This window comes from Diadema antillarum, unplaced genomic scaffold (assembly GCF_040938485.1).
Source record: "Diadema antillarum isolate AM-2024a unplaced genomic scaffold, OU_Dant_1.0 seq00000881_RagTag, whole genome shotgun sequence".
In the NCBI taxonomy this organism is placed as follows: Eukaryota; Metazoa; Echinodermata; class Echinoidea; order Diadematoida; family Diadematidae; genus Diadema; species Diadema antillarum.
This window is the reverse complement of record NW_027271745.1, coordinates 473,813-617,991: the sequence shown is the minus strand read 5'-3', so window position 1 is coordinate 617,991 and position 144,179 is coordinate 473,813. Positions and strand designations below refer to the sequence as shown.

The window sequence follows — 144,179 nt, the reverse complement described above, 5'->3', positions numbered from 1 at the left end:
CACTGTGTACACAGATTTTGGATTACAGTATAATAATGTCCAAATTACAAAACAAAAAGGAATTAAATAATAACATGTGCTGTATACTTATTGATATCAAATCCATCCTCTTTACTTTCTGAAAGATTTACTTATTTCTTCTAAACAAAAATAATTCCTATACAAAAATAATGCTGTTTTAATTATATATCAGATAGTTAAGGAGTTTTGCTACTGACTCCAATGATCTACTTCTATGGAAACACTGCATTGAAGTTCATTTTTACTGTCTTTCATATATATTGAATGTCTGGAATTTTAGAATGCAAGGCATTGCTTTCAACGATCAAATTAAATTTGATGAAACACAAAGCACATTATCAAATCAAATCAGACTATCGCATTGTGGTATTTAGGACCTTGTTCTTTACTTCTGAGTCAGATTAGAATTTTGATTGTACACCAATCTCCCTGAAACAGTTTTGCACTAAAAATCAGTATTTTCCACAGCAAAATGTGTTCTATGTAGTTACATTTGATTTGACCAAAAAAAATGTTCTTTCATACAATCACAAAAACACAAATCATATTCATCCTCCACGAAAGAGACATAAATTTGGCGAGGAAAAGAAAGGCTGAAGAAACTTTCGGATTCATGTTCAGTAACAATTTATGCATCACAGAAAATGGGACAATGCTAAATATACACTTCCTTAGCTGCAGCACAGAACAGAATGATAGCTGACTTGCAATGTGCATCACTGTTAAAGGCATAATTTACCATTTGCAGATGACTCAAAAACCCAGCATTAGTGTTTCAAAATAGTTCTAAAATATGAGTTAGGGATAGAAACAACCAATGTAAACATTTGAATCAGTGTTATTGATTCTAAGTATTGTTAAATATACAAAGTGTGAACAACAGTTATATAATAAATATGTTTCCAGATCAAACCGTCTACAGTTATGGTTTATTGAGAAAAACAGTGATATCTCCTTGTATTTTAGGCTTTATTGCAAAATTCATAAATGACAGGATGTTTTGTGATACAACTGACCAACACAAATGCATCAAATGTGATATCTTGAACATTTTTAAATCACTGCTCCCAAAGGTGAACAGGACCTTTAATATTCCTTGATCTTTGCATTTGGAGTGTGAAAGAGATCATGTAAATCAAGATTAATAGTGACCTCACCTGCTCTCCTATCTAGCAGGGCGCTGTTAGTCCCTCCTGCAGTACTTTGCGTCACCGTGGTGGTCTGGCCCAGCTGCGCCAGCGACTGGGGCCAGAAGCGCTGGGTGGACGGCCGGTTCTGGCTCTTGGGCTTCTTGTTCTTGGTGGCTGCCTCGGGATTACTGGCATCCAGCATGGGTTGTAGGATTCGCCTCCTGGCATTGATAAACCTGTAGACGGCATCAGAAGTTTTTTCATTGATTGATTTTATTTTCCGTTCAAAAGACAACAGATGGATATTCAGTGATGCCAACACGTTATCGCTGGCTTTCATGTGGTCCAGAACATCAAAATTACAAATACCACATTATGAAAATATGAAATACATACATTGAAAACATGGAAATAGGAGATACATAAATTGGTAGGTAAACAGACATGAGTGGAATATTGATAAAGCATCATAGCTGTTTTGTGAATCCTCGCAACTTGTCATTGCTTGCATATAGATATGACTTTGTGATCAGTAATTGCATCTACATTTATTGATATTGTAGACCTTCCAACAGTATGAAAAACAAGAACATGAAATACTCAGCAACTCAGCAACTCAGTACATCCAATTTGTCCTATATATTCCACTAATTTCAGTACCATTCAATCAACAACATCAAGGAATAAATGTTGCCTTTATGGTATTGGTGTTTCCAAGTTGTTGCAAATTTTCAAATCGTGGAAAGAGTGATTTTCCTTTTACCATCAATCTATCACAGCACAGTTGTTTGATCAATGAAGCTAAAGTGTAAATTTGAATGTTCAGAATATTAACATTATAAGGATATAACAGAGTTTCATATGTGTTGTTGATTTTTTTTTTCAAAATTCTTTGTCTTTAAGAATGGCAGTAGGAAACAAATATGTTCACACCACATTTTGGTATCAAATATGAATGCAGTCATGCCAAAATCACTGCACTTTTGTTTGTGCCTTGGGGAAGGCCTTTTGTTTTATGTCATAAAAACATTTAGTTCAAATCAAAGCAAATATATGAAGTAATTTGGCCTCTATTAAAGCAAAGGGTAATATTTCTGCAGAAATAAAAAAAAATATCACAAAAGATGATGGTGGACAGTCAATCTGGTCCTGAAAGTCAACCCACGAAACAAACATTTCCAAACATGGAAAGTTTCAATTCACTACTTCCTACCCTCAGTCCGCTGCATTTTTTAAACGAGAAAAGCACTTGCAGAGCACAGACCTCCGCCAAGCAGTTCACTCCCACACGTTATACACACATCCTGAAAATCGCACAATTTCCCAATATAGAAGCCTTTTGTTTACATCATCAACTTCCAGCTACGCAACACCTCGCCCACGCACAGCATACACTTAAAAGCCCGTATGTAAACCTGAAATCCCAAGTTCATTGACACTATCTGCATAAGAATCCTTCAAAAATCAATTTTAAAAATTCTGAATCACTACCAATATTTAATAATTTGTTCCTTGTGCCATTATCAACTTTTCCTGCAAGTTTCATTCAAATCTGTTGACAATTTTTTGAGTAATTTTGCAAAGAGACAAACAAACCAACACTGATGAAAACACAACCTCCTCCTTCCTTGGCAGAGGTAATGATGATTGCAACCATGGCGTGACTTCCCCCTTTAACTTGCTGCCTCACAGATATGGTTAATCTCACAGAGTACTGTATACGCTGTTATTTTCGTGTACAGATATTTTCGCGAATGACGAGGTAACAGACATTTTCGCGAGATGTTGTTTTCGCAAATCGACGCGGACGCTTATGTTAATGCTCTATTAACACAGCGCATGGAGTCATTTTCGCCTGTTGTTAAATTCGCGATCCAACTGTGATTCGCGAAATTCGCGAAAATAACAGCTTATACAGTACATGCATGGCACTCCTGTTTCCAGCAAGCAAGGAGTTAAGTACACTCACCAATTGTTGACTTGAAGCATCGTGAGGTTTGTTTGAGCTGCTATCATCCTCTTCTCATCTTCGCTGGGGTAAGGATGCTGAGAGCGAAACCACAGAAAAATAATGAGAGTAAGTTTCTGGCAAGCACAGAACTAAGTCCTTTATGTTCCTGTAAACATCAGTATAAGTACATGAAGGACTTTAAATGAATGATATAGTTTTGTTTGAGATGGGGCTTCAGGTTTCCAACTTTTTTTTATGTGAGATAATGAGAAACCTCTTAGGACATATGAAAAAGCATGTACAAGTGTAATTCTACGAGGGATTCAAAGTTTATTTGATGAAAATTGGTCTTGAAGTGGCTGAGATATCCAAAACAAAGTGACCCTACTAAAAGGTGGGTCCCGCCTTTCATTAGGATCATACTTTGTTTTTGTGACCCTGAAACCTTGAACTTTCCATATCTGTTCTTGTAATAAACTGTCAAACGTGTCTATAGCGACCACTGTCTATAGCAGCCACCTGCCGTGTGCGACACTAAACACAATTACCCCAAAGAGAAAAGCCATGTTAACGACCCTGTCTATAGTAGCAACCTGTCTACAATGGTTACTTTTTACATCTCCTTGGGATGGCCACAATACGCAGGTTTGACTGTATCTGCATACATTGAATCCACATACCTGTATATATTTGGGATGAACAACGGCCCCTTTAAGTTTTTAATACAAACAATTCCACCTGAATGGATCATTGTATTGCAAATGTTGTTAAGGACTCATTCATTAATCTAAACAAAACTACACAGGACAAAGAATGATGGTCATAACATCATAAATACTTGTAGGATACAGTCCAGACATCATTATCCTTTCTGGAGTAGAAGCTACTGCAATGGCTTGGTAATCAAATCATAGCTCACACTGGAACACCAGAAACAATTGTGGCATGAAATTTTCGCCAACTGGAGTTGACGGCCTTTTTCGCAACATGAAATGTAATGCAAATTGCCACTGGCATTCAATGCATATAGTGTAGCCAAGAATTTCACATGCATTTTTATCAATTTTGCAAACTTTGGTTCTTGTGAAATTAACGAAATTAAAATGCACATGAAAATTTCTGGTTTCACAGCACTTTTTGACATCAAACAGATAGGAGTTTAACGATGAAAGCCACTTATCAAAGCAAACATCACATTCTACAGATTCCCATAGCCATGAATAAGGCTGCGTGAAAAAGGCCTTACAAGAGAGGTTACGTTGAATCTCACGGTTCAAACGGATTGTCCAATTTTCCACAAACTTTCACGAATGTGTTCTACTAATATTACTGCATTCACTCAATCCACATGTTTTCGAAGGTGGACTTGTCCTTTATGATAAGTTGTTGTTGTTTTTATCTGAATTTACGCTAAAATAACTCAAGATCAAAGTGTTGGCTTCCTGCAAAAAGTGTAAGAGCAATATGCTTGTTCCCTGGGACTACTGAGATAAAAATTGCACACTTTAAAATATGAAATATATATGAACAGAATTTCACTGTTAACAATTTAATCCTTCAGTAATGCTCTTGTCAAAACCCTCACAACACCATCATCCTAAACTCCTATTGACAATGCATACAAGCATGTCACCCATGAGACTAATAGAGTTAGTCCCTGCTAGCCCCAAAGATACATCCCACATCCAACAACCACCACCACTGCTAGCCCCAAAGATACATCCCACATCCAACAACCACCACCTGACTGGGGTGTCTGTGGTTCCCCCCCCTCCCCCACCCCCCCCCCCCCAGGTCATGAGAACAACAAGCAACAACTCAGCTCCAGCAAACAAGCCACTTCACTCATATTGTAGTAAAGATGACTTCCCTTTGTGAGGTTTCACCATCTGATGGGCCATATACAACTCAATATTCAAACAGAAGAACAATTTCCTAATACATTAGATGAATTTCTCCCTGAAGAGCTAGTAGTCTTCCTTTTCCTCTCAAGAACGGTGGGACTTACTACTATATGTTGGAAGAGCCACGATCTCATAACAGTGGTAGCGTGTTTCGGCAGCACCCCTCTTTTCGGTTTCCTCTTGTTCAAGAGGTCGTTGACCTCCGCGGCATCCACCATGGCCGCCCGGAGGTCGTTCTGGGCGAGGGCCAGGGAGGTGGGCGTCGGCTGGACGGTGCCCTGGCCGTGGGATATACCGATCTGCGAGAGGGGCGTGGAGCCGTGGATGATGGGCACCACCTGCTGGGGCTGGGCCTTCTTCCGGCTGATGTGGGCGTCTCCTGGAATGGACTGCAGAGGAAGATGTGGAAGTAATTAAGATGCAGCTCTGGTGGTGCAGTTAAGGTTCATGGGATTTGGGGAGAGAGGAAATGACAGTGATGATAAAATCAATGATGACAGTAATAACACTGCTGATGATGCTGATGGTAGTGACAATGATGATGATGGATATTGCAATGTAGGCTTATAAAACAATGGTCTGTGTTCTGAGGAAAGCAAGATGAGGATTTCATTAAAATATCAATCTAATCAGAAATCACATTTTCAGATTTCTACATTCTTTTTCTCTCTTCCAATGGGTTGACAGATTTCACATGTCTTTACAACTTATGACAAAATGTTTTCAATTGTAATCCATTCACTTTTCAAAAGCTTTTACAAGGGTTTCAACTCCAAACTGAACCTCACCTGTGCTAGAATGCCCTGTGGTGTGACCACGCCCTGTGGAATGACTGGGGCGTAGACCACTTGACCAGCTGAATTGACCACTGTGGCCGTCTGGAACTGAGAACCACGAGGGGAAAAATGTTACATCAAATCAAAGTAAGACATAGAAATTTTAAAAAAATAATCAAATGTCAAATATCAACCAAATATTTCAAATATCCCAGTGTATTTCGTGATATACTCCTGTATCTACTCCCTTTTCTTCCCACTTGATTCTACAGTAAAATGCAACAGGTTTGGTGATATTGGTTATTAAGTCGGGCAATCTCGATGCAAACTTCAAGAATATTCTGTCACTGACAGCCTGTGTGAAAAGAGGCTTGAATATTACTGTCATATACGAATCACAATCATCGCTGTTGGGGTGACAACAAAAATTTCAAATGTTCAGGAGACCTAAAAAAAAACTGGCAAAAGAACTATAAGAAATGGTATTGCCTTTCCTCGTAGTGGCTTCTATTTTGGGGGTACGAAAGCCAGAATTTTGACAGGACATCACTTAATTGATTACACACCTCCCAACCTTTGACTGAAAAATAGGGATGATATGGCTCAAAAGTAGGAAAGAAAGAGCAGCTCCTATAGGAGAGTATAGTAAAATTATCAAGAAAAATAAGAAACCCCTATTAAAACGAGGGCTAGGAAAGGTCAAACATTCAGATTCTTTCCTATAAATTACGAATGGAAGGGAGGTTTGTGATTAATTTTGTTTTAAAGTGATTTTTACCAAAATTTGAGATACAAGGTCTTGTCATCCCATCAACGTCATAATCATACCTAATCGGATCTCAGATTCGGAGCTTGTGATATGAGAACCAAGCACACTTACTTGATTAGCCTGTGAGTGTGAACCGTGCTGAAGAATAACAGTACCACTATTTGGGGTAGATGTTGGATGATTACCCTGAAAGGAGAGAGAAAGAGACCGTGGGAGGAGAGGGGGGAGAGAGAGAGAGAGAGCAGAAGATAAAAAGAGAAAGATATTGAGAGAAGTGATATGGAATAGAGAAGAAGAGAGAGAGAGGGAGAGCAGAAGATAAAAAGAGAAAGATATTGAGAGAAGGGATATGGAAAGACAGAAGGAGAATGAAGAGAGAGAGAGAGAGCAGAAGATAAAAAGAGAAAAATATATGAGAGAAGAGATATGGAAAGAGAGGAGAGCAAATTGAGAGAGGGCAGAAGATAAAAAGAGAAAGATATTTGAGAGAAGAGATATGGAAAGAGAGGAGAGCGAAGAGAGAGAGGGCAGAAGATCAAGGAAGAAAGATAGATAGTGAAGAGAGATATGGAGAGAAGAGAGAGCAGAAGATAGAAAGATATAGAGAGAGAACAGATATGGAAAAGAGAAGAAGAGAGAGAGAGCAGAAGATAGAAAGAGAAAGATATACATATAGAGAAGAGATATAGAAAAGAGAGGGAGAGAGAAGAGATATGGAAAAGAGAGGGAGAGAGAAGAGAAAGAGAGCAGAAGATAAAAAGAGAAAGATAGAGAGAGAGAAGAGATGTGGTAAAGGGAAAAAGAGAAAAGGAAAAAGATAGAAAGAGAAAGATAATTAGAGAGAAGAGATATAAACAAGAGAAGAAGAGAGAAGAGAAAGAGCAGAAGATAGAAAGAGAAAGATATACAGAGAGAACAGATATGGAAAAGAGAAGAAGATAGAGAGCAGAAGATAAAAAGAGAAAGATAGAGAGAGAGAGAACAGATATGGAAAAGAGAAGAAGAGAGAGAGCAAAAGATAGAAAGAGGAAGATATATAGAGAGAAGAGATATGGAGAGAGAGGGAGAGAGAAACATAGAGGAGAATGAATAGAGAGCTTCCTGCATAACAGCCATTCTAACAAGTGGACTTTTGATCTACAAAACAAAAGGTTAATTCTATCCCAGAAACCACGAATTAGGAGCACATTTAATGTCTTCACCAATATACCCCGGAGATCAATATAATGTAAAAGTGGAACTTTTAGCAGGGCTTATTTTTCACAGTCAGCCATGTATGATGAATTTTGCACGTCTTTTCATAATTCTGCGGAATCAAAATATAAGATAGCATTTTATACAACAAACACACACAAAAAAAAAATGCCTGTTTTAATTTTGGTTAAAGTATCATGTTGCACAAAATAAGAAATATTTCCACACCACAAGAGTTTCCACTTTTACAGTATATGAAATTCAGATTAGAAGCTGTCCATGGAAAGAGATTGCAGTCAAAACCTTTTTACCATGAAACAACTAGTTCTTCCCAGCAAATTAGTAGTGAAAAAGGTAATGGTGCCTTGTTTCTAGTATGCAAAGATGAAAGAGCTTGGCCTAAAACTTTGGCAAGATACAAGTTCTGGATTCAAACCGCCATACTCGACTTACCTGGTTCGGTTCTGCTTGGGGAGGGGGTTCCAGATCGAGATCTCCATTAAATAAGTACTGACTGTCGAGGGATGCTGACTCTCCCCTGTACAACAACAACAACAACAACAACAAAAAATTGTTAGAACAGTTACTGCAAAACCTGAAACATTCAGAGCATAAAACTTTTGCAAATTGGCACTGACTGCTTTTTTCACGGCACATAATGCACTGTGTAGAAAAACCTTTGTGCGCATTTTACATTTGTAGGTCTTGGCTCCTTGCAAAGTTTCCTGCATGTGCAAAATATCTGGTTTACAGTACTGCACTGGAAAAAAGAAGGGGAGTGATAGAGTATAAACTGCAAGAAAAGGGACACCACTGCTTGAATGGCTGGCTCTGTCAAAAAGCACATGAATCGTATAATGCATTGCATCCTGTAATGTGTGAAATTATGCTGACAAAGGTTACAATGCTCTATTATCTTGATTTTGAGACCTTGCTTTGTAAATAGAGTTATGCAGATTTTACAGGCATGACAAATCAAATCGTTGCATTTCGGTTGTGAATCAAATATGAATCCCTTATGATGAACAATTAAGATGAACAATTCACCTGTACATATGGGAAGTTATCTTCAAATATGATATGTGTGTCCATGCATCAGAATATCACACTGCATAAACTTTTCACTCACTTATAATCAGTTAATGCCCCTGCCACAACATAATATTGAAAACAATTTCCTAAAGAGACATTCATAAGGCTTTTACCTGAACTAAGTTACTCAGTGTCAGTTTTTGTGATGGACAGGAGCAAAAACAACTGTGCATACACTCCCCCCCCCCCACAAAAAAAAAAAAAGAAGTTACATTTTTTGCTCTTCGTGAAACTTAGTCTGGCCTGTTTACGAGAATTAGGTTAGACACAAATAGGTTAAAAGGATGGTATAGTTTTGATTCAGATGGGGCTTAAAGTTTCCAACTTTTTCATGAGATGATAAGAAACCTCTGACTTATGACATAGTACAGAGCATACAATTTTAAGAGGAATTCAAAGTTTATTTGATGAAAATTGGTTTTTAAATGGCTGAGATATCCAAAAGCAAAGAGGTCCCAATAAAAGGTGGGATCCACCTTGTTTTAGAATCACTTTGTTTTGTTTTGTTTTTGTTTTTTTTGTGTGTGTTTTTGGATATCTCAGCTATTTTAAATCCAATATTCCTCAAATAAACTTCGTATACCTCTTAAAATTGTAAACTCTTTCCTATTTCTTAGGTGGTTTCTAAATATCTTGCAAAAGTTAAGATCTGCATCCCTCACCTCAACCAAAACTATACCATCCTATTAACTGAAATGAAGAATGCAGTATCCGTGCTACCACTCACCTCTCGTCCCGTAATAAATTCTCACTGTGCATTTTACTCTTCAAACAGGTAATGTATCTATGGCAGAAGTCTTTACACAGTTCGTTGACCTTTTCTAGTTCAAGGAGATGGATACGTAGTACTTGGATAGCTTTGATCATCTGCAAAGGAAAAATAATAATAATAAATGAAGAAACATATACAAACTGATGTGATTAAAAGAAAAGTCTTGATGCCCTGTAAGGAGAAACTTGTTGAACAAAGATTTTTTTTTTTTTTTGGGGGGGGGGGGTAGGGGTGGGGAGCAATGTGTAGATAAGAAATACATACCTGTTATTTTGGGAATGTTAAGTTTCATTTTTTTTTTAAGAAGCTTGGCTTACAAACGAGCAGAATCATAAGTTGCCCTAACATCATCTAAAAATAACAACTTAAAGTTAAAACATACCATTCTGATCACACTTTGCAAGCTTTAAAGTGACATTCACATACATTAAAGGGGGCAATTCTAAATGCTCATCATTCAAGTAAACTGAATATTCTATCTCTTGTTCATCTACCTATTCATTTTAAAATACATGTACCTATAAAATAGATTTCTCCATCAAAAACACAATAGTACATGAGCAGTCCCCATGAAATCATAATGAAGTCATCAAACATAAATTTGCTGATTTTTGTATCAATTTAAAAACAAGAGACGCGCGGGTCTAGCGCTCACCTGAGTATCGCAAGTTCACCGTTCACGCAGTCACTAATCTTAATTATTCACAGCTCTACCAAAATTTGACCAGGCATTCTCAAGTAGAAGATGAAAATGTACGATAAGGGCCCAAATCTTTTAAGATTCCTAAATTTTGGGGGATTGAGGGCCCCCCTGGGGCCACCGGGTGGGGTATGGTGCCCATTTTAATAAATTGAGATCCTAACCCCCTAGGGATGCTACCTGCCAAGCTTGGTGAAAATCCATCATGAGGTTTTCAAGAAGAAGATGAAAATGTACAACTTAGTCCCCCATTTGGACCTCTCCACCCCTCCCCCTACCCCCAAGAGGGGCACCCCTGTATCTGCTATGAACAAACTTGAAACTACAGTTATCAACATACTAACTCATAGTATTATCTTAGCTCTATCACTTCTGATTCTAGAGAAGATTCCTTGATTTTGGGAGGTTTGGGCCCCTTGGGGCCCTCCAGGTGGGACTCGGTGCCCATTTGAACAAATTGAGATCCTATGCCCCTGGGGATACTACCTGCTAAGTTTGGTGAAAATCTGTCATGGGATTCTCAAGAAGAAGCTGAAAAGGTACAATTAAGGCCCCATTAGGAACCCTCCCCACTACCCTCGCTGGGTTCCAAGGGAGCACCCCTGATTCCACCATGAACAAATTTGAAACTACAGTCATCAATGTAATAACTCATAGTATTATCTTAGCTCTATCACTTCTGGTTCTAGAGAAGATGATTTTTAAAGATTCCTTAATTTTGGGGGGTTTGGGCCCTATGGGGGCCCCTGGATGGGGCATGGTGCCCATTTTAACAAATTGAGATCCTAACCCCCTAGGGATATTACCTGCCAAGTTTGGTGAAAATCTGTCATGGGGTTCTCAAGAAGAAGATGAAAATGTACAATTTAGGCCCCATTAGGACCCCTCCCCACCCCCCTCCCCTGGGTCCCAAGAGGGGCACCCCTGATTTTGCCATGAACAAACTTGAAACTACAGTCAATGTACTAACTCATGGTATTAACTTAGCTCTATCACTTCTGGTTCTAGAGAAGAAGATTTTTAAAGATTCCTTAATATTTTTTCTTTGGGGGGGGGGGGGTTGGGTCCCCCTGGGGGCCCCCTGGGTGGGGCATGGTGCCCATTTTAACAAACTGAGATCCTAGCCCCTAGGGATGCTACCTGCCAAGTTTGGTGAAAATCGGTTCTGCGGTCTTCCAGAAGAAGATGAAAATGTATGCAACTGAAAGTTTACGCACAACGGACGCCGGACGCCGGACGAAGAACGATTGCAATAGCTTACTGCTGCTGATTCCAAGCTTTGCATTAATACATAGCTTTTGTTAAATCCCCCCACTCACCACAAGGGGACAAAAATACCTACTGCGAAATAAGACATCTGCAACTACAGTTGTAGATAAACACATCTTTTGGGAAAAATCATTTTGAAGTATTGCCAATAGATATTCCTTAATGATATTTTACCTGGAGAGCAAAAGTTTTAAATGAAACATAGCAACCTTTGATCTTGAGCTTTGACCAATCACCACTTTCATGTTCTGCAAAAAATTGTTTATTTATTTCTACCCTACCCAACTCCTCCATCATCACTGGACAGTTCAGACTGAAGAAAACACTCTTTATGACAAATATCCAGTTAAAGTAGAGTGACATTTGACCTCGACCTTACAACCGTTTCATTTTTTGGAAAAAAAAAAATCTGTTTCTATCCTTCATTCTAATAATACCAGATGTTATTCCTTGATGAAGTAGCCGCTGTGACAGCTGAAAATGTCATTTTTATCAAAAGCTTACTGACCTTTGTCATTGAGGGATTTTGCCCAAAATCTCATCGGCGCATTTGCACTTGTCTGGGCCAAGTACCGAGAAAATCAATGCAACGTTTTGTCTCGAACAATGACAAAGAGATATGGAACGGACGGACAAACCAACCAATCTCCAAACAAACCAAGAGCATAATGCCTCCAGCATTCTCTGGGGTGAAGGTATAATGAAATCGAGGCATTAGAAATATCAGTGAAAGCTCATTATATATAGCACTCTGTTCTTCTCATGGGATGTACAACATGTAATATAACAGCCCTATGAACAAGAAATGATGCAGCTTACAAAAAAAAAAAAAGATTCCACTTCACTTCTCCTCCCAAAGAGCAAGGCGATAAAACCCTGTAAAGCGACCCGTCCTTCACATGCTCCGGAAACATGGGCAAGTGATACCAACCTCTTGTGGTTCGCCTGCGGTGGTAACAATATTCGGCTATCGGTTTCCACCTGGGCGCATTTTGCCACATGAATGAATATGTATGAATGAGTGAATGAATGAATGATGAACTTAATGAATGAATGAATGAATGAACATCTAAATGAATGAATGAATAAATGAATGAATGAATAAATGAACAAATGAATGAATGAATGATGAATGAATGAACAAATAAATACATAAATTAAGAAATGAATGAATGAATGAATGAATGAACAAATAAATACATTAATTAAGAAATGAATGAATGAATGAATGAGTGAATAAATGAATAAATGAATGAATGAACAACTGAATGAATGAATGAATGAGTAAATAAATGAATAAATGAATGAATGAATGAACAACTGAATGAATGAATGAATGAATGAATGAATGAATGAATGAGTGAATGAGTGAAAGAACAGAGCGAACTCTCTTACCAGATTGTCAATTTCAGCATCATCGATGAAGAATGAACTGCCTTCCCTCTTCTGCCTGTTGACAAACTCCTCAATGTCCACGTCGAAGCTGGCAGACGTTGGCGGGTCAGGACTTTGCGTGGCTTGTTCGCACTTCTCAAACAGAAGGGCCATGAGTGGAAATAGCGGGTGCCTGCAATCAACAATGGAAGCATCAAAATATTGCTTTAGCACCCCAAAATTGTCGCAGACAAGACTAGTACATTTTGTATGTACAATAGCATTGGAGTTATATAACAAGGGGTTCTAAACCCCTTCGTTCACACTGTTCCCCACATCACAGGGGAGGTACCATGACCTTCCCCTCCAAACCCATAGTGTGGGCACTCACTGGCACTTGTCACTGGGACTGGGACGAGGTAACGTTACTTCGGAACTTAACTTCTTGTCACAATACAAGCGGTACTGCAATTTAACTCCATATCCTGTATTAGAGAAAGATTAAATGGAACTGTTTGAATTATACCCAATGGCCATTCACAAAAATATCATGCTACAAAAAAGAATGTTGGCTCCAATTCGCAAAAATCTCATGCCATGAAAATATCTTGCTGTATGGTAGTTAAAATAATACCACAATTCAACACCAAACCACAGAAATGAGATTCCTTGGTCTAAATGGGTTTGATACTGGTCAATAAGTCTTCAGGAATTCACGGAGACTCGCAACCCCAAACATCCCTAAACCCAGAGATTCTCCTGTCTGGAAATCTCAGCAAACTGTAAACTACCTCAGGCAGCTTTAGATCAGTGACACGAATGCTAAGAAAGCGGGCAAAAAATGGTGTTCTATACATGCACGAAACAGCTTTTTCCATTATCCGACGCGAGAGGTTCCGTCTTGTTTTATAGTGTGCTAATAGCATCTCAGATCTAAAACTCGCTAGCTAATACAGTGTATTATGTGCACTACACGGGCATCACAAGTGCAAAAAGCAACGTCCCTTGCAGTTGGAATCTAGCATTATAGATGCTTGTTAGATAAAGCTCTGTATCGTCACCTACTGTAAAACGAGAAATTTTCGCGTGCATTTTAATTTCGCAAATTTCGCGAGCGCCAAAATTCGCGAAATTAAAATGCACGCGAAAGTTTTTGTCTGCACTACATGCATTGAACGCCAGTGGCAATTCGCGAAAATTTCATGCCGCGAAAAAGGCTGTCAGCTCCAATTCTCGAAAATTTCATGCCGCGAATATATGTGACCGTGCACCTCAAAACGAACATAAAGTCGCACACACTGATTTTTGCGTGAGGACTGAAAATAAGTGAAATGGGTCATACTAGCCGAACTTGACTTTTTCATATTTTCTGAAAGAGCGGGTCTTCTTTTACAATATGCTAAAATTTGGTATCATAAAACGGGCAGGAAAGTGTGTTTTTTAGCAGTTTTTCTCGAGCATTTTTGGTAGAATAGTGTGATTAGGTGTGTCTTTAGAATCCCTTTTTCATTTCTGAAAAACCTTGTCCACACTCTTCACTTTCAACTCTAATAACTTTTGAAAGGAGAGTGCTACTGCTTTGAAAGTTGGCATTAATTATGGACAGAATGTGTTCATGAGGCATGCTTAATTTCAGTTTAATCTGATAATCCCTTCATTGTTGTTACTCGGGTGGTTTACTTCCTGTTTTTTGTCCCATTCATCGCACAGCCAGCGTGGTTTGGTAAAGATTAAGCGCTTGAATAGACACTGTACTCCAGAGCCTCTTTTCTCAGTTCACACTTTTCCTGAGTTTGTGCTTTCTTTCCAATATTTAGATAGGTTAGGAGAGTCTATTTGATTTGAGTTATACATCATTTTAAAGCTTAAAGTCTGCTCTTTCAGAATATGGTCTTAACTAAAAATTCATGTCTGGCGACTTTTTGTTTGTTTTGAGGTGCAGGGTCACATATCATGTTTTACAGTATTTTGAAACATACAATGATGTACATGTACATGTGAATGACCAAAAAAAAAAAATGTTGGGCAGGAGAAATTTAGGTTTAAGGTGAGAGCAAGAGATGCATAACTACAGCAGGAAAAATTCAGACTCAAGTGGGAGAGCATGAGATTTTGCAAAATTGGCCTCAAAGCAGAAAGAGGTGAGGACTCCGAGTCTCTTCATTGGTGGGAGTTGGTTTGCAAACTCACTGGTAAACCGCCCTCTTGTCTTTCTCCAGCTGGACCTGCAGCTCTTCTGCCTCCTCAGGGGTTAGGTTGCCCACAGCTTCGGTGCCCGCCTTCAGGATGCTGGCGGGAACGGTGCGGGTCCCGGCGGGACGCAGCTGCTGCTTGCTCTCTTGCTCCTCCCCGCTGGACTGCTGCATCTTGCTCCCACGGTGACGTCTGCTCCTGGTGGTACGGGGGAGAAAGAGAGATGAAGATCATTAACCCTTTGCATCCTTAGGGTGCCAACTGACTCAGAAAACCCCATAGCATTCTACACACAGTCTAAAGTTTGTGGTACTGAAAGGGGTAATCTGCAGATTTTCTATTGATTATCTGACATTGGGGTAACTAACACTCATCTGGACACTGACAATTAAAAAAAAAAACAGCGTTGCTTATATAAGCAATGCAGATAGGATGGCTTCATCTGCAAAAAATAACTGAATTCAAATTGCATGTTGTTAACAATGTAAGCAGGAAATACTGCGGCAGAACAATGATTTCAGTGAGGAAAAGAGAACAAAATCATCCTAATAGAGCATACTGTTTATTCACAAGGCTTTTTAACAGACAGCTCATGAACAAAAGATGACACACATGTACAGCACAGATGACTTGCTCCTGAACACATCAATCTACACTGTATATTTCAGAATATATGATTTCATATCTCTCTCCCTATCTCTATCTCTCTCATTTGGCCCACTAGACATACATTTGAGTATTCTCATTTTTCGATCTAGCCAACCATGTGTAATAGCTTTCCTAACAGTCTGAACTTCAACTTAAGTGACTGACCATACCCCCAGTTTAACAGCACCAGCACTCACAACTAAAGTGGAATATTAAAGAAAACAGTGAGGGGACCCTAGGCACAATCACTGGCTTTGTGCGGTAAACAAAAGTAACTCTGTGTAGATAAATCTAAACAGTCATAGAGAGTACACTGTATATATTGATTCACCAATATGAAAATTCAAGTTTAAAGGTTACTCTCATTTCAAGTTACTATATCTAAAGGTCCTCAGATCACCTCAATAGGCATATTTCTTGAGATGGTAGTTGCCTTTTCTGGCTGCATAGTATACAGTATGTGCATATCACTGGAAATATGGGTAGCTGCTTTTGAGACAAATGTACAGAACATACATTTGTACAATTACTGTATTAAACACACATTCACAATTTATCATCTGTAAATACCTGTATCCCACAAATAAAACAAAAAGCTGTATCTATGCTAATCGGTCAGTCAAAATCAGGCTAAGATAGTGGAGGGACAATATTTGTGTACTAACACGTACACACTGTAGAGATCAGTGGTAAAGCTATACATTATTTGTTAGGGCTATCCTCGAACATATCTGAGCTCAGCCAGCCTTCCCCTCTGTAGTATCCCCATGCTTCTAGGACTTATAGGTTTTATAGGGTTTATGCATGTTGACCTGTGTATATTCATGATACCCTCAACATCACTTTTACGGTAAAACAAATATCTAGAAACATTCCATATATTTCTTAATAATTTTTTTTTCTATTTTTCTTCAGATTACTTGGATTTGCCACAAAAAAAAAAAATCCAAACCAAGATTCTGGTTGTGACCTCCCTGAGACCAAGCATAACTTGCATGTTCCCTCGCCATGTCTTTTGTTAGTCACATTAATATCACACAAACATTCAAGTTATGCTGAGTCGAGGGGAACATGCATTCCAATGTCTTTTGTTAAACATATTAGTACTTTAGCAATGATTTTTTTCAGATGAGGTCACAACCAGAATCTTGGTTTGGAAGGTTTTTTTTGTGGGCGTATCCAAGTAATCTGAGGAAAAATAGAAGAAAAATTACTGGTAGTTAAAAATATATGGAATGTTTCTAGACATTTGTTTCACCACAAAAGTGATGTTGAGTTGTTTATTTGCCATAACGCATTAAAGGGGTACCAATTTTACTCTTCTATTCTCTCATTTTCCCTCATTATCTATTATCTCCCCTTTTCCCATTCCTTACATAAATTCTCTCAAGTTATTCATGATTATTCTAGAGTAGTATCCTCTTTGCAACAAAATGATAAATTATTTATTGGTCAGTGAGTCATGTCATGATCAATCTACTCAATATCCATTCCCAACAAGATTTAACATTCAATATGGCTGTATATAGCATGTGTCATCGAGCAGCATAAGGAATTTTTTATTCTTGCCTATTTTTCTGTCATTTCATGTCTAGGCAAGACACACAGGCCTTTCACATTTCCAAAACTCATTTTTAGTCATACAAATGTATTTCTTGACCCCAGGTTCTTTACACACTTCATGCAAATGAAGAGCAGAGTTTTGTTTTAGTCTTAGTGCTAACTTCAGTCATGTTCTCATCACGTTTCACAAAAATGAAATACAGTCAAACTTGCTTACAATGTAAGTCGACCTCGCATAAGTCAATTAATCACCTAAGTCAAAAGTCTTTTCAAGTCTTCTTCTCTTGATACTCTATTGATTCTAATCCCTCATGATTCGAATTTCTCTAAGAGCATGGCAGCTATTTCTTCAGTCCAAATAGATTGGACTTGGGCAAGGCTGGCTGTGCATGTGTATGCATGTACACCTTGTAATAATGAATGCGTGTCAATTAGAGTGTACACAGTTAAAATCGACTACTGTACACGTATACACTTAATATTTCATGAGGTTTCGTACAATACGTGTATATTGATTGTCGCGGTACCGCATCGAGTCAAACTAATGGCTCGTTCGAATTTTTCAGAGCCCGCTCTGCTCTGGTACGAAACCATTATTGCATGATTACTAAGACATGAGAGCACTTTGGGGTAAGTAAGTCTCACAGTGTTAGTTATATATGCAGAGCTTGACGGCAGGCACCAAATGGCTTAATAGTTGTACATGTTACTTTTTGTGTCTTACTGATCATATCCTGGTGAAAGTTTTAATGCAACAATAGTTCATAGTATATATACCAAAGTAGGCTGTATAATAATGATGGCTCGGTCACAGTAAGTTCATATTAATGTATAGTTTGTTTGTTTTTCTTCTTCTTCTTTTTCTTCTTCTTTTTTATTACATAAAATTTGGCAACCTTACATCATCATTCTGGTCTTATCTTCTATCCGTTCTCCGTTTCTTTTTCACAAACACTGATTACTTGGGGCTTACAGCCAAACAAGCTAGCTTTCATGTAGGTCCCGTCATACTTCTCTTTGATCAACCCCATTTCGATTTCGATTTTGACCAGTTATCATTACATGTAATTACTGTGTTATCACCATGTATATTGTTTGTTTTCTGCACATTGTTCACAAGGTAAAATAACTTGTCTGGTTTCTGTTGTAATGTTCATAAATGAGAAGTATGAAAATAAATGAATTGAAAAAAATAAATGAATAAATATGAAAGGTACTTTAACCTGAAACACAAACTAAGACAAGGAAACTCAGGGAAACTTTTGAGGTACCGTACCAAAACTTTATATTATCTTTAAAGAATTGCAAAAGTAATGACTGTTATCCCGATATGGATGTGATGCACATGTTTACATTTCTCCGTTCAGTATAGTGCTCTGTATGATCGCGAATTTAACCACTCATAGAATTGTCCTGAAGTCCCGATTCCTAAAAATTAAACTCAATAAATACAGCTGTATATGGCGTATACAGCCTTCTGCTAATGTGAGAGGCCTGCACTGTGTATTGCTCCATGATCACTGAAGAGCTGGTGTCCAGGATGAGCTGGACGGACGTGGTTGTGGAGCATTCTTTTACTACTTTGTCCTGAATCAGTGACTGGTTTCAGTTCAAGAGAAATCTTGATAAACATGTTCAGAACCATGCCTCTTGGTATCAAGTACAACATTACGTATCATAAGTCTTAAAATATACAAGGATCATACTTCTTCCAAACATAATTCAGAGATTTTAATCCATAGCCAATCATTGTCCAAATGTCTTTCTTTCCAATCAAGTTTTCATTGTAGTTCAATTCTGGGCACATTGTTTCCCGGTACGAAGGTTTGACCCTAGATGATATACACTGTAGCAGAGGAGGTGCATGGTGCATAGCATCACATTGTACGCATTCCCACCATTGTGTGAACATAGTACATTGTACTTGAATGCAAGCATAGCGAGACATTGATTGACGGTAATCGTGAAGTTTGTAACACAGATGTTGTGTGAAAGAGCGTAGCAGTTGGCAGTCAGCTAATAGATTCATTGCAGGCCGAGAACACTGGGTATCATCTGCAGGGAATGCATTTCAGAGATATGCCTAAAAGTAAGGCAATTTTTAGTGACCACCCACCCCCCCCCCCCCCCCCCCCCCCCCCCGAACATGCATCATAACTGATTTATTTCTTTTGTGGCAACTTTTAGAGAGTTCATCTCGATCCCCTGGTTTCTTAGTTCTCAGAAAGTTTTTGTTGTTGTTGTTGTTGTTCTTGCTGGGTTTTTTTTTTTTAAAGAAAGAAACATATTACAGTAAAAGAGGTCAAATATAAACACTTTCAAAAAAGAAAGAAAGAAAAGGAATAGCCTACAGTTCCAAAGGTCATGCAGTAATATACCTGTACCATATCATATATCATATTGGATTGGTGGTCCATGCAACAATAGTAACAAACAACTACAGAACTTTGCTGACCGACCAGCACTGAAGTTGTATGGTACAATGCAAAGTGTACTTAGAACACAGCTGAAAGAGACATTTCCCTAGAATTTACATTACATTGTATTACAGTAGTTTGATTATTTGGTGATAGTTCTCGAGTGCTTATTGATTTAGTCTTTAACTTTTCATACTGTTATACTCTCTTATTCAATTCAAATAAATGGTGCACTATTCTTTGAGGATTCCCTAAAGCTAATCACAAAGTGAGGGTACTGGAACTTGGAAAGAAAACCTGCATTAAATATAAATGAAAAATTCACCATTTTTCACCCTTATCCTTCTGCATCTGTGGGAATAAAAAAGCTTTGCATAAAAATAAAAATAAAATCTGCATTTAGATGCAATGTACATTGTACATATCCATGGTTTGAATTTCTAATCAAACACGTGCAATGTCTACATGATACCACATTTATGTACATACATATAGGCACTACATTGTACCTGTATAAAATATTGTACTTTTCAGAAAATAGCATTCCTTTCAGCAAAAAGTAAAATGGGAAAAAGAGAAGATCAATTGAATGATCGATTAAATTGCTACATTCATACATCTTGTAAATCAAGGCTATTGAATCGATAGTTGAGGATTAATTGCAGATATTATATAAATGTATTCATATAGGCTGAAATCCACCCCCCCCCCCCCCTTGTACAAGATTATGTCAGCTATTCAAGGGTATTGTTCCATATCTACATTGTAGCATTTTCCAACACTAGAAGTTGTGTAGCACATAATGGTACAGTATGTAAGTTCATTTCATGCATGCATGGGCATGATTCTGTCAGAACAATCAACTGAAAAGTTCAAGGTAAAGTGTAATGTCATTCATGATTAGTCAAGAAGAACAGCAAAGAGAAGAAATCAAGGATAATGTATACCAAAACTTTACAAAGGATATCATTACTATATAGCCTTCTTGTAAAAAGGATCTGAATACACAACTTTTCAGCCCAAGAAAAATAGTTATGAAAACCTCTTCTTTACCCACTCCCACTCAGTTCTTGGAAAGCAAAAATTAGATAATAAATGCAATTTGTTTTGGTAAGAATCACAATGAGGGTTTAAAAGAAAGAGAATGAAAATAATCATTAAGTCGACATTTTTTTTTTGGGTCATACTAGTTTTGTAAAGACAAACATGTTTTATATAGCTCATGTATATCTAATGTACTGTATGTCATAATATCTCTCCTAAGATAGTTTGCCATAGCAATCAAAAGAATAGATGCTTTTGCACAACAACAACAAAAAATCATGAAATGAATATCATTATCCGTGACATTAATGGACAACCTCATGCAGTTAAATTTCAAAGTGTACAGCTCAATAAATCTTTCACAGCATGTTTTACATTTTCTTTGAATGTTTTTCTTTTTTATAATCAATGTTTCTCTCATACAAATATGAGGATAGCTAGGTCCTATATGTTCCTCTGCAATACATTTTGCAAACCCATTGCATAAATGCACCATTTTTCAGATCAGTTATATTCTTTTATCATATTCCTGCATGACTCCTGGTACCTACAAACCTTAATTTGCTTTCTCACAAAAAAAAAAAACCCTTATCTAAGCCATAACTTTAAGTAATCATGCATTCAGGTCAGAATGCAGCCAGTCAGACAGACAGACAAAAAAAATGCCTGTTTCCCTTGAGCGAACATGTTCTGAGGCATAATCTACAAATGTACAATACTGGAAGTATGTACTCCAGAGTGTGATAAGTCTGGGACAGTCTTGCAGACTTTATACCACACAACTGGCTTGACCTCATGTCATCAAAGTCTTGGAATGAGACTAGCAGCAGGGGGGCTTACACCAGCTAAAACAAACACCCAAACAATGGACCTGTCAATCATCCAGCCTGTGACCTTTGGTCCCGACCTGGCCTGTCAATCAAACAGGACTGGCGCTATTAAACCACAATCAAAACAGAACAATCTGGCTTTTCATGGGGAGAAAAATAGAAGTCTCCCCCATCACCCAGTTTGCACTGAGAAATGAACTGTATTCGGGTTCATTCACGCAAATCGCAACTCTGGTTCTAAACTTTAGTCAAGAAACGAAAAACGCTGGAAAATGTGCTAGCAAACAACTACCTGAAATAATGGAGATTTTGAACCTTCAAAGAGCATACATACATATTCCATACCTCTGCATATATGATTGCATAAAAATTGAGGGTGCTGCATGTGGTTGGACCTACTACTCATTGACCGCCTTTATTTGTAACCACCATTTCAACGAAAATATTCAACAGTTACCTCAATTTCATCTCACTTTGGGAGAAAATACCGCAGATCCTTACCCCATGCTCAGATTGTCGCTCCATATCCTACGCACGAAAATCTGGGCAATTAACACACAGGAGGTTTTTTCATGCGCCCGTGGTAGCTCATTTTTTAAACCGACCGCCCGTTTTCCCATTGAAAAGCACATAAATCCAGTGAAAGGGCAAATATGTGTTAACAATAATTATGTGTATTACTAATGAGGATTTTCTTCAATTCTTTTTCCTCCTGTTTCCTCAAGTTATTCACCTGTATCCCCCTAATTTTTTCTTGATTTGTATTCATGTTCGAATGTTCCAGCGTATTGCGCCCCGTCCCACGCCTATTTTTTATTTTATACACGAGAAAGCCATTGCGCGAGCGTGGTCGATCTAAAAATAGGTGGTCGATGAGTAGTAGACTCACTACACTCCAAAGTTGTATACAATGCACTTCACATCTTTTTAATAAAGTATTGGCTTTCTATAAACTGCTATCTCCTCAGAATATTGTTGAATTCAAATTCCACAATCAATCCCTGTTTATCATGACTACTGTAAAACGAGGAATGTTCGCATGCATTTTAATTTCGTGAGCCCCAAGATTCACGAAATTAAAATCCAGGCGAAATTTCTTATCTACACTATATGCATTGAACGCAAGTGGCAATTCGCGAAAATTTCTTGCCACGAAAAAGGCCGTCGGCTCCAATTCGCGAAAATTTCGTGCCGCGAATATATCATGTTTTACAGTAAATCATAATCATTGCTGTCTTTTCTTTTTGAGGAGAAAGAAGACTGATTGTGATTATGGAATCTGTCCTATGGCTTGACACCTCCAATGATACACAACATCTATCCTGATAATTCTTTTCAAAGGCACCATACATTGAGGGTGTGCCCCTATTTACGTCGCAAAGGACATGCTCTTCAGCTCTGAAATGCTATAAGTTTTTTAAGAAATGCTAGTTGTCATCATTCCATAATTGCTCATTTACCCATTGTGCTGCTTATGTTCAATGTTTTGTCTCATGTTTTGCACCAAAAATTTCTACAGTCTGATGTTTTTCAAGCTTTGCACATGTTTTTCCCATTTTTTATTACATTTTGTATTGAGCACAGAACTGCCAACATTGGAAACTAGTTGAGAGTGAGACTTTCATAGGCCAATGCTATAATTTAGGAGTCAAAATGAGTGAGATCAACAGAAATGCATGCAAATGAAATAAAGTTTTAGAGTGAGAAAGGACCAAAATGAGCGAGTCTCACTCTCAATGAGTGAGAGTTGGCAGCCCTGTGAGCATGACCACAATTCTTGAGGATGTTGCTCAAGAATTGGAGCATGTTGCAGTGATATGCCCAAACCCCTTGTGGACCTCCCTGAAGGCATACAAAACATACAGGTAAACTGTACCATTTTCTTACCCCCCCCCCCCCCATTTCAACTCATAGTGATTTCATGAAGATCAAATCATGTATATATATATGACGAGTTTGTTTGCAAAAATCAATGTCCATTTCTTAAGATTTTGAAGTACGGTCTCTGTCATAAAGTACCAAACAATACCTTTTAAATGATATATTGGTCACTACATAAAAGTACATTTTTGAAGTTATGGTCAAAAGGAGCACAAATTTTCATATTATTCTCTTTCTTTTTCTTGACCTTTAATCGCAAATATTGCCATTTGGCAAATATGGACTTATTGGTTTTTGCGAACAAACTCTTCATATATTCATAATATGTACTTGTAGGTGCAGCTGTACATGTATCATACTTTGGTTTACTACTGTTTGTATTAATTGCTTCACGACATATCATCTTCTTGTACAAATTGTTAATGCTACTTTGCAATCATTTTGTATTATTTGGATATGGAAATAAATAAATGAAATTTAATTCATCCATCATTTCTCAGACAACCATCATCTGTCATGTCTGTGGTCATTTTTTAACTCTCCCTCATCGCCACCTCTCACAGTAACAGGTTGTTCCATTTATGATACAGGTATGTAACCACATGATGTACTGTGTACAAATGTGGTAATATTGGGGAGAATAAACATATTTTATCATCCCTGGGGTGACAGACCTTGTATCCCACAAATTATGAATTTTGAGGAGAGAAAAAAAAAGTTGTTTTTTGCAACGTAACATCAATGTCAATGTCAAATAATGTAAAATCATCATTTTGGATTACATTGACGATTGCACTGATAAAGACTCTTATCAGTATTAGTGATACCCAAGTACAAGTACATGTATATTCAAGCCAGTTAAGGCGCACCTGGTAAAGTAGGGACGGCGAGCGACGCGGTGCGACGCTTCTGCAAATTTCTTTCAATTTCCGACGTCAAAGGACACCCAGCGACGGTTAGCGACGGCGTACAATCACTAGTTTAGACTGCGTGTCGGCGGGCGCCGCCGAGCGTCGCAAAGCGTCGGCTAACTCCCAAGTATACTTGTAAAAGACGAGCCCTCACAAATGGACCGTTGCATGTACGAAAAGGAGCTTACCTGGTGGCCGTCTCGCTGCGTCCGCAAAATAAGCTCCTTCCCTCTACCCTCCCGATGCGTCCCGATGCGTCTCGAGGCGTCCCCCGTTTATGGAGACTATTGTTTCGTAATGAATAGAAAGCTAAAGTGCTACTACTAGTGCTAAGCGGAGAAGCCATCGGCAATCCAGGATTTGGGGCCACGCACTGTTTTGACATGAAAATTACACTTCCTGATACATGTGCTAATGTATTTTAGGCTACAGAAATGAATTGTGACATGATTCAACTCCTCAGCAATGCAACTGCGAACCAAATTCGGCAATTAGTATTAAGGAAGAAATGCCATAAATATACTATTGCTTGATGCTTAAAAAAATCGCGAGTTTACCGTTTAATTCGCGCTACTCGCTTGCTACTCATGATCCGAATCCCCGATACGCGTGCGTGTACGTAGTGCAGCGTCCGAGTATACTTGGGCACACAATCTGCGCCCTGGGCTCGAGAATTTTAAGCACAGCTGTGACTTGTGAGAGCTAAAACATCAAATGCAAGTCCCCGCACCGTACGTAAATTTTCATTTAAACGCAAGGAAGTTCATTGCTAAAAGGAAGCGTGATTCCGTAGGCAAATATCGAACGCAACCTTCACTAATCAAATGGAATAGAAAGTGCTACATATTACTAGCAGACAAAGCGGAGAAGCCATCGGCAATAGGACAGGGTTTGGGGCCACGCACTGTTTCGGACCTGAAAATTACACTTACTGATTTTCTAGGTTACAGAAATGAATTCTGACATGATTCAGCTCCTCAACAGTGCAGTTTCGAACCAAATTCGGCATTAAGTATGAAGGTAGAATTGCTGCCCGATGCTTACAAAAATCGCGAATTTACCGTTTCGCGCTACTCGTTCGCTACAACTCCCGATATCGATCCGAAAATCCCCGATACGCATAAAGTATTACCGGTATGTGTTATAGCGTGTGGTATAGTGCACATAATCTAAGCACTGAGCTTGGGAAATTTCAGTAGTTGTGAGAGGTAAAGCATCAACAAATGCAAGTTCCCGCCCGAGAGCGAGCCGTACGCAAATTTGCATTTTATTGCAAGCAAGTTCATTGCTAAGCGGACGCTCGATTTTGTAAGGAAAATATCGAACGCAACCTTGACTAATCCAATGCCAATTTGCGTTTGTTTCTAATTCAACGCAAAGTTTCAGGCAAAACTGTATTACTTATTTGCAGTTGCAAGTCAAATCTCTCACAGGGCCAGCGAGCCCTGGTCCCAACAACAGACATCCACTCGTTGGTATTCCAGAATGCGTTCGGAATACCTTTTACTGTATCTCAGTGGCATGCACTCGAGAATGCGCACATTCTATACCCATTCCGGCCGTCGCCTGGGAATGCTCAGCTTAACAGGGCCTAGAAATAAGCCGGGCATTCCGGAATGAAACTGAGAATGCATCAACAATGAGGGTGACTTTGTCTAATCTCTCTATTGTCTGTTAAAACCTAACGGTAACACTACCAACGGGATTAATTTGCCAGGGTTCACAGCCTTTGTCTTCTAGAATGCATTCGATCAGCCCCACGCTTTCACCAATGAGGTGCATTTTGTATACGTACATGCCGCTACTAGCTCACCGTTTTGCTTCCTTTGCTAACTCTCAACGATCGAACATGTGGCTCTAGCTGGCCTGGTACATTGCGAAGGTACCACGGTAGTCTTTATCCAGGCATGCTAGATTTCGATTTTTCTATCAAAGGACATTTAATTCAGTTTTCGCCTAGAAGGGATAAATCAATCCTTTTGCATGGCTACGTGAACATTTGTGATATCAGGGAGGTGAGGTCTGTTCGCTATATGCTTTTTTTTTAGGCGAAAAGAAAGACAAAACAGTATCATATGACGTTTACAGGAACTCAAAAGGGGCTTTTACTCAAGACTAGTGCTAGAGACATGTCCCTGGCTCACTCCCACTCCCAGGCCAGACTGTCTAATTGATATCTACACGTGGTTTACAACACGGGTGGGGTGTGAAGGAATGCATACGCGCATTCCTTTGCTGGCAGGCAACACTACTGTAACTTATTGATTGATCCACTCTGCTTTCATGGAAATTTCCACAAGCTTGGCCTGGCTGGGGCATAGGTATCCCATTTATTCAGCTAGCACATGTTCCTTTGTTTGTTTGTCTGTTTTAGTTTTAGTTTTTATAGTTTTGTTTTTGTATTGTACCGAACTTCTTCTTTGTCGGGTGGGCTGGGGAGAGGAAAGATCAAAGTGAGCTGAGAGGGAATGAGACAGGGAGAGGGGAATCAAAAGGAGGAATCGTCTGCTAAGCATGTTGTCTCCTATACTTTTGCACAGTTCCATAAATTGTCATCAAATGCCGATCATGTGAAATTAACCGGATTTGGATCAAATAGAATGGAAGTGATATAAATAATAATATGAAAATCAGTGCTGTTGCTACAATACAGACGCATTCTACGTCACTACGAATGATTACAAGTTACTGATCTTATACTGCAGGACCTATAATGTATTACAAAGCGTTTTTAAAGAGACAGGGCTGTGTATGAAATTACAGACCAGCGTGGCTAGCGAGCTACCCTCACAACCATGAAGCAAACGGACAAATTACAGATAGGAAAATTATTCGACATGTATTCTAGCATGTTCCGGAGCTGCATGTTATTGCTATTTACTTTCGAACGTAAAAGCAAACATGTGACATTTATTTTATCATCGTACGGAGTTGAATATTATCGTTATTCATTTCCGAACGTTAAAGCAAACATTCGACATTTATCTTAGCATCTTCCGGAGCCGAATGTTATTTCTATTTACTTTCGAACATAAAAGCAAACATCAGACATCTATTTTATCATCGTACGGAGTTGAATAATATCGTTATTAATTTCCGAAAGTTAAAGGAAACATTCCACATTTATTTAAGCATCTTCCGGGGCCGAATGTTATTGCTATTTACTTTCGAACATAAAAGCAAACATCCGGCATTTATTTTACCATCGTACGGAGTTGAATATCATTATTATTCATTTCCCAACGTCAAAGCAAACGTGCGATATTTATTTTAGCATTTTACACTGCCGAATGATATCCTTATTCATTTCCCAATGCAAAATCAAATACTCGACATTAATTTTAGCACCGTACGGAGCTAAATCTTACCGTTATTCATTTCCTATAGCTAATAAAGTATAAGAAAACATCCGACATTTATTCTAGTATCATACAAAGTCGAATATTACCGTTATTCATTTCCGAACGTTAAAGGAAACATTCGACATTTATTTTAGCATCTTCCCGGGGCCGAATGTTATTGCTATTTACTTTCGAACATAAAAGCAAACATCCGGCACCACTTTACCATCTTACGAAGTTGAATATCATTATTATTAATTTCCGAACGTCAAAGCAAACGTGCGATATTTATTTTAGCATCTTCCGGAGCCGAATGTTATTGCTATTTACTTTCGAACACAAAAGCAAACATCAGACATTTATTTTATCATCGTACGGAGTTGAATATTATCGTTATTCATTTCCGAACGTTAAAGCAAACATTCGACGTTTATTTTAGCACCTTCCGGAGCCGAATGTTATTGCTATTTACTTTTCCAACATAAAAGCAAACATCAGACATTTATTTTATCATCGTACGGAGTTGAATATTATCGTTATTCATTTCCGAACGTTAAAGCAAACATTCCACATTTATTTTAGCATCTTCCGGGGCCGAATGTTATTGCTACATGTATTTACTTTCGAACATAAAAGCAAACATCAGACATCTATTTTATCATCGTACGGAGTTGAATATTATCGTTATTCATTTCCGAAAGTTAAAGGAAACATTCGACATGTATTTTAGCATCTTCCGGGGCCGATTGTTACTGCTATTTACTTTCGAACATAAAATCAAACATCCGGCATTTATTTTACCATCGTACGGAGTTGAATATCATTATTATTCATTCCCCAACGTCAAAGCAAACGTGCAATATTTATTTCAGCATCTTCCACAGCCGAATGATATCCTTATTCATTTCCCAACGCAAAATCAAATACTCGACATTACTTTTAGCACCGTACGGAGCTGAATCTTACCGTTATTCATTTCCAAAAGTATAAGAAAACATCCGACATTTATTTTAGTTTCGTACAAAGTCAAATATTACCGTTATTAATTTCCCAGAATTAAAAACAAATATCCGACATCTATTTTAGCATCTTTCGGCGGTAAATGTTATTGCTACAGATTCGAACATAAAAGCAAATATCAGACATTTATTTCATCGTCGTACGGAGTTGAATATTATTGTTATTCATTTCCGAACGTCAAAGGGATCATTCGACATTCATTTTAGCATCTTCCGGAGCTGACTGTTAATTCTATTTACTTTCGAACGTAAAAGCAAACATCCGGCATTTAACTTTCATCGTATACGGAGTTGAATTTTTTTATTATTCATTTCCGAACGTCAAAGCAAACATGCGACATTTATTTCAGCATCTACCAGAGCCGAATGTTATCGTTATTCATTTCCGAACGCAAAATCAAATATCTGACATAAATTTTAGCACCTTAGGAAGCCAACTCTTACTGTATTCATTTCCAAAAGTATAAGCAAACACCCGACATTAATTTTAGTATCATACAAAGTCGAATATTACCGTTATTCATTTCTCGAAAATAAAAACAAATATCCGACATTTATTTTAGCGTCTTACGGAGTCGATTGTTAGCGCTGTTCATTTCCAAAAGTATAAAGGCAAACATCCGACTTTTCTTGGTGGCCCGATCGGTCCACCAAAATCTTCATATGATGAAATTTTGGTGCCCGACGTGCGTTTTTTGATGGCCCCGGGCCACCGCTAGTGTCGAGACCCGACGGTATACCTGGTAGGTACCTCCTAGCAACAGGGTTGGCGTCTCATTCTGGCAAGAAAAAATACGAATGTATCGAACTGCGGTACGAAACGCAACTTTAGGCGACGAGTATTATGTCGTAAAAAACAAACTAACCAACATACAGAAAAATCGAACAAAAACAAAATCTCTATGTTAGAAATCCGTTTCCAGAGACACTTTTACTCATTTTTTTTTCACACTGAAACTGAAATACAACGTGTATAATATGGCGCGACTTTTCTTTCTCACAACGCAACAGGGCGGCGTGTCGTTCTTTTGAAGGTCAAAGACGATCGTATAGAGGTGCACGAGGCCGCTATCATTCTTCGTGAATGAATGGTTTCAGTAACGCGTCTGCATTCTCGGACGCATTCCGGACGCCCTGAATAGAGGATTTTATAATCCCCATTCTCGGAATACGACGGAATGCCTCTATTCACAAGCCTGAGGGGAGTAACAATAGGGCATTCTCAGTGCAGGCAGAATGCGTGGACCGGGAATGAAGTAGAGAATGCCTGCATGCCGGACGCATTCTGGATTACCAGCGACTGGATGTCCTTTGCCATCACATTTTATTTTGCTTTCTGCAGAATGTGCGTCATCATGCGTCCCGAGGCGTCCCTCTCTGAATGGCGACTGCTGTTTTTTAATGAATAGAAAGCGCTACTGTACTGGCAAACAAAGAAGAGAAGATTAATCATTATCTTACAATGTCTTGATGAAGTGTAAAGTTACTCTATACTACGGATTTGGAAGTAAAACGTGATTCGTTTTCTTCTCTTAAATGCGTTCTTTGGGACCTTCAGCAAATTGTGATAGTCCCTTACGTGCTACTAAGTAGGTCATAGCTCGTTATTCCGAAGGTTCGTTATTCCCGAATTTCATTTTCGGATTAACGAATCTCCGGAATAACGCCACAAATATTCGGATTAATGAACCTCATGGTATAGGGAATTTGCGTGTTTCTGATCAACGAACCTTCGGAATAACGAACCTTCGGAATAGCGAACCTTCTGAATTTTGAATTGATTTGATTTGATTTATTGCATTCTCATTTTCATTTTCATTTTTTTTTCTTTCATTCCACAAAACATAACACAAGTAAATCTCAAATTCAATCATAAGCATATGTACATTACAAAGTATAACGATCAACTTCTGAATCGAAACTAACCGCTATGCAAAGTAGAGCACTGTCTTCTGTATGTTCACAGGTGTTCTGTTGTAAACGCGGTGCGCTAAGTCTAAGGGAATATCCAAAGGTTATGATGTCCATAGCGCTTAGTCTTTATTCAAGACGGCGAAGGGAATATCCAAAGCTTATGATACAGTGTATATCCTTTTATTTAAAAACAACAAAAAAGCAATTCCTCGTGAATTTTACCGTATTTTTCAATTATCATTTTCCGGCGAAAACACTACGGTGAAAACGCTAACACCACGCCAATGTCGCTTTATTTCCATCCAACAATAAAAGATAATGCAAAAATAATGCACTGGTACACTACAATACATTATAATGAATAATATTGTAAATGTACAGAGTGATTTTTGTTTAAAACTGATGTATTTGTTGAGAGGGTAGTATAAAAACAGTATAGATAATCCTTTTTTCGAGGAACTTTATATATGATAACGGTACATGGGTCTAGATAAAGACTAAGCGCACCGCGTGACAGCTGTGGACATCATAACCCTTTGGATATTCCCTTCACTGCCTTGAATAAAGACTTAGCGCACCGCGTTTACAACAGAACACCTGTGGACATACCAATCAAAGTCACGGGGAAAATCTCTTTGGGACATACGGAAGACAGTGTTCTTCTTTGTACAGCGGTTAGTTTCGATTCAGAAGTATAGGGATATAAAAACGAGACTAAATTGGTTAAAAAATCATTTATTATGACTAAGCTACTCATTTGGAAATGCTATCATAGCTTGATAAGCATATCTATGCCCGACAAACAAAATGACACCAAAAAGGTTTTGCCACCTCAGGCGGTACCAACAACCCATTTTTCGGGTCTTGGTCCATGGACTATTCCATCGATTTAACTTCCAGGCTATTTACACGTTGTTTACTACCAGAATTCCAGTGCGCGCATTCTTTCGTCTGGCCAGCACCTGGGGTATGGTGCATGCTTCTTTGGAAATTTCCCACAACAGGGGCTGGGGGAAGGGGGGGGGGGGGGGGGGGTGGGGGTGTCGACCACATATAATCCGTTCGTGTTTTCCCCCTTATTTTTTTCCCTTTGCTGGTAATGAACATTTAGTTTTAACTTAACGAAGGTGAGGTGTATGTATATTTTCCATCATTCATGGGAAGAGAAGAAGAGTGAAAGAGGGAGAAATGAAATCAGACGGAGGACACGTAGCTCAACAAGCTTTTTTTTTTTCACCAGCATCAGTAATTATCATTACCATCACTCAGATCATTTGGCCCTTTTCGTATCAAAATTAAGGAACACGACCACCATCATCACTCGAGATAACACCTAAGCAAACTACAGTAATCACAAAGTACCAACAACCTCTCCGACAACAACACAAACACTACAAAATATCACACAGCACACCGAAGAGGCTGGGATCGAACTTCCTTCGAAATACTACACTACAGCAAATTGGAGAAATCGCCGTTACGAAAATGCATGTGCAGTCAACGAGACACCTGAAAGAATTTTTACATACCGGTACTTCGAAACAAAGGGAACGAATAGAGTGACATTAAACGAAAGAAATCGTACCAAACGAGGAATGAGAAACAGCGGAAATAAAACAATGAGTAGGCACTCGCCGAAGTTTGCAGCACCGAACACCACGCGAAAATTACAAAAGTCAACACGTGGCAACTCGCTATGACGAGATCTTTGAGACAGACATATTTTGTTCTTTGTAATCTTTATCAGTAGACAATAAACAATACAAAACAGAAAATGAATTCGTTGGGACCGGAGAAATTAGTTTGTTATATCGGGTATTATTTGTTATATCAGGATCTCCTATGCCCATATCGAGTTTCCACGGTACACTGGCAACAAAGTTCGAACGCTTTTCACATGCACAAAATACATGCAAGAACAATTATCGCAGGAGCAAATGTGTCATCATCCAATTCATTCCCAAAATTGATTTTGTTTTTTTCAGTCACAAATTATCTTAAATTGTTGTGAAAATTGTCCCGAAACGGGAGAGTGCCACAGAACTTCTTTAGAGTTCTGTGGAGAGTGCCCCGTCACCTTCTTCTGAGTCAGAGGGAATTGCTAGTAAGCCCGACCAGACGCAGTGCAATTCTACGCAGTGACAGGGCTGGGTAGTTAGTGAATGAGTTGCCTCCTAATCCGTCTTTTGTTCGCACGAGGCATGGCGTGGACATTCTGTTTTGAAATCGGCAAGACTTAATACCATTGTCTTTGATCAAAGTTACTCTGTACAATGTACTTGAAAGTCTGTGGTGTAGGGGTCATTGAGACACCTTCCTTGCAAGACACAGTGCGATGCGTGAAAAAAAAAGAAAGAAAGATAAGTGCTTGTTCATTAATTTTCTATGCCACCACGCCAATGTGCTGAATACGCATTGTATCACGTTATGTGCACCATCTTGTTGATGAACCCTATGAATTTGTTTATCAACTCGTTGCTGACCGTAAAAGAGAGGTGGAGATTATAAGTCACGAACTGCCAGCCGCATGACAGAAATGTACCAAGCAAACAAGCAAGCACCAGTGAATGCCGTTTACAAACGCAAAAAAAAAAAACTTGAACTGTTAATAGCAAAATCGACTGAAATCGTGTTTAGACTAAGTAAGAAGCTATAGGGCCTACTCGTACATTAATATTGCAGAGATCAGTTACATGATTTCTAACAGAAAGAAAACTCGCCTTTTAAAATGCAAGGTAAAACTCGCTCCACATCACAGTAGGGCAACGAATAAGTTCAGATTGTCTTTATTCACTTACTGTTGTCATATCACTACCCTGATTCAATTTTGGCTAGTCCGCAAAAAAAAAAAAAAAGATTCTCGAGTACTACGTGTACTGAGCTACTGTACGCGATGTACATGTTTGTTGATTTACAGATCAGCAGTTGCGATCTTAACAAATTTAATTTGTAGAGGGAGACAAAGTGAAGAAACTCGCATCTGAACCTTCACCCCTCTGAATAACATCTTTCTTTCAATGCAAAAATTTGTTGGGTATATTCAGTTATTGTTTACTATAAAACATAGTCATGTGTTATTTTTCAGGCTTTTTCATGTTATTTATTGGATTCTAAACTTCTTAACTATTCCAGTTTCTTTTCCCCTGACTAATATCACAAAGTCTGCCATAACGATGTTCGCTAAACAGTTTACGTTCCAATTCCATAAGAAGAAATCATGTCTTTTAATGAGGAAAAAACAAAAACAAAACAAAAAACAAAAACGAACGAATGTTGATAGCCAAATAACTTCACAGTTCGTAGGTGAAGTTCCTTCAAACTTTCCAAAGTAATACGTAGTTTTGAGCGTGAAATTGTCAGGATTTGCTGTCTAACCGGGTAGTGGCTGCAACACATACTCGTAGTGAATTTGTCTGGGCATACGAGGCCTTTCGTATATTTCTGTGAGTAATAAATCCCTTCCTATACAATTTGTAGTTCAGTAAACATTTAAAATACTCAATTAAGTACACAATATAAACTGTTCGATATTTCTACTAACGGTCAAAAGAAAGGCTATAATTAGAATCATGAACTTTGCGATGACAAGTCATGAGCTAGTTCTTCCATCGATATTTCCAGGCTATGTACACGCGGTTTAATCCAGTGCGCGCATTCTTTCGTCTGGCACCTTGGGTCTGGCACCTGGTTTTGTGGAAATTTTCCACAAGGAGGGGAGAAGGGTGGGGTGTCAAGTTTCTCGTAATGCCAGAGACTGCATACACAATCTCTTTGCTTCAGTTACTGTTGTGTTTTTCCCCTTTGCTGGCTGGCAATGAACGTCTAGATTTAACTTTACGGAGGTTGCTAGCACGTGGTTCTTTTTGTTGTGAGGTGTATGTATTTTTTTCATCATCCATGGGCCGAAGGGAAAGAAGTATGTTCAGCAAGCTGTCTTTTAGACTCGCATTAGTAATAACTTATCATACCATCACTCGGATCACTCAGCCTTTTTCTATAAACATTCAGAAACATGACCGACATCATCATCAATCAAAGATTATTCCTCCCGTCTATATTTCTTTTCTGAATTATCCTCCTCTTCTCGCTTAATGATTAACAAAAAATCGTAACTGTTCGTTACTTTGAAAGTTTGCAATTTCCGAAGTCTCGTTATTCGAAAAAAAAATAAAATAAAAGCAACAACAAAATTGTGTTGCTGTTTTGAAGATTCGTCAATTCAAAAACGAAGGGAAGGTTTGGTTTTCTAATGCTGTTAATCCGAAAACAAAACAAATTTTTGACCACGTTATTCGTTTTCAGATTAACGAACCGTATTTCCCATTTTCAGATCAACGAACCTTCGGAATGTCACAAAATGTTCGAATTAACAAACCCTAGTACATTTTCAGATTACTATAGTAACAAACATGGAATTTGCGTTTTTCGGATACGGAAGAACGAACCATCGGAATATAAGTACACCTAGTATCATCATACCTGACTCTTTTTGGAATAATAACCACCACGCAAAGAAATTAACAATGTCAAACTGAGAAACTGATTTCTTGCCTCAAAATTTTCCCTGATGCCGTTTATATATTTCTTTTCTGATTTACCCTTCCCCTCCACTGCTCGACTGAAAAACAAACAAACAAAACAAAACATAAAGTTACAGTTCGTTACTTAAAGTTCGTTATTCCGACGGCTAAGATTCGGAAGAACGAACCAACGGAATAAGTACATGACTCTTTCCAGAATACAAACATCACGCAAAAAAAAAATTACGATATCAAACTGAGAATTTCACTTGTATTTCTTGCCTCAAGATTTTCACTCCCTTCTATATTTATTTTCTGAATTACCCCCCCCCCCCCATCCCCTAATCGACTGAAAAAAAAATAAACATAGTTACAGTCATTCCAAAGGCTCGTAAATCCCAATGACGAAGGGGGAAAAAAAGTTTCGTTTTTTAAAGAATCGTCGACTCGAAAACGAAACGGGGGTCGATATTCTCAACGTTGTTAATCTCAAAAGATAAATAAATAAATAAATAAATAAATAGATACATAGATACATAAATAAATAAATAAATAAATAAATACATAAATAAATTTTCGTGCCGGATTAAGAGTTTTCAGACTAAGGCACCTTCGGAATAATCCCACACACTGTTAGTTAGTTAAAAGTTGATGCCTATTTAGGTGGTCAAGACTTACGTTTGAAATGAGAAAGTGGGAGCATTTGCAGACATTTAAAACATCCAACATTAACGTTTTAGCACTATAAAGAGCCGAAAGTTACCGTTATTCATTTCCGATTGTAAGAGCAATCATGCAACATTTACTGGTATTTTATAGCACCTTACGGAGCCGAATATTACCGTTAATCATTTTCAAATGTAACAGCAAACTACCGACATTCATTTTAGCATCTTTAGGGAGCTGAATGTTATCCTTATTCATTTCCGAACGTGAAAGCAAACATCCGCTATCTATTTTAGCATCTAACTGAGCCGATTGATACCGTTAATCATTTCCAAATGTAAAAGCAACAATCTCTTATTATTTTAGCATCGTACGGAGCAGAATATTACTGGTATTCATTTCCAAATTTAAAAGCAAACATCCGACATTTATTTCATTATCATACGGAGCCGAATGTTATTTGCTGCTGTCCACTTCCGAAAGTGAAATGAATCATCTGACAATATTATTCCAGCATCGTACGGAGCCGAATAGTAGGGCCTATTGTTGTTCATTTTTAACGTCAAGGCAGATATCAGACATTTACTTTCCCATCAAACGCAGCTGAATGTTACTGTTATTCATTTCGAAATGTAAAAGCAAATATCCAACATTTATTTTAGCATCGTATGGAGCAGAATGTTACTTCTATTCACTTCCGAACGTAAAAGCAATCATCTGACATTTATTTCAGCATCTTCCGGAGCCGAATGTCATTGCTATTAACTTTCGAAAGTAAAAGCAAACATCCGACATTTATTTGATCATAGTACGGAATTGAATATTATTGTTATTCATTTCCGAACGTCAAAGGGATCATTCGACATTTATTTTAGCATCTTCCGGAGCTGAATGTTATTGATATTTACTTTCGAACATTAAAGCAAACATCCGGCATTTATTTCACCATCACACGGAGTTGAATATTATTGGTATTCATTTCCAAACGTCAAAGGGATCATTCAACATTTACTTTAGCATCTTCCAGAGCTGAATGTTATCGCTAATTTACTTTCGAACGTTAAAGTAAACATCCGGCATTTATAGCATCTTCCGGAGCTGAATGTTATTGCTATTTACTTTCAAACATAAAAGCAAACATCAGACAGTTATTTTATCATCGTACGGAGTTGAATATAATTGAATGTTATTCATTTCCGGACGTCAAAGCAAACATCAAACATCAATTTTAATGAATCAATGTTACTGTTATTCATTTCGAAATTTAAAAAGCAGACATCCGAGAATTATTTTAGCATCGTATGGAGCAGAATATTACTGCTATTCGCTTCCGAACGTAAAAGCAATCATGTGATAGTTATTTTAGCATCTTCTGGAGCCGAATGTTGCTATTTACTTTCGAAAGTAAAAGCAAACATGCGGCGTTTATTTTATCATCGTACGGAGTTGAATATTATTGTTAATCATTTCCGAAAGTCAAAGCAAACATTCGACATTTATTTCAGCATCTTCCGGAGCCAAAATGTTATCCTTATGCATTTCCGATCGCAAAATCAAATATCTGACATCAATTTTAGCACCGTATGGAGCTGAATCTTACCGTTATTCATTTCCAAAAGTATAAACAAACATCCGACGTTTATTTTAGTATCATACGAATATTACCATTATTCATTTCCAAAATTAAAATGAAACATCTGACATTAATTTTAGCATCTTGCGGAGCCGATTGTTGCCGCTGTTTATTTCCAAAAGTAAAGGCAAACATCTGACTTTTTCCTACGGGAGAAATAGGACGACTTCCTAATACACTGTATTCAGTTCTTGAGTCACTTGACAGATAAAAAAAGATCTCACCTCATGCATGCAAAATTTTACATGTATGGAGCTGCCTAATTAAGGCATACATTCGCGTATGAGTGTAGACCTACATGTGTTTTCATAAACCCTCTTCGATCGCTACTTTCAAAGTGTTCCCCGTTCAGTGAGATCACACCCCATAATTACGTTTTCTTTTCACCATCTTATAGCCAAACGAAACGCAAATCAACTCATAACCAATGTTGAGACAAAGGAAAGCGTCGGGACACGTCGCTCATCGTCGGGCTATCACGAGCATCATTTGTAATCAGGAGAGGTGCGTCTGGACACGTCGCTCGCTATTCAATTTGAGCACTGGCCGTGACCATTCAGAAATCTCGCTACATCTCAAGCGCCATGTCCCGAAACGTCGGCATTATTAAATCGAACACTTGCGTGAGCGGAGGTCACGCAACATAGAAATAATCAACAGCTTCTTTTGAGGGTGTCGGCAAGTGTCAGCAAGCGTCGGCAAGCGTCGCGGTATCATCAAAATGATGGCGCGTACTGCTTTGACCGACGCTTAGCGACGGAGTAAAAGCATACTGCGACGCACTTCATTGTTCTCGCAATAAGTCTCCGTCGCTGAGTGTCGCTCTCCGTCGCTCGCAGTCCCTAGTTTACCAGGTGTGCCTAAGATATGAGATCTTGTCACCCAAGAGATGTTCTATAAGTGTACAACAATGTATGTGCTTGCCTTCAACTTGACTGTATCATGTGTCTTTCTTGAGTTGGTGTCCGTAACCAGGGTGCTATTAAGGGCTCACACGGGTAAATAATTCCCCATCTAGAGACATGTGTTAAAATTCAAAATTAAAAGAATTCTGTAAAATAGCGGGGAGAAATGAGGTGTTTCACTAACCTAGAGAAGTGAGATATACCCTTTCATCCACCAAATTTACAAGGCGGATTCTTCAGCTCAAACTCTGTCCAAGGGTCTGCAAAGCCGGACTATGAGTTCTTTTCATTACAATAAACACCTATTTTCTGTACATGCACCCAATGAAATATAGTCCCTTCAAATTCCATGAGAAAAGCTTTCATCTTCCAACCAAAATGCAGTTTGTAGAGGAATTCATACTCAATATCTCAGCTATTCACTTTTTGCCAAACTGCATTACTGATTTTTAATTAATTTTTTTCTTCATTCATTTTGATATCTTTGGTACGATTTTGTGAAGGGGTCTTGGACATTCCATTTTATTTACAGGTGTGAGCTCTTAGAATAACTTTTTTTTTCTTACCACTTGCCTAGTAATTCAAGCAGATTTTCAAATTCTTCCAGAACATTTGCCGAAAAGAAAGTCCACAAAATAGAAACTGATATAGAAAATCATTAGGAAGTCAGGAGCTTAAAGTTATGGTACAGTATTGGTGGAGATGAAAATTGGGCTTTAACTTTTTTTCGAGATACCAAGAAAAAACTTATGTAATAGTACAGGGCATACCATTTTAAGAGGAATTCAAAGTTTATTTGATGAAAATCGGGTTTGGAATAGCTGAAATATCCAAAAACAAAGTAAAACAAAACGATCATAATAAAATGTGGGTCCCACACTTTATTAGGATCACTCTGTTTTGGATATCTCAGCCATTTCAAAATCAATTTTCATCAAATAAACATTGAAATCCTCATGGAATTACAAGCTCTTTCGTATTTCAGAAGAGGTTTCTCACTATCTCACCAAAAAATGATAAAAACCTGAAGTTAAGTCTCAACCAAAACTATACGATCCCTTTAATAAAACACAATCATCTGAATAAACAGCACGCATTGATTCGCATACGTAAACACATTAAAGTTCACTGTATTATGACAAACTTGGTTTGATCAAGTGTTGGTGCTGCATTGCATTCAGGCTTCTTCACACAAGTATTGGAAAGTTGCTCACTAAAATTTGGATTACATTACGAAACAGTCATTACCACTGAACTTCTGTACGGTTGAATTTGAGGGTTTGTGGGGGGAATGAGAAAAAAAAAGGTGGCATCAAAACTTTATGCTTGTCCAATTTATCATTCCAAAACATTTGCCCGACTTTCACTTTCACTTGCCTCGGGCAATTGGGCAAGCATCTTGATAATATAGAAACACAAAATTTGTAGCACTAGATTTTGTGTTCTCAGTCAAGTGTGAACACAGCACATTGTCACCACAGGTAGGACAGCTGCACTGTCTTCTTCTGACTCAAAAATTTAATGCGAGCACTTGTTATGCATGAAATGAGGGTCATGCAAGAAGCGCAGTACACTTTCGATATTTCAGCGTTGAGTAGTACTCATTGACAACAACAAAAAGTACAATTTGTCAACGATGATAAGTACTGTATGAACATGATCATACAATGTAGCTGGAGAAATTTCACCGATTATCAATGGCAGCTAGCACCAAAGGCAAAGGCATCCTGTGTGAACACAGCTCACGTACGAGACTCGATATGAAACGGCAGGAGGTCCCGTGAAAACACCTCCCCAAGAGAGTTTGGGTTTTTCGTCATGCTAGGGCAATGCTGGCACACATGTGGAAAAGCATGGAGGGAGGGAGGGGGGGAGGAAGGGGGGAAGAGGGGAAAATGCTTTTGGATCTGACTGATCCACAGCTATTCAACACATGTTCCCAACAATGCAACCCCCCCCCCCCCCCCCAAAAAAAAAAAAAAAAGGAAAAGGAGAGAGAAAAAGACAGACAAACAGACAGACAGACAGACAAACTTTCAAAGTTAGTCTGCCTCATCCAAGACTCCTGAAGAACCAAGGTTAGGGCTTGACCTCAAATCTAAGGAATAGAATTCCTGACAGACTGCACAAACTGAACTGAGCACACACACATGTCAGCCCCAAAGTATGCGCATTATATGGGTGGGAGGGGAGAGGGCAAATATCCCAATTGAGAGGAAGAAGCGATATTGGTGTGCAAGACTGAACATGTGTGAAATCATTCAAATCTATTTATTTTATTTATTTATTGAAAGGTTTATTTATTCATATCACATCTCGTAGCCCAAGGGCTAAATTGCGTGTAATATAACATAAAATATGTACATACAAATTCAAACATTCAGACAATTACAGAATAAAGCATTTACACGTGTGATAGAAATAAGTGGGAAAATATCATAATTACAGAAATCAATAAGTTGAGCATTATGCAAGATAAGAACATATTCCGCATTTGTCAAAACAAACAGAATTACACAAAAAATACTGTGACGACTGATTTGCCTCTACTCCATTAAAACTACAAAACATCATACACAAAACATCAGGTTTACATGACTGATAAATAAAAGGTATTTCGAAATGTGATTGCACAACCCCAAATATAATTAAATCACTGTTTTTACATTTCATAACAAAATTTCATTCTGATGGCTGAGTTATCACATATGACTTATATACCCTACATATAGCACTCTCAACCGACCCTTCCAAAGCCCCGTAACCCACATTCTTCTTTAAACATCATCAAAATAACATCAAATTCACAGAAAAATTCGTCTAACTGTACAAAAGTATGGATACAAATTTCATATTTCTCCATTCAGAATTTGCAGAAATATGGGGAAAAGATAACGTTGTGAGAGTGATTCTCAACGTAAGTATCAATACGGAAGAGATGTGGAGTAGAGATACGAGAGGAATAGGGGGAGAAGGAGAGATAAAGATAGGAATAAGTAGATATGTGTATACAATACATATACAGGTGTACACAATACACACAAATACACAGTCATTTGCATGTACACACAACGAACCTTTCCAAGGGGGGGGGGCAGAGTTAAAAAAAATAACATATTTATGTTCTACATATAGCTTTCTCAGTAAAACAAATATCATAAACCACATCTGATTTTAATAGATATTGAAAAAATAGAAAAATAATCGGTAATGAACAGCAACATAATCAGAAAAATAGCCCCATCAAAATAACACAAACATGAGTGAAAAATTTCGCCTGCCGGAGCAGATGGGAAGGACAAGGCAAACTGGATAAAAAAGGGTCCAACCAATATTTTGATGTTTATGTAATACATGCATATATAGGTATAATCATACTGTACATACATACACAGTCATATGCATGTACATAAATGGAGACGTTTGTATGGGGATGCAGAATGAAAAATGACACATTTATATCCTATTTAGCTTTCACAGTAATAAATGCATACATACATATTATCATGGACCGCACACTTTAAAAATTGCAAAAATAAAGAGATACAACAACGTGAAAGGGAAGGTGGCCCCATCAAAATGACAACAGAGTGAATGAAGGCTTTCACCTGATGGTAAAACAGATGGAAAGACCAGGGTAGAATGGGTAAATGAGGGGTCTAGTAAAGATAGAGTAGGAGAAGGAGAGATAAAGAAAGGAATATGTGAATGTGTGTATACACAAATAGGTATGCATATGCGAACACAGCCATAGATGCATGTACAACCTTACTCAGAAGTCCAATAGTGACGTGATCGGGAAAGTTATCCATTAAGAAAATAGCATGATAGAACTCATTTGTATTATGTAATCGGGTAATGATATAAAAATTATAACCTTGATGACATTTTATGAACAAGAAAGAAGTAAAAGGCTGAAGGAGAGAGAGAGAAAAAAAAGTGTAAGGAATGAGTATGAGGGGCGTGTCATCATTCACCACACAGAGACTTATCAGTAATCTTAACCCGGGATAACAATTCAAAATAATTTACATTAATTTAGAATTCAACAGCCTTGTGAGGTAAGGAATTGCACTATTCTCAAAGCGTTTAGTGCGACATCTTTTTTTCCATGTAGCGCTTTGTGTGTCTGAGTTTTCGAGAGGACGCGTTCGACACAAACCATTTCTGGAAGTGAACAGAGTTTGCCGATTTCTGCGCAAATTTCAGAGACAACTCCTCTCGTCTCACTTCTAGGCTGGAGATTTGGGCTGTTTCCAGTGCTACCTCGTAGTTGCAGTGCGGTAGAATGGTCCTCAGTGCCCTCTTCTGGACCCGTTCAAGTACACCTGCCTGTGCGACCGTGAGACCTGAGTGCCACACTGGGCACGCGTATTCCAGAAGCGGTCGAATGAACCCAATATACACAGACACAAGATCATCACTAGGCATGTTAAATGATTTCAACATTCGGAGCATGTGCATGCGACGGTTTGCCCGCGATACCATGGTACGGACATGGCACTCCCACTTGAGATCACTTTGTATCATGACGCCCAGGAGCTTCACTGACGTGACTTCGTTCATCACTTCGTTGCAAAGTGTAAAATCGAAATCTGGGAGGCTTCGTTTCCCGAAGGAAAGCCTCATGACACTGCACTTTTTGGGGTTGAGCCTCACACGATTGTTGTCACACCAATCTTCCAACGAGGTGAGGACATCCTGCATGCGGTTGTATGGGTTGCAACAGCGATCAGGGCACAGTGCGAGCGACATGTCATCCACGTACTTCCATCTGCTGTCAAGATCACCACACAACGCGTCATTGATCAGAGCGAGGAACAATGCAGGACCAAGACGAGTACCCTGTGGGACGCCGGCTGTGACAGGTTGCCATGGTGACAACGCTCCTTGGTATCGGACACGACATCTACGTCTAGTGAGGAACTCACAGATCCATCTGATTATCGATGGGGAAAGCTGTAAGTCCACGAGTTTCCTCACCAAGATTGTGTGGTCGACCCGATCAAATGCGCGGCTGAAATCAGTTGACACAACAGTAATCTCTTGGCCGGCGGTCTCCATGTTCCTGTAGAGGAAGTCCATCAGGTCAACCAGGCAATGCGTAGTGGAATGTCCAGCACGTGCTCCGTATTGCTTTGGGTCAAGTTGAGGAGCTAACTCTGACATAACGCGTCTGTAGACGAACAGCTCAAGGATTTTTGCAAAGTGGTTAGTCAGAGAAATAGGGCGTAGTTTGTCCACAGGTGCTGGTGATTGTTCTTTAGGAACTGGGCACACAATTGCATCCTTCCATTGGTGTGGTACGTAGCAGCTTTCGTATGACGAGTTTAGCACTTCGCACAATGGTTCAGCTAGTTCAACGGAAAAAGTCCGAATAATCCGAGCAGGGATATCGTCTGGCCCACCGGATTTGCCAGGTTTGATTCGCCTCAATTCCCTTTCAACATCCCAGGGTTGAACGTGAGGGATCGGCACAGGTGAGGGAAGAAACGCAGGAAGACTGGAGAGATCAAGTTCGGGGATATCGCCAGCGATATTTGCAAAGTGGCAGTTGACGGCATCGGCTATCCCTGCTTTGTCTGAGGATGAGATGCCCGGCACCGTTATGGTAGTCTCCTTCTTCTCTTGGGAGGTCATAACTTTCAGAAATTTGTACCAGTCAGATGGATTCTCGCGTTTTAGGTTCTGGACGCGATCGCGATAAAACATCACTTTGGCGCTCACGATTTCCCGTTGGACTTTGTTGCGTAATTTTCTCCACTCGTTCTTGTTCTTATGGAAGGCAACTTGTCTCCGCTGAATCAGGGATTTCACGCGTGGAGTAATCCATGGCTTGTCCCTCCCATGCAGTTTGACAATTCTGGTTGGAAAGTAGTCATTCAATCCTTGGGTTAGGGTCTCATAAAAGGCATCACATTTCTGTTGTGTGTCAACACATTCAGCTACATTTGCCCAGTTCTGCTGAGCAATCCATGTGCCGAATCCGCGGATGGAGGAGTCTTTCATAGGTCTGGTCAACCGCTTTGTGACAGCATTAGTCTGGTTGGTGATAGGTGACTTAGACGTCCATACCACTGCGTTATGGTCGCCACCGCGCCCAAGAGGAGATGATATTTGAGGTTCCTTGTACCACTGATAGATATTGGTAATGATCTGATCCAATATAGCGTCTCCACGAGTGGGCTTGTTGACGACTTGGCGCAGTTCTCCAAGGACGAGTGGCGAGATATCAAGTCTATTAAGGTCACCCAATATGATGACTCCGGCGTCGGGATGTTTTGTCTTTATGTCATCCACTGAATCTGTCAGGTATCGGACAAGCTCCTCTGCATTTTCATTTGCCGGTGGTGAATATACGGCTGCCACGAAAATGGACGACACTGTACGAGGCAAGCGTCTTGGGCGGAGTTGTATCCAAACCACCTCATGTTCCGGTGGGACTGATAGGAAACCGATAGAATCTGGCTTAAATTCAGGCTTCGCGTAAATCGCTACTCCTCCGCCTCGTCTGCTATTTCTTGATTTCGTGAAGACAGCATAACCATCTATCGTAAAGGAGTGTTCCGGTTGATCACCTTTGAACCATGTCTCTGTGACGGCGCACAAATCCACATCCAGGTCCTTGATAACAGCCTCGAATTCATCAAGTTTGTTATTCAGTGACCGCGGGTTACACAAGTACACCGACGGGAATGTTAGATCATGCTGACACCGGTTTCGATTTGTCACGACACGTATTAAGGAAGAGCGAAGGCCATGATCATTGTTCGCTGTGGCGATCCTTTGAGGTCTGTCCCGATGTATAACCTTGATTGGTCTCTTTGTGTTCGAGCCGCCACGGCGGCCACGGTATCTAAAGATCCCGCATTCCTTCGCTGCTATATACGCATCATTGGGTAGCCTTGGCTTTGATGCGTTACGTAATAGGTGCAATTGGTCTACTGTGTATCTTATAGGTGTCGGGGGGCCTATTGAAATCGAATGACCCCAGTGCTGGGTGACCATCACTGTTCCTAAACGGCCTGAGTACCGGGAGCTCTCGGGCAGGCTGAACATCAGGCATCCGTATGTAGTTAGCAATGTTAGTGCCGTGATGAGCGGAGACATAGTTTTCCACAAAAGTCGTCAGAAAACAAAATTTTGATGACTTACGTGAAACGACGAGATCTGAGGAACAACACATAACTATAACATCCACAAGTTGCGTATCAGAAAGTTGGATATTAGGTGATAACCAAGACAAATCCAGGACACATTTTGAAGTACGGCTGCAGCTGACACGGCGCCCTCTCAGTATGAGACGGCGCCCTCTCAGTATTTCGGTATGGAACCAATCTACCCATATATGAGGGACATCGCAACATAGAATAACATGGATGGACACATCAAAGCTTATGAGAAGGATCTAATTTTGGGACTCATTCATGCAATCGTTGTTATATTGTCGCTGGGGTGACAAGACCTTGTATCTCAAATTTTGGTGAAAATCACTTTTTTGGATAAATGGTCAGATGATCAGGTGATGTCCTGTCCAAATTCTAGCTGTCTTACCCAAAAAATGAAGCCACTACAGCATGTCAAAGGGAAGGCTCTCCCATTTGATATAGTGCTTTGGCTGCAATGTTTTTTTGCTCTCCTGAACATTTGACATTTTGTAGATGCAAGGTCTTGTCACCCAAGCGACGATACAATGTATATATTCATGCTCAGTTAATAATGTATCATATTATATATTTTCTATCAATATCTGTCACAAAATTGACACTACAAAGGCCTACATATGGAGTTGGAGTCTGGACACCTCAGGGTAAGAAAGGTCCAGTTTACCTTTGGGAGCAGTGATTTTTAAAAATGAAGAGTTTGTTCGCAAAAACCGATAAGTCCATATTTGCCAAATGGAGATATTTGCGATTAAAGGTCAAGAAAAATAAAGAGAATAATAAAAAAATTTTTGCTTCTTTTGACCATAACTTCAAAAATGTACTTATATATGTAGTGACCAATATATCATTTAAAAGGTATCATTTTGTACTTTAGAATGACAGAGACCGAACTTTAAAATCTTCAAAAATGGACTTATTGGTTTTTGCAAACAAACTCTTCAAATGTTCAAGATACACATTTGATGCATTATATGTGTAGGTCTGTTGCATCACAAAACATGCTACCATATGAAATATTTGCAGTAAAGCCTAAGATATAAGGAGATATCAATATTTTTCTCAATAAACCATAACTGTAGACGGTTTAGCCTGGAAGCATTCTTATCATAACTATTGTTCACATTTTGTGTATTTAACAATTCTTAACATCAATTATACAAATTCAAATTCTTACAGTGGTTGTTTCTGTCCCTAACCCACATTTTAGAATTATTTTGAAGCACTAGTGCTGCTTTTTTTTTTCATCTGCAAATGGTAAAAAACCTTCCATCAGACTGACTCTGTAGGGACCCTACAATCACATCTCAACACTTTCCTACGTATCAACTTGTGCTTGTTATTCTTTTCTTTTTGTCCAATGTGGGAGAGAATAACATACTGGCAATAAAAAGAACATCATTACCTTATGACCTAAAACATATGTGAGTATACATGTGGAGAAGTTTAGTAATGTGTTCAAAACCACATACCTTGTACATTTTGTCCTTGTAGGCCCTACAAGATACACTATTACTGGGGTAAATACGTCAGAACATTTTCTGATCAGGGTTCGAAATTGGCGATGGTCCGCTGGCCATTGGCCACCCAAAATCACGTCGGACTAGCTAAAAATCATAAAATTCTGAAGTTGCTAGTCCGTCTGGCTAGCCAAAATATTGCTTCAGTGTTAAAATTGATTCTTGGTAGTCCGCCTGGCTAGTTAAAAAAAAAGTTAAGTGCGACCCCTGCTGATTTCCCTGAAATATGCATAGGCTTGGTAATATCTCTCAAGCAGAGTTTATTTTGTCTGCAGATTTCAGTTAGATGTTTCAAACTTACATGGTATGTTAGTCATAACTACTGTATTCATAAACATTTCCCTTGCCAAGAAGTTTTATCTCAGACACTGATACATGTATTAACTAGAAATGTCGCTACAGCGACTGGTATGCCTCCGCCATAATGCATGGTTCTCCTCTATTAAAATAGGTCTATAGTACAATGTCTTGACAATGTGTGATGACAGTTTCACATAACTGGCAAAATATCAAAATGACAGGTTGTCACAAATGTGCTGAATGTTCCCTGAACTAGGTTTAACTGGATGAATGACTAAATTGTCAGAGTGCAGGTACAGTATATGGAGATTTGAGGATTTTTACTCAACTTCTGACCCTTTTATATTAACGTTTATGCATTGAGCAATTTACAAGGTACAACGTGTGTATGGAGAAAAAGTGTAATTTCAGTATTAAATGGTAAAATATTAGTATTAAAACCTGGCCTTTGACCCTTCATGTTTAACCTTAAAGTTCCTAAGAGAATCACTGTTAGGTAGAACATGCATAAGTATGTAATAAGTTTCATGATACCTTGAGTTATTTTCGAGATATGGAGGAAGAAGTGAAATTTAGCACTTTCACTTGACCTTTGACCTTTTGGCAAGAAACTTCCCACAGAATATCTATTGGGTAATACATGTATAAATCCTGTTTAAAAAAAAAAAAAAACATTTAAGTATTGCATAAATATGAGGGAAAAAGTGCAATTATGAGTTGACCTTAGCTCCATGGTCACATTCATAAAGCTTGTACCCATACACATCTTTGGAATGAATTGAAAAGATTGGTGCCAAGGTTAAATCCATTATTTCTCATCCTTCAATGGAATCTTGGCATTTGAAAAGGAGAACTGGTTCGAGGCAGTAACTTCTGTTCAATTCCCACTGGCAAAAATCTGTGATACTCCATCAAAGAAGTATAATTTTGGTTGAGATGAGGATTCCATTTTTAAAATTAGAAAACCACTTATATGAAATATTAAAAAGCATCAATTCTAAAAGGAATTCAAAGTTTACTTGATGAAAATCAGTTTTGAAATGGCTTTACCAAAAACAAAGAGGTCCTAATAAAAGGTAGATACCACCTTTTATTAGGAATCATTTGTTTTACTTTGTTTTTTGACATTACCTATCAAATTATTACATATAAACAAAACTGGCTCATGCAAGCCCTACCACATAGACTAAAAGCATTTTTGTCAACCCTCAGCACGGCATCAATCTGATAGCCTTTAAACTTGTTTCGTGTCAACCCCCGATCAGCAGTAGATGTGGGGTTACTAAATATTGAACACCACGCTCGCACAACCACATCCATTGATTGCCGTCCCAACAGTCTCCAATAATGGCTTACAGATGATGCCGCTAACGTGTCGGGAGTCCTGCCGACGTTCGTAGCCGGACGTTGAACATGATATCCCTCCCCACAATTGGCTATCATCCAAACAAGTGTGTGTCCTGCCGCCCCCGTGTATAGTATAGTCACTGAACATCTCTCTCGGACATGTGTAGCACATAGCCTCCCAACTGGGAGGTCGAATGGCTGGGCTTTGTGCGAATGCGAGTTTCCCACTACACACTTGCCTCACATAGATGCATGAACCAACAGCATATACACACACAGAAGTTAAATGCAGTAATCAACACAAACAAACATACACACAAATCCACACAAACAAACATACACACAAACAAACATGTGTGCTCAATCACTGTCAAAGGCATGCAGTTAGAAAAAGTGTTACTAATATCAAAAATTTGACTTCCAAATCTAAATGATGTACAGCAGTACTCATAATAAATCAGTTGCAGCCTTACATAGAGAACACTTACTCACACCTCAGTAAGACACATAAAAAGGGTTCTTTGTCAGTCATTTCTTCATGATTGACAAAACTGTGTGCTATTGAGCTGAAATAAACACAGATTTAAAAGTCATCAATGTTAACTCTATTAAAATGTACATTAACACAGAGACTCCATGACATGATAATAAATTTTTAAAAAAAATAATGAGAGCAAAAGTGAAAGAAAACAGATACAGAACACATGACATATGATAACAGCCAGAGTAATGGAACACAAATATAGGAAGAGCGAGACTTCAAGAAGTGAGTATTTTTGAGAGAAGAAGGAGAGAAAGAGATGATATGAAGTGAGAGCGGAGATAAATGAGCAAAATATGAGTAATAACAAAAGATGAGAATATGAGAGAAGCCTAGGAACAAAGACAAAAAGAAAAATGAGATAAAAAAGAAAGCAAAGGACAAAAGAGTAAACGAAGAAGAGAAAGTAGATGGAGCTGGAAGACGAACATCCTGCCATCTACGGACGTGATTGGACCAAGGAGGTACTAGGCTTGCCTAGTACCTCCTTGATTGGACGGCCCTTCTGTGGATGCGACACCAGTGCACAACGGCATCGCAGACATCCAATAGGCTCTCATTAATACTTGACATTCCAGCCGGTCCAAAGAGGACTCGAGAACACGGCTCAAGCGAGCCTACCTGTCAGTCGAGGGTCGTCGAAGATCGCCATCTCCGCTGGACGCCTTTTGTCCTGCTCCCGACTAGCAAGGGTTCTCTCCACTTTCGTGTCGCAAAGTAGCGGCGATTTTCCTCCCACTGCGTGACACGAATACTGACAACCCCTCTTCTATACGGTGCAATATTCTTCTCTTTCCCTTTGCTAAAAGATAGGCCCTTTGCTCATAGTTTGTGCGAGGTTGGGTATACATATGTGGTGCAGAGAGGCGAAGGGCTGGAATGGGATGATGTCATAACATGGCACCTAACTTTGTGTTTGCATATGATACGGGTCTATGCCCTCCAAGCCCAGGTGAACTGTGCCAACAAAGTTTCCGGATTCGTCCAGCAACATTTCTTTTCAAGTTTTCTTATCTGTGACGCCATGGTTAGTGAGCATACCACAGGGTATGCAAAAACAAAAAAAAAAAGCCCCCTCAAAAACCCCTCTCATCTCTATCTTACAACGATGGTTCACTGGTATGTGTCTCAAAAAGGCCTCGAAAGTTTGCTGCAGTGAAAACATATGAGCTTATCTTTCTTGCTGAAAAAAAAAAAGCCTTCATTCTGATCATGACCAAAGACTCACATAGTAAACTTAAAGCAGAAAGTGATTTAGATTGTTCACAAATCTTTGGTAATCTGAGTTTCTTTGAATACTTTTTTGGTAATTTGGGGTTTTTAACATATCTTTGGTAATGCCGTTTTTCTACATATCTTTGGTAAGTTTAGTTGTTTAACATATCTTAGGTAATGCTAGTTGTTGTTTTTTTAACGTATGTTTGGTAACATCCAAAATCATGACTTGAAGAAGAAAAAAATTGCCACGAGGGGGAAGCATTTACAAATGATGTAGAATAATTTCTATGTCACTGCTCAGCAGTAAAGAAGTATTGGCAGGTAAATGAGAGACATAAATATTATGTTGATAGTGACTTATATAACTGTTTCATATGTTTCTCATGCAAAACATTAATTTGTAAACTTTTTTATCTCCATATCTTATTTTCCTGAAGCAGTTACCTTTCTGTAAGCATTTATCTTACTAAAGTAAACTCAAGCACAGAGTAGAGTTTCGAGTTCACACTGTAGAAAGTCTGTAGATGAAGCATTCTTCTGGTTCTCAAAATGTTGATGCGTTATTTAATCGATGCAACTCTGGGGGAAAAAATATTTTTGATTCTTCCAAGAAGGGTTATAGTGACTGGATGAGGAGACTAGTCTGTCCTAGAAAGGAGGCAGCTTTTCTCGACCCCGGCCGACCTAGGCATCCTCCCTCTTTTTTCCCTTTATCATCTTTCCTTCCTTTGAGATTCCTCAGGACACCTGTAGAGAGCTCTTGTGTCTTGGAAGACGTGTTTACTACCTCAGCCCCAAAGAGAGATGAAAGAGACAGGGGAGGAAAATAAGAAAAGGATGGGGGGGGGGGGAGGGGGAGGGGAGCCGAAGACAAAAAGTGGTCTCTATACACAAGCAATGACAGCATCACAAACAGGCTCGGGGCATCGGCATCACAAATTGTCAATTTCTCAGGAGCACTGGCAGAAGAGAGCGAGACGGGGAGATGAGGAGAGGGGAAAGTTAGGGAGCTCCAGTTGTTGTTGTTGTTTGAGGATTTTTCCCCCAAACGAGGAGTAATTATCTATACACTCGCCAAAGGTAAATGGGAAAGGTGGGGAGGGGGGGGGGGGGGGAGGGTAATAGAAATGAAACCGAGACCCAATGCAATTTTACACTGCCAAAACATGCCCTAATATCCTGCAAATACATTGTTTCTGAATACGTGTTGAGGGTATGCACTCTTAAGGGTAGAAAGAAGAAAACAAATTGTTTGTGATAACATGTTGACGGCAAGGGTATGATATCTACTGTACATCAGGCGTATACATTCCTATAGATCCAATGCTGAAAAGTTGTGCAAGCACATAATTCTTAGTTGAATACTTTCTATGCATGGTATATTAATTACATAATTAATCACTGTTGCTCATTTCTAATCACATTTTTAGGGAAAGTCCTCTAGTTCTACTTTATTTTTTTCTCATTTAACATTCCTTTTTTTAGGTAAAACAATTCAAAACAATTTTTTGTGTGTTTTTTAATAGAAATGACTAAAATACCAATTAAGTTAGGCAACAGGAGGGGCTCTATAGTTCCATCAAGCATGTACCCTCTAGGTCTCCTAAAAAAAAATCACAATCTACTATCATCTTCCTAGTAATAATGCATTCAAAACATCTTTATTCTCACACAGAAAGGAAAACATATCTGCGCATACATCTTAATTACACAAATTAAAGGGAGGAAAAATGTATATGGTCTGCATAAGAATACAATTACACAAAACTTTGCTTGGGTACGCAGAAGCAAATTTTCAGCATACAGACACTGCTGTTCTTTATGAGTGTAATTACTTGGGAGGACAGAATTTGACCCCTGGCTCTAGAAATAGTCCAATGACGTCTCCCCAGAGGGAGCTTTACAGCTTTTAAACGAGCAGTCCCACACAAAGCGTCCCAATTGATTGACTGGTGCCACGGCACATTACACCAAGAAATCAATTGTTCCAAGTTTGCAAGAGTGCTGGGCTCAATTTGTGAATGGTGATTTTTCCCACTCCTTCTGGCCCGAAACAATTTCTATCAAAACTCCCTCCAAATGGGCTCTTGTTCTGACCTAACTCAGCGGTAAAAAATAAGAGGGCAGTAACAAGTTGTAAAAAACAAAGCTAACCTTTGAAAGCTATAAACTGAAAAGAATTCTGTAAAAATTCAAAGGCACCCCATGGGAAACTGCATCCCACTCTACCTGTAAAATGGTTCAACATGGTCTCCAACACATATGGAAAACCAGTCAGAAATTAATACAAAGCAGGCAATAGAAGAAATTTGTTACACATCTTTACACTGATAGGGGCAGAGGAGGTTTCATTTTCAATTGTACCCCACTAAAAAGCAACTTCAAAGAAGCTGGGCAGATGTTAACTCTTGATTGTTTTGACTACACAATTTCTTACATATTTCCTTGCCTATGTGAACAAGCAAAACATGTCACTGACGGCCATAAATCAAATTTATAAGCAATTACCAGCATTTATGTTGCGTACAACAGACTGAGAACATTGTTTTTTTTATTATTATACCATCATATCAACTTGGACAGCTGTAACTGTGGGATTAAAGCAAATTCCATTTTACAAGAAACTTATCATACACATATTTTATGAAGTCTGTTTGCATCCTGCTCTGATCAAAAGCTCACAATATTTTTCTCTCTTTGTTTGTTTGTTTGTTTGTTTGTTTGTGTGTGTGTTCGTTTTTAGCAGGTAGATTTCATTATATTCAACCAATTTTGCTTTCTTTTACTGAATGGTTTACAGAATGTGTTATCAAACACGCTATGTACATAAACTCTTATGTATCAATTTTGCTTCTTTACTGTATACAATATGCTTAGAAGATGCACTTGTGAATTTTCAAATTTAAGGATTTACACTCATGTGGCCGCAATTTTATTTCATGTGAATTGATTCACTTTTAACCGCACCCAGTAAGTAGCTTATAAGTAGGATTGGCATATTTGAATACTTCTTTACATACTTCTTATACCTGGCCTTCCACCCCTATCATTCAACGTGAATCCGTATCCACTGCACAACTTGCATAATGAGATGGTATAGTATTGGTGGAGATGAGGATTGGTCTTTAAACTTTTTGGGAGATACCAAGAAACCCCTTATGAAAGAAATGTTACAGAGCATACCATTCTAAGAGGTATTCAAAGTTTATTTGATAAAAATCCGTTTTGGAATGGCTGAGACATCGAAAAACAAAGTAAAACAAAGCTATCATAATAAAAGGTGGGTCCCACCTTTTATTAGGATTGCTCTATTTTGGATATCTCAGCCATTTCAAAACCAATTTTTATTAAACAAACATTGGATTCCTCTTGGAACGACATCCTCTTTCACATTTCATAAGAGGTTTCTAATTTATCTCAACAAAAAATACTAGAAACCTGGAGCTGGGTCTCTACTAAAACCATACAATCCCTAGGAGTTTCTTTCAAGATGCTACATAAGTCCTCCAGACTATACAGTGGGATGCAAGTGCCCTCCAGTGATGTCATAAACAGTGAATAATGCCTCCCTTCCTCCCCCCCCCCTTCTCACAGCCTATATTACTACACACCCAAACAACCCCTCCCTATAATCTCACACCCTCCCCCCCTCCACAAAGATCATAATTTCTGCCTTATAGGAGCACCCCACCTTTACCAAATGCTTTTCCTGTAGAACATCTCTATTTTCATCCATACTTTCATCCATAATTCAATCAACAGCAGTCATATGATAATGTCATCATCAAAAATGAATAAATAATAATTCTCTAAAAATGCCATCTCATCACATTTGACAGGCATTTGTCATTGATAAGATCACCCCTCACTTGCAGTAATATGATCATTTAGCCCCAGATAAGAACAATATCGAGGGTGAGGTATGTGATTAATCTATAGATGCAAAGGCTGTCACAGTAAATTGAAAGATGTGTTAGACTTGCTTCAAGACCCTATGCTTTAATTCTCCTCTCCTTAACCAGGGATGCTGTCAATATAATCCTTCCATCAGTCAACAAGGGTGAAAATAATGTTGTTACCTTTTGATCTCTCTAACCTTTGTAAATACCACAGGGGTCATTACACTCCAAATCCATACAAATCTGTACTTGAAAAGACACCAGGCCATCTACAGAGGCTACACATGGACTTTCCAAGAGCTTTGCGTGTCTGTCAGAACTTTTAAGAGTTTAATAACGAAGCACTTCATTCAGGAGTGGCTCTGAAGTTTCCAACAAGCGTAAACAAAATACCTTTGTTCTCCTCCTCCTCCTCTTCCTCTTCCTAACTTCTCTCTCTCTCACCAACAACAAAACAAACAAGACAAAACAGAAAACAAAGTAAAACAAATGAGGAAAAGGGGCAGGGTGAGGTCAAAAGTGTTGACCCGAGTGGCGCATAATCTGTTTTTTACAGGGAGGAAAAAGCGGCACTAATTAGATTGTAAGGAGAGCTTCATGACCTGTTAGGATGGAGGAGGAGGAAGATAATCATACATAGAGCATGAGAGAGGAGAAAAACTGATGCAGTTATACAAATACACACCACGATACTAGCTGGAAGGCACAATACAAATTTCCACCCCACCCCCCCCCCCCAAAAAAAAACAAAAAAAAGTTAATGACCCTTTACTGTTGCCATGTCTCATCCTGAAAAGTCACTTTCACTCTGAGAAAGAAATTTTTACACGGACTGAAACATGTCACAGAAACTTGTGAGCACTACTGCTGTACAAACCGGCAAATTGACTGGGTAAACTACTTAATTTTGGTAAAAAGTGGTCCAAGTAGTTGCAGAAATATGACTTTGATGACTATTTTAATGTGTACGATAAATACCATGTTATGTAACGACTTGATATTCAAATATTCATATCTTACATCCTTGGTGTATTTTCCCCCTTCATTGTCTTTTACCTTGCACAAACTTACCTTGGTTTACTAAAGTATTGTGTATTTTTCATTGAGACGTGCATGAGACTTTCCCTCTCGGGAGCACTGTCCTTTAAAGTGGTTCTCAAGGATTGGGGGGGGGGGGGGGGGAGGGGATTGGGAAAGCATGTTTCCATGTTCAGACTTCCATTATTCACCCACTGAATCTGGCTCCACAGAAATTTCACACTAATGCCCAATGTGTCTGAATAGTCTCATTCCGAGACACAGTACTTCCTGATGAGCACAAGCAAAAGGAATACATACGAAAATGAAATCAAGCAAACGAACCTATGGAGAAATACAGTAATGGATGGCAGTTTACTCCACATCTGACAATAAGGGATGGTACATTCATGAAGTAGTTGAATGATAAGGATGAACTTCCGAGCATGACTGGTTATATGTATTTAGTTGTTTGCACAATGTCTTATCGCCAAGGTAGGTCTGTGAGTGTTGTTATATAGACTACAGCAGGCTCTGCAGATACTGGCACCGTTTGGAGGCTCAAAATTGATGAAAATTTGCCAATTTGGAGGAATTCATACTCCCAAAGTGTTCATGCCAATGCAAGGAAGTATGGAAGCTCAGCAATCAATTTCTCCTTTCTAACGTATTAATGTAGCATTAATATCACACACTTAAAGGCAACACACACATACTGGTAGGCATATATTGCTTACACAAAAAAGACACAGTATGCACACACACGCACACACACACACACACACATACACACATACACACATACACACATATACAAATATATACACAAATGCAACATACAGACACATACATAGTGTACATGGTGTATACATACATACATACTACATACACATACATACATGCACATTGTACATACACACACATACACAACATGCAAACACATACACACACACACACACACACACACACACACACACACACACACACTCACAATGGAGTGGGTGAGTTTGTGTCCGCTTGATGGCTGAAAAATAGCCCATCTCCCCCAAGACCTGACCAATCAATTCCACTGCTGGACGACACGTTTCAAGGCCGATCGAAGCCCCGTTTCGGCAAGCCAGCCGCATTCATCCCAGCGGAGAGCACCCTTTCCTTTTTTTTCCATCATACACAAAATATGATCCCGTGGATTACAAGACATTTAAGATGGCTCCCGATATGCCTGGAGGCAATTTTGCTTGTCCTATTCCCCGGCCAAGGTAATGAAAATGCTGAGACGTAAATAATCGTTGACGCGCTCTCCGCTCTTTCCGCGGACCCAGCGGTGCCCGGTGCCACGCCAGAGCCACATCCTTTGAGATCGTGTAAATGGCTCGTATAGTACTAATCAATTCACGGCAGCGGGAGAAAAAACTATCGTAAATGCACACTGGCGTGACACAGTTGGCGTCATTTTTGCATGCCATGCCTGGAAGTCAGTCATCTCGATTCATTTCCACTCATCTTGCAGTCCCACCTACTGCCATTGTCGTCATAATCATCTGCCATGCATAGAATATTCTCCCTGCGAAACATCACTGCAGTATGTCTCCTATTTTATCAATACAGACATCTTTTAATTCACTCAGTTATCATACTGCAATTCTCTTGTAGTTTCCTTATCAATATAAACAGGCCCTGTTGATTATCTCTGACATGAGATCTTTGGGACAAAGAAAACGGGATATCTAGAAAGAACTCATTTCTTGCATTGTGCATGTGTGTGAGCGTGCGCATGTGTGTGTCTGTCTGTCTGTCTGTATGTGTCTGTTCATACGTGGAGAAGGTTAACCTAGGATACCATGACAAAGTTCTCATTTCTATTTATCCCATATGATGCACAAAATCATACAGGGATAGGTACCTTGAGATGCTGAAATTGATGAGAAATGGCAATTTGTCAATCAGTTATTTTGAGATGGTATTGACATCAAGCAACATTTAAAGGTCTCAGCCCCCCCCCCCCCCCCCCCCCCCCCCCCCCCATTTGAGAGGTAGGCCTACTGTCAGGTCACCTTGTCTTGTAGTCTTTTGTGGCACAGACTCGACCACACTTGGATACAGGATGTGGTTTTTATCTAATTTCATCAATTTATTATCATTATCATTATTTTGATGATTCCTTTGCCCATTTATTCTTGTAACAATGAACACAGCATATGACAGCAACCCAAGTGCAAAATAAATGGCAGCAACATATTTTGGAGTAACAAATACTCTGATTCAGAGTCAACATTTAATCCTGTCATCACCATTGGCTATCTAAAAATGGTGGTTCTGTAAGGGATATCATTCTTAGAATGTTTCCTCTCATATAGTCCTCCTTTGTGAAAAAAAAGAGATAAAATCATTGGTTTGATGATAAAAAGTATCAATGAATGTGAATGACACACAAAGAAATCAGTGAATAATTTACAAGGGTGTGTTTGCAAATCTTTTCATGATCTCAAAGATTACGTTGATCTTTGTTATCTTTTTTTTTCTTTCTCTAAAAAAAAATGATAATAACTTCATGTATACAAAAGAGAGATGAAAGAGATAGATGAGTGGGGATGAATGGCTCTCAACTTAAAGCCCAGATGTCTTTGATATAAAAAAAAAAGTCTTTGCAGCTTTTATTGAAAATGAACCCAATATGCCTAAGCCTCTCATTTTTCATAGTAATTTTACACCAAGAAAAAAAAATTGGTAGAATAACTATCTAGAACAGATGAAAAGAAATGGAAATAAGTGATGGTTAGCTGCTCACACTTCCGCTGGAGGTTTTTTTACTCACCAATAAAGGGCAAAACCGAGATGGCTGTGGAACGCCAAATTGAAAAGGCCTCTGGGCACGGTGAATATCATCGCAACAATCGAAATCCCGCAAAGTGTCAGCCTCTATTGTACTTAGACAAAAATGCCCTGAAAAATACACTGTAGTCTCATGCACAGACCTATTACTCCAAAAATTACAATGATCAGTCCTCAAAGTCCTCAATGAAATTAAGGGGGGGGGGGGGGAGAGAACAGTCCCAAACACAGGTTTGTGTGCCATTTAAATGACCTCAGTCAGTGTTCATCTTGAGGCTGTAACATTTTGTGTCATTTCATAGCAAAACCTAGCAAAACAATACCTCCTAAATAAATGTCTGTTCCACATCTATCTGCAGCAATTTTTAAAGTCGCTTCTTTTCTTTAAAATGGAATTCCAGACCAGTTAAAAAGTTTGTCTGATAAGGGTAAAACTTCTTTGACAAAACAGTGAAAATTTAATCAAAATTGGACAAAAATCAAGGTATGAAATTGTGAAGTTTCACTTATTTTCAGAATATACTTCATACACAGCCAATATGACTATGCAAATGAGTTGATGCTGTCACTGCCTAACCACTTGCCATACAGTTTGCACACAAAATCCTAAAATTTCCATTTTTGTTGTTGATCAAATGACAACTATGTCCCAGTATCAAATAGTAATATATTTGACTGATCACTATTTTCAAAGGAATAACATGTTTTACAAGTTATAGCAGAAAATTTGAATTTTCACTGTTTTGTTATACATGGTTAACAGAAAATTGTGAGGTTCTGACATCATCAACTTACCCCTAAAGATGCAGATTCATATCATCTATCCAAGAATTGTTTTGCTAAAATGAGTGAAACTTCAGTTTTACGAGTTCCCTAATTTTTCTCGGTTTTTGATCAAAATTGTCACTATTGTACTTCAGAAATCTTACTCTATCTTTTCAGATTAATTTTAAAGTGGCCCGGAATTCCTCTATAAATGAATTGCTACATATCAAAATCCCAAAGACATCACATCAGTTTGATCTACGGCAGAAGGTCAGCTTCTTTCTATCACGTCTCCTATGACAGACTGTGTGGAAAACATCTCGTTGTAATGCAATACAGAGGCATTTGGCGAACATGAGAATGTGTGCGCCGATATATTCTGCCTAAGGGTGTAAGTGACCACAACAAATGCAAATGTATACCTTCCCCCAAAAGCTTCTGCATAGGTATGCATAGGTCACTTTGTGTTAGTCTTCCTTGAATACCTTCAACTGTCAATTCCTATCAATGAACACGTCTGCAAAACAGCAACTTTTTTTTTTTTTTAACCATACCCGGTATCTCATTTGTGTAAATCTTTTGCAGTGCTTTATATGAAAGGGAGTCTGACAAAATTTTTGACAGGTGCACATATATCAGTAGCATTCAAATAAACTTTCTTTTTAGTATATTTGTTTGATTTCCTACAAATTCATTGCAGCAACAACTATCACACTAAAAGTAAAAGCCTAATAGGCATAGACTAGGAGCAAATCCTACTGTTCTGTGCTTAGAGGAGCTTTTACCAATTCAACCCATACTCGTGTCCTGGCATAACCTTAACAGCCAATAACCCCCTACCCTGTGATGTGAGACTCTATGGGTATTTGATTCCAGAGTATGGTAGGGACTACATCCATACCTTGGCTACAGACAAGGAACGTTTGATACCTTGCAGTTCGGGTTCACCCGATAATGCTTACCGTTGGCGAAGTTGCAGTCTCTCACTCTTCCATTACTGTCAACGAGGAATGTTCGTGTGCATTTTAATTTCACGAATTTCGCGAGAGCCAAGATTCACAAATTAAAATGCATGCGAAGTTCCTGTCTACACTATATGCATTGATTCTTCGAATCTTGTAATAGAGGCAACTCGTGACAACTTCATGCCGCATAATATGGCCGTCGGCTCCAATTCTCGAAAATTTCACGTCATGAAAATATTGTTTTACAGTATGCAAGGTTGATGGTTTTGACAGTTTCAGATACGCCCTGATGCTGGCGGTAGAATTTTCTCATCTAATGACAAACATGGGTTACAATTAGGGACATCATATGAACTTAACTCGTATAAACATCAAGTGACACAATACTCAAAAACTCATCATAGCGGAGACAACAGAATTGTGATAGATACCAAGACCTTACCTTTGTTGTCCTTTAAATCCACAATGATGTGATTATGATTGTCCAGAAGGGTACCCAGAATGCCGCAATTGCCGATGAGGGAGGCGTGATGCAGTGCCGAAAAACTGTTTCAAAGAAAATAAAATCAGAAGGAACAATTAACGAAGACATGAAAGCCATTCAACGATCATGAATCCCCACAAATTTGGGGGAGATAGAAAGAGGTGGATAAGACTGAAATGCTGTTTGTGGCAATTAATGATCATGCTGCTCATTTCTCCCTAATCACCTCTTTAAAGAACGCAGGCGTGTGGTATCAGAGAGCTGCAAGTGTCGGACTGACAGAAAGCATTTTCTACCACAACACACACACACACAAACAAACACAGATACCACCAAGAAACATGTCATTCATAGGCATTTCGCACATTTCACACATTACCCAGTACTATAAAAGTGGAAATTTTCGCGCATTTCGCTAAACCAGAAACTAGCGCGAAAATAAAAACACGCAAATATTTTTGCTTGCCATATGCTCCCGTACTTACTGTCTTGATTCCACGGAATTAAAAACACGCAAAACTCTTCTTACCGGGCCGAGCACGAAAAATTGGTTATGCGAAAATATCCACTTTTACAGTATCTATTTGGGATGTTACCCTCTCACATGTTTTGCAGAGTTGCAACCTTAAATCAAATCTTCATGTCACCCTCTTCTACATTTGTTTTCTCCTCTTTCTCACCCCCTTCTACTCCTATTTTTCCTCTTCTTCCACAAGATATCTGACTCCAAGACACATGTTTTTATTCATTTATATAATGTCATCCATATTTGTGTTGTTCCTTCCCCCTCCCCCCAGACTCAAAGGAGTGCTGTATTCTCTCTGTTTAATCAGCTCAAAATCCAATTTTCCCACTACCAAATTTTCTTCCAGTCTCCCTTCCTTGCATCCGAACTTAAACTAATTTTGGTCCTGAGCTTCTTTCTTCTTCACCTCTCATCTGTGGGGCTTTTTTTTGTTTGTTTTTTTCAGTTCCTCTCAGGTCTGACCTCCGCTGGTGACCCGATGTCTCTGTCTTGTCCGGCGGAGCGCCGTCTCTTAACCCGCTTGTGTGCACATACTTTTATTCTTAAGTGGATCGTAACTGGATTAGACTTAGTGAGAAACCATCATTTGGTGTCGCCGCTCCTTGGAAGACCAGGATGGGTCTCCTCCATACCCAAAGAGATGACCTCTTAAAGGTCATATTCTCGTCTGAACAATGAAGTCATAATTACTACAAAACTATTAAATCAAATATTTTCAATCAAAGAGGAATAAATTTGGGGCAGATAGGAGAACACAAATTTGATTTCACTGTCATCACCATGGCAACCCATCTTATCTTCACTCCTTCGTCTCTGGCTCTCACTTTGCTCCCACAAACTACCTTTCAATACTGTGAATGCACATCCAGTGACTAATGTTGAATCAATGTTTGCTCTGGAAGTGATAGCCTTTGCCACGGAGAAAAGATGCGACGGGGAAAAGGGCTTCATGTTGGCTCTTGATGCGTCACATTTTATGCCTTTTACTTCTCATCATATAATGTGTCTGACTTTGGGATACAAGATCTCTTTCATACACAATACAGGTAACCAGGTGATGAGGTATTTTTGCCAAAGAATAAAATTCTATTACCCAGATCAGTAGGACCACAGGCCTCATACAAAGCTACACACTGCCTAGTCCCACATGTTCAAAAATGTGTTGTGCTTTGGAAACTGAATACTACATAATAACATGCTTACATGAGATAGTATCTTTCATAAGGAAAATTACCTGTGTCTCCTTGGTGTCACTGACCTGATTTTGGAAGCACAACCACAAAGCGAGCTTGCCCTTTCCCCCACATTCAAATTTCAGCGGTTCAATATTGACATATCAAACAATGTCACTGTGAAGTTGGATATGACAACACAACATACATCTGCACTGAACCAGCAGATACTCAGAAATGGAAGACACAATCAAGGCAGGTCACTCACCCGACATCATCTTGGAAGTTGAGGGGTGATTTCTTGGAAGACACACTCTTTCCTGCAGGGACAAGAAGAAATTGAAAGAGAAAGAAAGAATTTTTGAAGTTAGTGAAAAAAACAAAAAAACAAACAGAAAGACTGATGACATACTACTCAACTGATTCATCAACAAAGGATTTGCTGCAATTGTATGTTCGTCACTCATTGGCACGGTTCTGGACTGTGCTATACTCGATCATTTATATGTCCCCCCCCCCCCCCCCCCCCCCCAAGTGCTGCAGTTGAAAATTGATAGGAACATTTAAAGATGGGAGGTCACCACATTCTGGCCGCTGGTATACACAGCTTTCAGCCAGGAAAACATTACATATCTATTTTTTTTTTCTCCTTTTGTTTTTCCAGGCTGAGAGAGAGTTTAATACAATGTGGCATAACGATATCTGAAATAACAGTAAGGCCTGACATAAACTCTAGGCTCTAGATGCAAATGGAACAAAGTCCCTTGTTTCTATAACTGCTATTGGCTGGGGATATAACGTTCAATGTTCCTGATATCATGAACCAAATTCCTCATTCCCACACACTTCTGTAATCACATACCAAGTTTACATTGTTATGTCCTGTGAGGAACACTCTTCAGATGCACAGTGACATAGCCCTATTCTGATGGGATGGAATGAATGTACCTGAACTTGCAGGGTGCATCCCTATATGTGTGTCACTGTAAACATATGTAAATGTGTGTGTATGATGGGGAGGGGGTGGGGGGCAGTGGTTGTATGTGGGGCACACGAAACAGAACTGACCACCTTCTACTGTTCAACAACTTTGCAGCTACTGGGTGTGGTACATGTATGATGTAGAAGTATAGTATCACACAACTGAATAAAAGCTATAAATGTGGGAAAATACTGTACATGCATGAATTTTTCTCATTTCCATCCCATTCCTCTCTGCGAAATCTCTGGCCTCTTTCACTGCCCCAAGCAGCTTACCCAAACTCAATTGATGCTGAAACAACAAGCAAACTGACACCCATTTAGAGAGAGAGAGGGGGGGGGGGGGGGATGGAGGTAAGGGGGTAAGGGGATAGGAGGAAGAAGGGGAGGTTGAGATTTTCAAGATTTCATCAACTGTAGAGGCATGCGGAATACATGTCTTCTATTTAGGCATGATATATAATAGCCTGCTAGTTGGAGAGTGTGTGTGTGTGTGTGTGTGTGTGCACATGGGGGTGGGAGAAAGGGGTAAGGATGGGGTGGGGCAAGAGAATACAGGGGGAGGTCAAAAGGTCAAGTCTACCTCAGGGTAGCATAGGTGAACACTGTTCTCTAGCCTCCATCCCTTCTCCAACTGCATTAGTACGGACTTGCTAAGAGGAGATGCAAACCTGGTATATGCACTTTCCATACCTGAAACATGTCAGGTCTTCTACCTAAATTCAACTGCACTTCTGGAACCTCCTGGATTCCTTTCTTTGCCCCCATTTTCCCCAAAGACGGCTTTGGTGTTCGCCTCACAGACTGGCTAGCTGGGGCATTCGCCAATTACGTGATGACGATTTTAGGTAGCAAATCACCATGGGGTTATAACTCCTCTCTCTTCAGCTGTATCTCTTTCTCACATATCTATCTATTTATCTATCTCTCAATCTCTTTCTCTATCACTCGCTCTTGATGATGAGCTGTTAACACCTTTGCACTGATTCTGGATGGCAAATTGGCAACAGTCATGAAAAAGCCTGCCTAGATTGTTAGTGGCATTACTGTGTGACAAACTTGGCTGCTTTTCAATCACCTCGCTGTCCTCCATAGAAACGATGCATTTTCAGGCCCTCATAGCATCTCCTTTCTCTACATATGTATGGAGGGAAGTTAATTTTTCATAGGTTGAAAGGTTGTCCGAGATTTGAGACGTTTTTGTCTGATCTCTTCATCTTTAAAAGTGAACGTTTCCTCCACTGGTCCCCGGGACTGCCTTGCAGTGTTCCACCCAGGGGAGGTGCAAGTCACAGGAGCAGCAGAGGTTACCACTAGTCCTATCCCCCCCCCCCCCTCCCCACTTCCCATTCCCTGCATTTCCCTATTCTTCATCTCTGTCCATCTTGTTCTCTCTGTATTTTCCTCTTCTGTCCTTCCTCCTCTTATTTTTCTTCTTCCTTGCAATCTTCTCCCTCTTCTTCCTCTCTCATTCCTTTTCCTTTCCTTTTCTTTCTTTTATTCCTCTACATCATCAACCCTCCTCTCTTCTTCTTTTTCCTCCTCCACCCTTTTTCTTCCTTTCCCTCTCTTTTCTCCTACTCTTCATTTCCCTCTCTTCCTAATTTTCTACTTTTCCCTCTTCCTCTTCTTCTCCCTCTTCCTCTTCTTCCTCCTCCTTCTTCATCCTTTTCCTTCCTTTTCTCCTTCATCCTAATCTTCCTCTCTTCTTCATTTTATTCTTTTTCTTCTTCCTCCACTACTTCCTTTCTCCCACTCTCTTCTCCTTCTTTCCTTCTTTCTTCTCCATCTTCTCTTCCTCCTACTCCTCCTCTCTCATGGGATGGACAGGATTGCAAGGAAAAGGGAACGTGGTGGAGGTGTACGAAAGTAGAGATGGAAGACAGAATGGGAAATTGCACGGAGAGAAGGAAACAGAGGTGATCTCCTGGGAGAGAGGCTGAGTTCACATTCTGTATCAAATATCGATTTCTTGAGAAGATCGACCTCGGAGAGTTCTACACAGACTTTTCCCAGTTCTCAAAGATTTACAGAATCTGGTGATACTCGCTCAACAGCCGTGGAGAGTGGGGAACCTTTGATAGCTAACTGTAATTTTTCATGGATAAGATTACGCATAATTAGTATTTCCTTGTATTTGTATCTAGTCGTCAAATTGGACAATATGCAATACATTAAAAAATTTATAATTTCAGCATTACTATGATGTTAATGCTACAATGCCTACTTTAGAAGAAATGTCTCTCCATCATATCTACATAGCAGGTATTTGGACGATACATGAAAACTTTTCAAAAAGTTTTGTTGTTTGTTTGTTTAGTGTATTTTTTCCCTACAGTATCCATCAGAACTCGGCATTTCGCACAATGCATATTTTAGCATGCGGTTTCCGATGAGATGGAGCTTTTTCCCGAAGACGGCTCCGGTGTGGACACAGCTGAGAAACGGAAGAAAATTCCTGGCCGCGTGATATGAAATTCACACCCTGTGCACACTTCGAAGGGAACACATTTCAATTATTCCCTAGTCTCCTCACAAGGCCAGGAAAGGGGGGTATATTTCTGCCTCACTGCAAATGTGCTGAACTGTAGCTACAACCCCCCCCCCCCCCAAACTCCTTCAGCCCTGCGGAATAAATGAAGACAGCTGAAATCAACACACGCGCATGGGCTGCCAGGAGTGCCCGAGCATCATGACTAATTCATTAATTAGCTCATGAATAATTCATGAAGCCAGAGAGGGTACACTGAATCAAGGACTACCGTGGCCAGTCACAACATGATGCAAGTCTGCAGCGAGTTGCCGCCATTGAGGACAATCAAGGGACCTCCAAAGACAAAAAACAAAAACAAAAACAACCTGTGAAGAGCTATTTGTCTTCCCCTCTTTGAAGCTTTAGAATGTTATTGAATTAGAACTACCAGCATTATAAATGACATTTCTGTTTTGTGCCTTCGTGCTTTTTTTTAAATTTTAATAGCAAAGTTTAAGAGCATATCATTCGAATCACATACATAATCATAATATCATTTATCAAGTACGTAATTACTTACGTACCGTACATAAATGCATGTACACATACAATGCACACTGGTACACATACCTTTCATACATACTATACATCAGCATTTTAATCAGTGTCATTTGCTTTTGGGTACTGGCTGTGAAATGGACATATATGCATGATTCACATAAGAAACTTGAAGTTATAAAACTCATCCATGACAAAAAGTACATGTGAAATCGTCTGTGTGCAATACTGACTTCAAATATAAATTCTTAGCAAAAACAAATGTGATAAATAATGCACACAATACATTTTGTTAGCTTGACAAGTACTGGAGTAGCAGGATTACATATTCTTACATTTTCCTTTTCTACACACAATTTCTCCATATCCATGTATACCAGTTTAAAAAATAACTAGACCCGGAATTTGTCAAGACTGACAAATTAGGTGATCCGATTTTTTTTTAAATCAATGATTCGAGTTTTCACCTGAGATTAGGGACATTGGTCGTGTGATGTTTGGATTCTCATTTTGAAAAGGGAGTCAGACCTGCCATCTTGGGTACCGAATTCCGTACACACTATCAAAGATGCAGAATGAAGTATATTTGACCTTTGACCCCACTTTGCACCCCCAAGATGGCATCTGAGCAAAAAGTGGTTATTTTGTGAAATGATTCTTGTAACATGGTCTTTGCGTGTGCAAAATATGGGAAAGATAAGACATGTATTCACCAAGATACAGGATGAAACATTTATGACCTTTGACCCTAATTTACATACCCAAGATGGTGTCTGATCAAGTAGTTGTTATTTTATGAAATAATGTACGTAACATTAACTAAACATGTGCAAAATATGGGGTTGATAGGGGCTATTTTTCTTGAGTTATTGCAAAGAAAATTGGAAAAAGTAAGAAATATGAAAATACATCGAAGATAACCTTTAATTTCAACCACGTTTTTGGACGTGATCCCGACACCATATGAAAAAGAAAGGGAACACGTACCATAGCGCAAAGTCTCAGCTACAACATATTAAAATCTGGGAGAAATTCACCGAAGGGTAAGTGAGCTAGTGCTCGATAAAGACAATCATGTCAATTTTCACATCTAGAAAAATTCCCTCCCATAGATATAACACGTCATAACGAAGATAAAGAAAGAAGTACATATGACCTTTGACCCCGATCTGCACAGACAAGATGGCATCTGAGCAAAAAGTGGTTATTTTGTGAAATGATCCTTGTAACACGGTCTTTTCGTGTGCAAAATATGGGGAAGATAGAACTTGTATTCACCAAGATACAGGATGATACATTTATGACCTTTGACCCTAATTTACATACCCAAGATGGCGTCTGATGAAGTAGTTGTTATTTTATGAACTAATGTACGTGACATGAATTAAACATGTGCAAAATATAGTGGTGATAGAGTATGTTTTTCTTGAGTTATTGCAAAGAAAGTTGGAAAAAGAAAGAAATATGAAAATACATCGAAGATAAGCTTTGATTTCAACCAAGTTTTTGGACGTGATCCCGATACCGTATGAAAAAATAAAGGGCACACTCACGATAGCCCAAAGTCTCAGCTACAACATATTAAAATCTTAGAGAAATTCACTGAAGCATAGGTGAGCTAGTGCTCGAAAAAGATAGTCATGTCAATTTTCATTTCCAGAAAAACTGCACTCCCATTAAGATAACACGTAAACTGGTCAAATTTGACAAGATTACTTTCAATCCAATATTACAAGGTGATGCCGTCATCTAATCAAAATGTTGTTTTTATATTAATGAAAGAGCAATAAGTAAGTTACAACATACTGAAATCTGGGTGAAAATGGACAAAGGATAAGTGAGATACGCTCGAGTGAACTTGTAATTTGATGACGTCATTTTGAAAATTTACTCTTTTTATTTTATTAAGAAATTTGATATCTTTTAATCATTTTTCCAGAATCGCCAACCCATGAAATGACATGTACAACTCATCAGCTTTCAGAATATGTAAAGAAAATGGGGGGTCACCGTCCATCCTGACGAGTAAAATCGGATTTAAAATTGGCGGTTTTTTGGCATTGTTGCACTGTATATCGCCATTGACGCGCGTGCGGAATTTCAACTTTGACGGGCCCGTATGACGTCATATTGAGTCGGATTGCCTTGAAACTTGGTAGACATATTCCCTGACATTTCAGGCAGGCGATAAGTGTGAAAAAATGGGAAAATTCTATTGCATATGAGCTGTGTGTGCGTATATGCGCGCGCGCGTACGCGTCCGTAAAATTTTTTCAATTTTTCAAAAAATGCTCTAAATGGTCTGAAACGTGTGCAAAAAAAATTTGAGCTCGATTTGAGCATACAAATATTTCAACGCGCGTGTACGCGCACGTTTTAAGGTATAGATGAATTTTGAGAATATGAGTAGAATGCGCTTGACTTGAAATATGTGTGAGGTAAATTTCATTGAAAAATTCCATTCCATTAATGAGATATGATTGAGAATGTGTTTTCATATAATGACGTCATAGTGACGTCACGGTCGACTGATCACTATGATTTTACTTGCGCTGTCGTCTTTGGGACATGATACATACATGGTATAATTTTGAAATTGATAGGAACAGGACTTTCTGAGCTAACCTCTGCACAACTTTTGGGGAGAAATAAAGAAAAAGAAGAAGAAGAAGAAGAAGAAAGAATCCGTACAAAAACAGAAGGTGATCCGAGAGGATACTCGGATCACCTAATAATAACAATAAATGGCATGTATGGACGCCATGACATCGCTAGTCTTAAAGGGATCGTATAGTTTTGGTTAAGACCTAATTTCACATTTCCAAAATATTTGGTGAGCTAATGAGAAACCTTTCATGAAATATGAAATAATATGTAATTCCCAGTGGAATTCACTGTTTATTTGATGAAAATTGGTTTTGAAATGGCCAAGATATCCAAAGCAGAGCGATAGTAATTAAAAATGGGGCCCAACTTTTATCATGATCGCTTTGTTTTACTTTGTTTTTAGCTGTCTCAGCCATTCCAAAACCGATTTTCATCAAATAAACTTTGAATTTCTCTTAGAATGGTATGCTCTGTATTATTTCATAAGTGGTTTCTCGGTATCTCGCAAAAAGTTAAAAGCCCAATCCTCATCTCCCCCAATACTATCCCTTTAATTCTAACTTTCAAAATGGATATTTCCTCTCTGGCAAAGATAATAGAAAAACTCACAGAAAATAACAACAACACTCTGAAAAACTGGTTACTTTCTTGAGCTTTCCCCTCTCCTTCCACCAAAACAAGCTCAAACAATGTTCAATGAATAATCACACATCTTGGTTACACCAGTGCTGACTTCCGCACCTTTGAACATTGCAAAACACTGTATATGCCTTTTGTGTTAAATTGAAGAAATTCTGTCCATGCAGTTACAATGCAGTCAAACATAGCACCACAACAATAGGCCTACCTCTTCTCATAAATGCAGTTGCCATGAAGTCAAACCGAGAACCACAAAAAATATCACTTCCCATTCTCTACCACCCTCTTCCTCCCCCCTACCCATTCTTTACCCCCGTAGCTGAGTGGGGGTAACCACAGAAAAAGATTTATCTGCTGGAATAAAATATACATCCCAACCAGTCCACAATAAACACGCTTAAAAGGCTCAGTCCTAGTTGGCCTGTAAGACTGGGCAAATCCTGGTGGCTGGGTACGGAGGCAAACTATTGAACTTGCCTTTTTCCCACACATCTCCATTTCATTTATAAAATCAAACCAAAAATAAAAGAGGGGCATGGTTTCTTCCCTTTTCCTTCCTTTACCTATTGTAGTCTCTGCAGACAGTCCTCACGGTCCAAATACAGCATGATAAACTCCCACAATCACATTGGACATATTTTTTCAAGAGCCTGGTGATGGAGACTAAATTGCTATTCTCACAAAAAAGAAGAATACAGTATGTTACAGATAACAAAGCATCCAGAATCACGTAGAATTTGACTGGATGACATTTCTGAACAACGATTAACCAAATGTTCTTCAGGAAATGTTTGGGGGAACACTCGAGTGAAATTTGCATTACAACTTACAAATAGCTGCTCAAAAAAAGAAACATGGAGTGTGTTTAGAAACAAGTTCACAAACCAGTTCTTCACCGGTATGAAAGCCCTAACTCTCATCATGTGGTTCATTGCTGTTGGTAATTGTCACCTCATAAAAACTTAGTTGAACAGTATTTTGGTGGCTATCACAGTAAATTGCCTTACCTTATACAGAATCTCTATCACTTGGCTTGCCTGTGGTATTACATACACGGGATTTATTCTTGCTCTATTCATGTCCAAGTGGTATTCAAAGCAATATTGTGGAACTTGGCATTGACGGATCCTTTGCATCAGAAAATGTCTTTTAATCTATTGTCCTTGACTAGATACTGCATGCAACGTACATTCCACTCTTTTTTTTTTTTGGGTGCAAATTCTATGAGTCTGATGTATTTGTAAACTGAGCAACACATGAAAATATTAACTCTAATCCCAGCATGAATGAGACTTGCAAACATACATTTTTTTTTCATCCATTACTGTACTCCACAATTGCAAATTTAACCACTTGCAAAATTGTCCCCATTACCTAGCACAAAATAAAGGCTCACTAAATATATAGCATATAGGCTAAATTATGCACAACTTGGGCCAAAGTCCCTGACAAGTACTGCACAGTATCTAGAAGCCTTCTACTAAAGGATCAATGAAATGGTTTAGACAGCAATGGACATGATTAGAGTGTCTGTCTCAAAGAGACTATTCCTTATAATGAAAGCCGATCTACTCTAGTACTTACTCCAAAAGAGGAAAAACCAAAACCTACAAATAATCATCACAACTGCATATCTCTGGTGTGTTTGATCCCCAAATCGAAGTCCACTAATGTGAAGTAATCATACCTGGCCAAAATCACTTCAAATGACCTTGTAGAAAAAAATGTAAACAAAATGATGCTAGAATGGAAGGGTGTGACAAAAAGAGGTCTGTACATGTAAGACTACATCAACCCCACCAGTGACCCCATCATAGTCATGGTAGAACTAGAAGCACCCAGCAGGGAACCAGTATGAATAATCACACAAACTTCTCTCCCTCTCTATCTCTCTTTTTTTCTTTTCATTCCAAGAAGACATCCTTTTACATCACACAAAATAACTGCGGCTCTCAATTGGAAATCAACCAGACATTCTACCAACGCAAAAAGCTCAGAAACATACACTAAACACACAAAGTGTGCTATCCTGCACATTTCATTGTTGATGAAGAATAAACCCCTTTCTCTTTCTTTTCTATTTCAATGGGGGGTCTTGAAAGAAATCATTCTCAATCCAAATTTGCATCATAAATTCCTGGCAGGAGACAACATTCTATGAGCAGATTTACGTAAATCACATCAAATTTGTCACTAACACTGTCATGAAACTAATGCTTGGTTCAAACGTCAAGGACACAGTAGAAGCATTATGTGCATGGCAAACTTACATTGTAACTGTCGTTTTTACGTTTGTTTCTCTTTTGCTCACATTTACAGATTTCTTTAACATTGCCATTGCTTTGAGACAGAAGCTTGCTATCTAAGTTGACAAATTCACCCATTAGTAAGTCATCCCAATTTTCATTGTATACTTCTTCTGTAGCATAACAGACAGGCAAGCATCTTTAGGGGACCAATATGGCCTTCTCCCCTTCCCCACAGACAAAACGTTCCTGTTATGCCAAATGTTTAAATCTCCTCGGACCAGCAAGTAATGGGACGCTCAATTTAAACAGGCAGATCCCTATAGGACCTGCAATGTGGCCCACACATTTGTTCTGGAAACAGGTGTACCAGAGACAGTACAATTATCATGTAACAGCTGTAACCATGGCAACGACAACCACATCATTTTTCTCTTCCTGTTAAAAACCAAGGAATTTGCAACAGGCTTAGACTGGGCTCAAGACCTGCAAGTTTCGGTGAGTCTGAATTTCTATATGTCTAAAAGTCATCATGATACATGAAAGTTGTCATTACAGATTTTAGATTCCACATCAAATTTTTGGTTAAAGAGCATTTCTACGTCTAGGCCTACCCTCTATCTTGCCTAGATATTTTTTCTTCTTCCATACCGATGATGAGTTATGAATGAGACTTTATGAGGTTTGGTTTCCATAGCATTTGACAAATTTCACTCTGTGCATGAGTTGGCTTGGATAGATAGACGAAAAATCACACAATGGATTGGTAGAAGTTTCATCAAAATTGGACAGATGTTGAGAAAATTACATATTGCGAAAGTTAAAGAATTTCAAAGTAATCAAGTTTCATGAAGGAGAGATACCAGTCACAAACAAATATACATGTACAGTGTATGCATGTCAGATAGGGTGATGATATCATTGCCTTACATGCCTGTAGTTGACTTGCACGTTATTCTTCACCAATATCTTTTTTTTTGAAAGAAATCAAAAGGAAAGACTTGAATCACAATCATGGAATTATGATGATGTTTGCAGGTTAAAGGACAAGTTCACCTTCATAGACATGTGGGTTGAGTGAATGCAGCAATATTAGTAGAACACATCAGTGAGAGAGGAAAATCGGACAATCCGTTCAAAAGTTATGAATTTTTGAAGTTTCTGCTCACTCAAGGCTGGATGAGAAGACTACTATAGCTTGTGATGTCACATGAGTACAACGATATAAAGAAAGAATAAAGAAAATTCAACATATTCTCACTTTTCTCGCATAACAAAAGAACACTTGACTTCTTTCTTTCAGAAGGCAGGGGGAATAATATTACCCTTAACATGTCAGTAACAAGTCGAAGAAATGTGCACTTAATTCAAAAAGTAAAGTTTTGTGAAATTCTCTTTTTATTTTCTTTATATAGTTGTACACATATGACATCATACACTATAGTAGTCTTCTCATCCAGCAGTGACTACACAGATACTTTAAAAATTCATAACTTTTGAACGGACTGTCCGATTTTCCCCAAACTTTCACTGATGTGTTCTACTAATATTGCTGCATTCACTCAATCCACATGTCTATGAAGGTGAACTTGTCCTTTAAGGAGTTACTGTTGTTGAATCATCAACTGAAAACATGATCTGTACAATCGCTTTTTGGCACAAACCAGCCTGGAGAGTTGTGAAGCAAAAAGGCGCATGTGGATCATTAGTCACATAAATCAACCATATTCTTCCATTCAACCATGTTCTTCTCAAATCTCTCCTGTGCTCAAGTCCCTAGCTTTAATGTGCCAAGCTTTTTACCAAGCATTCAGTAATCCATCCAGAACCTGAACTAGTTGTAGAAAGGCTAGCCCACTCAGGTGAAGCCAGGGTGAAGCATTGTGGCTTGGTTTAAACAGGAAGACATTGGTAATACAAGAGGGATTAAGAGGATTAGGCAGTCTCTATTCATTGACAATTAGTTTCCAGAGATCCGTGCCAATTGGCCGAAATAAGCATCCCAGCGTGAACGCCATACTCACTGAAAAGAGCACAGTATAGGGCCAACTAGATTGAGGCATATGGACAGACAGGTAGCGAGACAGGTCGTTTTCACACGTACCGAGAGTGCTTCATTTGAATCACGATTCTCGTGATACCACTGCAATCATGATTCAAAGGACGCATTTTGGCCGAGTGTATGTAATCGTGGAGGGTGATGTGATTTGTAATTCAAATCGTAATTCAAATGACGGTCCAGAAGGAGTTTTCCAGTGACGATTCTCCAGAATTATGAAACGAAACAGTCACGTATACAGATGGACCTCCAAATTGGGTGGAGCCTATGGTGACAATTCAACCACTTTCACAGAAAAACCGCTCAAGAACGTACTGCCCAAGAGTCATTGATGGGCACTCAGAAAGAAGCCACACCTCTTCTCCTCGCTCTAAAATTTAAAACCGCAGAATCTCCAGCGCCTTCTTCGGTCGTGTACACAGACGATAATTCTAATTGTAATTGTAATCGTAACTGTAATTCAGCATTGCAATTATGTTTCTTGACACGTGTGAAAATGGTCACAGACAGACAAACGGAGAATGTGAAATACGATGCCCCTGCCACCTGTGCAGAGGGCAGAGGAATAGAAAGATTGGAAGTTTGGCCTTTAACAAAAAAAAAAACTGTGTTCAAATAGCATGACACACGATTGACACCAGCTCCACACCCTTTCTGTAACAGCAAGTTTGTGACTGCAGTCACCTAGGGTATTCTTGTCATCTTTAGCCTGTTTATTTATCCCACTTTTTGAATGAATACGGGTCAGAAGATGAATAGACGTTGGGACGAGAATGTAGCACGCACGTCACACACCTTGTTCCTCAGGTCAATGTTAATCCTTCATCCTTTTTATACCCAGTACACTGGAGTCAACTCAATGCCACTGTTTGCCATGGGAGAAATATTGTGTTCAATCGAAAAGGGCAGCACTTACATTTGTAGGCAGTCTTCCCCTGCAAAGACTTTTTTTTTCAAAAAAGCGCAAAAATCTGCAGCCTACTGATGCAAAATACTATCAAGAAAACTACTGCACACAAAACACCCTTAAAAAATCTATTCAATAAATATCAAGGTGAAAATACAATGTAGAGTTCACCCTTCAAAGAATCTTGTTTGTCATATTTTCTATTGTAATCCTCCTACGTACAACAATTACATTGAAATTTGATATTTCTCCAACCCACACAAAAGCTTACATGGAATGAGCCCAAGTCAAAATATTTTTCATACACCTGCTAAAAATGTTCCTTTTATCATTCTCCATGAACATGACAGCAACAAAGCATTTGATACATCTTACATCCATCGAAAATAAGCGTGATCCCCTCTAAATCACCACAAAGCTTCACAACCCCTCACTAAGAGCAAAGGCATCAAGGTGCATTACAGCCCGGGAAACGCTGCAGGAATATTGATTACAGGTGGTTTTAATACTGTAAAACAAGGAATGTTTGCATGCATTCTTAATTCCACAAATTTTGCAAGAACCAAGATTTGCGAAATTAAAATACACACTATATGCAGTGAATGCCAGTGACAAATCATGAAAATTTTATGTCGCAAAAATATCTTGCTTAAAAAAAAAAACACTATAGAACCCACCACACAGACTTTTGGAACAATCAACAAGTCTCTCTTCATGAATGAACTCTTTTTTTCCACGAACAAAGTGCCTACTGTCGGGTGTTTATGTCTTGTTTGCATCAGGCAAAAAAAAAAGAAAAGAAAAGAAAAGAAAAGAAAGGAAAAAAAAGAGCTGAAGTGAAATTGAGTGTGACTCATGGTTGTTTTTATTCATAAATGATAATCATAGAATACAATAGCCATGCTACCATTTGAGGAAATCCCTTTCTCCTCAAAAGAGGAACACACAACATGACAATAAAACCACATTTGGCGACTTACTTTGCTTCTCAGAACTACAACTTGTACATCAATGGCCATCAAAACATACGGGCATGTTCAGAAAGCCTTGAAGTCTACATGACTGGGACAATGCATGCATGGTGTCTTCTATATATATTCATTCTGTGTACAGATCATTTAATTTCTTTATACCACAAGAAACTTGTATGTCTTCACATCCCTGCTTTAGCTGAAATCAAGGATATTTGCTCAATAATGCATCCTTCACGACAAAGTAAGCTGATTTATAGACTTCAAAAACAAAACAAAAATAAAAGTAACTTTTCGTTGAGTCATTCTGTAGACAAACATAATCCCAGGAAAATCCGTACAAGCAATGTGGGGCTGCATTTATCAACTTTTCCCATGTTGGAAACGCATTTCAATACCCACTAAAAAAAACGTGTTTGCGAACGCCTTTCAGGTTGCATTTCTCAAGTTGTTACATTCAACACTTTTGTCATGAGTCGATTGGGAGGCCTTGTCACTGCGCAGCTCCATTGCGCAGCTTGACCTGAGGAGTGGAAATGTGTAGTTGGCAGTGGTTGGTGTGGGCAGGTCCGAGCTATAAACTTGCTTCAAAACGACTTTGCATTCATCAACTCTACAGAAACGCGTTCCTGGCTCAAAGGCATTGCGATCGCACTCTTTTCAGCATTTCACTTTTCTAACCCCATAATCAAAACAGCTTTGCATTTATCAACTGCCACAAACTCCTTGAAAGTTGTTTGGAAACCTTAATTCTGCGCCAGAAGTGAGTTGATAAACGGATCCTTGTGTGATGTAACCAAGCTGGCTTCTTCAAAGTCCTTTAAGATGCCGTGTATAAAAATAACTCTACGACACTGACATTGCGGTCACTTTCTAAATACTTCTGGAATTTCATCGAAAGCATTTGCACCACAGCTCCCTTGCTCACTTTCATCTTGTCGAGTTTGATCTAAACAAATTCTTCGTGGAGGTATATAGTCGAATTCAGGTGAAGGAAGGGAAGGGTTGGACAAATAAACAACACTGGCTCAAAGTTCGGGGCAGGCGTTAAAGAACTCCAACGCACCACACAGTCTGCCACGATAGAAGTGTGAAAGGATGTGTTCTGAGAAACTGCAGGAGTGTACACATTCCATGTGGGAGTAAGTGTAAGACTGTGGGTGGTAAACTGCATGTGAATGACACTGTTGACATTCATTAACACATACGGGAGCAGTATTCATTTTGTGACTCAGAAGTTTGGTTGCAATATTCTACGCACATAGTTTGGTCCATTTCACTTTATATCATAATTTTTTTTTTTTAATCTGTCAGTTTGACAACTATCTTTATACAAATCAGTTCATTTTATTGCACATAATTTATGACATTGTAACATTAATTGCCATTTTGGCCCAAAATGACTCATTTCCATTATTGGCAAATATAGGCCAAGACTTTTTTTCCCCTTTTTCTCTTTGCACCTACCCATAAACCCAGTATATTCATGTAAATCTTTGTATCATGTAAATCACGGAAGGAATAGAAAAGCTGACTCGAAATGATTTTTCTTGTTCACAAAATCAAATCAAATTTGAGGTCTTATGAGTACAGTAACTTTAGGGAGGATTGTGATCCTTGGTTTACTGTGAGAACTCTCTAATGCATGCTGTTCAGAAAGAAAACAGAACCATTGTTCAGTCAAAGTGCCTTTCAGAAAACATTTGATTGATAACGCGATAACATTTTGCAGGCACGTCATGCATCTGTGAAGTGCTTTCTAGCACATCTTGATAACTTGGTTATTTAAACAATAATGCAGCACTTTTCAGCCATTGAATTTATGAATGAATGCCATGTCCTAACTAACTTATGGAACTATACTTCACTGCTAACAATACCCTACAGCTGACACACATCCGGAAGCCAACTTCCAGCCGTGGGAAGTGGAGAACCCTGACATCAAAACATAATTATTCAGAAGTAGGGTCAATGAACTATTTCTCATCGAGCTGAGACAAACCTCACTAATACACGTAGGTGTATGTATTTTGTTGAACACTTCCGAGCCTTGTCAAGTCTAATGAAAAGAGCAGCTGAACATATATGTGCATACTTTATATCTGAAAATAACTCTTACCCCTGCATTACCCGCACAAACCCCATACGGTAAGCCTGCTACTGTCAATAAATACATAGAACGTGCAAAGTACCGCTAGGCTTACACACTTTCAAATGCCAATTTGCTTTTAAGGTCTGAGCAGCTGTATACACACACACACACACACTCAGAATGTAATCAAGAGAGAGAGATAGAGAGAGAGAGAGAGAGAAGGAGATATATCAGTTACATCACCATTTGTTTCTCACTTTCTATATACACCATACCTTGGGTGGGTCCCCACTTGGTGTCTGAAGTACCAGATGAGAACTGCACGAGATGAGTGCATCTGAACAGATCCACTTTGTAATAATGTGCAGCTCCTCATATACAGTAGTATGCATCATGGCATTATGTACATTTTGACCCAGCTACTCCTTTGAAGTGCACAAGACGATATGCAAAATATTATGACGAATATCGATGTACGCAATATCACTTTCCCTTTTAAAATCATATGAAGAATATAATGTAAACTAAACAACGTGGCTCCAAGTATGGCCTTGATATGACAACTGCTTATAAACAAAATTTAAACTACCAAATGAATGCAAATAATTCTTTCCATAAACACACAATATACATCATACACAAGCATTCACACATACACATACAATTATGAATGAAATCATTTCTTGCGCATGCTTCGATATTCTAGTACAATGTCATCTCTTTATATGTACTTTTATCCAATTTGATGTTCAATGAGTAAATAGTAATGTCATTCACATTCTTCTTTTCAGTTCTCACAGGAAGAAACAACAGCCAAATCAAAGCTTAATTCAGGCAAAAAGTAGCCATTTCTTTCTCGCACTTAAAAAAACATACCGAACAAAACTCAAATTTACTAGGGTTCCAAAAGAGATAAAAAGATGCAAATGTAGAATGAGACATGAAGAGGAAAACAATACAAAAGTTTTTAAAGGAGATAAAACAGAATGAAAACCCGTGGCTTTGGGGGAACATAATGCTGAAAAATCTCTGACATGGAAGCTATTCTGTTTCACAGGAAACTCAGACAATCTCCTTTCTTTCCCTCTCTATCTGTGTGCCTGTGAGTGTGTGTTAAATGCAATCTGAACCATCCTGCCCCATTAAATGCTATGGCACATTAGCAGCCAACAATAGCAGTAAGGCCAGGGATCACAGTGCCCTGCTCCCTTGACAAGGGGAAAACGCCGGAATTTTCTCAGGCTAAGAAAAGAGAGATGTACGACTACCGCTTTCATACCGAAAAAATCACGGCACCACGGTTTTTATTCCACTACCCTTTTTCCAAATATGATTATTGAGGGCTTTGAAGGGTTATCTAATGACAAAGAAGTTTTGGCTGGGGAAAAAGGAAAAAGAAAAAGACTGTGTGGATAGGATTTGGTGGTATCCACTCATGTATAGCACTGCCCATTTGGAAGCAGAAAGGCGTTATAACAGGATCAAACGATGAGGTTTGCAGTCCAAAAGCACCTTTGATTCATCTCACCACAGACTTGTGCTTTTTTCATGAACTATTAGCAAACAAGTCACAATTTTGAGCTTCAGAATCATGATAACGGCAGTGCAAATATTTTCCTCTGGCTTACTACAAACTTAATTAAAACACATCAACGTCTGGGATAATAAAAAACCACTGTAAGTTTACAGGTAATTGAATGTATACGCCTTATGATTCAAACAGGTGTGATAAATGAGCTACTGCTATACCTAGGAAAATCTGATGACATTTCATATCCACACATACCATGTCTTTGCATTATATTTCTGTTATTTCTTCCTCATTACCTTGGAGCAAACAGTTTTTAAACTACGAAAGTTTTAGTTTTGAATCGTACTTTCTTCACAATTTGATTCCACAGCGATTCCTTCACCAGCAACCACATCATCCTCTTCAAAACGGCTGCGTATTTTACAGAGTTAGGTCCTTCTGCTTCATATCCATATATCTGATGATCATATTATGCATCTTTCATGCTGTATGGCCATGTCAGAGAAATGAGCCGTTTGCTGTCCTTTCCAGTGGAAGAGTCAACATATGCCAGAAGAAAAAAAAAAAAGAAATGCCAAACAAACAGTTATCGGAAGGACAAGGGAAAGGACTTCTAAGAATCCATCATGCTTTGAAATTTCACTCCACCGGTGATGCGTGCAATACGTGAATATTACAAGAATTTTAGTCTTCAGGTCTCTGTATGGACTGTATGGCTACACATAGAATTGAGAAAAAACCCGACAAGATGGGGGCGGGAGTCGTGCTATGACTTTATGATGCAAACATAACGAAAAGAAAATGTAACATGCTTGTAAATTTAAGGGAGAAAAAATTGAATGAGGAATTATCAAATAAACTCGTCAGCATTCAAAACAAAAAAAAATTGGCCTTATGCATCAAATACAATAAATGTTAAGAAGGAAACTCTTTCAGCCATCTGAAACGGCTTGACATCACGCCGTGGTAACTGCGTTACGATTCTACAATGTACGTATGTACATGATCTGTGATTTGTGCACTTCACAGTTTGTTTTTCTCTCAGCTTCTTAAAAAAGGGGGCACCCTGTTCAATGCCTCAGCACGGGAGATGGGGACATTTGGGCAAAGCTTCTACAGGCGGCAGGAGTGTGGAGTAATTTATCGATGAGAAAATGCAAACCGCCGTAACATTTTGTGAACATCACTCCCCCCACCCCACCCCCCCCCCCCCTCCTCTAAGAAAAGCTTTTTGCCGATGTCCCAGCATGCAACCATATGCTCCTCGTGGCTCGTGTTCGGGTAAGTGGTTAGATACATCTAATTTCCTCCTCCTCAATGGACATTGATTAACTGGGTTGAAACGCAATTTCATTCAGTAGTCTTTGGCACCTAAAAACTCCCTAGGCATTGGACCACTGAAAACCAGTCTTGATGTACTTAAAGGTACACACTCCCTGAGTCCATTTTCCTTTCCACTATGTACTACTCCCCAAGCCTCCATTCCAGACTGTGTAGTCATTATCTACTTTGCCCTTTCTTCATACAAATATACATATATATAAATGATTATGGAACATATCAGTTTGAGTGAAATATGAAGGGTATTAAAAGTCTATTGTAAAACAAGCTTAGTATAACAGAATACACACAAATGCAAATAATGCACAGATTGAATAATGAAAAAAAAGACTCAAGTTGGTGTGACAGACTTGAAGCATGGGTTTACGCAAAAAGTAATACAAAATGGCCTTGAAGCAAAACTAGAGCATATCCTGCTTGTGTCCATCAGATGCATACATGTATTTAGGATTCCATTAAAGATTTGAAGCTATAGACAAGACTCTGTATACCAACAAAATCCAATTATGCAACATCAAGATAATGGCACGATCAGATTTGCTTCCTCTCAAGATTATGCAGGGTTTGATCATTTTCTTTGCCCTATTGTTGAGTTTGCCGGGCCGAAAGAAAACGTTTCCAAAACATTACACTTAAATGCCCTGACTAGACACTTGTCTACACCTGTACTTTATCCTTAAAATGCTCTTCTATTGAAAAGAAGTTTAGTCCCATTCAAACTAATCTCTCATGTACAAAAAAAGAGCCACGTCTTCATTCAGATGTGCAGTACAAAGTTTAAAAGATGAATCCAAAGTGAACAACTCACAGGAACCCAAAAATTATTCAAAAACTTCTTTGCTATCAAATCCACATGACAGCATACTCAAAAAAGTGTTTCTGGATATTTTAAGTTCAGATGAAAAAAAAGAATATGACCATATAACTTGAACAGTTATACTATCTATTAATCACTGCTAAGTTTTAAAAAGAATAGGGCCTATGGGTTTTACTTTTACACAGACTTACACTGTAAATCACCAAAAACCTACTTTACTACTATGTGGAGTTATTTTTTAGTGTAGTTTGAAAGTTTTCATGATTTTCCCCTTTTCATAAGTGCTTCCCTGAGCTACTTTACATAACGGTGAGAACTGTGGATTTTGCATTTCTAGTAATTACAGGCTGCAGTTTTTTATTTCAAGTAAACAAAGAATGCAGTCACAGCAAAACTTGGTGAGCTTCTCTTGCGGCAAGCTTTTGTTACCAAAACTACACCATACAATGCCATCAGGATTAAAATTTCTACTTGAATGCAGTTGCCACCTTGTTCCACAGAAAGGGTAAGTTAAGTTCAAACATCAGCAATAATATTGATAACCACAAATGGCAGTTTTAATTGCTTTGGTACCCAAGGCACCATGAAAATCTACTGCGAAAATCTTTTACAACAACAACAAAAACGACATTTGGGCAAAACCACCATGAGAACAAACTACACTGTAACTGTCCAAAAAAGAAAAAAAAAAGAATTACAAACTTTAAAAACATACCATACACGAACCAACATTGAATTACTTCATACAAAATCTGTCCCTTTATTTTGTTCAACATGAGACAAGTTCAAGCTGTTTCTTACCTACCTTGTGCCCCTCCCCACCCCATGTAACTTTACCTTTAAAAGTAGTGCTCCAGTTCTTGCAGACTAGGAGAATAAACACAGAAACGGTTTGCCAAAACTCCTATTCATTATACATGTACACCAGGTGAGTGTGTTGACAAGCCTAGGGAAAAATCCACCCGAACAGCAGGGTCATATTTCATGGGAAAATAACCGTTAGTATCTTCAAAGCATGAATAAAACATGGCCGGACTCAACGACGATGGGCTACAAGCCTGGCTTATCGGCCCAGTGTTGCATCTTTTCTGTCAGCGGCACTCACGTAATGTACATCAGGCATGTTTCTGAGGTATTTTGCTTTTTTTCCTTTTTTTTCTTTTTTAATACAGGGTTATCCATGTTGGAGCTGGGATGCTAAGGGTAGAAAAGGGAGCTCCGGTGGACTGATTTATCACCACACCTGCAATGGTGTGGTGGTAGATAGAGAGAGAGAGAGATAGATAGACAGATAGATAGGTAGACAGATAGACAGATAGATAGATAGATAGACAGATAGATAGATAGATAGACAGATAGATAGACGGACAGATAGATAGACAGATAGATAGACAGAGAGACAAATAGATAGATAGAAAGACAGATAGATAGATGGACAGATAGACAAACAGACAGATAGACAGATAGACAGACAGACAGATAGATAGAAAGACAGATAGAGAGAGAGAGACAGATAGATAGAGATAGAGAGACAGATAGATAGACAGATAGACAGATAGACAGACAGATAGATAGACAGACAGATAGATAGAAAGACAGATAGACAGATAGATAAATAGAGAGATAGATAGAGAGACAGATAGACAGATAGACAGATAGATAGATAGATAGATAGAGATAGATAGATAGAGAGAGAGACAGATAGATGGAGAGAGAGAGAGATAGACAGAGAAACAGATAGATAGATAGATAGATTAGATAGATAGATAGATAGAGAAACTGAGAGAGAGAGAGAGAAACATGAGACTGAACTTTGTGGCAAAGTGAGCGTTTGAGACACTTTCAGCATACAATTTAGCACGGGATCGGGGGGGGGGGGGGGGGGGGGGGGGGGGTAGGGGGGCAATGACATCAGGTTAGGATGCCGTGACTTCTCTCCCCAATTATGAAACATAAAAATCATTTCATGGCACTTACACACAGGGTGAAGAATTATTTTCAAATGCTTGCATCTAATTGAGAAATTTGGGGGCAATTTTGTGCTACCCTGCTGATCGGGCACTGCACTCATAAAATTCACTTTCATTTTCAGCTAATAGGCCATGGGGTGAGCTGGTTTTTTCGCTTGTTTCGTTCCGACAACTGCGGCACTAAAATTTCTCCACAGCTACGTGTAAACAAATAACCAAAAAGGCTACAGGAAAAAGTTCGACACAAACCCTCCTGCAGTATTTTGGTAATTTAGGGGGAAACAGTGAACTTTTTTGTCACTGAGGAGCTGAATATGTACACTTTGCCGTGTACGATATTCATTCGCGAACGATCATGTGATGTATGTTATCCAATCCGAATCGAGAATTATTGTTTACGAGTCAAAATGGCCGCCCCCTGTGAGCCTGTCGACGCGTCTACGTCGTCTGCTCAGCCGAAACTTATTATGCGTTATTATGCATGTAACATCGATGAAGTTTGAAAATTTCACGGCTATGACAAACCTAAAATAGACGAAACCTATTTTGTGTGCCAAAGAGTGGATCAAATTGAGTGGGGGAGACCGTGAAATCGCAGACCAGAACGAAGTGACTCAGCTGCTCAGGGGGACTGACTGCAACCTACGTAGTAGGATAATTTACAGGTTAGTTTACGTGCGTACAGTCGAATCGTAGCAGTCGACACTGCAGTGCAGTCTCACTCATAATGTTAATGACCATGATGACTACAAGTACAATTGTACAACGTTTAATAGCTATGTTATGAACGTTGCTTGTGTATGTTATAATGGGCGCTAATACAGTAGCTTAGCCGTTAGCGTGTCTGTTACTTAGATAAATTATCTTGCATTTCACCTTAGGTCCTTGGCATGGCATAGCGCCGTTATAATGTCGCCTAGATGTAATTTTACATGTTGTTCTATGTACAGCCCAGGACCAGGTTAGGTTGATGTAGCTGATCGGTGATATTGTTTTGTAAAAGTCTTGACACAAAGGACTGGATTGAAAAAGGTCTAAACTGCATGTAAATTTATATTTTCATAATCATGGCCATGGAGTATTAATATTAAAAATCCATCCTGTTTCTCTCACCCCGAAATTGGCGAATCCTCCCTCAAAACACACATTTAGCATCTCATTAAATTAACTTATTAATATTTGATATAAATAGATCTAAAAGACCAACAATGACAATAACATAATTGCAACAATTAAACTCCCTAAAACATATGATTACCATTATGTTGTGCCAAACTATAAAGCAGTGGGTGGTGGTGATAGTGAAAGGCCAAGGATTACTAGTATTAATGATGATAAGGCAGTTGTATTCATAATTATGATAATTGATATTGCATGTGATCAGGTGCTGAAAGCTGTAGATGTAACTTGAAATCAGTAATTGCACTGCAAGTACAAGTTGAAGTAGTTGATGATGACAATGATCATGAGGTGTTAACAAATGATTACCTGGCATAGTACTAGGGCCTGTGTATTGGTAATTACAAGATTCAAATATTGGCAGTCAATAGTCTACCGTACATTTAATGATATATTGAGTGTAATGTTCAACCCCTCCCTCTAGCATTTAGCCTTTTTTCTCCCTAACAAAATCCAACGGCTAATCATTGCTGTTCATTTCTCCATTGTATTAAATAGGATTCCATGAAACGTGCTACAAGAGGTTTATAGATAGCAAACGCCTGAATCTCGCTAGGAAACGAAAGCTGAAGGAGGAGCCTGGTCCGTCAGCAGGAGCATCTGTTTCCTCCCCTAAGACGCTCACATCAAGATCAAGATTTTCTTCTGGAAGCTCTTCAGGTTCTGCTGTGTTGCCTGTGAAATGCATCATTTGCAACAGAGTCAACCTGCTCAGTACTTGCCAAGGGAAATAGGTTAATATGATTGATATTGAAGCATGAAAACATTGTCATGTTACTATAAGTTGTCCTTGATAAAATGGAGCAATATATAGGCCTATACACCACTGAAACATTCACACACATACACAAAGAACTTCAGTGCAAAGTTCAGAAACAACAGAATGTACTGTATATGCACCAATGCTTTGGTCAATGTGATTGATATTCAAGAATTGACATCTTACCAAAGTTGTGCATGATAAAATGTCTTTGTAATACAGATTGCTTCCTGTATTTTGAATGCCAATGTTTATGCAACATGTTTTGACTCCTTGCCTCAGTATGTGATTGTTCGCCCTTTAGCAAACATTTCTGCCCACTATTATGATTTGATTAGGGTTGAATTATTCTAAGAACAAAGATGTTTTCCTAAGTGTGTTTTTTTTTTCATAAAACTGAATGACTACGATTAAAATTTGTTTCTCCCACTCTGGGGAAAAAATATGTAACTATTATTAATACTGAAACAGAATGTTCATGTAGAAAGGTCAGTACAATGTAGGTGTGAGTACAAAATCAGTTTGCTAAAACTAATACACACCAGCCAAATTGTGCATAAGTTGAGTCAGGTTTGCACAGATCCTCTGATATTGGATGTTAATTGCAATGTTATCATAATTTTTGATGCCAAACCTGTTTTATTCTCTCCAAGATTTTCAGGTACACATTGCCTCCAATGCAGAATCCAACAGTTTTCACTCATGAATGGGTAAACTATAATTTTGCCTTTATTTTATATATTGGCAGTTTTCAAAACTTTTACACCGTTTCAAGGATATTTGGACCATGGAATGTTCCAGGAAATTTATTAAAACTAGAAAATTTGACTGATTATCATTTTGAGCTATCTTACATGAAAGGAGGTAGTGTCCCACCATGTTGTAACCTAATGATAGCAATGAAAACTTCAGGAAATTTTATGAAGATTAAATTTTCTAGTGCTAAAGTAATGTATAATATTTCATGAACAACGTGATTGCTATGTGATCTAAGTATATTAAAGCTTCTTAAGAAGAAGAAGAAGAAGAAGAAAAGAAAAACATGTTTACTGATAAACAATATGATCTGTTTAATAGTAATGTCTCATGTGTGTAAATGAGTTTGTATGTGTGCGTGTGAGTGTATATAATATGTCAGCGTTTTTATGCACCTGTGTATGTGTAATGCACTGATCAGTACATGTATTATATCATTGTGTGTGTTCATGTTTATGATAATCTTTTTTATGATGCTGATGTGATAAATGGCCAAGGCATGTAGAATAATATTTTAATACACTTGGGTATATTGAATCTTCATAACTATGTGTGTGCGTATGTGTGTGTGCATGTGAGGGTGTGTGTGTGTGTGTGTGTGTGTGTACAATAAGATTCTCCCACATGCACGCGGACACACACACAAACAAACACACTGATTTTTTTTTTTTTGCCTTGAATGATTAGTCATTTGATTAATAACATGTCTTTGAACAGAATATAAGGCATTTGCCTTGACCTCTGACGGTCAGTCAGTGCTCTCTCTCATATGGTCTTGAACCACTTTGCTCTTGTCCTCCTTTGCATAGCCAGCATCAGGAAAAGCTGAAACATGAGATATAATGCAACTATTAAACCAAAACTTCACTTTTTTTTCTAGGTATATGGCTAAAAGCAGTGCTTTACAAATGTGTATATGTATTTCAGCTTAGAAACACTATGGGAACTATACTGCGGCTAGCAGCCCCATACGCATAACTGCGGCTAGCAGCCCCATACGCATAACTGCGGCCAGCAGCCCCATACGCATAGCGTCATGGGGCTGTGAACTGTAGCATACAGGATCATGACGGATATTTTATCGCGGACAAATATCAACTTAAAATCGGGAAAAAATCTTCAATTTGAAGACTTATTAATAAATTTGAAGTATTGATAACAGAGTTCGTGCAAGGTTTGCTTCTGCAAATAGTTCCTTTCTGTTCAAATTGATGACTAAATGTGACTCGGTCGAGAGGAAACTGGGAGAGCTACACTGAATTGACGGCCAGCGCATGCACACACAGACATCTAATATCCAGTCAATGGATACGAAATTTGTGCGCAGTGATGTGTGCGCCTGCGCTGACCGTCAATTCAGCGTAGCTCTCCCAGATTCCTCTCGACCTAGTCATATTAAGTCATCAAATCGAACAGAAAATGACTATTATGTAGAACCAAACCTTGCACGAACCCTGTTGTCAATACTTCAACCTTACTTGTAAGTCTTCAAATTGAAGAATTTTTGTTCGATTTAAGGTTGACATTTGTCCGCGATACTTTTCTGTCATGATCCTAAATGCTACAATCCGCATCCCCATTACGATATGTGTATTGGGCTGCTGGTCGCAGTTTATATAATATGGATTTTCGCAAAAACTGCAGGATATTTCGAGGAGAACTTTTTACAGTATATTTAGGATGTACAAAACATCACATTTCCGCATTCAGAATGTAGTGCCAGTGTTGCTGGAACGAAACCCATTTTCTAAGCCTCTTTTTCAGCTTCACCCCATGGCCTATAACATCAGTGTTTCCTTCGTGTATGTGCATTACATCATGTGAGAAAAATTCTTTGCCACATACCAGTCCTGAGAAGTTGAACCTTGTCAACTTATTTCATTTTGAATTAAAGCCAAAACTGCAACAACTGGGTCACAGCTGTTGACTTTGAGCAAAACTGAATTTAAAACATGACTTCAAAATCCCAGCCATGTTCACTCCATACAGCTGTAAAAAAAAAAAAAAAAAAAAAAAAAGATGTTTGTCTTATCAACTGTGAAGACATATCTGAAAAGAGCTCCATACCAAGCGTGTATAACATGGAAAGCACATACAGGAAACGACCAATAAAGCATACCAAACAGACCCAGTCAAAGTTTAATGCTCGGCGTGAGGTGAATATCCAAGGAAACACACCTGCATCTCAAGCAAAGTTACAAACAACTTGATGCTACCAAAAAAGAAAAAGAAAAAAGAAATGGACAAAAAAAAAATCAAACTGTTTACATTTTACGTCTAGACAGATAGAAACATACTCATCACACGACAAAGTATCGTCACATGATTCAGCCTGCTAGTCTGAGGTTCTGCAGGAACAGTGTCGGCAGGTTTCCTGACCATATGAACAAGGTCATTATGTTTACCATCATATTTCCAAGCTTTCTCGTTTGTTAAAGTTTCATTCAATTATGTGGCTATACAGTAAATCACCTTTCACTGTACTCTCCTCTCTGAAATGACTATGGAGAAACATTGCAGATTATTATCATATTATCATTATCATTTTTCTGTAATTGGGAGTTTAACCCGTTGAGGATGGACTGAATTTGCTACAACATGCATTTCCCATAGACACCTGCCCGAGTATACTCTGGACTCGTCCTCAACGGGTTAAGGGTGTCTATATCCCTAGGTTAGTCCTATTCCTCCAGGAATGTCAGTGCTAAATGCTCATTCTCACACCAATCCTGAAAAGAAAGAACAATTGTCAAGGCCATTGTTATGATACTGCCATTTAATGATACTATATTTAATGGGAATTCATAGGTCAAAACCATTTCTTCCCCATAGAATTGAAACTGCCAGCATACAAGATTTTGGTTTTCATTAACAAATCTTGACTGTGATGATTTTAGAATGAATGTAGCAAAATGCATTTTTGTAATAGTTATACATGAATGGCGAACTGATTGTGACTGCCTTTCAACAAACACTACAGGATTGCAAGGTGAATATTCAAACACTGCCAGGTATTGATACTTGTGTCCCTTTTTCAAATTTGAGGAAGAAGTGTATTTAATCTCCATTTGATAGACCACGAGAGATATTGGATATATTGGAGAATCGTTGGTTATTGAATTTATAAGCATGCTGTCAAAACAGCATTCCATGGGCACCCAAAATAGCCCCCCTCCTTACAGGATAGAAAATAAATCAATCACTAGAATTTCTTTCTTATAAGTTGGGAAAAAAATTCATTCTATTGAAATCCTCGGTTTGTCTGAGCGCAACAACATCTTAAAGCACATCACGGAACTCTGTATTTGTATGAAGAACGTGACTTAAATGTGAAGGGGCATCGAAGAAGGAATAAAACAGTTTCATTTGTGAAAAACAAGAAAGAATTCTAAAATAAACCGATCAATTAGTATAAAGCCGAAGAAATTCGAGCTACAACCCAAGAAAGCTATATTACATGACTTTTTGATATTGAAACCTAATTCTCTGGAAATATTTGCTTGATTTAACTTAAGTTACCATTTGCAAAATTAGAAGTCTATACATGTGTAATATCGCTGTATATTAAATGGAATGAGTATTAGAAAGACCTAAAAATGAATCACCTCTGTTGGGGCGACTTATTCAATATTTTTATTGATTGAAGTATTTAATTGTTTGTTTGTTCCTGTGTCTTTATACACTCAATAATTCACATTATTGTACCTGTATGCTATAGTTATGCATATCAGAGCAAGCAATATGTATATACTTACTTCATTATATTTATACTTATAGATATATTCTGTTCATCTGCCAGTTTACTGAGATATAGCCCCTGGATGCTGAATGGGGGCCTTTCACGGGACGACGAGACCCTGGCTCTCCTTCATGTTTTAAGGAGTGCCCACTTCTCTCCAGATGCAGGCAAGCATGAGCTATGCGATGCCATCCCGACTGTCCCATGCCACTTGCCCATTCCAATTTGGGGGAGAAGTGGTAGGAGATGAGATGAAAATATTGCCAAGCGAGTAATGGTAAGGATGGGGTGGGGGTGGGGGTGGTACTTAAATGTATGAAATTGAATATTTGAGTACTTGACATAGATTTGTTGAGAGGCTTTTTGTAATGTACTGAGCAGACTAGATTAATACACAACAGGGAGCTACAGAACAATAAAACAAGGACAGGAAATTATAATCTCCTGCAGATACAATGTATGTACTTGGTAATCAAGTGTTAAAGTCCTAACATTTCAAAACATTAGAGCCTATAAACAATTTATTGCAAAGATATTAGCATGTTTGTCAAATACATATGGGTCAGAATTTTGAACGATGTACAATTGAGCCAAAACAGGGCAAAATTTAAAAAGTAGGAAATTCTCCAAATTATTCATCTTACCTAAAAGAGTATAACTCAAGCTTTAATATGAACCCAATTATACTAGGATTTTCCCAGAGGAACAAGTTTTTATTCACCGCTGAAGTTCACCATGTCCAGAGCAGCGAACGTCCGTGAGGAATAGTACTGCACATACACTTGAATACCATTTAACATAGTTTGCAAAGATCTGATTCAGTTAAAAATCCTAACGAAATATCTTTAGGGACACATGTACGTGCTTGCAGAATATTAAGCTTGTACTCTTAACCTGTACGTAATGGTAGACAACTGATGATTTAACTAAATTCGTCGTTTCTGTTGAAATATTGCTCTTCCGCTAAACACTTTCTCCACTTTACGCGCATTTTACAGAAACTCAATATTTTGACCTCTTATTTCGCTATTCCATACTTTAATCCTCACTCCCAAATAATAACAAACCTTTTTAAGATGTATCTGATCTAGGCAGTCTCTATAACCCTTCAAACATAGCATATTTTGCGTCACGGAGGTTCGCATGTAGCTCACGGACGTTCGGAACAAACAAGATGCAGCTCTCTTGAGTTGGAAACGCATTCTACTCACAACAAACAGCAATTTCATGTCGAGAACAAACTCCTCTGCAAAATCCTGAATAGATATTACCAATTCTCAATTACATAAGCTTGTTTATCTTCTCATACTGAGGTATCAAAGAAAACAATTTTCCATCTCTCGTAAATGAATGTACAAACGTACGTGTAATCTCAGTGACGTAGTCCATCCTTGAGAACGAATATATTTATCAAAACTTCGTTATCATGAAGTAAAGATTCAGGTCCTAAATTTGTTATTTTAAGTCTACAATGCAAAATTTTGCTTATAACGAACATGGTCACAGCTAAAATTATGACAAAGAATTAACATAAAAAGACAACAGAAATGTGCTCCGTTATAGAAATACGAAGTTTAGCTGGGGAGGGCAAACGAACACGTTGGGAAGAAATCCCTCTATGTTTGCTCCTTGTGTTACACACTGTTACCGAGGAGAATTTGTATTATTATATTAGTCAGAAATGATAATAGGTTCGATACTGCGATGTTTCGTCATAACAAGACACAATAAGTCCATATAACTTGGATGGATGTTTGTGACTTCGATATCATACAATATGGTTTGTTATAACAAACATTTTGTAGCGCGTCATTTCGAAGACTCGTTATTCATACAGTTTGTCAATACGAAACTTGATAGAGTTCGTATAATTATGAAGCTTTTTTATTCGGTAAATGATAGGAATCTCCGAAGGTTAATCGAAAGGTTTATTAATTGGAACATGAAAAATCGTGTTCGCTTATCCAAATGTGGAGAAACAAATTAACAACTAAAATCCTCCAAATTTCAAAACCTCATAATAACCGTTTTCACCTAAACGAATATCAGGCCCTCTCCACTTTTACAAGAACGGACCTAAAAATAATGATCCTTGATATTTATTTTTCGGACTAACAAACTATCGGAATAAGACAATTTTTAATAACAAACCTCCTTAATTAACTAAAAACTTTTTTTTTTTCATTTTCGGAATAACAAACCTTTGGACATCGGAGGAACGAATCTTAGGAAGAGCGAACGTATCAAAGTGCAACCTTAAACCTATTCTTAATCATTACTTTGTTTAACATGTGTTTTCAAAGTAAGCACAAAAGCACAAACAAATTGACGATCTCTCTGTCTCTTAAATGTAAAATGAATATAAAAATCTTGGAAAAAATTACAAATGAATATTGCTTTTCATTGATGAGTATAAAACAACACCATGTGATGATAAGCGGAGGATTTGTGTGTTTTCATCAGACAATAATTCTATACTGCATGATTTTTGTTCGCTTGTGACGGCATTTCGATGAATAAAAAACATAAACAAACAAACAAAAACTTCTCCAGAGGAATTTGGTATAACGGGAGTGCACTGGCAATTCTTTTCTCTGTGTGTTGGAGCTCGTTCCCTTCTCTGTTTCTCAGTCATTTTCATTCAACTGCTTCCACGTCCTTTTGAAACTTTTCCGTTTCTTATTCAACACATGCTCATTACAGACTTCTTCCGTCATTATCCTGAATGTGATTGCGTAGCACTTTTCGGATTTGTTTTGTTTTGTTTTGTTGTGTTTTTGTTTTCTATTTGGTCGCAGCATGTTCAGGCTATTGAGGGAATGAGATAAAAATCGTCATGAAGAGAAAAATAAGAATGAATTAAGGCATTTAATATCATGACAATTACAGCGAACGTCCGTTATGGAGACCAAAACTGGATGTGTTCTGTTTGAGACGGCAGCTACCATACTCAAAAGATAAACACTTAGAGCACCTGTCACTAAAAAGTGGCACTGATCCTCTTTCTCCTACTATGTAATCCACTGACTTATTCAACCAACGAACATCCGTGAAAAAAACGTTTTCCGTTTGTTATTACAGGTAAATTGAGTGCTGAACGCTATTCACTTTCGGGTATGAGCGGCTCGGTGATTTGGTAATATTTTCAACTAACATTAATCTTATGTGCAGTGATATATTTGTAATTGTCAGAAATTTCCTTTCTCGGACAGAACGTCCGTGAGCGAAACTTTCAGAACCTGTAACAGTACAAATTGTCTCCAGAACCTCATTAGAAAGAAATTTAAACGCACAGAAATTAAAGATTACGCAAAATTCCATTTTCCTATAACTTTGTTTTAAGTGTTTAGCTGTTTTTTGTATAATTAGAGAGAAAACAAGCGTAAAATTGTGAGTAAATTTTCAGTTGCTTGTTCATCATGATCACATAACGCCTTAAAAATTCTGAAACTACTGATCTAAACTCATTTCCTACTTTGTAAAACTTTATTTGTCGCTATTCGAGCCAAAAGTTTTAAAGAATACAGGACACTTTCGGGACAAGTTATCCCTATCGGAGGGATTGCATACGTCACGGACGTTCGCTGGAATTATCACGGACGTTCGTTCTACTACTAGGGTCATGTTCCAGGACGGATAACTAATCGGCAGAGATTACCAAGCCTTCCTAACTCTTTCAAAAAATTGAAAATGTATTGTCAATGCAAATTATAAGAAATTTGACATCCTTGCAACATATGTATTGCTCAAAGGGGGATCAGGAGGTAAATTTTCAGAGAAAATATTAATTATTTGCTTGGTTTTTGGTGAATTGCATGGTCCAAAAACTGCGGACGAACCTCAGTCCGCTTCAAAAATGGCATGCAGCTCCTCGGCTAGAGAGCCAAAGGTAAAATGCACCTTCGCCATCAAAGCAAGATGGTGTCCCACTCGAAAACGTTTTAATCATCACGGACGTTCTTTTTTTCTTGGAGGTTCGTCTAAAATTATAATTTCGGTTCCTATTTGACAAAGGATGGACAGAAACTCAAAACAAACATATTATCGTGTTGCTAGATCTTAGTTGATTACGACCCAAAACAATATCGCCAATAACGTTTCATGGGCTACGATCTTTATTAGAAAATAGCGGAGGCACGTCCGTGACGAAAACTGAGTATAATTTTGCATAAAAGAATATTACGTCCCATGTACAGCCAGCAGACGTACAATTTTTGCAGGATATGTTCATTAGGTGGAACACCAAATTTTCGTATACGTTACAGTTGGGACAACAAAGTAGAATTTGCAGCAGCGATAGAAATAAAAGAATCACGGACGTTCGTCTGTTTAGGACTTTGATATTTCAATTGTTCTCTGTGATTTTATACGTGCTCATAAAGTTCTTATAATTTTGTGGTATATACCCATGATATGTCAGATCCAGAACATGGTCAGATATTAGATGCCACGTACCATTAAAAATGCACATCATTAGTTTGAAAAACAAAAATTATTGTCAAAATAGCGTTTTTAGCGTATTTTTACGCTTTAAGTCCATGTCAAATGAAAAATATCAGGCAAAAGTCAACCAAACCATATATTTCCTGAAAGGAAATTTACCAATCTTTGAGATGACATGAAAAAATCTGGTTTCTTAGATCATCCTGGCGTGTTCTAAGGGAAAGAATGTCATAAGGTACGAAAATTGGCAATTGTACATCGTTCAAAATTCTCACCCATATGCATCTGCTTCCTGATTTTAATGTTATGGTTTGTTCTTTAATGTTTCAGTTCCCAAAATGTCTAATTTGTTAAGTTCATAAGGCAACATTCTCGAATGAGCTGGGTCTGTTCGCATGATAAATGTAAGTCTAGTTTGTTATTTTCACAGTGATATTTGCTACAACCACAAATATGCCAAGCAGCTAAGGTGATGATGATGTTAATATTGCACCTACTTCCATTAACAAGAACACACATTTTCACAGAATAGTGTTTTCTGTTCATTTTTTTTTTACATTTTGCTTGTTTATTTTGTTTTTTGCTTTTGTTTTTTTGTTTTTTGTTGTTTTTACAATGAGATCAATGAAAAGTTAACCTTTGACTTCAAATCATATATTACTGTTACAACTGGGAGCAACTGTAACTTTCAAAGGTATGGCATTGTTGTAGCTGCAACTATTGACAATTGACTATTGACTTTCAATGAATATTTGGATGCACAAACCACTTGAAGAACCATGAGGTGACGGTATTGCCTCATCTAACTTCCATGCATGATTGCAACCAATATAATTGTTTCAAAAATACATGCCACATGTCTGACATCCTGTAACTTTTTTTTTTTATTGTTCTACTTTTCATGAAACTTGTAGTGATCAGATGACTTTATTCATACAACTACTCTATAAAATGATGCTGAATGCACATTGGAGTTTCCCTTTAACATGGTTGAAGTGGTCATGTGATTTTGTTTTTCAAACACACACATAAAACAAAAACAACGATGAAGGGATGGAAAGGAAGGGAAGTGCTTCCTGGCATTTGTGACATTGCCTGAAAAAAACTTGCCGACTTAGGAGAGGATGCTCATAAGTATGCTTTTTCCTCTCTCACGATTCCCCAGGCCAAGGTTTTGGGTCAGTCTCCATGTTTGTCATTCACAGCGTTCTTGTCAGAGATTTGTATGGAGTCTTCAAAATTTCTGTGCCTTGCTTACCTGATGCCACTGAATGCTTCATACAACCACATACACAGACAGACTATAACATATACATACATACATACATACGTACACAAAGACAGGCAAACACATATTGACAGACAGACAGGCACACACACAGATGCACACAAACACATACATGACATCAAGAAACTGAAAACTGGGTATGAACCTGCAGTATTACCTCATTTTCACCCTATCCCTTGATTCAATCACATTTCCTCAGTATTTCTTCTTCACTTTATCTTTTATCAATATATTTCTCTATTCATTTATTCTTTTTTCAGTCTTCTTCAGCCAGTTTTCCGAAGAGAACCAAAAAAGAAAAAAAAAATCATCTTTTGGATATGTTTATGATGAAATAATGGACAGACGATAGACAAGATAAGATATACTTTGTAGGTCCTACACATCATTCCTTTTCTTTATCACACAGCTGTACATTCAATTTCTGTTAACCTGCTGATGTGTACATATTATATTGCCTGACATTTCTCAGATAGATTTAGATTGGTTTTGTATGACTGTCAAATTGATAAAATCCTCTCTGTGTGGGTCCCTGTATCACATGTAATGGTGGAAATGGCTGTGCTTTCTAAAATTAAAATTCATCATGACCAACGTCATTATTACTATCATAATCATTATGAATTATATTATCACTATTATCACATAAAAATTACTATTTTTACTACTACTACTACTACTGCTACTATTATTCTGCAGGCCTATATCAAATGGAGGAGCTAACAATATTCAGTATTGTACTCCTACAGTACGTCCTGTAATACCGTTCAAATTGGTATGGGTTGTGGGAATGTCCCAATTGCACAGTGGCCACCTAGGATTACTCCAAAGGGCTCCCACCAAATTCTCCTCTTTCAGCGGACCATCACTAAGAAGTCCAGGACCTGGAGAAACTTAGCAGTAGCAGACAAATGGTACGCGGTCTAGTCTTTCAGTCTTTCAAAGGCCTTGCGTTGACAACACAAACAAAGGAGAAAGCGGGTCTCCTCTTTGCTACAAGGTTTCTCTCCCCCTCCCCAAATATTTTTACAGATTATTTTGCTTAGGTGACTTAAATGGGGGTCCTTTGGTGCAAAGAATACCACATTGGGGCACTAATTAACTGAAACTTCTCCCTCACTCCCTTGCTTGCTTTTAAAATAACCCCCTCTGTTATAGGCTCCAGCTTGAAATTCCAGTCACGCAATTTATGCTGGCTGACGTTCATAGTATGGGCGGGTGGTTCCGACACGCCTCCCCAACGCACCCCTCACACCTATACCTGTGTGAGTGCCTAGGACACCTCATCTACCGACCTATAGGGGAAAACCAAGACTTGCGGCCAGCACTACACATTGTAGGGAGATCTTTTTTAATCCCTCTATGGAATACCACTGCAGTGAGTGTGTACACCTCAAGTAGCGTGATTGAAAAGGGCAAGTCAATGGGGGGGGGGGGGGGGGGGTAAAGGGGGTTGAAAGTGGCTAAATTCAGAGTCACTCTCCCTCTCTGAGACCCCTTTATGTCTTTAGCTCTGTGTTGAATGGGTGTGTGTAGGGCCCCAAATCTTTCTTTTTCTCGAGATTCTTTCAACTAACGTCCCAATCCGTGGTCTTTCATTTCACCCAGTAGCCCCATTCACTGCTTTTACAGCTTCACAATGGTCCAAGGTAGGAGGTGAAGGTTTCTACACCCATCTCACATCCACTATACACCCCCTCCCACTTCACCAACATCCCACACCAAATGTTGACAAATTCCCTCCTCCTTTTAGCAGCTCCACACAAAACTACCAAAAGATAGAGGGGAAAAAAAATAATGTGCTTCACTGGTTCTACTCAACAGTACAAATAATGAAACGTTAAAGGGCAGAGACAGATCTGACACAAGGTAAAGAGTGTGTTGACGGAGGGAGAACATGTGAAATTGAATCAATTTATGATATATATTCATTACAAAGAAAACAAATCAATTTGACCTCATTCCTCATGTGATATATTAAGGTCTTTTCTATCAAATATTATAAATACTTTTTTATGCTAAGAAGTGTGATGAAATAAACAGTAAATGGTCAGGTCACCTTAACAATTGATCATTTTTTTCCACTTTTTCTTTTCTTTTCTTTTTCTTTGAATGCTTAGATACCATTTTATATGAAATATTTACGGGCATAAAAGTCAACAGGAATTAAAAGGTTCTGTGGTGAAGTCCAATCTGAAATGGCTGAGATATCCTAAAACAAAATGGTCCTATTAGAGGTGGGTCTCACTTTTTATTAGGGTCACTGTGTTTTACTTTGTATTTGAATATCTGTGTCATTTCAACACCAATTTTCATCCTCTTAGAATTGCATGCTCTTTAATATTTCATATAAGTAATTTCCAATTATCTAAAAAAAAGGAAAGAAAGGTAAAATCTGAACCTCCATCTCAACCTAAATTATACCATCCCTTTAAAGTATAGTACGAGTCTTCTCTGTGTCTTAAATAAAAGTATTTAAGTTCTTTTTTGGGAGTGACAATTTTTCCATCAGGATAGCACAAGATTGTGAAGGCTTCATATTTGACAAAATAACATCAACTGGTGGATAATCATGTGGTTACTGAAATAATTACTTACATCTGTACACAAAACACTGATTTAAAGGTTGTACCATCTCTCAGTAAGAAGTTACACAAATTCGGAACCAAAGTCACATTACATACGCAACATCCTACTTGACAGGGAGGGGGTTTAACCTGTGCTGAGGACGAGTCCCCAGTATACTAGGGTAGGTGTCTATGGAAAATGTGTGTTGTAGCAAAATCAGTCCGTCCTCAATGGGTTAGGCAACTTCACACACATAGGTACATGTACAACTCAGTTTCCTGCCTAGAATCTTGGCTTAATAAACCTAAGCTACTTATGTGAAGGCTCATCATGGGTCAGCCTAAATATAGCTTACCTAAAACAAACCTTTTCAGTCACTGAGCAGCCCTAAAAGCTAACAAAAAGGACCAGTCCTGCAAAGACAAAAGGAAAGCAAGCCCCCCTTCTCCCACTATGGATTGGATTATCAATGAAATGCATGGCTGAGCCTGCTGGTCCAGTCTGAGGGCAAAGGAACAATGCCTACTGTACATACAGTAATCAATGCTTCAAAAGTAGGCCTTTTGTGTGGACAAATGACCCCTGCACTACTGGCTGGCTCAAGTGTGTCTTTAGCATGTAGCAAGCAATGTTTGCAGTACACTAGATGGATGGACTGGTACAGGCATTCTTCTTTATTAGAATGTATCATATGACTCCAGACAGAAAATACCAGTCCATGTTTCCATTAATACAGTAAAATGCAATATTTTTGTGGCATGAAATTTTCGCGAATGGGAGCCGACGGCCTTATTCGCAGCATGAAATTTTCACGAGTTGCCTCTAACATTCAAGGAATATAGTGTAGTCAAGATCTTTAGCATGCATTTTAATTTCGCGAAACTCGGCTCTCGCGAAATTCACAAAATTAAAATGCACGCGAACATTCCTCATTTTACAGTAGTTTATCAATGCAGTCATGGTACAATTCACATTGCAATTCTGAATACTGCTACAATGAATCCACTCACTGTGTAAAATAACAAATAAAACTTCACTGTTCTTTGCATGCACTCACACATGGATGCAAAGAACATGATTTTAGCAATGACTCCATTTCAGGGTGTGAATAAGTTGAATTTTTCCCATCTGAGAATTTCCCTCCAATTGTACTCAAATCTTAAAACATCACTAAAAACTGATAAATATTTGTGCAAAGAGATACCCTTTTCTGCCCAGGGGTAAAACTTTCAACCGTTCAGAAATGGTGATTTATTAGTGGAAAAATGAGCAAAGCAAATGGGATTTGATTTGACGGGAGATTGTAGTCCGAGAAGCCCTCCCATCAAATTACCAGTACAACTGAAGCCACACTGATTTTTCACATGCTGTTCAGGGCAAATGCATGCACTGCAGTGGTAGCAATGCTGTTGCGAAAACTCACAAATAGTGCTAACTGATGTCAGGAAATTGTACTTGTGTTTTGTTGCATCATGGACCTAACTGTTAGGTCCATGGTTGCATGGTTAGTGTTTTTTTTTTGCTAGTAATTTCCACTTGGGTTTTTATTACCTTTCAGTCAGTGAGGGATGCAAATACGTGAGTCCATATCAAAAAGTTGCATTCTAACCATTTTTATCACCAAAAGTTTCATGGGTATCCCATGGATAAAAATTGGTGCAAAAGGGACATAAGTCATCGGTGCATGCTTACAATAAAAAGCGCAACGCCTATAATCACATTAATGACATCGTGTCATTGGCTCACATGACGAACCTATATCATTCCAAATTGACTCTGTATCCCCCTGTCAGGCGAGTGAAATATGAAGACACTTACCCGCACCTACTGTACCAACATCACCTTTTCTTCCTGCAAGGCACTACATTCTCTTGAAATAATATTGATAGATTTTGGAGACGAAACAGACACTTGCATAGATCTTATCTGCTCGAGCAGAAGCCATTGATCAATATTGGCTGTGAAGTCTTGTTACAATAGCCTCTGTATTGGACAAATATTTCCTGAGTACTTAAAGAGTGTAATAATGACAACATACTTTAAGAAAGGTTTTTTTCCTATTTTTCTTTTTTCCTTGTCAGGGTAAATCCTTTGATATTCCGACGATCATTCCTCCCCCCCCCCCCCCTCCAAATGCCTACTTCAGAAATGTAAAGGCATACATGTTTGATATAGGAATTCCGAGTCATTCTCTCATGAACTTGAACATCTTTGCACATACAGCAGATAGAATTTGCATGTATTTTTCTTATCTGGAAGTATATATATTTTATCGATCATTTAGCCATTCATTGATTTTACACCTGAAATGGGGGAAAATGAATATAGTATGAGCATCTCTTTGATCATTGTGCAGAATATACTCAATGAATGGGTCTCATAGTAAAATGACAGGTCTATCGTAAACAAAAATACAAAGCGGTGACTGCTTTCAAATAGCTTTGTGTTGGCTGGTGCTACAGAAAGAAATCAATGTTGCACGCAAAAATCAAATGAATTGGCATGTCTAATGAAATACTAATCTTGCAATGATATAACTGTGTGTATTTTTGGAACAAGGAATATAGCGTACTGGGTGATTTGAAAGAAAACAGAAAAGAAATAAAACATGTATGAACAATTGCATAGCCCTTGCATTAAGATTTTTTTTTTTCTTCCTCTTCCTCTAGCTCTGTCCTTTTTCCTATGATACACTCAAACTTCATTTCCCTCCACATGGAATGTAGGCACACTAATGGCACAAGACCGAAAAGTCACGCTTACCCTCCTACACCATTTGGGTTCATAGAAATAATTCGGTACGCCTGCATCGACACTTACACTGATCACATCTAATCCCGAAAGAGAGCAACAAGATTACAAATGACACCGAATCCAATAGACTCCACCTCCCCCCGTCAAACTCGCTACAACCGCCAGCGTAAGGCTCCCCGAATAATATTGAATATAAGTCTATGCAGCACACATAAGCTTGGAAGAGTGGCTTTAATTAAGTGCAATTTTTGTCTAATTCGCCCCCATGCCCGAGCAAAGGGATCAATTCCCCTCATCAGTGTAATGCCCCATGCGCGGTATCTCAACCAATCGGATTATCGGCCTTCCGTGATTCCGCGTTCAGCTGGGAAGGACAGATTTGATATTCTCCACGCATGAATGATCAGGCGCGGGCGAAAGTGTGAGCTAGAAGATCACAGTGCAGAGAGGGGAGGTTTTTTTTTTTGACCACTGCAAGGTCTAATTGATTTAGAACCATTTACCCCTTTAAACTGGAATTTGGTATCCATATGATGGGTAGAAATGAAGAGAGAGAGAGGGAGATGTGGATGGGGGAGGGGGGAGGGGGGTGATTGTGAGTTCACAATCCTACTGGAGTTCATTAAACCTTTCCAAAAGGTGAAGTTTTCGATCAGATTGGAAAGGTGGATGTGTGTGTGGCTGGTGGAGTAATAACTCTCACTACCAACAGAGAAGCGCAAGAGCATGTGTGATGCGTCATAACCAAAACCTGATACAGTTGTCAATTTTCTAATATCATTACAATATTTCCTATATTCTTCATTCTCAAGCAGTGTATCATTTGTCCAATTTTACTTCCAAAAGCCTGCCACAGACACAGTAAACAAAGTTCCTAGAATATCAGCTTAAAAAAAAATAAATGTAAGGTGCTGTCAGGTGTGTAAATGAGAATAGAAATATAAACACAAAACACAAGCAAGAGTAACATGTTTAACACAAACCGAAAAAATGAAGAAATTCTGAACTTTTGAAAGCTTTGAATTTTGGCCAGGGAGTTGATAAGATATCCATCGATGAATTTTTGCACAAGGATAAGACTGTACATATTTCACTACAAAATCATCATAGCTTTGCCTCTTTTCTCAGCTTTTTTTCAAGTCTGCAATATCAACAGGATGACATGGGGACAGAATAGACATCATGAGGCTCTCCTTGAACTGAGAAAATGGGGGGGGGGGGGGGGGGTTCCTGGGGTTTAAGAGAGGGGGGTGATGGAGGCAGCTAGTTCCTTGCTGCCGTTCTCATTGCATGGCCAGGGGGCGAGGGACTCGGTGAATCCCTCAGCGATGCATGTCTTGTGTCACATCTAATTTCCCACTAGAGGCGCACCGTTGCAGGTGCATATGTGACGAACATGAAATTTTATGACGAAACATGCCCCGATACTGCCGAGAATCGAGGATCAAATTAGACTCTGGAATATCAGACTGAAGGATGAGGAAACATTTATCTTTTCTCCCATAAAGCAGGCTAACGCAAACATTGATCCTTATCCACATCAATATCACATTCACTATCCCTGAAGGTGCTGCCAATTTGCAAAGAGTCATCTGTGCAGAGATTTATTCATACAAGTAGTCTCAGGATCACAAACTGCTCATCCATTCTCTCTCCCGTCATTTCATAGACAGGATCCAAAACAACCCGTTCATCAAAATGCAGTCACAAATGAGTTCAATCATTACCGAGCAAGTTTAGTCATTGCCAGCGAAAATGGGCTATGCAGGGGAAAAACCTGCCAAATTCTGAATGAATGCAGACCATACAACAACATATCCTTCAAATTAATGGTGAAAACTACATCTGCACCTGTAACCACTGCAGAGTGTGGGGGTGGTCCTGCTGAACTTTGACCCAACCTCCCTTGACTGACATTTTCAAGGTTAGATAAACTCGTCTGAACTCTGTAAGGTCATGGGAAACCCCAACTCTGAAAGTGGTGTATATGTCCACCAAGGTGACTCCCCCATCTCTGGTAGGTTCAATGTCTATACAATGGCAGACTCAGTAATCGAGTCTGGAAGTATTATTACAAAGGTTGTGTTTTGTCTACAATCATCTCATTTTAGAGAAAGGGGAAGGAAGGATTAGATGCAAATTCCACGTAATTATTTGATTGATGTCTTCAAACTGTTATGAACATTGGATAGATTTTTCGTAATACAAAGACATCAGAGTGACAATTAGAAGGAGGATGCAAATGCCATGTTAACTCGGTTCATATCCCTCTATCCACAAATGGGTCAAGAATGGTAGTGGCCTCCACTGCATCAAATCACTAATAGCCATGGTATATTACGGGTCACAATAAAATACAGATGTGAGTTTAGGAGTGAGAGATACAAGGACACTTGCCCTGGTGTGCAAAGATCTAATGTTAATACTTCAAATGGAATACACTTATCTCTGTGAACATAAAAAATAAAAAGAAACAGCTAAAAAAAAATATGTAGAAATTATGTGTACTAATTAATATACATAATAAATAACACTAGCAAATACATGGGATGGGGTACCAGTGACCACACATTTCATGGGCATAATTCTGATTCCAAGCAAATGTTTTTATCACGGTTGGTTCTAATTGCATCCAGCATGGGCAACCACATTACTCTCTATTCCTTTTCTTGTTTTCTAATCTTCTTGGCAGATGAGGCATGTGTACACAGGATTTTTTTCCATCTTCTTTTTTTGGTAACACTTTCAAGTGGGAAAAGCATCTCTCAAGACACCGGCAGCACCACTGCTAAGACCATAAGATGATTCATCCTATTAACCCGGCCTGCGGGGGAACTTGAAAATTTGCCAAATGTTCCTCCTTTCCCTGGCGTCCACAGTGCATCATGAGATAAGCATGTACGCAAACAAGAGATCAGAAGGGGGGTTTGTGTCACCCTTGAAAACCTGTACCAATGTGGATATGTTTCCCATGCCCATGGGGGTGGGGGGGGGGGGGGGGCAAAGGGATGGCTAATTAATTTGCATCATCACCACGGTTACGGCGGCAGCAGGAGTCTGATGGATTTGGGAGGAAGTGGTAGCAGGAAGAAGTCTGCATCAGTGTCTGTTTGTCCAACCTCTCTTTCCTCCAGCGCGCGCTCTCTCTCTCTCTCGACTCTTTTTTTGTGCGGCCAGCCTTGTTAAGCCTTCCGGAGCCAGGGCAACTGCTAATTGACAAAAGGTTTGTATCAATCGCTGGTATAAGTATGGATGCGGCGATGACCATTCTCTGCACGCTTTTATCAGCACTGTCTGAAGCACTCCCAGTGCTAGACCATTGGCTAAGCTGTGTGATAATTGATAGCAATTGTTTAAAATTACAAGCTGATGAGTTGAGGTAATGAGCATCTCTCTGTATTCATCTATAGACCTTAGGAGATGGCTTTAATACAAAAAAAAATCCCTCGCACAAAACTTAAAGAGACCTACTTTAGATCAATGTAAACAGTATCTTGTTGTCATTGTTATAATTCCAATCAGTGCCATCATAAGTATTCAGTGATATTAGCATCATCATTGTTTATCATTTTATCATTATTATCATTATCATTATCATTATTATCATTATTATTATCATTATTATTATTATCATCATCATCATCATCATCATCATCATCATCATCATCATCATCATTATCATTACAGCTATACAGTTTGTATAGATGCATCATTATCCTCATGTTCACAAAGTATATTAAATGGACTAAGTCTGACATTATACCTTCACTGGCAGCAGGGTCGCACAGTTACAATTCACAATGAATGTTCACACTTCCCTTTTATTTTGGGCCACCAAAATGTCAAATTCACAGATTTTAGTGACCTGAATGGGCCACAAGAGAAACTAGAGAGGGGCCGTCAAAGGCGGCAGACCCACGCCTTAAGTACAAAGTCGGGGTAAACATAATGTGCATTCGGTCATCTACCAGAATTCGGTCACTTAATTGCTAGTGTGCTTTATCACCAGCCAGTGAGTTCTACCAAAGATCGTACACTTCAGTGTACGATCTTTGGTTCTACAGTCAAATCACACGCAAATCACATCATTTCACATACGGTAACACTCATTCACAACAGGAAAGTCCTTTAGTCTCCTCCCAAAATCCATCGAAAATCCCAAATTCCACCGTCAAGTGCAGAATCGGAACTTTTCCAAGCGGGCGCGAATTAAGTCGAGTTTTAAGAGTATTGTCTACGCGACGGGTCGCCGAAAAACGCTAAAAATCGAGAAATGCGCCGTTTTCTTGCGGGATATTTTGATTATAGCAAGCCGAGAGTGTGATGATATCAAAGGTCGTATGAGTGTACGATCATTGATGGTATCCACAAAAGCGCAAAAGAAAAACAAAATTTACGTACCCCCTAGGCAATTACCCCTATGATTAGTGTCTACGGAAATTATTCAATGCAAGGGTTGAATGCAAATGTCTACTGCACCAGTATTCGGTCACCAACGAGCGCCGCAACGTCCCCGATGCAATTTTGCACCAACAGTGTAGAACGCGATGCATTTTCAGCGGCCTTGCACACGCATTGACATTGAGCGCGCATATCGTGCAGTGTGACTGCGACCGAGTAAATGCTCCTCCAACGGAAAAAACAATCAATGTTAATTTGAAAAATCATCACAATACGGGCCAGCTTGTGACGACGGAGAACGAACTTTCATAAATCTAAAAGGACATAGTCCCTCAAACAGGCCTAAACATAAATTTCGGAATTCTTACGAACATTTGAGCTGCGAAGTCGGATCGTTTGGGAGTTTATGTCTTCGTATGGTAGCGGAAAATCGCAAAGTGAGAAACGGGAAATTTTCGGAGTGGTCACTATACCATAGGGTCAAAACTTCAAGGTCACACAGAATTTGCAAGGGTCAACCGATTATCACCAAAATCTAATCGATTCTTTCCTGCCATTATCCAAACATCCCCTGAACATTTCGTGCAAATCCGTTTACCCGTTCTCTTGTTATCTTGTACACAAACAAACAAACAAACAAACAAACAAACAAACAAACAAACAAACAAACATACGGAACCCTTTACATAACCCCCTGCCGATTTTCATCGGCGCGGGTAAAAATAGTTAGCAGTGAGCCCTGATAATTAGCATGTTAGTATTTTATGATTTATTTCAGTTGTCTGGGCAACCATGGTGCAGGAACATTGAACTTACACACTTAAACATCTTCATCTCATAAAACTCACATCGCCTTACACATAAATCTTGACTAAATTCCATTTCTTTTTTCTTTCTTTTTTTGTGTGTGTGTCTGTGACATAAAGTAATGCACAAGATCTTGTTTCTTTCAAGTGAAATTATTGATGTGTTGTCACAAACTACCAATTGATGCGTCTAAGGGGAATGTGGTTGCTGTGGCTTTACACACGTGGTTGCAAACGATATCCTTCCCTCTTCGATTATTTCATGTCCGATTTTGGTGAAGCTTCACTTCAAAAAATCCTGCATCCATGTTGACTCTATTTCTCTCTAGGTAAAGAGAGAGAGAGAGATAATGGATATTATCATCTATATAGTAGGGCTCCAAACTAACTTTTTTTGGGGGTGGCCCGATGGGGCCACCAAAATCATCAATTTCAAATTTTTGGTGGCCCGAGAGAAAAATTTGGTGGCCCCCCCCCCCCAAAAAAAAAAAAAAAAAAAAAAAAAAACAAACAGTAAAAAGCATTAAAAGTCTTTTTTTTTTTTAATGAGTCATACACTCACTGCATGCATTTATGCATTTCCGGCGCAAAAAGTTACGAATTTATTGACATACTTTTCAAAAAATGTTGGTGCCCCGAGGCGGGCCACCAAATTTGCTCTTTTTGAAAATTTGGCGGCCCAACTTTCTTTTTTGGTGGCCCCAGGCCACTGGGCCATCGTTAGTGTCGAGCCCTGTATATAGGATGTTTTAGTAATGCATTAAAAACGCACTTGTCTGCTTGATTTTCACACTCGAACATCTTGCTACACACTACGCAAGTCATTCCTTTTTCAGTGCAGATCTGGCTTCAAACTCTAGAAGTATGGTACTCTTTTTACAGTTCATACCCTCTCTAGATAATGATTATAGTTGATAATAATTATATTGGATGGCTTTAATTCATGGGATACCAAGGTATATTGCATTCATTAGAGCAAAAATTGCACTCATCTTTGATTCATGCAATATTGGCCCTATTTCATGCAATATGCCCCGGTATCCCATTCATTGCTATCCAATATAATACAAGTGATTTCTGTCCTTTCAAATACAATTCTGGTCACTGGAGGGAGGAGCAGTCACTATTTGTCTTCATTGGGTGCAATTCAAAATTTTTGTGTAGTGATGAGGCTACAGGAGAAAGTTCGATAGGACTTGATGCCAGAAGTATTGTACTTGACGAGCAGTTGATGAATAGCTTATGATAAATCTATTGGGAGTGATTGATTGACTTGTGATGCTTAGCCTGCCATCATTGATAAATAGATCTTTTGCATCCTGCCAGAACAAGCCATGCCAATTTTTGAAGAATGACAGAAACAATACTGCAATCATTTTTGTGTGTTTTTTATCCTCAGCCTTTTGTCGAAATAATATACACACACTGCAAGATAAGGTCAACCTGATGGGCAAGCATCATACTATTAAAAATTACACACTGAAAAGCAGATAACATTATATTACTAGGTAATGAAACTCGGTGCAATAGGCACACATTACAATGTATATCTATCTATCTCTCTCTCTTCTAAAATAAATCCATGATTGCTACTGGCAAGTGACAGGCTCAAATCATATTTCTGAAATGAAATAAATCTTATTGCATCTACCACCTGCTCGTTTCGTCTATCAGCAGAGCCAAAGGCTGCCTGCATAGTAGACTCTTGGACCAAGTACAGTAAATCAGGCATATCTGGCGATTCCTCGTGGAATATGAGGAAATGTAATTCTGAACACCGCCTGAAAGCACACAAAGCACAGTGAGAAGATAAGAAGATGAAGATAAAGAGTCATCACAGTGAGCCACTTAATAATGGGGGAGGGGGGGGGGGTAGGGGGGCTAAGAAGTGTTGCTACCATAGAGATTCAAGCAATCTAATGTGTCACTTTGTACCTTCTCTCCTTTTCATCACCAAATGAATGGCATGTTTTTAAAACATATTGACAATGAATGAGGGCATCACTCACCGACGGACAAAAAAAAAAATCTACCATTACCTCCACACATTATGAACTGCAGTGCCCTCCAGTGCAAAATGAAAGGCAGAATGGAAGACGGAGATGTGACAATGACTTCACATACAACAGTCAAGAAAGGGGATGACAGTTCCAAACGGAATTCAATCTCAGGAATGAATACAGTGCACTGTTGCTATCGTTGTTTTTTCCTCTCTCTTTCTTTCTTCTTCAAAGAGAAGCAAACGAAAGACAAATACAGCTGCGAGACATGCGACTTCGCGAGGAAGGCTTCACTAAATGGATAGATGAGTCAAGGAACGCTGCCTGTCGGCTATCTCCCGGTCGTCTCATTTGTGCACCGCCCGTTTTTCTACTGGGATCCAATTTACGGGAGTCGACATCAGTTTGGGCCCCCCGATTGGCGTGCACGGTTGTACTTCTGAAAACGGAAGCATTCTTGCCCCGTAGTTTTATCTTGCACAATTACTGTCAGGCAACCGCTTTTTGATGAGAAAATTTGGCAAAGAGGCATCCTTTTTCTTTCTTTAAACCATCCCACTCTGTTTCATTAAAAAAAGGAAGCAATCTTGAGCCATTATTCCACATACATAGATGGCCCTCTATTATGCAGCGCATCGTAAAAATACCAAATTTCAATCTGCAAGACACATAAATGCAGATGCACACGCACACAAATGAAATCGAATGGGCAAAACGTTTCACCTCGTGCTCAGAAAGTACATAGAGATCTTAGCTCGACAACAGCGGGGGTCAATACTCGACTATCAACAACTCTACTGGAAGTTGCAGGAGATACATGTATATGAAACAGCATTTAAGTACGAAACTCTAATGCTGGAAACATGCATTCTCATCCTCCACCGTGCCTGTGCTCAAAACAAGTCAGAAAATCGATAGAAAATGTGACAGACACTTGCAAAAAGACTAACCAAGGCAGCCAAAGCCCCTCGAGACACTTCACACAAACTGTGTTCCAATGCATGCATTTGTACACTTTGACCACATTTTGCATGAGCAAAAGTCTACAGCTATGGGGGATACACACCAGTGAAAACGAGGATGATATATATAATGAGAGCATTCTTTTTGACGCAAATAAACACTCTGTTTTGTTGTTGTTGTTGTTGTTGTTGTTGCCTTTCTTCAAAGTCATAGGACACTGCCTCCATGCAATTAGAGTAATTGGCCAGATATAGCAAAAAAAATTTTTTTTTTTTTTTCACAGGGAACCACAGAGAAGTCCATCAATGTTTGGAAAACTTTTTCGAAGCACAGTAATCCTGTGAAAGAGGGTTTCAAAAAGGAAGCAATCCCATTTCACACTCCATTAAGTTAAAGGCTACTAGGCAATATTGTCCTTTAGGTGGAGAACTTTTGATTTAGGCCTACAAATGGACCCTCTTTTAATCTGCATAGGGGGACAAAAATCACTTACAGTCAACTATTGGTTTGAATAAATGGGGGGGTTCGGGAGGTACATTGTAGATTTGCTTCACTGGAAGAGTAGTTTCCTAACCCCTTAAAAAGGGTTTGGTTTTATGGTGGGATACCAAATTACCGACACTGCACATCTAACAAGTCTTCTCTTAAAAATCAGTCAGTGATGATAAACTTGGCAAAAACAAGGAAATCTACATGTATGTCCGAGCAATAGATCAGAATCCTCGTAAGCACCCACACCAATATATTCACATGGGACTCTAGGTCCTTGATATACACCATGTATGTTATCTTAGCATCATACTGAATAGAAAATAAATTTCCCTTCTTAACTGGTGTAGAATGTCACTTTTTTTTTTTCACACAGGCTTCTAGATTGTACATGCTGAGTGGTACAAGTTGGTTAGAGTTACCTTTAACAGTTCAATACATTGTTTTTCTGATGGCATGTCAACATGGAAGTATAAATAATGAGTCCACACCCCAACATTTCTGTACACTAATGCTCTATTGAGAAAACAGCAGCTAACTGACTCATACATTGTACATTGTACATAATATATTGTAAGTGCATTTGACACAATGTTTACATCATGGAGGTTGTTTTGGCAATGGTCCAGATTTGGTTGTTGATAGATGATATAAATTATATAAACTACATTTCTTTTTGTATCAAGTTGTTTCTGTTCTGTTTTTAATACACTACCATACAGGATAAATTCTTTTTTCTTTTTTTTAGTTGGGGGGGGGGGGGGGGGGAGAGGATCTTGCCCACTTGGTTGGGTCAAGGGTAGATGCACCCTTTTCCCTTAAAATAGGAAGTTTCTCCGTCATTGTCATTGTCCTTCTTGTATGTGTGTGTGCTGGGGGGGGGGGGGTTCGGAGACAGCAGCTCCTTTATACTGACTCTTTTTTTTTTAGACCTGGCCCTTTAAGACAGGTAGCAGATGAAATATTTCATTGTGGTTTCCTGTAAATGCCATACAGGCATTTTGAGACTAGCCCTTTAAGCTATAATGGCACTCGAGGCTGGAAGGAAAAAGTGTGTGTTGTGATTACACGCTTGAGTGAGCTGCTTGCAAATTGCCTCTGATCAGATAATTGTGCAAGGGAAAAATCTGATATGAAGTCTATCATTTCAAATCTTAAAGGAACAATTCATGCAGGGCGGCACAAAAACACACACAATAGTATGCATTCAAAGGACAGATTTTTTTCTATTTGGTTTGGATTATCTTATATAGGTGATTTTAAAATTGTATCTAAAGATATTGTAAAACTGCTTCTTTTCACAATCATGAAAAAGCATGCACATTGTGTTTGCAAGCAAGTGAAGTCTACATGAGGGAAATATCTCTATAGATGACCAGCATTTTGATGATCACATTTCGTACAAACTTGGTTCTCATGCCCAAAAATTTTATGGACAAATCCAATATATCCATTTTCTGTTGATGCTGTTACCATGAGCAGTCCCTGGCATTTTTTTTCAATATTTTCTTTTGTTTCTATATTGTGTGTGTACATTTTGCATTTTACCTATTATTGTCCAAATGGACAATAAAGTCAGCATCACAAATACAAATTCGCACAATTACACTGGAAAAGAGAATCAAAGTGCTGCCCATCTTTTACTTTTATCACTAACACTATGGAGGGTACACTAAGACAAGGACAGAAGTTTCTCTTAAAATGATCTTCTCAGTGTAATCATCTTTTTTTCCCCCATTGCAACGCTCTGTGAATCTGAGTCATCGACTTGAAGGACTATCAACTTCTTGTCGGATGACCGGCTCGGCAGGTTGGATCTACTTCGCAGAAGTGCACTCTGGTAGCACGCAGCCATAGACGCTTTGACAGACCACTCAATCTTGCTGGCCAGAGGCAAGTACATTTATTGTTGGGAATTCCTGACCTTCTCAAAATATGGGCCAAAATTAAGCTAATTGCATTTCACAATGTATCTCTTTGCTTTGATAACAATAATCTTGCAAAGAAGCATACTATATAGTGTATGCTATCTGGGAATGTACTGATGTCAGAGTACAAGCTGACAAAGTTTGGGCTAAGGCTTCAGAGGAGATTCTCAAGCGTAAGGTGCAAAACACTAGGTAGGATGCAACTGACTGACAAATTGCCCCACATCGACGTAAATACGCAGTGAATTGATCATAGTTTCAGTAATAGCCATGACAAAAGAAATCATGGGCATACATACTAGAGCAGGATTCGAACCCACAACCTTCTGATCTCCAGACAGGTGTCTTATCCACTAGACCACCGAGCTTCAGCCTGAGAGTAAGTGCTGGTTCTAATCCTCGCAGCATGCAGCAGGTACTGCATAATGGATTATTTAACTAGGTGGGAGTAATAAAAAAATATACTAACATCATCAAACTAGTAATAAGTAGTCTTTCTCTTCTTATGGACTGGTGAAAACGATTAAATTCAATAGCTCATGAAAGAAAAACATTCTGATATGATATGATCTTTTTTAATCCATGTGAAGCACATGGGGAGCCCATTGTAAGTGCCAGGTTAGAAAGAAAGTTAGAAGGAGCAGTGCTGCATGGAGCTCAGACAAATAAAAACCAGACCACTGGTAATCGTGTGTCCTGTTTTTTGCTGTTTCATGTGCAGTGTCTGTCTGGTTCATTTGGGGCGCAGTATGAAGCATGTCTTGCTGACTGATTTTGAGTTTATCCCTTTTTTTTCTCCGTTCATGAGAAAAGACAACTGCTTGCAGTGTACAGGATGTACTTGCACGTTCCTTAAACTTCGCCTTTGTTGCTGCTAACGCAGACACACATTAATCAACTTGACGAAAACCTGCTTTCCCCCAAACATCCTCAATTAAGCATTATCTCCCCCTGCCCGCCGGTAGAATTTGCACGATCCCATCTCCCAACACAAGTAATCCACAGTGAGCCTCTATACGTGTTTGAACATCTGGAGTCTGCGGAGGCTGACACCAAAGCAAATATGTGGGCCCCCCAGTGTCGCAAGTTTACACCACCAAACCCCTTCCATTCCCTTCCAAGTCACTTTTGAGTGATGGCAATCAGCCCATGAAAAAAAAAAAGGAAAAACAAAACAGTTGAAGCAGGTTCTCAACACCGAGCGCAATCCGAGACAGACGTTCAAGATCTCCACTACCGTCTCATCTACAGTAGATCTAAAACTATTTCAGCTGCGCAACATACCGTACATATTCGATCATCTGATGTAAATCTACATGTACTGGTGTAGATAACTGTTTTTGTTCTACAGACGTATCAAATTATTTGCATCAAGATGTCAGATCGATTAAATCATTGGAGAAAATGGACTGGTAGGCAGTTTAATCTCGCTGAATACAATATACACACCGTACACAGTGAAATAGTCATGGGAGCATTTTTCTTAAGGTAATTGTGAAAGGATGTTACATAGTCACACACTGACTGCATGATCTTTACAATACTTCATCACTTGATCACTTTGCATAAATAATAAATGAAGATGAATATGAATAAATCACGACTTTCTTTCCCTGCTGAAGCCTTGTTTAATGCTGATCAATACACTGCATCCCGTCAGTTCCTTTCTTGATACTCTTTTGATCTCTTCTCTCTGTGACTTTTGCAGATCCATCTGTTGCTTCGATTTCGCATTTTTCATTCAGACAGCATAATTTCAGAAATCCTCCATTCTTCCCCCAAAGTCTTCACAAGCCATATTATATCCTACTCCCTCCTGGGTTTGTGATTGCTGTGTCTTTATGCAACATGTGTACACATAAACTCGTGTCTGATGACCCAACAAGCCCCGCGGCGTACAAGCGAGCACGTAGCAGTATACTCATTTGCTTATGTCTGCGTATGTGCCATGCATCATTCTCCTCCTCGGCAGCAGCCTGCAACAGAAACAGGAGGCCCCATCCTGCGCCTGGGCCGCCGAGTGCAATTCGATCTATGGGTGCCTTGCTCGAAAGATTTACTGCGGCTCGGCAGGAGAATTCCCGAGTTCAATATCAGGGATGCCTCGGGAGGATTTGGAGGAGCCCCGTTCTTTTCTTCTTTTCGTTTTTTTTTTCTGCAGAGGCAAGTTCACCTGCGTTGCGCCGGTAAGAGTTCAGTCCAGTTCAGTCCGACCAGCCGCTCCTCCAATTTACTTGCCCAGTCTCCAAGCCTGACCCTCAGTGTTTGTCATCGACGTAAAACCTGCCTAGTCTCAACATTCAAACTCCACCGCCGTGTTTAGGACAAATTTTGGAAAAATATTTGACGACTTCATGATGGGACAAAGCATACCAGATGGGGAGCAATGTCTTTCATCATTTTCTGTATCCATCAACACAACCCTGATAATTCCACCCACAAAATCCCGATAAATTTCTGTCACTCAAAACTTGGTTAGAAACGGTGACTGTTCTGTCATTATTCCCATTAGCCAATGACGTCACATTTCACATCTGAATTTTGCACCCTGCATGGTCAGAGACAAACACAAGGAATTAAACTGATGCCTCTAAATGGTCTCAGAAAAAAACCTCTGCCCCTTTGGCATGTTTACAAGCAGTAGATGAAATACGACACTGACATTTAACACAAAAAAATTATGATATGACGCACATTTTGAACTGGGAAACTGTAAACATGTCAATAAAAACCCATTGATGTGGGAGTGCTCGTGCATAACACTTTGCCAAAGCGACTGATGTTGGTCTCACGTTCCCTAACTACCAAGCCATTTGCATACTCTTTTGGCAAAATACTGGTTGCAACTTACAATTGACAAGCGGAAGAAAATAAACATGCTGCATAAGGATATCATTCACTACCAGTCTGGTATTATATGCATGTATGTTTATCTGCAGATGTATGTTGTGCATGCAATATTAAAGCAAAACCATACCTTACAGAGCTTTATGTGCAGTCACATTAATTTTACAAGGCCATTTGCCCACTTTTGACAACATAATGGAAAGTTTTTAAAGCAGCCTAGCAAAGGAGACTACCCCAAGTAGCCAGGGCACATGGTGATGATAATGGGTATGTGATGTGATGCCAGGATATCCCTCCAGCCCACTGAAGAACACTCAGGGCACATTACAACTAGTCTTGCGTACACTACCCTTAATCCAATTTGATACGAGACACCATGAGTCCATGACACATTTCACAATCTCACGCGCGGGAGAGAGATAGAAATAATGATGTGTACATGTGTGGCATTATTTTCTCTTCTCTTTTCAATCTTAAAGGGTGTGTACAGTTCTGGTCGGGGTGAGGATTTAGCTTTTAATGTTTTGCGAGATATTCAGAAACCACTCTATGAGATGTCAAAGAGCATGCAATTCTAACGGGTATCAAAAGTTTATTTGATGAAAATCAGTTTTGAAATGGATGAGATATCCAAAAATAAGGTGAAACAAAGAGATCCTAATAAAGGTGGGGCATGTCGCCCTTTATTATTATCACTTTTGGGATATCTCAGCCATTTGAAAACTAATTTTCATCAAATAAACGTTGAATCCTTCTTAAAATCACATGCTCTTTCATATATACCATAAGAGGTTTCTCATTATCTCACTTAGGAATGTTCAAAACATGAATCCCCACCTCAACCACTACTGTACAGTGCCTTTAACAATAGATTTAGCACAGGTAGGGCCCTATAGTGTGCATAACCAGGGCCAAAAATAGCACATATTCCAGCACATATCATCACTGGATGCTGCATACTGTGTTTCTCTATTGACAAAGTTATTGAGGTCTTTGAGCAACCTACATTTTCATAGCACACCAGGATACACTATTTTCACTGCCGCCTTGATGGCGTGCTGTATTGTATTCTCTTCAAGAGTCAATGCCTTTAACACATTCCTTGAATAATGGAGAGGTTTTGTTTATAAAAATGCAACTAGAGCTATTCCATGAAAACAATACTGCTGCCCAAACCATAAAGCCTGCTCAATTGACCATGAAGACAATTGCCCGGTCAGTCTGCAATGCCGATGTCATTGTTCATTGGGACCAGGGTGATTTGATTCGGCCTTCATGTTGCTCCCAGTTCCAGTTCCTTGGCGGGAGTGCGGACATCTCCCTGCCTTCCGGTATCACATCTCAGGAATGAAGGGGTTTAACAATGACTAACTACTTCTTGAAAGCTAATATTACTCTTACACCCTTATTGGGGGTTCCTTGTCAAACACGTAGCAACTGGAAATATCTTGTACAACTTTGTATAGTGAATCTACGGTGCTCTCTTTAAAAAAAAATAAAAATAAACAAATAAATAAATGAAATCAAGGCAGCCTGCCAGGCAAAGGTCCTGCTTCTATAGTTTTGTGTGTACTATGCATGCATCATATGCAAACACAAACAAACTAACAAACAAGAAAACAAAACAATCATCAGTTTCCAAGAAATGATGGCCTTGGGATGCTTCATGGTTTTGCCAAGTGGGAGGGGAGTGGCTCATGACAGTCACCCAAAAGTTGGCATAAACCTCCCCTCCTTCCCAACTCAGTATCATCCATTACACATGTACTACAAAAAGATATAATGTGTCCCAGACACAATAAACATTACAAACCCTGTTTTATGAATTAGAAACCTGTTTCATGAATTTGACACCCATGAACATGACATTTGAGCAGACCCTCAATAGCCATAAAATCAGGGCAGACACCATATACATGTACTGTACCAGCACATTGATACCCATGTAGTCTTTATCCCATGACCCGACACAGTTTTTATGAGGCTGTGATAGTCTAAACATCCAGCCTCGAAACAAGCTTTTCAAACATGCTGACACCATTATTTAAAGAGTGTATAGCACAGGGCACCAGTTTTCAGCTATTCAACCCTTTGATAAGAAAAGTCTGCACCTAGATGAGCAGATCCCATGATTTTACATACAGTAAGTGTATACAAATATTGTATTGAGATCAAATGTGCTCTGTACAAATAAAAGTACTTTTTGAATATGTCATGCCTGGAAAAAAAAAAAAAAAAAACCTGCAGAATCCTGGACAAAAGACAACAACACGTACCTTCTACACATTTTACATACACACCTTAAGTAAGATAGAGAATAATCGCATGCCTAGATGTACAATGTACAATACACCTGTGCCTACGATTGCACACCTGCAACTTGATACCAGACAGTTAATATCAGTTAGTAGAGAGATAAAAACAGATATTTGACTTTGGACGATGCCTTGCCTGGGAGAGACCTGGGTTGAAAGGTTTTATCTTTATCTTCCTTCACTGATACATCACTGGAGTCAAGCAGGGATTAAAACATACAACATGTAGGCCTACCATGTGACTTCTCTGATCTGCTTATTTTGATTATTCAATATTTGATAAAACCTTCCATGTCACGTGCATAATATGGCTCATGTATATACAGATTATACCTGTACTTTAACTTCAGACAATTGGGATTTAATTTACGCTTTGAAATAGATTTGAAAAAAAAAAAAAAAAAAAACTTTATTTGTTACATTCAAGCCAGACAAATGGGTCTGTTTGGTGAAGACTACTTGCAGAGGGGTACCGAAAAGATTTAGCATGCCTTGGTTACAGAAACATCATGCATATTGTCAACATATGCAACAGAGAATAAATCATACTGGATTCCAAAAGCAAACAGGAGCCATGACAAATCCAAATAGCTGAATGTAATCTACACACAGTAAATTCTTGGAAACTGAACTGTGTACCAAAATCCCCTTAGTCAACACCATTATACAATGCAATATAGACATCATCATTTGCTCCCAGTAAAACCCAATCTAGTTTGGACCATTGAAAACAGTTTTGGTGATATGGAGCAAGTAAATTTGACTAAATATTTGATCAAGCAGATTTCCATTCATTCTTGATAGGATAAGACTGGGTTGAAAGGAAGGGGAAGAGCAAAATGAAATTGAAACACATGCATGCACACACACACACACACACACACACACACACACAAACACAGCTACAAGGTGTGTATGAATAGAACTTGGTGAAGACCATATGCTTGTGTATAGTACATTTGTAGGCCTACACATTTACACCCTCCTAACACCTACAGTGTACATGTATGAGTATATGTGGGACTTGGGTATAGTCAGTTACAGTGATTTTTTTAATTTTTGTTTTGTTTTGTTTCTTTTGTACAACCCCTTACATTTCTACTCGATCATCAAAATTTCATCTACATTGTAAAGAGTACAAGCAATATTCCTTTCTGCATTGATCAAGTGTAAACATGTACACCTTACACCTACACAATTGCTTAGTATACAATGTAACTTATTTTGAATCTTCTTTAATATAATTTACAAAATACATTACATACTGTAAAGAAACAGATCTCTGTAATGCTCATGTGAATTCTGTTATACATTACTATAAGTTGCCATCTCCTGTACAAATATGTTACAATGTGGCATCTAATTCAAAGATGAACGAAGGAGGGAGAAGAAGGAAAAACAAGATTGATACGAATAAGATACAAAGAATTCACTTTGCTAAAATTGTCATACTGTAATGCTCACTTCAGGACACCACCATGAGAATTCAATTGAGACAGAAAGGCATTCCAGAGATTCCCCCCAATTCTATATTTTGGTAATTATCACATGTTTCTCATGATAAAGATGCCTCACACATACATGTACCCTGCAACAAAAAGAGTCAAAAACTGATGAACAATGTGCAATGCTAAACTTAATTATGTCGCTATTTTCAAATTTGTCATTTAAGATATGGATGTTATACATACATTGTACATTGTACCAGTATGTATCAGACATACATTTTATGTACAATTGATTTAAGGAAGGTTGGGGCAGCTTTCTGGATGTACACAGCTCATAATCAAGTGTAAAGCATGTCTTGACAGTGAATAGTGGGAAAAAGAGATACATGTACTAATATGCACACATCTCTAAATTTCATTGCATTATATCCGTTAAAAACATATCTATTTATCTTTTTAAATGAAGGCATCATGTGCTGCTAGCATGTACTGTTTACATGATTACTCCAGCACATGGGCACTAGTCTGGGTGCCAAAGCCACTTTTTGGGCCTAACCTTGTTTTACCGTCCACCCAATGATTTTTGATGGTTCTACCCTATTTCGGGGGTGCTGAATCCGAATCTGGATGATGCAACTCTTGCATCCTTGAGGGTTTTGAGATATTCAAAATGGCCGCCAATATGGCCGCCCAAACCGGAAATTCCCATGTATTTCCTTCTAGATGGTGAGAAATTGAAAACAATTGATGGTTTTACCCTATTTCGAGGGTGCCAAATCCGAATCTGGATGATGCAACTGTTGCATTCTTGAAGATTTTGAGAAAAGGAAAACGCCGATTGTATGATGAAACTGATCAATAGCTTTTGAAACCTTATCTAGAAAGGTAAGTATTGCATGGGATGTATTGTGGTTTTGTCGAAAACCAAACTGATAATCAGAGATTATTTTATGAATATCCAAAAACTTTTAATAATCTAGAATGAACAACTTTTTCAAGTAATTTCGATATAGAAGTCAACAAAGATATAGGTCGATAGTTACGAACATCTTCCCTATCCCCATTTTTATAAATGGGAATTACTTTAGAAATTTTCATATCCTCAGGGACAACTCCATTACACAAAGACAAATTAAAAACGTGTACCAATGGATCAACAATAAAATTGATAATATTTTTCAAAAGAACATTGTCAATACTGTCGTGCCCGGCACTTTTCTTGTTTTTCAAATTCTGAGCAATATCTAACAATTCATTTCTCTCTAAAGGAACAAAAAACAATGAGTTAGGATTTCGAGTTTGTAAAAAATCAGAAAAATTCTTTTGACTATCCGGAATATTGCGAGCAAGATTATTGCCAATTTGTGAGAAATACTGATTAAAAATGTTTGAAATGGATGTGGCATCATTAATAGTCAAATTATTATGTTTGATTGTGGTAATATGTGGTTTCTCCGTATTTTTATTAATAGCTGTATTAATAGTTTTCCACGTATTTTGAATATCATATTTAAACAAAGATAACTGATTAATAAAATATTTATGTTTCTCACACCGTATTACTTGCGTGAGAACATTCTTATATGAAGTATATTTATGATGAGATTGCTGGGTGCGTTTAATTTTATCAACATAATACAAATTATTCTTACGGTTAATCGATCGCAACAAAGATTTAGATATCCAAGGCAACCTAGGATATCTTTTGTAATTGTTACATTTTTTTTCTAATAATGGGAACATGTTTATCCAAAATAGAAATTAACGTTTGCATGAACAAATCATAAGCTACAGTGGGATCCTCATTATCATATACATCGGTCCAGTCCACTCTGTTTAACTCGTCTTGTAACCTAACTATATTGTCAGGTGTCATTTTCCGGAAACTTACCATAGGAGGCTTTAAAGAAATTCTACGGTTAATGGGAATACAAGAAAAGATGGGATAATGGTCAGATAAATCTGATAAAATAATTCCGGAGGCAGGTAAAGGGCTGATGTTACAGAATATATTGTCGATAAGTGTTGCAGAATGATTGGTAACACGAGTTGGTTTTGTTATAAGCGGTAAAAAAGACGAGGAAGTCATTATATCCAAAAAATTTTGGGCAGTGTTTAAAGTCTGAAACTTTAACAAATCAACATTAAAATCTCCCATGATAAAACAATCTTTATTATTAAAAGTTCGGTTTGATAATAAGGATTGTACATATTCAAAAAAATCATAAATATTAGAATTAGGAGGTCTATATAATACTGACACAATTATATTCTTTGAGTAAGGGACCTTAATTTCAATAACAAGTGATTCAACAATTTCACTCATACAATTCAATTCATCATGAATAACATAATCCAGATTTTGTTTTACATAAAAAGCAACGCCTCCGCCCATTCTCTGATTTCTGCTATTATGTATGAATTCATAACCTGGGAGTGAGAACATAGAAGTGGAACCCTGAGTGGTCCATGTTTCACTAAGACCTATTACATTGTAAAAGGATCCATGAGTGCCATCCATAAATAAGCGAAAATTATCAAAATTATGATTCAAACTCCTTATATTCAGATGCATCGCAATCGTTACCTTCAATCAAAGATTTGATATTGTTAATTGAGAAATATTCTGAACTTGGATATTGCTCATTGTTATTCTGACAGAAATTAACGCTATCCTCATAAAAATTAAAAGGTAACTGATAATCTTTACTACAGGGGTCATTAGTTGTCTGTGTTTCCGTGTTTTTTCTGAACATTTCAAAAAACTCATCACTGTTTAATGAATGAAAAGCAAAGTCTTCGACACAGAGTGCTTTTGAAATTTCCCTTATTGATATCTGCTATAGTGGTCATGGATGCAACCATTTCCAATGACGTAATCAGAATAAGAGACAAGTTTTATAAAAGTACGAGGCGAGACTCGTCAGAATACAAGACAAGTTTCAACACCAAATACCAGCATGCTACAATTTAATTTTACTCTATTGATAGCCGAAAAGGATTAACTTCACATCTGTTAAGCCATATTGACGACCACAAGCATTATTAACAATTATGCATAAAGGAATTTTCAGTCGTATCTTTGTGTTTGTACGTTTCAGTATGATGTCAATATCACTTCTTCTTTTTTCAGTACGTGTTAAAGTTCCGTTTGAGACATATCGGAATATCTCAGTATATTACAATATCATTGTGACAGTCATTTTGGATGCCAAAATCTTTCGGCTGATTTGACAAATCCGCTCAACTGAGTTGAATGTTAGAATACGAATTATTGTTTTTCACCCTGGGTTTAATCCTCCGCTTCGCGTTAGAGCACAATACTTCACCATTTAAGTGTAAGAAAATGTTAAGGAGTTTCCGCTTATACAGGACATTTATAGATGTCTCAAACCCTTCAAAGACATTCAGCACCCTCGAAATAGGGTAAAACCATCAATTTATTTTAAAATTTTCACCATTAGGAAAAAATATATCAACACTGGAATTTCTGCCACATATTTTGGCTGTCATCTTGGACGTCTAAAAACCCTAAAGAATGGACCAATTTAAACAACCAAGTTTCGAGGGTCACGGTGCTGAATAGGGTCTAAAATTTTCCAATTTTTGACAGTTATTTTGGTGGTCATCTTGGACATCTCAAAACCCTAAAAAAAGAACACGAATGTTGCATCAACCAAGTTCGGATTCAGCACCCTCAAAATAGAGTAAAACCGCCAATTGTTTTTAATTTTACACCATTTAGAAGGTAATATAGGGCTTACATGGAAAATTTTGTTTTTGACGGCCATTTGGGGGCCATTCTGGCGGCCACCTTTACTATCTCGAAACCCTCAAGGAAGCAAGAGCTGTATCCTGGAGCATCATTCAGCAAACTCAAAATAGGGTGAAACCACCAACTGTTTTATATTTTACACCAGTTAGAAGGAAATAGGGGGTCTACCTATGAATTTCCGTTTTTGGCGGTCATTTTTGGCGACCATCTTTACCATCTCTAAACCGTTAAGGATGCAAAAGTTGTATCCTGCAACTTCGGATTCAGCACACTCAAAATAAGATAAACCACCAATTGATTTCAAATTGTCACCATTTACAAGGAAATACATGGGAACTTCCGTTTTGGGCAACCATTTTAACGGCCATCTTGAATATCTCAAAATCTTCAACAATGCAGAAGTTGCATCATCCAGATTCGGATTCAGCACCCTCGAATTAGGGTTGAACCATCAATTGTTTTCAATTTCTCGCCATTTAGAAGAAAATACATGGGAATTTCTGGTTTTAATTGGCGGCCATTTTGGCGGCCATCTTGAATATCTCAAAAACTTCATGGATGCAAGAGCTGCATCATCCAGATTCGGATACAGCACCCTCGAAATAGGGTAGAATAATCAATTATTTTCAATTTCACACCATTTAGAAGAAAATACGTGGGAATTTTGGGTTTTGGCGGCCATATTGGGGGCCATCTTGAATATCTCAAAATCCTCAAGGATGCAAGAGTTGCATCATCCAGATTCGGATTCATCACCCTCGAAATAGGGTAAAACCATGAATTGTTTTCAATTTCTTACCATTTAGAAGGAAATACATGGGAATTTCCGGTTTTTAATTGGCGACCATTTTGGCGGCCTTCTTGAATATCTCAAAAACTTCATGGATGCAAGAGTTGCATCATCCAGATTCGGATTCAGCACCCTCGAAATAGGGTAGACCCATCAATTGTTTCCAATTTCTCACCATTTAGAAGGATATACATGGGATATAACGAATTTCAGGTTTTAATTGGCAGCCATTTTGGCGGCCATCTTGAATATCTCAAAAACTTCATGGATGCAAGAGTTGTATCATCCAGATTCGGATTCAGCACCCTCGAAATAGGGTAGAACCATCAATTGTTTCCAATTTCTCACCATTTAGAAGGAAATACATGGGAATTTCCGGTTCTAATTGGCGGCCATTTTGGCGGCCATCTTGAATATCTCAAAAAGTTCATGTATGCAGGAGTTGCATCATCCAGATTCGGATGCAGCACCCTCTAGATATAATAGAATCATCAATTATATTCAATTTCACACCATTTAGAAGGAAATACGTGGGAATTTTCGGTTTGGGCGGCCATTTTGGGGGCCATCTTGAATATCTCAAAATCCTCAAGGATGCAAGAGTTGCATCATCCAGATTTAGATTTAGCACCCTCGAAATAGGGTGAAACCATCAATTGTTTTCAATTTCTCACCATCTAGAAGGAAATACACGGGAATTTCCGGTTTGGGCGGCCATATTGGCGGCCATCTTGAATATCTCAAAACCCTCAAGGATGCAAGAGTTGCATCATCCAGATTCGGATTCAGCACCCCCAAAATAGGTTGGAACCATCAAAAAAAATTGGGTGGACGGTAAAACAAGGTTCAGCCTCTGACACCCAGACTACACGTACAACACGCACTGCACCCTGCAACTGCAGCAGGGGAGCTATAGTAGCTGGCACAGTCATTGTGGCGGACAAAGGGCAAATACATCCGTCGGTTCTAAACAGATACTGATTGACGTGACAAATTAATAAATGACCAAACACAGCAAATATGGCGTGTTTGCACGCCCGGTGAACCCTGCAGTCGGAGAAATGCACATTGCGTGTTGTAATCATCATGTGTGTATAGAGAACAGGGTTATGTGTAATGAAACATATTGTACTGACTCCTCCCTTTAAAGTAGTAGTGCCCACACTGTCACGCATCCGTTGATGTTGTGTAATGTACAGCGTACAACATCATCAGATGAACAACATGGAAAGTCGCCCAGTACTGTCCTCCTACAAATGTATTTTAACCTCACTTAGAAAATTATATATAACGGTAACTCTTATCAACCGCTCGTCCATTGAGTCTGAGCACCAAATGCATAAGACTATCTGGTTTTGCCATAACATTACATTTGTGCACTGAATGCACAGCCGTCGTGCATGACGACTGTGGGCCAATACCAGATGTGTTTTCATGGCGATGTCAGGAGCCGCGGAGTGGGACAATATCATTCAACGTCCCACGCATGAATGGAAGAGCCACCAGCCTGAAAGGGCAGCCCACAAAAACTTGAGGATGAAAAGGCTCTGCACACACACACACACAAACCATGGAGGTAACCTCCATGCACAAACCAAGTCAACATAACTTTCACATCAATAATCCCACCAATCCCATGTAATGCAGGTATAAATGATATCCACTGGGGTTAATAGCTAATTTGACCTCCCATGATTCTATGGGGGAGGTCAACTCTATTAAACCTACCAAAACATTGGAAGAAAAAAAAAGTGCTGATTTATATTTTTGCCTTTTATCTACTATAAATGCTCTACAGGGTGTCCCTTCAAACGACGCACTGTAAAACCAGAAATGTTCGCATGCATTTTGATTTCGTGAATTTTGCAAGAGTCAAGATTCGCGAAATAAATATGCACACAAAATTTCTTGTCTAAACTACATGCACTAAATGCCAGTGGCAATTTGCGAAATATTCAAATGCCGCGAAGATGGCCATCGACTCCATTTCATGAAAATTTCATGCCACAAAAATATTTTGCTTTTAGGTTATCTGTGATGCCCGATGAGGCCCAGGGAGTCAAAACAGTGTTTTCATGATGCATTGCATTAAAAGCTCATGAAAACATTTAATAGAATTAGAAAAAAAATTAAAAGAATCAATATCAAGCCAATTACCCAAACCTGTACATCAGAAATTAGAAAGTAAATACTTTTGTATGTCTGCTTCTTGCTTTTTCCAAACAGACTGGGAAATAAGTACAAGTTATGGTGAATCTATACTGGAAATAAAAGGGCTTCAAAGGAAAATACTCCAGGCATTGCTGTATCCAAGCACCTGCTGCCTGCAAGAGCAAGACTGGAAAATAAACCTCAAATTGAAACCAAAATGACACTCATGAACTCTACTGTCAAGAGGTTTCGTTAGCCATTGAGGTATCAATGAAAAAAAAAAAAAAAAAACTCAAACTACAATTACATCTACATCTTGTAAACATGTCTCATACAGTTTTGATAGCCACAATCCAATGGCATATGCCTGCATTTGCACTTCAACAATTATTTTCTGTGCATGCACTACACAGGTGAACACCTTCATGATATATCTGACATTCTGTTTTGCGGAAATTAACAGTAACGTCGACTCATCATAATCGATGATTGAATACAGTCTGGTGCACACTTCACCACTCCCCCCCCCCCCCCTCCAGAAAAAAAGGGAAAAAGCAGGTACATAGTCACTAACTTTGATTTCCTTTATGTTTTATCCAACAGTAATTATCAGAAAATGAAATGCCTATTCATCAATTTCAAATGCACTTATGATCCACTTTTAATCAGCAAGTAATCAACAACTGAATTTTATCCTGCCATCAGAATCATTACAAGTAAACTACTATTACAGTACATATGTAAAGTCAGTAGATTCATTATTTACTGTACTTGTACCTGATCAACCAAGTATCTTTAAACTCCTGTGGCAGACATCTATTTTGATAGATGGCAATAAAACAATATCAGGTTAAAGGCATAATTTACCATTTGCAGATGAAACAAAAACCCAGCATTAGTACATGTACTTCAAAATAGTTCTAAATGTGAGTTAGGGATAGAAACAACCAATATAAAAATTTGAACCAGTATAATCAATGGTAAGTATTGTTATACAAAATGTGAACAATAGTTATAATAAAAATGTTTCCAGACTAAACCGTCCACAGTTATGGTTTAATGAGAAAAGTAGTGATATCTCCATATATTTTAGGCTTTATTGCAAAAATTTTATATGGTACTGGTAGGATGTTTTGTGATACAACTGACCTACACAGCATCAATAGTGATATCTTGAACATTCTTAAATCACTGCTCCCAAAGGTAAACAGGACTTTTAAAGTACAATTTTACAAATGTAAAAGTTACCCTAATAAAGAGCATAAAATGAGATAGCAAACTGTTTATTGGAAGGTTCAACGGATCAGTACAAAAAATATGAAAATTATGGGATTTCTAAGGTTTACAGGTTCTTACCAAATGCAAATTATGTAGGAAACATGTTTTCTTGGCTTATTTCATGTTGACCAGAAAGGAAAAATATAGAAGATTTGTGAATAGATCATGTTATCATCACCTCATTTTACCTCATCTAATACTTCCTGTGTTCATTGCATTACTCATGATGTCATATTTTCCTAAAAACATTGTAAAAACCCCAATTCCATAACTTGCTTGAATTCGAACTATGACTGGTGAAACTTCTACATTTTTTGTATAAATCATATTTCATTGATTATTGAGGCCAATTTGAATGTGGCGTACTCTAAAAACAGTGAGACGTGAATCACATGTGCACATTATTACATAATGTCCCATCCTTTTAATCCTCTCATGACCCATATCCTGAAATCCTAAATTGACATTGGGATTGACAGAGTTAAAGTCAGTCGTGATGAACAGTAGTGCCAGTGATGTGTGCCAACCACATAATGTGATGCCAGTCAGCTGTATTGGTTCCACACTGCCAACAGGCTGAGTATGTATGACTCTCCTCAAACTCTCGATATCCACACCTCCCTGTACGTCTTGGGGGCCTCACTTCATTATCGGAGGGCAAAAAACTATTTTCTTCATTACTCCGTTCTCTCTTCCTCTCATTCTTTCTTTCCTTTTTCTCTCTCTTTATCTCGTGTTCTCTCTCTCTTTTTGCTCCATGCACCATTGTAGAAATCTACTCTAAAGCTGTGAGTCATCGCTTTTCTGTTTGTGAAACTTTCCAAGTTGTAAAGACCTGAAATGAAAGGGCCAAGTTCAGGCCCATGTTGTTATTATGTTTGAAAATAAAAGTACATGATCGAGTTTCCCCATGAGCTACTTTGAAATTTCTTTGAACATTGAAGCAAAAGAAAGATCTGTACAATAAATGATATCACAAAATGTAGGGAGCCTTCAGGTGTATGTCCTTGAATGCTGTGTCTTATACAAAACAAATAATCCTTTGCTAGCTTCTCTCAACATTGATGACTCATCATATAGCAAATAGACACACATCTGATGATACTTAGAATTATATTTAGTTGAATACTGAATCATGAATGACAAAAATTGACATGTTGCCGCCTCATTAGTTATTATAAATCATGCATCACACAACACTAAACATCTTTAAGGCAGATCACATTCCTTAGTCTGATTTTTTTTTTCTGTGTGTGTGTGGGTGTGTGTGTTTTCTTCTTCTCCTTTTTTTTTTGAACTTGGCAACTGGCTCTGTCAAACTGAACAGATTTAAGCCTGTTTGAACAACCAACAGGCACTACAATACATTTACTATATAAGTGTACTTCCCAAGCTGCTGTTTTTGAGCTTTGAAGTTCAAATGACAGCAAGACATTACATTTCAGCAGAACCTCCCCCCCCCCCCCACTACCCACCCCCCACGCCTGCACCTCCTGGCCATGCACTGTCATGAATTCATAACTTTAAAGGAGTATCTCATTTGTATTTTTATGACATTCATTAAAACAAGAGGAGTCTGGCTCCTGCATTTTATGCCATAATTGTTCTACAATTCTAGCTAACTATACCTCAGGGCCTCACCTGTTAAATTGCATGAAATGACTACGGTTTGATGCGAATGATCTGTACTCTGGCAATGTAAAGAATCTGAAATGAGAATCAAGTATAGCGGTTGTCATGTTGCCAAGTCTTTTTTTTTTTTTTTTTGGGGGGGGGGGGGGGAACCAGAGAGGGAAGGGGAGAGCGGAGGGGTTAGAGGGAGGAGGGGGGAGGGGGAAGGGAGGAGGGGGATAGGGAAAAGACCCTACGTGCTGGCATACATTCATGAACAACTGGATTTAGGCTGCATGCAATCATCATGAGGAGGGACTGCATTCGATGCTCCTCGGGATCGCCGTGTCAAGACATATCACACAACAATACATCACAGTCCTAATCCATGGCACAAACCCGGTCTCGAACAGAGAGAGCAAACATGGGTATGATGTTTGCTTCTCCATACACTTCAGCCCTGCTCCGTATGGGGGGCATTACATACATTGTAAGCTTTCACCCAGACACACATGATGTACTGTATGCTCAAGTTTGCACTGGAATGCATTGTAAATTGTATACTTCATGTAAACGTAAGCATACTGCCTAGTACGAGTGGGACTGCACAAGCTAATGTCACGATCTGCCTGGGAACTTTAAATTTGGACAGGATTAAACACTGGCATGATTTCGACATGTTGTTGTGTACTTTGAATGCACTATATGATGAATTATTTAGAGTTCAGCAATTCACAGTTTGTATACTTTTTCTCTAGTTCTTTTTTTTTTTTTGGGGGGGGGGGGGCGCAAAGGGGAGTGGTTTAAGAAGACAAACAGACCCTCATTCATGTCTGTGCTCCGCAGGTACAGGAATGAGTGATATGTCTGTAGTAAATGCTACAAAAAGTACAGTGTACTCATGAAAAATGTATCAAGCATTTTGCATAGACAGATTCTTGTTTGCTCTTGCTATCCCATCCAAACTTAGGACCAATACAGATCATTTCTGTTGTAAGTTTGACCTTGACAAAACCAACAATCTTTCTCTTTTAATCACTCATCTAAATATGTTTAGATTACATGGTATCCATTTAACCAATGACATGTAAAAAGAAATATACCTCTTCAATAAATCTATCTGAGAAGATTTATGTTTGCAGATCATGTGATCTCTCATTTGAAGTACTAATAAATATTCACTGTGCCGTGTACGAGTTGAACGTCAAAAACACTCACTTGCACGCAACTTCAAGCCTCATAAAAATCAGGCACCGTACAATAATCATGACTGCAGAGAGATACATTTCAATTTTGCACACCATATGAATAGCAGATGGATGAGACCTATTCCACGTGGTTCACTCTATGGTGATTGGCAATAGTCTGAGAATCAGAATGTTATCACATCTAGGCACATCAGTTACACAAGATGATAAGCTAGCTGTATACATGTCAAAGTGATTCCATTCAATTTCTGATGAACTGATGGAGTAGGAACCACTGCATTAATGTACTGTCAGCACTTCATCATGTACATCTGTCCTTTACAGCTTTCTTTTTCTTTTCTTTCTTTTAAATCAAGCTTAAATACAGGAGTGCCAGGCAAGAAAGGCATTTAGAACTGCAATGTGGTACTTTCAGCTAGTGCAAGAGGTGACTGATGTCTTTACCTTTGAGGGTCACTGTGTTCCAATAAACCTTGGATCTAATCACAATGTACCTTACAATATAAACATGTCATAAACCAAAGTACAACAGTCACAGTTCCAAGCATACAGAGTCCAGAACAAAGAGTTGCTGCCCTTTTCCCCCTTCTTTTTTATAACACATGAAGCACTTTATGACTTCCTACTTTACAGAAACATCAAAGCAATACGATCAATTAATTAAAAAAATCCATCTGCAGCGAGAAGCAAACTTTTAAGAACAAACACAAAAACTTTCAAACGAATCATAAAACATATATACAAATATGTGAATTAATCTCACAGTAATAAATTACATTTTAATCCAACTGACAAATCAAATGTTACTGATACACATCTTTCCTCTCATTCTACTCCCTCCTTCTTTTGTTAAAACTGTCAAAATGAGGAGCAATATTATTTTTGAAACTGCTCACCCAATGACCAAGGCATCAATTATTGTATCTTCACTGAATGCAGTTCCCAAAAGGCATATGTACATGTAAACACCCTTCTCTGGCAATATCATAAAAAAATCAATCTACACTGTACGTGAGACAAAAAAACAAACATCTTTCAATAGTACAATTGTATGTCATGACGAATATAAATGTGGGTATTCGTAAAGAAAACTAGATTAGGTCAAGACATCAACAGTTTCGTTTGAATTTCTCTTGATCATTAGAATCAAGATGAAACTTAAAAAAAACCCCTTACCATATATACAGGAAAACAAATTCGACAAAGTTTCTCTGCAGGCAAGGTTTTGTTTATTTTGTTTTGTGTTTGGTAACTACCACTGCAGCTTTGGCATCAAATATTCAAATCAATTTTCATCCAGGTTCTCTAACCATTTCGGCCGCAAGACGCCAATAATTGCTGTCTCCTACGAACCATGGTCTCACGGTACACGGCACACATGCCTACATTAACCTAAAAAAAAAGTCTTCAAGTCAGTACCAACAACGGTAACCACATTTGCTCCCTGTCATGCCCTACTTAGTTCGAACACGGGGTGGCTCGTGCTGTGTTGTTTGAACTCATTCGAGTGTTCATTCACTTTTCGTGTAGTTTGAGAACCACATGGTAAAACACTTTACTTACTGTGCTTGGATTTCAATTTGCCGATGATCCTCTGCACCAGAATTAAATCCTCCGTCTTCACGGCCTGGACTAGTTCGCTGTCCTTTCCCATGGTGGAACTGGACTGGTACTGGTGCTGTGTTTACGACTCCCACCCCAGGTACAGCACAAAACAAATCCGATCAGCAGAGGTGTACTGGGTCCACTCAATGGGCTCAGCCTATCAAGATGCACATCTACAGATAAATCCCAGTGACAACTGCTTGAGTATCTATGCTAAAACATCAAACAATTCCCTTTCATAAGGATAACCTAGACATCATGGTCACTTTTTGTTGAAGACTTTTAAGGGTTATCTTATAGTCAAATCATGGTGAACACGATTATGATTGTCACTGAAGGGTGACGGTGCAGAGAGCAAGAACGGGCAGAAACCGTATGCCCTGCATACAGCCATGTATGGAGTTTCACGTTCTGCTACAATCTATAAATTCATCTGGTTAGAAATGAACATGTTCACCGGACATTGGTAGCTACCACTGCCTGATTCTAATAATAATTACCCTCCTCCGTTTGTTTCCACACACGTGCTATTTCATGAGCTAGCTACAATGCACTGACTGCGGAGAAACCATAACACCGAAAACCTAGTAAGAGAAGAGGTCCGCTTGGCGTTGTGCTGTATTCCTGCTGTCATCGGGCGTAGACAGAGGGATCACAGGGCAGGGAGGGAGTTACAACGGCGCGGGGTTGCCCCTCGGTACCGCGCAGAACAGTTGATAAATATTCACTGGCCGTCCAAAATTGAGAACACAATTACTATCCGAAGCGTGACTTCAATGAGATATCATCGGCAGAAACAGAATCCTGATCTACTCCAAACATATATCCATCTCGTCTGGGGAACGGGCCAATATATCCTCGAGCTCGAATACTACTCGTACTGCGACTGCGTGGCCTTGGAGTTCCGTATTTACACCCATTCACTAGACTGGTCCTTCGCGTATCACTGCACTGTGTCATCGCAGGATCACTAGGAGAAGGCAATCAGGGTATTAAAGTACCATTCAGTGACCGGTCGACAACTGGTGTCGAAAAATAGAATATTGCGTGAAAATCCCGTCGCCCGTCGCCTATTCCAACGGAAAAATGAATAAAATATCAATATCCTATTTTCAACTGAAAATGGAACACAGGATAATGGATTTGCTCTCAAATTCTGTTTTTCGCGTTTCATTATAATGAAATGTCAAAAAATGACTCAAAATCCTATTTTCTGAACATTTCAAAAAATAGGAAATGGAAAACAGGATATCGGTTCGATATTCGTTTTTCCATTTTCCATTTGCAACGAGCGACGGGATATTGAAGACCGCCCCCAACGGCCACTTTATTTCGACACATAAATCAGTGGTAGCGGTTCCGTATTATTCAGCGTCTAGAAGAAAAAGACTATACCTTGGCTACGATATGCTACGCACCTCATCAAACTATCCAGCAGGCACAATCATGGCGTGTAGCTCTTTGTAGCGACGTGCTCTGCTGCGAAACGACAAGTTTGTAGAGACTTCCGACCGTAATTATGCGATGTTTCCATCTACTGAAAACCTTTTTCTTCTCCGACTGAAACTGAGATGAACTAAGAAAATAGTTTTAGATGAAATCCTCGAATTTCAACAACTTCACCAATCATAATGTCGGTGAAAACCGTGAGAAAGGAGTTGCGTTTCCGTTGTCACTGTACCCAGTGCCGTATGTGCCGTATATAAGGCACTGACTGTACCAGGACAACAGGGAGAATAGTACCAATCATATCTTTTCTTGGGGGGGGGGGGGGGGGTGGAACTGGTAAATCTTATTTCCAAACCTATTCAGCAATTCTATATAATTATAGAGACTCTGTTTTGAATTTGTTTATCATTTATGACCAGACCATTGCGCTACATACTTTGTTCTAAGTTTCTTTTCTTATTATGCAAACATCTAGGATTAGTCTGACAAATTTATAATCATATTCTACACAATATCCTCTGTTGGTTATGATTCACCTCTTTTCTCACCGCATGTTTTTTTAGCTGCCCCTACTTTTCATGCTTCTCTTTGAAAATTAGCCCTAAGTTTAGCTGAAAGGGCAAATTTCTTCCCATGAGTGGGAATAATGGGGATAATAAAGAGGAAAACTGTCTTTCTTTGATTATGTATGCGCGCATGTGAGTTGTCTCGAATTCATTGTTGGACATGTATCTTTGATTGAATCAGTTAATATTGTTCTATAAAAGGTGCCTTTTAAACGATATGTTACATTGAATTTTCTGTCATGACCAGTCAGGTGGACAGTCCATAAAACAAAATAGAGTGTAGTCTCATGGTCCACCTGGTGGTTACTTCTGGACATACACCATCACATGAAATTGAAATGAAATGATCACATAGAAAAGCAAGAAAAGAAGGGGCACCTAAAGAACTTAATGGTGAGAAAAATGATGAATCACAACCAACAGAGGGTTTCATTTGGTGTATGTTTTGTGTATAAATTTGTGAATCTAATCTTAGATGTTTGCTGATAATAAGAAAAATACAGGTGAACATAAAACGAAGTTATTATTGTTATCATTATTATCATTATTTATTCAACATTTGCAATACAATACAAGTGATAACAGATAAACAAACAAAGCAAACAAATTACTTTAAGGATACAAGATGTCAGGTTTTCCTTGATGGTGAGCTTCCCTATGTTGCCGGGTTGGAAAAAAGCAATCAAACTCAACTGAAGGAAGCACGTCAGGAAGTATTTGAAGACACACACATAAAAAATAATAATAGTAGATAATAATACAAATAATTTCAAATTGAGCACGTACACCAGGTGAATTATTGTACATGAAAACTAGAAATATCATTGTGGGAAATGGTATTCGTCCCTCCCCCCCCCATAAAAAAGTCACTCCAGTATACCAAAAAAAAAGTGTTATCAGAGTACATCTCTGAAAAAACCCCACAAAAACAAATATAACTGCACTGCTAACTAATAATATATTCTTAGCACCCAAATCCTATCCGATGACCCAAAACCTTTGCCCCACCCCCCCCCCAAATAAAAAATCACCTTCAGACAACAAATTCACGATACCAGGTATCATCAACATACCCAAACCATTTTAGATACACAATAAAAATAAAAATAAAAAATGATTTCAAACCCTTAGCTTCGTGTATCGTTAACCTGAGGCTCCATGACCCGTTTTCTCTATGAAAATCCTTATGTGGTAATACATACACCACTGTGCAATTAACAATGTATATACGCACCGAAATTCATAAATACTATTGGGTTTTGTGAAGAATGACTAAAAAAAAAAAACAACCAAAGACAAAAACAGTGAAATACTGGATCAATTATATGTATGTCCTACACATAAAGTCTGAAACCCAGGGACAATAAGGTTGGATCGGAAGCAAAACTAAATATAAATCAGTCAATCATAAATCAAAATGTATAAAAAATAATCTTAAATTCAATTCAATTGTACCTTCGAACTGAAATCCCGTGGTGAATGGTGTTCGCCCCCCCCCCTCCAAAAAAAAAAAAAATAGTCTGTGTGTCATAGCAACCAAGAGCAGTCACATAAAGAGTAACAGCAAAAACAAAATCACAATCCTGGTCCTAGCACATTGAAAAGGGAAACGCAACTCCTTTCTCCGTTTTCACCGACATTGTGATTGGTGAAGTTGTTGAAATTCGAGGATTTCATTTGAAATTATTTCCTTAGTTCATCTCAGTTTCAGTCGGAGAAGAAAAAGGTTTTCAGTAGATGGAATATCGCATAATTACGGTCGGAAGTCTCTACAAACTTGTCGTTTCGCAGCAGAGCACGTCGCTACAAAGAGCTACACGCCATGTGCCTGCTGGATAGTTTGATGAGGTGCGTAGCATATCGTAGCCAAGGTATAGTCTTCTTCTTCTAGACGCTGAATAATACCAGGGAGGTGGAAATTCCACCTCCCTGATAATACGGAACCGCTACCACTGATTTATGTGTCGAAATAAAGTGGCCGTTGGGGGCGGTCTTCAATATCCCGTCGCTCGTTGCAAATGGAAAATGGAAAAACGAATATCGAACCGATATCCTGTTTTTCATTTCCTATTTTTTGAAATGTTCAGAAAATAGGATTTTGAGTCATTTTTTGACATTTCATTATAATGAAACGCGAAAAACAGAATTCAAGAGCAAATCCATTATCCTGTGTTCCATTTTCAGTTGAAAATAGGATATTGATATTTTACTCATTTTTCCGTTGGAATAGGCGACGGGCGACGGGATTTCCACGCAATATTCGATTTTCCGTCACCAGTTGTCGACCGGTCACTGAATGGTACTTTAATACCCTGATTGAATGCGCATGGGAGGGCCAACTGTGCAGTGTATTGATGGGGCCTGAGTAACGTACGTGCGCATTGGTGATCTCGTAACGACGCACCTGCATCTACGAGAGAACACTCTAAACCGAAACAAATGGAGAGACAGCACGTACAGCGGGGTGGTGGTAAAAGGACACAAGGGGTGCAAACGTGCGACCCATCGGAGCGGGCTGGTTTCTTAACACGGACCAGAGTGCTACTGTACACAGAGCTCCACACACACAGTGTATGAATCTTGAGGTACAGATTTGACGTGCATTGAGGCGTAACATCTGACGGGGGCGACACGGACCCTCCAAGCCAGTGTCAAGCCACACACCTCCTTCATTACAAGGTCAAGATGAGTTGCTTTGAAGTGTCCGGTAGAGGGCTTTTCAAAGCTGCAAAGCGTTCCGACTCTAGAAACGCCAGTTCAGTTAATATTCGTCTTTCTGTCATTCGTCAAACATGATTATTCCACCATGATATGCAATGTAAAAAAGAGGGCATATATGCCTATAACTGTCCACAGGCAGGCTTAAATATTAACATAATATCAAAATACTATCAACATTTATTTGGTCTAGTCGAGAGCGGGAAAATCCCTAAGCTGATAGAGCGTGAAGATCGGGAAGACAAAATCATCTCCACAAGAACTTTGGATTTTGTTCGCGTCCTCTCCGCGCAGATCCTCTGTTCGCTAATTGCGGTTTGACACCCCAAATTAGTACATCCCCATTCGAGACGCCTTCAGGATGAGCCTCGTGCAATATCCAAAGTGAGCGACGAAAGGAATCTCAACTCGGACCGCTGGTAGCCTTAGAGACCCCTTGTTTGATCTTACATTGCCATAATGGCAAAACATAGGATTTTAAGCTTTTAATAATCTTGCAGTGGTCCTCATGTCACAGAAAACTTTTTCCTCCACATCAACGCAGACACACATCATACGTACACACTCTCGAACAGTTTTTTTTCTTCTTCTTCTTCTTCACTCGCATAATTAAACGCACGTACACGCACACACGCATCCACATACATGGGTTCGTTAGCTCAACCCCCCCCCCCCCCAATGAACGCTAATCCACTTAGGATATGCTAATTTTCACCTTATGAATGGAGTTACTTTTAGGCGATTGTTTTGAGGTATCTCTTTGGTCGACGCCCTTAACGCAATTCGATCCTGACAAAATAGCGCGTCCCGCTTGAGTAGGTCCTTGTATACATGCGTCTAACCGAAACATTCGATAATCTGATTAGTTCCCCTTACATGCTAATTAATTAACGCTAATATAATGTTCGTAGTTTTGACAGGCGGTAGAAGGAAGCGAAAGATTGATGGGGGAACTGACAAATATTGGTATGTAAATACGTTTCTGCGTCATTTGTATTGGTATTTTAAAGTCGTTATCATCTAGAACATGATTCACAAAGAATGCGTGTTGTATGATATATAGCCATGATAGTTCAAACTTATTGGAACAAAATCTAAGAGATCAAAAAATACATGAAAAAATATATAGATAGATACTGTTTCTCAAAGTCAAACGTATGAAAACACAAGTAGATTTCTAGAGGTTTGGTACGGCTGAATAGATATGTATAATAAGTATAGATGTGCATAATAAACTATATCAATAGCTCCAGCAATATAGATGCATTATAGTCGAATAGGAACATTATGAGAAAGACAGATTATACGTGTATAACAGACAAGTTAAGAGGGAGAAAGGGCAAGAACTATAGATAAATAAAACGTATAGACCAATCGAAATTGGGTATCTATATGATCTGAAAGTTTCAAAGGATAAGAAGTATTATTATTAAAGTATAATGACATTATCTATTTTTACATTTATTTTATTTAGATATTAAAGTAAAGTCTTATCATTTGGATTACCTAGTTCGGGGGTCCACTTTGTGCATGAGCAGAAAAAGGTCATATACAGTGCGTATCAAAAAAAAGGTAATCCAACTTTGGAGGGCTACAATTGTATAATTATCAGCTTAATGGAGAGGGAAATGTTGGTTGTGAGGAAAGAGAAACTCTTCCTCTTTCCATTGATACCTAATTATGTTGACAAATGTCATGCATGACATGAACTTTAAAGTCAACAATGACAAATTGCACTTTTCCAAGTTTGCGTGTTTAAAATTATTGTGAAGGAACAATGCATGTCTCACTGCATGCATGGATGAGATCTGTCATTGAAAATGGTCATATCATCCGGCCAGCCTGCACGACTGCAGGTTCGTGTTTAGGGTTTTCTTCTAACCTTAATGATTCATAACCTTCAATATGGCCACATTGTCGATAACTTGGTCCTTCCCATAAAGGGTAAACCATTATCCATTTTCTCTCTTCATATTCAAGACATGGTTTGTCGCTGCGAGCTGTGTGTGGAATATGAACAGAGAAAAATGGACTGTGTGGGTTGGCCTCTGTGGGAGTGACCAAATTATCGGACAGGTGGCCATGTTAAAGGTTATGGACCATAAAATGTTAGGAGAAACCCTAACCTGCAGTCGTATATACAGGCTGGCCTATTTAGTCACATTCAATGACAGATCTCATCCATGCAGTGAGACATGTATGTATACGTTGTTCCTTCACAATAACACGCAAACTTTGAAAAAGTGCAATTTGTCATTGTTGTCTTTAAAGTTCATGTGCTCAGTCATGCATGACAATTGTCAACATAATTAGGTATCAATGGAAAGAAGTTGAAGAGTTCCCCTTTCCTCACAACTTAACATTGTGCTCTCCATAGCTGACAATAAATTATTATAGAATTGTAGCCCTCCAAAGTTGGATTACTTTTTTTTTATACACCCTGTATAATTATACGTACCAACTTTCACAGGGCGTGTTGGTTTGTATCAGGTAAGCATCTCAGTGATGTAATGATTATTTAAGTAATCCTTATACTTTTAATTGTGCCATGCATGCCAGCACAGTATCCCCCCTTACAGCAAACGTGGTATATGACATTCTCATAGCAAAATATTTCATAAAATATGAAAATAATGAAATTGATGTTTTCCGAAGTGTTTCTGGTCACCTGTAGTCTATGTAATTATTTTCATCTTTTGTTTGAACATGATTGATGAATTCTACAAATTGTTACGTCGGGCAAGCTTTGTAAAGGAGTGAAGTGCTCAACAAACTGAGGAAAAAAAAAAAGGAAAGGCCATTAATGTACCCATGTGAACACGAGCTGACTCCGAACTGACTTATTCTTTCACATGCTATATGAGTATTATGGCTTCCTATTCTTTTTTTAAATAGACCATTTTATTAACAAATTTATATACTTTATATGCATGCACCTTTGTAGCAAAGGTTGTTCTTGGTTACCAGAAAGATTGAGCATTGCTAAACATTGCTCCAACTAATATGCGGACTAGATTCAAACTATTGAAGTGCACTGAGTAAGTATAACGTGTGAAGAATGGGACAGCTTGTTACTATATCTTCAGTGAAAATATCCATAAATTTGAGTGAGTTAACCTATATAGTAAACTGGTCTGTATTCAACCTATACGTAATTCAGCGCAATACCGACTTCTACACATTAGAAATAAGCTTGTCCTCCCGAGGTATTAAACTGGCGGTAAAACAGCACATCACGCTGAAGGGAAAAAGTAAATATAAAGTCATTCCCCTTGTCTAATAAGTAAGAAATCAATTATAGGATACGTGGGGGAAATAATGACTTCATTTGCGTTAATGAGATTTGTTCACGTCTACATGAGTAAGTGTACTTATATATGAATCTAATTCTCAGTGGGCTTCCAGACTTCTTCCTCTCCTTTTTTTTTTTCCTTTTGTATTTATGATGCTTCAATTGATCTTCCCACTGATGTTATTATTACAGAGGGGCCCACATTCTACAAGCTCTGTCTTTTTATTGGGTCTCTCCATTTTTCGCACTTTAAGCAAAGTTATACATGTACTTCATATCGATCACTTCTGCTTCTTTTTTACTACAATGTGTAATTACGATATGTATAAGGTTCTCAATTGTTGTACATTCTTTTTGATACATAATGTTCTGTTTACCTTATTCTCTGTTGTCAAAAGAAGTGTGACTTATATGTTTTGTCGAAAAATGAAATAAACTTTGAATTGAATTGAATTGAATTGAATAGAGAAACTGACCGACTGAGCTCCTGTAAAAGTATTCTCCGTCTATTTCACATTTTCGAGGAATAAGTTTGACAAGGATGGTGGCATGCATCTTACCCTGCCCACTTGATTTGCCATTTGTTTTTGGTACATATTTTATAGCCAACGAATTTATTTTGATAGTTTAAGATTCCATTAAGTTTTAAATACTTAATTTCGACCATAAACTCTTGTGCCTGAACATACCTGCTTTCGTATTGAAAAGATATATATTTTTTTTTTTCGTCATAGCAGCATAGCTCAAATAAGAACACTGAAGTTCATTCTACGCTGAAGTTAATATACTTGGTATATAATTCACCGTATATAGCAAACATAATCCTAATGATGTAATGAACCTTTATGGTCTCCTATAGATATTTAAGATGGCGACCCTCCAAGGGTTCTTCGAGGAAAGGTCACGTGATTTATTTCCTGCCAGTTTTCATGGAAAAGTGCATAATCCTATTATGCGAGATATGCTACTGACTGAATGTGCCAACATGTTGAAAGGAAAATGTTGAAATTATATTTATTATTATACTTCAATTTAATTCGATTCGAATAGTTTTATTTCCAGATAAAGTAATACAGGGCAATATACATAACGATTACATGAGTGAAGGATTTCATATCACACAAACTTCAATAATAGTACAGTCACATTAATTTCATCTTGATGTTTTGCTAAATGAACAAGTAAGCAACTAAACTTTTATTTTAACTGTTATTATGGAAAAGAGAAATCCACAAGAAAGCATAGCTTGTCAATTTTGCGAATTACTCTAGAAGATAACGACATCTCAAGATGTCAAGGACACCATATACTGTACTTGAGTTTGTTTGTTTGTTTGTTTGTTTTATTTCAACACGGGTAAAAATACTTGCGCTCAGCCGTTAGGCTGTTTTTTTCAGCAAGTCCGTATGATATACACTAGACAAAGAACATAATGTGGTACAATCAACGTATAGGATAATACATAGACAATAATCGGTATAACGAAACAAATAGATGAGAGAAAAAATACATATATACACAACACTCCTTACAAAACAGTCAGACAGTAGAATGTAGTATGAAGAGAAAAAAAAAAATCTCGGAAAGGAAGTGATAAAAAAAAAATTACTCAGAGTATGGATTGAGTGTATAGATTGATTGCCTCCGAAGGTGTATAGTATAGTTGTTCGAATATATACAATCTTAAGTTTTGAAGAACACAAATGGTAGACTGACACTGACACATCCCGCATCCAGAGAATACCCTATTCTCACAGTCAACTGATATTCTAAACGCTCATTTTTTTTTTTCAAGATTAGAATTGCGCCCTCAACCTGTACTGTCTTTATAACAAACTCGCATTACAGACACACCCGGGGGGTGTTTGATGAAACTTTTTGTCGGTGACTTACACCGACAACTGTTAAAAGCTACTGAAATCCTTGCATCTGATTGGCTGATAGCAAATTTGTCGGTGAAAACCTCCGACGAACTCGTTGATGAAACGCCCCCCCCCCCCCAGAAGTCAGATAAGCAAGCCACTTCGGAGTTAGCTCATTTTCACCTTGGTACAAAATCACCTTTTCTTTTTCCCAGTTGGTGTAGGCTCTTCAATCGTTTTCAAAGTAACACATTGCGTTATAGCTTCACCCAGCATGACAATCAAGATATACGGAATTCATATTAAATCAAAGAATGAACTCCCGAAGACCGGGTGATCAGCGCGTCCATTGATCAACACTAATTGGAAATTAATTTCATTGTTTGTTTGTTTTTTGCATTAAATGCATTAATATTTTTTTACTTATCATTATTTCCAAATTATAGCGTTGCTGTATGCCGGCAAACACCATTTTGGGATTACAGGAATAATCATTTTATCAATGGATTTTCTCTGCGAATCTAAAACTCAACATGACTATTTATTGTAGAAAATAATGATCCTTTCCTGAAACTGGAACTCCGTAGTGGTTTATTGACTAAATTTTGTTTCTGTTCAGTTGTGCCTGTCAGGCCCTGCAGACTGGTTGTGTAATAGGAACAGCCCGTTCGAACTCTACTGTTTGAATTGACATGCACTTATTTAAACCGACTCATTATTATCATTATTTTTTAATAAGTTTGGCGATTGCTATTTTCTTTATCCCCGTAGTCACAAAACACACGTATACTCATGCACACACTCAAACGTAATGTACCCATACACAGTCACACATATACACTTGAGTGTATAAAGGAGTTGAACATGAATGAGAGTCTAGAGCGGATGATGCCAGAGCGACCTTTACTGGTAAATGATCAATATCGTCTTCCATGTCAAGAGGTAGTAAGTATCCATGTAACGTCCCCAGTGTCAACGACCTTCTGGCATCTACCTAATCGACAATTTAGAATCGTAATCTGAGTAGGAGCGATACAGGTCACAAGGGAAAAACAAAAAACAAAACAAAACAAAAAACCCTCAATGTTAACCTGCATCCAGAACGAGTCTTTCTCTGTCAATGTAACTCAAGATGGCGCTAATCAGATTTCGCAGCGTTACCTTACATGATCCAGTTCGTGATCTCTCGTGATGTAGAGTGCAGCGACAGACAAAGCTCGCACATCGCCTGTGGTGAATTCCCTCTTTCTCTTCATGTAAAGAACAAGACAGGAGTGATTCTGAAGGAACTAAATGTATTAAGTAAGTAACTCCATTCCTACAGCCAGTGGGATCTTACAAAGAGAGTTCTTTTAATCGGGCTCTTTCATGGACTTTAAATGCGCTTACACTTGTCCCATTTTATCATTGACCGAATATTCTTTAGATACTGTTCGCAGTCAACGTTAAATCTCAAAGATTCAATTTACAGATAGAACTTCTTGGGCTTTATAAATAGAAAAATTGTAATACGTTTTGTTTTAGTCAGTATAGTCGTACTCCTAATAAGAAGAAAGTGGAACAGAGTTGTATCTAGATTCAAGCTGATTTATTGGCAATGCCATTCAATATAATGACTTAAGATAACCTTCGCCACAACAAAATAAAACATTGATAATGGAGCAATCGACATAAACTCATTATTGTATACGTAATACAGGATATAACTTAAAGGACGTTTTACTTGACAAGTGGTATTATGAATACAGATTAATATTACTCGTATAAAGACACATTTTAGGACAAATAAATACTAGATCAAAGGGATTGAAAAAAGAGTGGATAACTCTACTACAATGTATTTGCCTTTATGTTCTCGGGGACTAACACTATTCATATCGATGTAACAATGTCAAGAAAAATGTTCATTAGAACGTTATATATTATGTAAATGAAAAGTGAAGCATAAGTCGTTGTTATTAGGGAATTGATTCTCGTCGGAAGAAAATTACGTGAACCGTTTGAGGCTCAGAAGTAAATAAATGTCTGAATACTGAAAAACCATTTGAAACGTGTGGCCATACCAACTGCTAAGCTGTTCTCATGCTCTTTCAAACAAACAAACAAACACACAAACAAAAAACAAACAAACAGACAACAAACAAACAAACAAACACAGCACCAAACATACGCTGGTAATAAAGCAGCCCGCAGGAAGAAAATACCAAGTTCAAATCTGATATGTTTCCCTGTAAACACACGGAGTGACTACGTCATAAAAACAAATATTTCTAAGAAGTTGTATGTCAATTCTTTTGTTGACAAAAAAAAAAAAATCTCGTAGACTCGATTATTAAGAGCTCATTGTATATTAGCGAAGAGGCTCATGCCAGAGTAACTGGCGAAATTCATGGTTAGAATGATAAGTTATTTAACATTATAGATGTATAGAGAGCACTGGAAATTAATCATAGAGTGCCGAAGGGATAGTTTGTCTAGTAGATCCATGACTTGTAAAGACAACCATATACACACACACACACATACCTACATACATGTGTATAATATGTGTAAATAGATATTATATTTCATTTCATTTATTTCTACATTCATAATTGGTTTACCAAATTTGCATAAAAACCAAACAAACAGACAAACAAACAAGAATGCATGGCATCAAATATGATAGTGGCGGATTCATGAAAAGCACAAAGTAGGCTTATTGAAAAATTCCTAAACAAAAAATATCATGATGTAAATATTATGTGTTATCATTTATAATCATTTGTAATTGGATTGAAACAAACATGAATACAAAATGCGATAAAATTCATATTTATGTATGATATGTATATATTTCATATTATATGTTTGAATAACTATATATTCATCTTTTTAAGAACGAGAACGAGATGAATTTTCGAGCGGAATTAGATCAGTGACATTTTTTGATAGTTTCTACGTCACATCGGTGGACTGATGAGGAAGTCACAGTTGATGCCTTCTTTCTCTGCGAGGCGACGGAGAATCGAACTTTGCTTGTTCACTTGTGACGTCAGCAACTTCAGCCTGCGGTGATGTCATCAATCAACAATGAAAGCAAAATGCAAGCAATTTTAGAGGTACTGTTTACCATTGGGAGCAGTGATTTAAAAAATGTTCGAGTTATCACAATAGGATGCATATGTGGAGGTCAGTTGTATCACAAAACATCCCACCTTAACCATGTAAAATTTTTGCAATAAAGACTGAATATGAGGAGATATCACTATTTTTCTCAATAAATCATAATTGTGGACGGTTTATTCTATACAGAAACAATTTCATTATCACCATTGTTCAGATTTCGTATATCTAACAACACTTAACATCGATTATACTGATTAGAAATTTTACATTGGTTGTTTCTATGCCTAACTCACATACTTTTCGAAATATTTTGAAGCACTAAAGCTCTCATCTGCAAATGGTAAATAATGCCTTTAATGTTGACAAGACAAGATACGATGTGCCAGCAATAAATTCAGCAAGTTGGACAAGGTTCGACTGATTGGAAGGATTGTACCATCAAACATATAAAAGTGATAGTTATAAAAAGTGATAGTTATACAATTACTAAAAAGCACAAAAGCTATAGCTTACTTGGTGACTGCAATGGACTCACTGCTATTAGTTTATGAATGAGGTAAACATAATACTCTTCGCATTCTCATTTTCGATATAAAGCAAAATCTGGGAAATTGAAAATTCGTACATTTCTTTGTTGTCCTGGAGCTCTTGTGTGACGTCATCCTGTCTGTCTGCTGTCTCGTGTTGCTTCGGATCCTCGCTCC

At 38.5% G+C, this 144,179-nt stretch overlaps 2 protein-coding genes across 2 annotated transcripts in view; both read right to left on the bottom strand.

Annotated features, from left to right (window-relative positions):
* LOC139740787 (homeobox protein PKNOX2-like) overlaps positions 1-15,339 on the bottom strand; it is a 15,758-nt gene extending 419 nt beyond the window's left edge. The window contains exons 1-9 of the mRNA XM_071651360.1: positions 15,143-15,339; positions 12,974-13,145; positions 9,565-9,704; positions 8,190-8,283; positions 6,663-6,737; positions 5,795-5,890; positions 5,111-5,395; positions 3,121-3,197; positions 1,179-1,387 (exon numbers count right to left, since the gene is read on the bottom strand). Of these exons, the coding sequence (XP_071507461.1) occupies positions 1,179-1,387; positions 3,121-3,197; positions 5,111-5,395; positions 5,795-5,890; positions 6,663-6,737; positions 8,190-8,283; positions 9,565-9,704; positions 12,974-13,145; positions 15,143-15,318 (1,324 nt within the window). The 5' untranslated portion in view covers positions 15,319-15,339. The remainder of the gene's footprint in view (positions 1-1,178; positions 1,388-3,120; positions 3,198-5,110; positions 5,396-5,794; positions 5,891-6,662; positions 6,738-8,189; positions 8,284-9,564; positions 9,705-12,973; positions 13,146-15,142) is intronic.
* A 44,940-nt stretch (positions 15,340-60,279) lies between these two features.
* Positions 60,280-131,381, bottom strand: LOC139740778 (caskin-2-like). Its single transcript, XM_071651351.1, has 4 exons — positions 130,439-131,381; positions 62,455-62,506; positions 60,447-60,550; positions 60,280-60,317 (listed from the first exon to the last, which is right to left on the bottom strand). Exons 1-4 carry the CDS (start codon positions 130,527-130,529, stop codon positions 60,280-60,282), a joined length of 285 nt encoding a protein of 94 aa, XP_071507452.1. The 5' UTR covers positions 130,530-131,381.
* Between the last annotated feature and the right edge of the window lie 12,798 nt (positions 131,382-144,179).

Bases quoted from the DNA above. Each gene is read 5' to 3' on its own strand.
- LOC139740778 (XM_071651351.1), bottom strand. From the start codon at position 130,529: ATGGGAAAGGACAGCGAACTAGTCCAGGCCGTGAAGACGGAGGATTTA. The intron at 62,507-130,438 runs GTAAGTAAAGTG...TTGTCCCTGCAG, and splicing joins CAAATTGAAATCCAAGCACA to GAAAGAGTGTGTCTTCCAAG. The intron at 60,551-62,454 runs GTGAGTGACCTG...TCTTTGAAACAG, and splicing joins AACTTCCAAGATGATGTCGG to TTTTTCGGCACTGCATCACG.